Source organism: Delphinus delphis, chromosome 6, assembly GCF_949987515.2.
Source record: "Delphinus delphis chromosome 6, mDelDel1.2, whole genome shotgun sequence".
Lineage (NCBI taxonomy): Eukaryota > Metazoa > Chordata > Mammalia > Artiodactyla > Delphinidae > Delphinus > Delphinus delphis.
Genome location: NC_082688.1, coordinates 111,949,516 through 112,087,931, shown reverse-complemented (window position 1 = coordinate 112,087,931; position 138,416 = coordinate 111,949,516). Strand labels below are relative to the sequence as shown.

Sequence of the window (138,416 nt, the reverse complement as noted above, 5' to 3'; positions counted from 1 at the left end):
CTCGGTCCCGCAGTGCAAGCTGCCCTTTTCCAGACTGCGGGACTGCTTGGTGCCAGGCCAGCCCCCAGCTCCTTCTCGGGCTGCCCCCGCCCCTGCCGACCCCGCCCCTCCCCGCCCCCTCGGGCTGCGGCGAAAACCCGGAACTGCAGATTTCCCACGGCGCCCGGGAGCCGGTAGTCGCCGGTAGGCGCCAGGCTGCAGCGCTGCCGGGGGCGGGGTGACGCAGCTCCGCTCTCCTCCTCTCTCCCTGTCCCCGGCGAGCTTCGCGGGGGAGCGCCCCGACCCCCGCCGCGGGCCCGGCCGCAGAAATGGGTCAGGATCCGACTGAGCATGCTCGCCGGCTCGCGGCCGCGTCGGGCGCCCAGGTGGACCCAGCCGGGCCTCCGGTAGGGCTGCGCGGGGGCGGCGCAGGTGCGAGGTACCCGGCCGGGCCGCGGGCCGGAGTGTGTGTGGGGGTCTGGGTCACAAGTGAGTGCAATTAGAAATCCTATTTCAACATTAGTTTCATTACCTGAAGAACTTTCAGCTGGTTTCTTTTTCAGGAAACCCAAATCTTTCATTCTCTTCTCGTATTTAATAAGCATCCTTGACATCTGCACGAGGATACGAAGTTTTCACCTGCTTTTTCGAAGATGAAGGCCTTGTTCTCACTCTCAGATCATTGCGCGGTGTTAGAGTCCATTTTTTCTTCAGACAGTTCTTCCGTCCTCTGAGACTCCACGTTCTCCAGGACCCTGCAGAGCGCGCTCGCGCCGCCTTGGATGCACTTGGGTGGGCGTGGGAACTTGCTGCTAGCCATCGGTTTCGGAGGAGAAGACGGGAATGGAGAGCCTCCAGGGAAAGGAGACTACAGGCAGGAGAGGAGTAAACTCAGGAACCCAGAGAGATGCTTTCAGGTGAGTGGGGTCTTGCGGGTTTCCTGTCTGGGGAGGGGGACGCTGCCGCACCAAGCTTGGTGCCATGGTGGTGGAATATGAGGGAAAGGGGCAGGGCACAAGCTTTAAAAGAAAACATAGCCCGAGGACATGACATAAACTGGTTACAACCAGCTAGGTCCAAGATGGCGGACTAGTCAGCATCCACTAGACCTTGAGCCTCAGTATAGGCTCATTGTAACACATCAGCTAAATGACAAACCCACAGGTGCCATGACAGTTCCAAGGCTGACCCTAAAGGTCAAAAAGTAGGCGGTGGCCAATTCCTGGAGATCGCCACCCTCCCCCCAAATAGCTGGAATACTCCTCCACTCATTAGCCTATGAAATTACCCACCCCTATAAAAACTGACAACCCTATGCCCTGGTGCCGCTCTTGCCTCTGAGATGGCCCACACTCTTGTCTGTGGAGTGTGTTTCTAAATAAATCCACTTCTTACCTATCACTTTGTCTCTCACTGAATTCTTTCTGTGTTGAGACGTCAAGAACCTGAGCTTCGTTAAGTCCTGAGACCAGGTGTGTGATCTCAGTTAAAACACCATGGGTTCAAGTCCCACTCTGAGTTACACGGTTTCATTGGGATTCCCTCCAAGGGCGGCTTCACTCACCCCTAGTCCAGCCTCAGTTCAGCGCCAGCGTGCTTGGGGACACCCCCTGTAGTGAAGGTCCCTCTGGGGAACAATTTCCTGGGGGGCTTACTCTGGTGCTCCCCAGAGCCCTACCTTGTGCTGAGGTCCCCCGCCTCCCTCTCGTGAACTGTGAGGCTCCATCATTGCCCGTGCCTCGTGAGCCCTGCCCTTGAGCTCGCCCAGGCCCCTTGGAGGTCCACACGGCGAAGCGTCTAGCCTGGGAGAGGATGGGTGAGAATTTGAACCCGGTATGTCCCCAACAGCAGTCACGAGCTGTAGTTGCTCCTCCCTTGCATGTCCTAGCTCGGTGACCGGTACCCCCTTCTTCTTAGCTATGCGCAGCACACATATGGATGTTATCCCAGATTCGCTCATTTGCTTTCCCCCGTCATCCAGCTAGTCGCTGGCCTGTCCACCCTGCCCTTAGACCCGGCTGGATGCAGACCCTCCACCTGCACCACCCTTTTCGGGCCGTGTCAGCTTCCCCATCAACCCCAGAGCAACGACCTTCCAGAAGGATCCTCCCTCTGCCTCCACACACTTTTCTTTCTCAGCAAATTATATTTCAGTATATTTGCGAAAAATCCTTACACGGATTCCTGCTGCCTTCAGGAGAAAGTCCAAGTTTTTAAGCATGAACTGGCCCCTGTCTGCCTCTCCTGATTGGCCTCCAGCCAGTGTCCCCTCGTGCCCCCCATCCTAGCTGACCCCAAAAGTCACACCTCTGTGTTCCTGTAGTTCTCTTGTCCCTCCATTTGCCTCGCTTACCTCTTGGCAAACGGTTACATCTTCAACACCCAGTTCAGGCTGGATCTCCTCTGACTTCCCCAGGGGTTTCTCTTGGGTACCTCGCCTGTGCCGTGTGCTTTGTCTCCATCCGACACGCCTGACCTTGATTTATTTTCCTTCATCTCCGCTGCACTGAGGCAGCGTGACCACAAGGGCTCCTGTCAGCCCTCTCTGTGTCTTTGCTCTCAATCCTCGGTAAGATTTTTACTTAATAAATGAATGATAGGTATATGTACCCATCTAATGTTTAAAGTTCATTAATTTAAAAAATTCTTCCCAAGAATTGTAAGTAGAGTGCACGGAAAAAAATACTAGAACAAAGTCACATCGTATGCTGTTTGCCAAATGGTTCTACTCCTTTGAGTGATGTGAGACCTCAGATTTGACTTTCAACCCAGTGGATTTCCTTCAGCTTCAGAGATCAGGGCATGTCTGAGGTCATTGTTTATCAGTATGTGGCTGCACAAAGTTCCGTGTTGTATTGCTTATTAATCCACAGACTCCATTGTTCTCACTCCTTGTTTCCTTCTCCAGTGTAGTCATTAGCTTGTAATTACAGGTTACTCCTTAGAATAGATTGTGTTTGATTTTTTTTCTAATGAGAGTGTGGCACACAGAGAGGGCAGGTTAACCATTTAGGAAGGAACATGCTTTTTGCAGTTCGGCCGGCTTGTATTGCCTTCCAAGAGCACTTCCAGCTGACTGTGGGGGTGACTGGCCACCTGCTTCAGATTCACGGGGGAGGCTTAACCCACCCAGACCTCCTGAGCCGAGTGGATGGTGGGGGGAGGGGCGGGGGGTTGTGGTGGCCGCAGCGAGTTTAAAAAGCCCTCCAGGTGATTCTGGATACATTTGAGAAACACAGTTGTAAGTCATATGGATAAAAGGAAAAAAAGTATTAGTCCAGAACTTCAAGTAAGTAGCCCGTGTGTTGGTTTTCTCTGGTGGAGAGAAGCACGTGGGTGGGGAGAGAGTTGGCCCGTTTCAGAAGCGTTACCCGTGTTTGCGCGTGTTAAACAGCCGGGGCTTGTGTTGGGGAGTCTGGGGATCTAGACCAGCACGAGGTAAGGCAGCTGCTTGCTCATCGGTGTGTTGAGCCGCTCGGGGCTTTACTTGGTGGCCTCTTAGGCCACGTGTGATTCCCCAGCACCTGTGTCCTCAGGGCAGCCCCGTTGGTGGGGGTGAGCGGGCTGTGGAGGCTCTGACCGGACCCCTTCCTGGAAGAGGCCAGGAAGAGCTGTGGGACTCTCATTAGGAGCGTCCTTGTTCCTGGGAGCCTGACCAGGCCAGTGAGGAGGGGGTGGGGGAGGAATGGAAGGAAGCAAGCCTTTCTCTCCACAACCCTGTGACTTGCTGGCCGAGGAGGGCGAAGCTTCTTGAAAAGTCTGAGTCAGGGTTAAGAAAATACTCCTTCCTCGTCTGGGTGTAGACGGAGCCCTGATGTTGGTCCTTTGAGGGGTGTGTGCACATGTGTTGTCTAACCAGTTAGCCAGGAACCGCAGAGCCAAGGGCTGCGTGCAGCCCGGTGACCCAGCTGGGGGTCCCGCCCTCCCTGATTGCTTTCTGAGGCCACAGCAAGGCCCTGGTCACCTTCCAGCTAAGCCTGCTGCCCACTTTGGGTCTCACTCCCGACGGTGACTTGGATTTAGGGACACGGGTTATTGGCAGGAGACGGGATGGACCCGGGGGTCACCTCCGTGTGCAGGGCTTTCCTGAGAGCCGGTGGGAAAGGCAGAGGCGGGAACCTCTCCTTGAAGAGCCGGGAGAGGCTGCCTGGGAGGTGGGGCGGGGCCAGGGGCAGGGGCGCTGTGAAAACGGACTTCACAGCTGCGTTTCCCTTGCATTCTGAGGAAGTTAGGTCTTGTGCGTAGCTTGGTGTCCTGGTCTTTGAGTTTATAATTTCCTCGGGAAGGAGGGAAGGCCAAACATCCACTTTCCCAGCACGGGTCAAAGTTGGGTGACCCGAGTCATGAAACTAACAAACACATCACTGGTCAGCACATGGGAGAGAGACACCCAGGGATGCCGAGGTGTTCTTCAGGAACACAGCGGCTTGGGAGGCCCCGCGCCCAGGTGAGGTGCGGCTGGAAGCCCTGGGCTCCGCCCAGGGGACTGTCGGCAGCCTCTCTGACCTGCGTAGGAGTGACCGGGACCCCTGCACAATGAGGACTCCAAGGTGAGCTCAGAGAGTCGAGGTGTGAGTTCTGTGGAGGCGATTCCACGCCTCGCGCTTTTCTCAGCAGTCATTTGCTAGAATTAAGAGGGAAGGAAAGGAAATTACGTCCGTGGATACATGTGATAAAAAGTGGACACAGGGGCTCCAGCAGGGATGCAGGCGAGGGGGGAGCCCCGAGGGGCGGCTGAGCTGAGCCGAGCCGGGCGGGCAGAGGCCAAGGCGGCTGACGGGGGTTACGAGGCCATGTGGTGGGTGGGAGGGGCCGGGGGAAGGGGCCCCGCCCGAGGCAGGAATGGGGAGAGTGAGATGCTCGCCCCACAGAAGGTGGAAAGAGCTGGTTTTCACAGGAGATTTGAAGGACTGGGAGGTGGGAGGCCTTGCTTTTACTTGGGTACCGTCTTCCTCTGGAGCACTCCCGTCTGCCGGCCGAGGTTAGGGTCCAGGGAGCCGGTGGCCCAAGCCCAGGCCCTGCCAGGGGAGGGGGCTCCGCAGCGGGCAGCATGGAGGCGCTGGACATCCACACGTGATGCGTCACCACGGGCCGGGGCTGACACGGGGCCTGAAACTTATTATTTTTTTTTTGCGGTATGCGGGCCTCTCGCTGCTGTGGCCTCTCCCGTTGCAGAGCACAGCCTCCGGAAGCGCAGGCTCAGCGGCCATGGCTCACGGACCCAGCTGCTCCGCGGCATGTGGGATCTTCCCGGACTGGGGCACGAACCCGTGTCCCCTGCATCGGCAGGCGGACTCTCAACCACTGCGCCACCAGGGAAGCCCTGAAACTTACTTTTGATGCTGTTACAACTGCGGCTTGAGCCCCGCCTGGGGATGAAGTTTGCTAACAGACGGGAACTTCCCTCCCGGCACAAGAAACACAGCGGAAACGTGCCGGCCTTCACTCAGATCCCTGCTCCCGTCTGCCTGATAATAAGTACAGTTTCCACCTGTCACTACAGGAACGGTTGTGTGGTGTGTTCTCCATCGTGGCGAGTGTGCTCATGAATAGTTTTGCTTTGCTTCTGGCCCGCGCGGGGGTTGGTACAGCCGAACTGTCCGGCTGAGGGCACGGGGCTCTCCTGGACCACGCCTGCGTGTCAGGCGGACACAAACTCCGCAGCTTCTCTTTAGTAATCTTTTCAAGCTCATCTCGTGTAGGTTCTGGCACATAATTGATGCCCATCGATTTTGTGGAATCACGTGTTGAAATTGGTGTTAGAACTCCAGGTCGGAGTATCTTGGAGGCAGGCGTGTAAAAATACAAAATCTGTCATTCAGCTGGTTAGTGGGAAACGCCATCCAGACTTTGGCCTCGGTCTGTGTCATCTTGATTCTGCTTTTCTTTCTGATGAAGTGTTTCAGGTCGGTTACCAGACTGTTCCTCCCTGATTTGGGTCAGCTGGCAAAAATGCAGAGCTGCAAATATATTCTGGAGGAATGTATGGCTGAGTTCAGGAAAATGTTTGCAGGAAAAGGTTGCTAAGTGGCTGGTTTATTTTAGCATCGTGCTTCAAGAGCTCTCTACTGTAATAGGTCAGTATTTCTGCTATTAATTGCAATGAGCCTTTCCTTTTGCTTTAATAGGAGATCTAAAAGTGTCTTGGAATCAACCATCCCTAAAACTTGAGGGATGCTGTAATCGTATGTGTGAAGTAAACGAGCCAGTTTGCTTAAGTTGAATGGAAATTGTGATTTGCTGCCCACAGTGTGGGGTGTAGGGTCAGGTGAGAAGTGCAGCTAGGAATTGCTGAGATGCCTAGTGACATTGGCTGGCGATGTCGGCAGCAATCAGAGTGGAGTAGGAGAGGGCTTTGCCCAGCTGTCTCCACGTGGCTGATTTCAGTGATTTATAATTGCATGTCTGTGCTTTGGCCTGTAGTAGTAATGACTGCAAATGGACTGAGCTAACCAGCGCAGCTTCAGGAACCTCTGGCGGGTACATGAATATTACATTTAATTACATTAAAAGTCCGCTATTGCTTATTCCCCGTAAGAGACGCAGCAGGTAGTACCTCATCATCTGTTAGGCACTTACCAACCTATAATTCACCTGGTGCTGGGCCCCAACTCCTGAGGGCACCAGAAAGGCAGGAGAGCCGGGGACAGCTCTGAAGGTGTCAGTCCTAGCTGAGCACCAAGCTAGTCCTGCGGGGAGACCACGTTCCCGCTGCGGCGTGGAGTTTGCATTGTCAGGTTCCCATGACCGCCTTCCACTACCTGGGGCTTTGGTTCTGAAGGCTGAATCTGGTTTTCTGTCTCTCTCTTATTTTCGCTTGTTTTGACTCTCACACGACTTCTTGAGAGCGTTATTTCCTTCCCTTCGTAGTGTCATGGGGACAGTCATGAGAAAACTACCAGGGAAAGGAGGAACCAAGTCAGTGCTGAGACCCCCGGCGTCAAGCCAGGCTGGTCCCGCTGACCTCGTGTCCAGGACGGCTCCCGGGACCGCACGTGGAGAGGGTTGGATTGATTGATTTCTTAGAGATTCTGGCTCAGGTTTCCTTTAAATGGTAGCTGTTATTAACTTAAAGTATTCAAAGTGTGATCTGACAGGCAAGTTAGGAGCATAGAATTACATCATTCTAGCATTGCCAGCCTTTAGACATGAAATACACCTTTCTGGTGTTTGTGAGATATTGTCAGGAGCCAGTTAAGAGAGCAGGATGGCAGCCGCAGCTTCTCCAAAAGTGCCCCCTGTCGCTGAGTCCGCCGGGACCTCACTTCCTGTGGGAGAAGGCCGTGGTCTGAGTGGACCTCTCTGTGGGCAGGGCCTGGGGGGCCAGGAGGCTGAAGGCTGAAAGCGCAGGGTGATGCGACCTTCCGGGGGCTCGCGGTTACCCTGTTCCGCTTCCTCTCCCGTCCCTGTCCTCAGGGTCGGGGGTGATGGAGGAGGGTGCGGGTCCTTTGCCTTCAACCCCCCCCCAGTCTCCCACCCCTCGTGGCGGCACCAGGTTGAGGTCTGGCATTGGGGCTGGATGACCCTCCCGCTGCCCTCCTATCACCTCTGCTCCCTCCCACCCCCCTGAGCACAGGCTGATAACCTGCTGGTTTCTGGGGCTAGACTCTGTTACGCTGACCCAGCCCTGTTGAGGATTCCCAGCGTCCTGTGGGTCCCCCTGGGCTTTCCTCGAGCCCCTCAAAGCCAGCAGCCTCTTTGAGCTGCAGCTCAATCCCGAGTCTCAGTGAGAGCCCTGGGTTCCTTGCGGCAGACTGTGGAGAGATAGGAAACAGGAGCTTAAGAGGGAATGTATGTCGCACTTCATCCTCTTGTCAGGTGAGTGCAATGTTTTCATGGAATCAGAATCTTTAATATCTATAAACACATATTGATCGTTTTAGAGTGAGAATATATATCAGTTGCTGCACTAACTGTCAAGCTGCATCCTCCTAAACATGAAGGTGGTGGTACCCACTTGAAGTGTTAAAGGGGCAGTGTTGTACAATCGTGACAACAGTTTACTCTTAATGTCGGGGCAGGAAATTAGCCGTAGAATCTGTGACTTTCAGAATGCATTAGATGCACTATTTTGGGCCAGTGAGACTAATACTGCACATAAGTGGGAACATTGAGTCTCCTACATACATTTTAATGTATTATGAAATTAATATGCCAGATGTGTCTGACAGTTTAGGAACACTGCATAACGTACAGTGACAGTTCAGTTACGAAAGAACTAGGGTGCCTTCTTCTTAAGCCATAAAACAAATTGGAGAGTGATTCTTACCCCGTGAGTTATTTATGCAGGGAGATTAATAAAAACATTAAGCATGATGAATGCATGTGCTGTGACAGGGTTACAGCAGGAACGAATAATAACGAATGCCACATTTTTAATCGGGCTAAAGAATTTTACTGCACAGCGAATTAAGGAATCTTATTGTTGTCTGGCACCACATTAAAATTGTTTTATCATGCAAACGGCATTGAGCACACATCGCGCATCCCCCCAAACCAGTTGGAACTCCTGGAGGATGGAGGCCACGTCTCCTGTCCGTGCAGCCTCTGCATCCAGGGTGTTATCCTACACATGGTTGGTACTGGCTCAGTGTCTGCTGGGTAAAACCTGAACTTGAGAGTGACTTAAACAGTGTTTTTTTCTTTAATTAATTTTTTTTGGAGTATAGCTGGTTTACGATGATGCGTTAGTTTCAGGTGGACAGCAAAGTGAGTCAAAGTGAGTGGACATACACCTATATGTACTCTTTTAGTTTCCTTTCCCATATATATAGGTCGTTACACAGTGTTGAGTGGAGTTCCCTGTGCTGTACAGTAGGTCCTTATTAGTTATCCATTTTATATATAGTGGTTTTAAGTGAGCTAGTCTTCATGAGGAAATGTACATGAAAGAAAGGCAATGACTTCCTTTTGAATAGTTGTTTACCTAAAAAACCTGAACGATGGTTTGATTAGAAGCAGGTTGGTGTTTGGGGAGGTGGCTTTTCATGCATGGCTAATCTCTGAGATTAGTATGTAGTAAAAATTCCTCTAGAAAAGCCCTCGCCTTGACCGTAAAGCTTAACATTCCCGTTTGAGTATATAATCTCTCTCCAATGGGAGAGTGAGAGGAACGTCTCTGTACAAATGTCCGGGCAGTCCTATCCACGGTCTTGAAGGAATCCCTCTACTCGTTCTGCCCTAAGGTTAAACCTTTCTTCTTTAGTACATTTCACCATGAGGATTAAACCTAAGGAGTTGCATTTTCTGCATCCCACGTAGGGAAGGGTCAGATGCGGGGTCAGAGACCACATTGCCTTTTGTGCTAGAAGTGGGGTTTCTGTGATGGGAAGGAGCCTGGAAGTCAGGGCAGTTCTTCGATTGAGTTATGTGAGGTGAGAGGCGGCCGTTCTGGAGCTGGGCTGCGCGCACTTGTGTTGATCCAGCTTGAACTATTCAAGAAAGGCCTGTTTGGTTGGTTACTGCTCTCAGGTCACAGGACACACCAGCGTGACAGTAAAGCCAGGGTATCATTTATGTTTGGAATTTAACCTCACTTTGTTGTGGTTTTAAGATGGTCACGGGAAGTTGCATATGAGGCAGAGCGGACGAGTGTAGCTTGTCACCGATATTAGAAAACCGGGAAGATCGGGTGGGCAGTTGGACGTTGCTTTTATGTCTGAATTGCATCATCAGTACTGTCTATGGACCAGAGGTGCAGTATTCCTGCTCCATTGGTACCAGTACACTGTGTGTTTCTTGGCCTTTCCTTTTAACGATGACCTTGCTAATCTAAGTGTCATCAGGGTCCTGTTTGTAACCTGCTCAGGAACCTGGGTGATCAAAGCCAGTGCGAGATTTACTCTGAAACAATCTGATGTTTTAAATGCCCGGGATGCTGCTTAAGTTTAGGCTTAAGTACCAGGGCCCACAACGGCTTGTCTTCCACGAGGCATGCTGACAGCGGGCTCCAGGTACAGGAAGCCAGGTAGGAACTGCATGTGGAGAGTGTGGATTCCACAAGCTTCGTGAGTTTGGTGTCTTCTCATTTGTATTAATTACATTTAATTTTTATTAATAGTAATTCTATTTATTTAATAATTTAGTAATAATTAAGTTTCATATTCCCAACAACGAACCCTTCCCGGTGGCCTAGTGTCCCTCGGTGGCCGAGGAGCTGGACCTCCGTGTGCTGAGTTCCTCGGAAGCCAGAGGCTCTGCCTACTGCTTGTCCTGCCGGCGTCCCCTGGCCGTCCTGCCGAGGGGCGTCTCTCCCCCACCCGTGCACTCCTGCCCTCTGAGCTGCCCTGCATTTACCAGGGCGCCTGGTCCTTCCCCGACGTGCCATGACATTGTGCGCGAGCGAGTGTGTGCCCTGCAGGGCCCTATGCGTGGGTGTCCCTGCGTCCCGGCACCTGGGAGGGGGCAGACCCCAAGCCCACTCGGGGGAGTCCTGCTGGGCTTGTGCCAACTGTGCGCCAAGGAGTGATGTCCGTGGGCAGGACCGCAAAGGCGGGCAGGCTCGGTCCATCCTTCTCTGTGCTGTGGACGGAGTCCTGTCAGCCCAGAGGTCCCATGTGGAAACCTAACCCCCAGTGGGATGGACTTAGGATGGTGGGGAGGTAATCGGGTGGTGAAGGGAGAGCCCTCCTGCTGGACTAGTGCCCCTGTGAGCAGAGCTGGAGAGGACCTCCCCCAGCATGGGGACGTGGCAGGGGCAGCCACGCAGGCGGAGGGGGGCTTCCCGGGAAGCCGGCCCTGGCTTCGGACTCCCTGCCTCCAAACTGCGCTAATAACATCTGCTGTTTAAGCCCCCAGCCTGGGGAATTTTGTTACAGCAGCCTGGGCTGCCTAAGACAGTACGTTTCCAGAAAACGTTTTTCTGAAACATGGTCTTTCCCAGACTCCTGTCTCCCAGTGGAGCCATCAGCTGACAGCAGGGCCATGGGGAGACCGTCTAAGGGGGAGTGGCAGCGTTCGTGTCACCTGAGTGCAGGTGCTGCTGGGAGGGGGCAGAGAAGCTTCCTTTTTGTGAGATGCACTGAATGAAGCTTTCAGAGTAGAGCACGCGGTACTGCCGTGGGGTCGTTTGTATGTGGTGTTTATGGGACTGAGATTCCAATGCAAGTACCAGAGATACAGCTTTTGAAGAGATGGTTCTGGGTTTTGCTTGTTCTGAGATCCTTTAGGATAATTCAAAAGATCTACAGAAAAAGCCTATGATTTACGTGTTCACACTGAAACTCTTGGATTCTGATTTTTTCTTTGAAAATTTTCTTAAAAATGTAAACTTTTCTAAGTTATTCCCCACTCCTGCCTCTTTTCTTGAATTGCTTTTCTCTGTACAAAAAACTTGTCAGGAATTGTAGTGCTTGAATGGTTATTTCTCTAGAAAAATTGACTCACTCCATTCATTTCCATTTTTCCTATTTCTTTTTTGCACTCCTTGTTTTCCTGTTATATATTTGGCTCTTACTATAGTTTTTCCTATCTTTAATTTTTTTTAAAGTTTGATCACCATTGAGTATACACAAGAATAAGTTAGAAACATAAAAAATATTTTTTTTCCACGAAGTAAATTTTCCTGCAATATAAGGAATTATATTGTCTTTCGGAGCCTGTTATAGGGGAACGTGATGAGCAGATCATAAGAATGAGTGAGGACTTTTCCCCCCTTCCTCTGCCGTGGACACTAGTCAGTTTACCTGTGATTATCTGCTATGTGTAGAGGATGATGTCCTGGCCCATAAAACTTATTTCAGAGTTTGAAGCACGTGTTGATCTAGGAGCACAGACAGACGTTTCCAGGAGGTATCTGAGAAGACCTTACAATCCCATAAGAGCAGACCTTATAAAACATGTAACAGTTTATAATGTACATGTTGGCCAGGTGTTGTTTTTAAGTTACCTCAAGTCCTTTTTGGAAGTAGGGGTGTCTATTAATAAGTCACCCAAGACACAAAGGATCGTGGCCAGTGTTTTCAGAATCGGCATGGTACTGCCACCGGACAGAGGGTGTGAGGGTCAGAGTCAGGGTCACGGCATCCTGGGCCCTCTTTCAGGTTGGCATCGGAGCTGAAAGCCCAGCTCTGTCACACAAGGTGGTCCCTATGCCAGCGGATGCCCTGCTTGACCAAGAGCAAGAAGAACTTCTCAAGGAAAGCATTGTGAATACCTTGATGCTCCAAACAAGCCGCTGATGGACAGAGCAGAGATGCGAGTGGCCCTCCACGTGATGTGGAACCCACAGGGTGGCCTCATCGGCCCCTTGGCTACTTCACTGGCTGCCACCAGCAGCCATGCTTGATTTTTTAAGGCAGCAAAAGAGGCTTTACCCAGACTCTTTGAATTTAGCCAGCCTCTGCAGGAAAGTTTTTTTTTCCCCCGATCTGTAATTCTATGGCTGACTGCATCTGAATACTTATGTTGGATTTCACCGTGTATGTTTACACATACCAAATATTGAGATGAAGGTAGTGAATTCTGGTTGATGTGTGTTAGTAGTTTGCTAACAAGTAGTTTGTTACTACGTACCACAAACTGAGTGGCTTAAAGGGAAACTTGTTTCTTAGTTCTGGAGGCTAGAAATCCAAGATCACGGTGTCAGTAGGGCCGTTGTCCCTCTGGGGAAGGATGCGTCAGGACTTCAGCATATGAATTTTGGGGGACACAGTTCAGTACATAAGAGTGTGATCGGCATGAAGATACTCAGTTTATGGAGGGGTAGACCCAGTAGGGTCTTGGGAGATGGTTGGGTGCAACCTGATTATTTTGTACGTGAGATCAGTGGGCAGTGAAGATCGTATTATTTTAAAAATTATATCAGGTAAAGGGTCCTTCAAATGCTGCAAAATAATTAAAGCTCCTTTGTTTGCCCATGTGTCTCTCCAGCCCCAGTGATCCTTCTCTTCTTTCTCTGACTCTGCCCATCCTCCTGGCTCCAGCCCACCTCCATCACTACCAGGAAACTTTCCCTAGCTGTTCTCACCAGCAGACGGCCCGACTCTGTACCACCAGCCTTTAGTAACTTGGTTCCTTCTGTCTCCTGACTTTTATTCACTGAAATTTGCAATGTACACACCATCTTATGTTTTAATCACGCCATGCGTTTATTAGTCTCCTGGCATTTGTTGATGGAAAGATTCCTGGTTCCGTTATTAAAAGAAAGTCTGATACATAGGCATGTAAAATTTTTCTGAAATACAAGGTGGGTTGTTTTGTTTTGTTTTGGTTTGGTTTTTGACCATGCCACGCAGCAGGCGGGATCTTACTTCCCAGACCAGAGATTGAACCTGGGCCCCCTGCAGTGGAAGTGTGGAGTCCTAACCACTAGATTGCCAGAGAAGTCCCCTGAAATACAGGTTTTAATCACCTGGATTTTGAAGAGTGGATATGTGGGGCTGGGCTGTGGAGTGGGTGGTAATGGGTGACCCAGGTAATGAGCACCTGGCTGGCCTTTCTTTACCTAAATGTGAAACTCGCTGACATTCTGCACCTTGATGACGTTAAGTCTTTTGTTGGGACTGTAGGTGCAGTCATACCTTTGACAACTTTAGAAAGCTCCCAGGGACACAAGACTCTGATGGTCTCATCTGTATAACAAAGCTATGGGCTCCTTGAAGGCGGGAACCTTCTCTCTCCTGCTTCATGCCAACTTCCTGCTGGGGCAGGGCCATACTTGTTGACCTGTCACACCAGCTAGGGAAGCCAGAGGTTGACTTAATGTAAATAAGGTCAACAGAGGAAAATGTGTTATCTTACTGCACTAGACTCGGCAAATATTTTGAGAGTAAACATATACTTACCATGATTATCCTACAAGGTTTACCATTTTGAGTACTATATGAAATATACTTTTAAACATTATAAAAAATCACAGCCACATATTAATCTTTCTGAAAAGTTAAAAGTAAATTTTGTTATTTCTCTACAATGAATGAAAACTTGAACTTTTTGATGAAAACTTTAACTTTTTTTAAATTAAGTGAGACCCAGGAGTATGCAATATACAGTTAGTGACAGGCCTCACATAGGAAGACAAAATATGTTAAATATCTTAATGGGAAAATCAATGTTTAAATATATTACTTCCTCCCACTATGACTTAGAATGGCCTAGACATGATGCATTACGTGGAGTGTGCAGAAATGTCTTGACAATTAATTCACTTAATACCTACATGTATTATCTTGTATTCTTGCAGTTAATTGAATGAACACATTCAGACAACATTATTCATGAAACTCAAGGCCATAGTATGATTAAACAATGCTGCGTTCATAATTCCTGCTAAATATGAGATACATTTGGATTTTTGTGGTGGTATCACACAGAATCAAAAATTTACTGTCATCCTTTCTGTGAGCTTTTGAAGTCATCATGAGGCAAGCCTGCCACCTGCTGGTCAAGGCTTGTTACTTCAGTCTACATTTCAAATAACCTGGGTATTACAGCCAAAGAATGTAATGTGGGACTTCCCTGGTGACGCAGTGGTTAAGAATCCGCCTGCCAATGCAGGACACACGGGTTCGAGCCCTGGTCTGGGAAGATCCCACATGCCACGGAGCAACTAAGCCCGTGCGCCACAGCTACTGAGCCTGTGCTCTAGAGCCCGCGAGCCGCAACTACTGAGCCCACGTGCCACAACTACTGAAGCCCGTGCGCCTAGAGCCCGTGCTCCGCAACAAGAGAAGCCACTGCAATGAGAAGCTCGCACACCGCAATGAAGACCCAACGCAGCCAAAAGTAAATAAATAAATATAATTTAAGAAAAAAAAAGAATGTGCTACAGTTTGAAGCAGTCCTACATATGGACATCTGAGATTTCCCAGGCTGTCATGAATTATTGAAGCTTGAACATCCTAACCATTGTCATTCCCACAAGCCTTTCATGTTTATTCTTCCCTTCTGATGACCGTTGATGATAAATCTAGGGCCGTATATTTCTGGGCATTTGATAGAGAGTCCAAGTTCCAATCAGGCTTCTTTCTCCTGAGCAGTTGTGTGCCAAGTCGGCCCGTAAATGCAGCCAGCCCTCCTGCAGTCTCACTCCTCTGCCTCTGCTTTCCTGACCACATTGCACACACACACTGGTGCACCCGCCATGTCCCCGTGGCGGACCCCAGCTGGGCTTCCCCCACTCCTCTGTCTGGCCCTGAGCCCAGCCCAGGGTCATTCATCCCCCAGGTGTCCCAGAACCTCAGCTTCCTCATCTGTGAAGTAGGGCTGATGACTCCTCTCGGTTGCCTTGAGCATTAAGTCAGGTAATTGTGGGAAAGCACTTGGCCTCCTGACTGTAAGACTCTGCTGTGCGTGTCCATCGTCTGCAGTTCAAAGACTCGCCAAGATACAGCCCTGTGACTTTTCTCCTCATCTGTGTCATCCAACCTGGCTTTTAGTCCTCATTTTCTTCCCTGTTGTACTTTGAAGACCCGCTTCGTGGGCAGGCAGACTGCAATCCCGGGGACTGGATGTTTAGGGCATCACCATGAACAGCGTAGAAACCGCCTTGAGGCTGGAGAGAAACGTCGGTGGGTCCTGCCAGCATCTGAAGCTTCTGCATGTTGATTTGTCTGCACTCATTAAACCTGACTTTGTATTTGCTAGAAAGGGGGGTAATTGTCATGACTCAGGAAAGAGAGCAAGGGAGATAATTAGTGCAATAAGTGTTAATTAAGTGATAACCATACACAGTGACCGGGGGAGGTGCTGGGAGCACGAGGTCAGGACAGGACCCTGTCCAGAGCCCTGCGAGAAAGTCCCCTGACTGTGTCAACCCCAGTAATAAGGTCCCTTCCGCGGCTGTTTTATGTGTTGTGTTACAGTTGGATTTCCCCAGGTTTTTTACCTTTTTAGGTCTTCTGAGCTTCAAGTGCCTGAAATTTCTGCTTTGCCTGCTTCTCAGTGGAGCTGATGGGTGTGGGTGTGGCTGGCACTGTGCTCATCCTGGCTAAACGTGGCCACAGTGTAGAGTAAGCATTCGGCAACCCCGTTCATCTCCTTAAATGTGGCGTTTAGCGCGTTCTTGCTGCATGGAAAGGGTTCCATAAACGTCTGTTTGAATTACTGAAAAGAATCTTCAAGTTGTCAGGGGCCTCATTAATTTCACAGTGCCCCATCACTGAAGTTAGGGAACAGTAGACGGATGTGCGTCGTCTGGTCTTGTTGGGAATCAGGAGAAGGTGGGCACCGCCTGGGGACTGTTAACTTTGCAACAGTTGAACTGTTACATACTGGACCGTCTCATGTACCATTGAATTTGACCTACACTTTCTATGGCTCAGACCTGAGCCCCCGGGACTCAGTCAGCCTCAGGCCAGTGCGGGCTGCTTGTGGTTGAAGCATTTAGAGGGGAATGTTGATCACTGTATTTTCACTTATCATAGACGGATTTGCATGGTCATTTTTAGCTCCCCAGTAGAGAGGTGCAGGGGACGGGACCTCACCTGGAGCCTCCTGACAAGGGCACACTGCCTGCTCACATTTTCCTACACGTCGCCAGGTGTTTACAGTGAACACAGCGGTGTGGGGTCTTCCCCTCCCACTCTGTCCCAAGCCCCCTCCAATCAGCTTTTCACGCCGCCTCCACACCACGAAGCTGCTTTCGTCCAGGTCACCGGTGACCCTGCTCCGCATGACGCATGGGTCGGTCCTCGGCGCCACCTGACCTCAGCAGCACTGGGCACGGCGGGTGTTCTCTCCTGACCTTTGCCCTTTGTCCTCTGGCTTCCAGAGCGCACACTGGCCTGGTTCTTCGCTTCCTTCCTCCTCCTGGTCTGACTTGGCCGCCCCCTTGCTGCAGCTGTCTGTGTAGGCTTCCCCAGGCTCAGTTCCTAACTCTCCTCTCTATCTGGTAGTCATTCAAGTTCAAGGTGGTTTAGATGCTGCCATTTGCTGACGGCTCCCACTGTAAGCAGCTCTTTGTAGGAAACCACCCTCAGCAGGAAGCCCCTTTCCTTGTCACTTTAGCAGAGCTGTATTGTGACTTTTCACCAGGCACCCCATGCTCTACTCATGTCCGGCCCAAGCACCCTTTCAGGTCTTCTCATCACACGATACTTTGCCTAAAGTTGTCCGTTCTTTCTGTAGATCAAAGATGTAGAAATGAAGAATCAGTAATTAATTGGTGGCCAGATCTCTTCCCTAGCATCCCCTCCAGTAATCTCCTGAATGAACTGTGTGACCGAACTTGTGATCGAGAGAACATCTAGAGGAAGATGACGAGGATTCCACGAGCCTGCACACAGTGGGGGACGGCGATGACCCTGAACCCCCATCTCAGTGATTAACTGAGATTACTCCCGTCCTTCCCTTTAAAACTCCATGGTGAGCAGAATCTCAGAGGTGGTTTTGGGGAGACATGGAGTCCACCATCTCCCCACGTTGCCAGCATCCTGATTAAAGGAACTCTCCTTTCTAGCAACATTTCTCTCTCTCGAGTGTTGATTTTTGAGTGGTAAGCAGTCGGACCTGATTGGGTAACCCCAAGTCTCACCTCCAGCCCCAACGTCTCTCCAGACTCCAGGTGGACACTTCCAGCCACTTCATCCATGCCTCCATCTGGGTGTTCTGTCAGGAAAAGAGATGGTGCTCTCTGCGTTCTGAGTACATAGTTTGTTCAGGGGATTGGGACTTAAGACCATGGTGAGAAGGCCTCGGGGAGGGACAGTCAGCCAAGCTGTCACTCTGTTTCATCTGCAGCAAGCACACACTGGAAGCCACCAGGTGTCAGGGTCCTCCGGCCAGCTCCCTCAGGCTCCCGCAGTATACTGTCCTGAAGATGATGTGAGTATTCGAGCCCTGGTCCAGGAAGATCCCACATGCCACGGAGCTACTAAGCCCGTGCGCCACAACTACTGAGCCTGCGCTCTAGAGCCCATGAGCCACAACTACTGAGCATGCGTGCCACAACTACTGAAGCCCATGCGCCTAGAGCCCATGCTCTGCAACAAGAGAAGCCACTGCAATGAGAAGCCCATGCACCACAACGACGAGTAGCCCCGGCTCGCCACAACTAGAGAAAGCTCGCATGCAGCAGCTAAGACCCAATGCAGCCAAAAATAAATACATAATAAATAAATTAAAAAAAAAAGATGCTGTGGGTAACAGGCACCCACCAGCGTCCCAGATGTGGGCAGTTATCCCAGAGCTCACTCAGAAGCCACTGCCAACCTCCCTCTGGTACAACCACTCCCAGGGAATTGGGCCTCATGTCTGAGGCCTCTCATCGGCCGACTGATGGAGAAGGGATTCCGGGGAAGTGGTTCCCGGCCGCTGGTCAGCAGATACCTGGTGAGAGGCCACTGCAGACAGTGATGCACAGATGCCTGGCAGGCTCCCCAAAGGTGACACGTCCAAGGCTAAGCCCCAGTTCTTTCAAACTGGCTTCCTCCTTTGCTTCATCTTTGTGGTTGTCAACTCCACTCCCGGTTGCTTAGACGAAAAACTGGGGGTTTTGATTCCTCCTTCTGTCACCCCTCACATTCAATCCATTAGGAGACCTCCTTGGCTCTGTTTTTAAAAACCTGGACAGCAGCCTCTCCTAACGACCTGTCTGCCCTCTGCTGGGTCTGAGCCACCATCCTCCCGGGCCTGGGTTACTGTAGTAGCCTTTGGACAGGCCTCCCTGCCTGTTCCCCTCAATTCCACAGCCAGAGCCACCCACTCAGACTGGAGGTCCCCTCTGTCTTGTGGTCGCAATCCCACCATGGTTCTCCCACTCGCAGAGAGTGGAAGCCACCGTCTTCACCTCGGCAGCGAGGTGCTCCGGCCACCCCACCCTCCTCTCCCAGTGGGTCCCTGTTGTTTGCTCCGCTGCAGCCACATGGGTGCCCTGGCTGTCCCCTGAACCGAAGAGGCTCAAACCTGGGGTCTTGCTACCCCCTCAGACACCCGCGTGGCTAATGCCCACTTGAGTCTTTGCTCACCTTCTCACGGAGCAGGCTAGCACCTTAATTTCAGGCTGCACCATGTTCCTCGCCAGCCTCCCAACCCTCTCTGCCAGGTGACCCCCCATGGCCCTTTGTCCCATCTCACAGGCTATATGATGTGCTTGTGTGTTGTGCTTATTGTTTGTGGTAAACTTCCCATGCTAGAACGTAAGCCCCATGATAACAAGTGTCTTCATTCACTGAGGGGTCACAAACACTTATAACTGTGCCCACAAATATGGGCATTCAGAAATGCTGGTTAAACAGTGTATATATTCTTTTGTCAAGCAAAAAAAAAAAAAACCCAAAAGCAAACAAACAAAAAACACTGGGGTCATATTGTATAAATAAACTGCTTTAGCAAAACTCTTTTGCATGGTGTCTCTTGACTATTTTCCCACGTCAATAGACATGCAACTCAAACTTTTTTTCTAACTACATTAAATGCCACCGTATAGTAATTCTCTTTAGTGTTTAATTCGTTTACTTGTTTTAATGGTAATGTCTTTTTAAAACTTGCTTTGTTGACACGTAATTCACACACCACAAACTTCCCCATTAAAAGCACGCAATCCAGTGGCAATGCGTATTTACTGGAGGCCTGCCCTCAGCCAGGCTCTGTCGCAGGCCTCGAGGACGCAGCCAGGACGAGCATGGCATAGCTCCTGTCCTCATAGATGAGGGCTTGGGAGAGAACATCAGTTAACAAGTGCACACGGAATAACTTCTTGCTGTGGGAAAAGCTACAAAGGAAAAGAGATCAGGCTCCTGGCCTGGCCGCGGGGTCTGGGCCTCCTCTCCAAGTGTGTGGGACCTGAGTCCTCAGGGTGAGTGGGGATGGGGGGGGCGCCGGGTCAGGGCGGGGGGGCACTAGAAGGAACTCGAACCCCTCAAGTTTGGGTTTTGTTTTTTTTTTTTAACATCTTTATTGGAGTATAATTGCCTTGCAATGGTGTGTTAGTTTCTGCTTTATAACAAAGTGAATCAGTTATACATATACATATGTTCCCATATCTCTTCCCTCTTGCGTCTCCCTCCCTCCCACCCTCCCTATACCACCCCTCTAGGTGGTCACAAAGCACCGAGCTGATCTCCCTGTGCTATGCGGCTGCTTCCCACTAGCTATCTATTTTACATTTGGTAGTGTACATATGTCCATGCCACTCTCTCACTTCGTCCCAGCTTACCCTTCCCCCTCCCCGTATCTTCAAGTCCATTCTCTAGTAGGTCTATGTCTTTATTCCCATCTTACTCCTAGGTTCTTCATGACCTTTTTTTTTCTTTCTTAGATTCCATATATATGTATTAGCATACGGTATTTGTTTTTCTCTTTCTGACATACTTCACTCTGTATGACAGACTCTAGGTCCATCTACCTCATTACAAATAACTCAATTTCATTTCTTTTTATGGCTGAGTAATATTCCATTGTATATCTGTGCCACATCTTCTTTATCCAGTCATCTGTTGATGGACACGTAGGTTGCTTCCATGTCCTGGCTATTGTAAATAGAGCTGCAATGAACATTGTGGTACATGACTCTTTTTGAATTATGGTTTTCTCGGGGTATATGCCCAGTAGTGGGATTGCTGGGTCATATGGTAGTTCTATTTTTAGTCTTTTAAGGACCCTCCATACTGTTCTCCATAGTGGCTGTATCAATTTACATTCCCACCAACAGTGCAAGAGGGTTCCCTTTTCTCCACAACCTCTCCAGCATTTATTTTTTCTAGATTTTTTGAAGATGGCCATTCTGACCGGTGTGAGATGGTATCTCATTGTAGTTTTGATTTGCATTTCTCTAATGATTAATGATGTTGAGCATTCTTTCATGTGTTTGTTGCCAATCTGTATATCTTCTTTGCAGAAATGTCTGTTTAGGTCTTCTGCCCATTTTCGGATTGGGTTGCTTGTTTCTTTGTTATTGAACTGCATGAGCTGCTTGTAAATTTTGGAGATTAATCCTTTGTCAGTTGCTTCATTTGCAAATATTTTCTCCCATTCTGAGGGCTGTCTTTTCGTCTTATTTATGGTTTCCTTTGCTGTGCAAAAGCTTAGAAGTTTCATTAGGTCCCATTTGTTTATTTTTGTTTTTATTTCCATTTCTCTAGGAGGTGGGTCAAAAAGGATCTTGCTGTGATTTATGTCAGAGTGTTCTGCCTATGTTTTCCTGTAAGAGTTTGATAGTGTCTGGCCTTACGTTTAGGTCTTTAATCCATTTTGAGGTTTTTTTTTCTTTTTTTTTTTTTTTTGTGTGTGGTATGTGGGCCTCTCACTGTTGTGGCCTCTCCCGTTGTGGAGCACAGGCTCCGGACATGCAGGCTCAGCGGCCATGGCTCACAGGCCCAGCTGCTCCACGGCATGTGGGATCCTCCCGGACCAGGCACGAACCCAGGTCCCCTGCATCGGCAGGCGGACTCTCAACCACTGCGCCACCAGGGAAGCCCTTGAGTTTATTTTTCTGTATGGTGTTAGGGAGTATTCTAATTTCATACTTTTACATGTACCTGTCCAGTTTCCCTGGCACCACTTATTGAAGAGGCTGTCATTTCTCCACTGTATATTCTTGCCTCCTTTATCAAAGATAAGGTGGCCATATGTGCGTGGGTTTATCTTTGGGCTTTCTCTCCTGTTCCATTGATCTATATTTCTGTTTTTGTGTCAGTACCATACTGTCTTGATTACTGTAGCTTTGTAGTATAGTCTGAAGTCAGGGAACCTGATTCCTCTAGCTCCATTTTTCGTTCTTAATATTGCTTTGGCTATTCGGGGTCTTTTGTGTTTTCATACAAATTGTGAAATTTTTTGTTCTAGTTCTGTGAAAAATGCCAGTGGTAGTTTGATAGGGATTGCATTGAATCTGTAGATTGCTTTGGGTAGTAGAGTCATTTTCACAATGTTGATTCTTCCAATCCAAGAACATGGTATATCTCTCCATCTATTTGTATCATCTTTAATTTCTTTCATCAGTGTCTTAGAATTTTCTGCATACAGGTCTTTTGTCTCCTTAGGTAGGTTTATTCCTAGATATTTTATTCGTTTTGTTGCAATGGTAAATGGGAGTGTTTTCTTAATTTCACTTTCAGATTTTTCATCATTAGTGTATAGGAATGCCAGAGATTTCTGTGCATTCATTTTGTATCTTGCTACTTTACCAAATTCATTGATTAACTCTAATAGTTTTCTGGTAGCATCTTTAGGATTCTCTATATATGTATCATGTCATCTGCAAACAGTGACAGCTTTACTTCTTCTTTTCCGATTTGGATTCCTTTTATTTCTTTTTCTTCTCTGATTGCTGTGGCTAAAACTTCCAAAACTATGTTGAATAAGAGTGGTGAGCGTGAGCAACCTTGTGCTGTTCCTGATCTTAGTGGAAATGCTTTCAGTTTTTCACCACTGAGGACGATGTTGGCTGTGAGTTTGTCATATATAGCCTTTATTATGTTGAGGAAAGTTCCCTCTATGCCTACTTTCTGCAGGTTTTTTATCATAAATTGCTGCTGAACTTTGTCGAAAGCTTTCTCTGCATCTATTGAGATGATCATATGGTTTTTCTCCTTCAATTTGTTAATATGGTGTATCATGTTGATTGATTTGCGTATATTGAAGAACCTTTGCATTCCTGGGATAAACCCCACTTGATCATGGTGTATGATCCTTTTAATGTGCTGTTGGATTCTGTTTGCTAGTATTTTGTTGAGGATTTTTGCATCTATGTTCATCAGTGATATTGGCCTGTAGTTTTCTTCCTTTGTGACATTTTTGTCTGGTTTTGGTAATCAGTGATGGTGGCCTCGTAGAATGAGTTTGTGAGTGTTCCTCCCTCTGCTATATTTTGGAAGAGTTTGAGAAGGATAAGTGTTAGCTCTTCTCTGAATGTTTGATATTCGCCTGTGAAGCCATCTGGTCCTGGGCTTTTGTTTGTTGGAAGATTTTTAATCACAGTTTCAATTTCAGTGTTTGTGATTGGTGTGTTCATATTTTCTATTTCTTCCTGGTTCAGTCTCGGCAGGTTGTACATTTCTAAGAATTTGTCCATTTCTTCCAGGTTGTCCATTTTATTGGCATAGAGTTGCTTGTAGTTGTCACTCATGATCCTTTGTATTTCTGCAGTGTCAGTAGTTACTTCTCCTTTTTCATTTCTAATTCTATTGATTTGAGTCTTCTCCCTTTTTTTCTTTATAAGTCTGGCTAATGGTTTAGCAATTTTGTTTATTTTCTCAAAGAACTAGCTTTTAGTTTTATTGATCTTTGCTGTTGTTTCCTTCATTTCTTTTTCATTTATTTCTGATCTGATCTTTATGATTTCTTTCCTTCTGCTAACTTTGGGGTTTTTTTGTTCTTTCTCTAATTGATTTAGGTGTAAGGTTAGGTTGTTTATTTGATATGTTTCTTGTTTCTTAAGGTAGGTTTGTATAGCTATAAAGTTCCCTCTTAGAACTGCGTTTGCTGCATCCCATAGGTTTAGTGTCGTTGTGTTTTCATTGTCATTTGCTTCTACGTATTTTTTGATTTCCTCTTTAATTTTTTCAGTGATCTCTTGGTTATTAAGTAATGTGTTGTTTAGCCTCCATGTGTTTGTATTTTTTACAGATCTTTTCCTGTAATTGATATCTAGTCTCATAGCATTGTGGTTGGAAAAGATACCTGATATGATTTCAATTTTCTTCAATTTACCAAGACTTGATTTGTGACCCAAGATATGATCTATCCTGGATAATGTTCCATGAGCACCTAAGAAAAATGTGTATTCTGTTGTTTTGGGATGGCATGTCCTATAAATATCAATAAAGTCCATCTTGTTTAATGTATCATTTAAAGCTTGTGTTTCCTTATTTATTTTCATTTTGGATGATCTGTCCATTGGCGAAGGTGGCGTGTTGAAGTCCCCTACTATGAACGTGTTACTGTCGATTACCCCTTTTATGGCTGTTAGTATTTGCCTTATGTATTGAGGTGCTCCTATGTTGGGTGCATAAATATTTGCAATTGTTATATGTTCTTCTTGGATTGATCCCTTGATCGTTATGTAGTGTCCTTCTTTGTCTCTTGTAAGTCTTTGTTTTAAAGTCTATTTTGTCTGATATGAGAATTGCTAGTCCAGCTTTCTTTTGATTTCCATTTGCATGGAATATCTTTTTCCATCCCCTCACTTTCACTCTGTATGTGTCCCTAGGTCTAAGTGGGTCTTTTGTAGACAGCATATATATGGGTCTTGTTTTTGTATCCATTCAGCCAGTCTGTGTCTTTTGGTGGAAGCATTTAATTCATTTACATTTAAGGTAATTATCGATATGTATGTTCCTATTTCCATTTTCTTAATTGTTTTGGGTTTGTTATTGTAGGTCTTTTCCTTCTCTTGTGTTTCTTGCCTAGAGAAGTTCCTTTAGCATTTGTTGTAAAGCTGGTTTGGTGGTGCTGAACTCTCTCAGCTTTTGCTTGTCTGTAAAGGTTTTAATTTCTACATCGCATCTGAATGAGATCCTTGCTGGGTAGAGTAATCTTGGTTGTAGGTTTTTCTCCTTCATCACTTTAACTATGTCCTGCCAGTCCCTTCTGGCTTGCAGAGTTTCTGTTGAAACATCAGCCGTTAACCTTATGGGGATTCCGTTGTGTGTTATTGTGTTGTGTGTGTTGTATGTTATTACCTTGCTGATTTTAATATGTTTTCTTTGTATTTAATTTTTGATAGTTTGAATAATATGTGTCTTGGCATGTTTCTCCTTGGATTTATCCTTTATGGGACTCTCTATTCTTCCTGGACTTGATTAACTATTTCCTTTCCCATATCAGGGAGGTTTTCAACTATTATCTCTTCAAATATTTTCTCAATCCCTTTCTTTTTCTCTTCTTCTGGGACCCCTATAATTCGAATGTTGGTGCATTTAATGTTGTCCCGGAGGTCTCTGAGACTGTCCTCAGTTCTTTTCATTATTTTTCTTTATTCTGCTCTGCAGTAGTTATTTCCACTATTTTATCTTCCAGGTCACTTATCTGTTCTTCTGCCTCAGTTATTCTGTTATTGATCCCTTCTAGAGTATTTTTAATTTCATTTATTGTGGTGTGCATCATTGCTTGTTTCCTCTTTAGTTCTAATAGGTCCTTGTTAAATGTTTCTTGCATTTTGTCCATTCTATTTCCAAGATTTTGTATCATCTTTATTATCATTATTCTGAATTCTTTTTCAGGTAGACTGCCTATTTCCACTTCATTTATTAGGTCTGGTGGGTTTTTACCTTGCTCCTTCATCTGCTGTGTGTTTCTGTGTCTTTTCATTTTGCTTATCTTACTGTGTTTGGGGTCTCCTTTTCGCAGGCTGCAGGTTCGTAGTTCCCGTTGTTTTTGGTGTCTGTCCCCAGTGGCTACGGTTGGTTCAGTGGGTTGTGTAGGCTTCCTGGTGGAGGGGACTAGTGCCTGTGTTGTGGTGGATGAGGCTGGATCTTGTCTTTCTGGTGGGCAGGTCCACGTCTGGTGGTGTGTTTTGGGGTGTCAGTGGCCTTATTATGATCTTAGGCAACCTCTGTGCTAATGGGTGGGGTTGTGTTCCTGTCTTGCTAGTTGTTTGGCATAGGGTGTCCAGCACTGTGGCTTGCTGGTCGTTGAGTGAAGCTGCGTCTTGGCGTTGAGATGGAGATCTCTGGAAGATTTTCGCTGTTTGATATTACATGGAGCTGGGAGGTCTCAGAATAAAAGGGAGAAATATAAAAGGGAGAAAAAATAAGAAAGAAAGGGAGAAAAAAATAAAAAAATAAAAGGGAGAAAAATAAGAAAGAAAGAACAAAAGAAAGAAAAGAAAGAAAGGAGGAAGAGAGGAAGGGAAGAATGAAAGAAGGAAAGGAGGAAGGGAGGAATGAAAGAAGGAAGGAAGGAAGGAAAGAAAGAAAGGATAAAATAAAATAAAGTTATTAAAATAAAAAATAATTATGAAAAAAATTTAAAAAGTAAAGAAAAAAGAAAAACAGAATGGGCGGACAGAATCCTAGGGCAAATGGTGAAAGCAAAGCTATACAGACAAAATCTCACACAGAGACATACACATTCACAAAAAGAGGACAAGGGGAAAAAATAATATGTCTTGCTCCCAAAGTCCACCTCCTCAATTTGGGATGACTCGTTGTCTATTCAGGTATTCCACAGATGCAGGGGACATAAAGGTGATTGTGGAGCTTTAATCCACTGCTTCTGAGGCTGCTGGGAGAGATTTCCCTTTCTTTTCTTTGTTCCCACAGCTCCTGGGGTTCAGCTTTGGATTTGCCCCCACCTCTGCATGTAGGTCTCCGGAGGACGTCTGTTCTTTGCTCAGACAGGACGGGGTCAAGGGAGCAGCTGATTCTGGGGCTCAGGCTCACTCAGGCCGGGGAGAGGGAGGGGTACAGAGTGGGGGGGCGGGCCTGCAGCAGCAGAGGCCAGCATGATGTTGCACCAGCCTGATGTGCACCGTGCGTTCTCCCGGGGAAGTTGTCCCTGGATCCCGGGACCCTGGCAGTGGCGGGCTGCACAGGCTCCCGGGAGGGGTGGTGTGGATAGTGGCCTGTGCTCGCACACAGGCTTCTTGGTGGCTGCAGTAGCAGCCTTAGCGTCTCATGCCTGTCTCTGGAGCTCCTTTAAGCAGCGCTCTTAATCCCCTCTCCTCGCACACCAGGAAACAGAGGCAAGAAAAAGTCTCTTGCCTCTTCGGGAGGTCCAGACTTTTTCCTGGACTCGCTCCCTGCTAGCCATGGCCCAGTAGCCCCCTTCAGGCTGTGTTCACGCTGCCAACCCCAGTCCTCTCCCTGTGATCCGACCAAAGCCGGAGCCTCAGCTCCCAGCCCCCGCCCACCCCAGCGGGGGAGCAGACAAGCGTCTCGGGCTGGTGAGTGCCGGTCGGCACCGATCCTCTGTGCGGGAATCTCTCTGCTTTGCCCTCCGCACCCCTGTTGCTGTGCTGTCCTCCGTGGCTCTGAAGCTTACCCCCTTCGCCACCTGCAGTCTCTGCTCGCGAAGGGGCTTCCTAGTGTGTGGAAACCTTTCCTCCTTCACGGCTCCCTCCCACTGGTGCAGGTCCCGTCCCTATCCTTTCGTCTCTGTTTATTCTTTTTTCTTTTGCCCTACCCAGGTACGTGGGGGAGTTTCTTGCCTTTTGGGAAGTCTGAGGTCTTCTGCCTGCATTCAGTACCTGTTGTATAGGAGCAGTTCCACGTGTAGATGTATTTCTGATGTATCTGTGGGGAGGAAGGAGGTCTCCGTGTCTTACTCTTCTGCCATCTTCTCCTCGAGCTTGAGTTTGGGGTTTTTAAGGCATGAGCCACCCATCTCCTTGCATGGCCCTGCAATAAACCTTTCTCTGTTCCAGACTCTGACATTTCAGTATTGTTTGGCCTCTCTTGTGTATGAGGCACACGGACTTGTGTTTTGGTAACAATTATAGCGAGCCAGCCAGGATGTCTGTGCCAGTGGCCAGTGGACCGCAGCCAGGGGCAGCCCCTTTCCTGAGTTCTCAGCAGCTTCTGGAGCTCATTTTGCTCCAGGGAACTGAGAGGGACTCTCCCTGATAGAGGTCAGCCGCCCCAGTGCACGAGGCTGTTGGGAGCAGAGAAACATCCGGAGCTGTGGTCCGCATTTGGTGTCGCTTGGGGGTAAGTCACTCCAGCTTGTGCAGGCTGGGAATTCGCTCCACTCCATTTGGGCTGCTTCTGTTGCAGCAAGTGAGCCACTTTGGGTCCGTTCTCTTGAGAGCTGGACCACTGTGTTTGGAGGCCTCCGTCTGGAAGTGGAAGTGGAATTTTAGACTACCTTCCTCTGATTTTCTGTCTATGTGACTGTAGCTTATTTGTTGTTTGTGTTTTTGTATATGTCATTTTGGGGTGAGCCACTCTGGCTTGTGCTTTTGTTTGTGGGACCGTGTTTGTTATTTGTATATTGTATGTGTGTGAATCAGTACTTGCATTGGCTTGTTGAGACGTCTTTGGTGAAAAACGGAGCTCAAGTGTGATGACACCAGGTATCCTTTCCCATTATGTTCGGTTTTGCCTGTGGCGGACCTTTGGTTGGGATTTTCCTTTTGCAATGGGTGGGAATCTCCTTTTTGGTGCTAGGGAACTGTGATCCCGAGAGACCGTTTTGCGCTGCATTTGTTTGGTATTTGATAACACCTGCTGTGATAATCGGAGCTCTATTCCATCTTATAGTGCCCCTAGCATAAAAGAAAGAAGATTTTTTTTTTTTTTTTTTTTTTGCGGTACGCGGGCCTCTCACTGTTGTGGCCTCTCCCGTTGCGGAGCACAGGCTCCGTGCACGCAGGCTCTGCGGCCATGGCTCACGGGCCCAGCAGCTCCGCGGCATGTGGGGGAGGTTTACAGGAACATTGTGACCTGACCATGACCCGACCTCAACAACAACGGATCTGACACCAAGAAGCCTGCAGCAACGAACTACGCCCCTCCCTCACCTTTCCTGTAAGGGGGCTTTGCTGAAAGCTTTCAGGGACTTAAGGGTTTTTAAGGCTTGAGTCATCCGTCTCCTTGCGGTGCCCTGCAGTAAACCTTTGTCTGCTCCAAACTCCAATGTTTTGGTGTTGTTTGGCCTCACTGTACATCGGGCAGTGAGGTAACAGTTTGTGTACACTTTTATACCCTGACTTTTCATCCCGTATAATCATTTTACCATACTGGTGTTTAGTGGTGGCCTAAACCTTAGTTAAGTGGATGAACCATAATTGATGTAATATCTTCCTATTGTGAGACCTCTAGTCACCAAACCTCTACTCCCACCCCCAGCTTTTGGCTGTTTTAAATTACAGTTACTCTCTTTGTAGTTTTTAGTGTCTTGCATATTTCGGGTAACTCTTTACCTGTCCAGAAGTGGAATTCCTCGTGGGCAGGAGAGGGTTAAGGCAGCAGCTCTGGGTCCCTGGGACCATGCACATACCCAGGAACAGGCTGCTTCCATGTCCGCCCTTGGCTGGCTCCTCGCGACCGAGCTCTCGGGGTACATGGACTGGAGGAGTGATCTGCATGCCTGGGGGCAGATCCCTGCTGTCATGGTTTCTGCAGGTGGTTTATGCTGAACACCTGCTCTCCCTCTGCGGCAGGTGGGGCAGTCTTGCAGCCACGGCGTCACCCATCCTTGCTGAAGGAATTAAGTGAGTCCCGTGGCACTGCTGGGAGAGGACTCTCGGAAGCTTGTGTCTGGTTTCCCCTAGACTTTGCCCACGTGACTTTCCCTTTGAGATTTTGCTCTATCCTTCTGCTATAATAACCTGTAACTGTGAATGGAACAACTTCTGGTCCTCTGAGTCCTTCTAGCGACCCATGAAGCCCAAGGGTGGTCTTAGAGACCCCGACATACCTGAGCTGGTGGGCATTCAGTTGCAGATAATGGAAACTACTCTGGCTAGTTTAAGCAAAAAACATTTTTATCATGTATTCCGTGGTTTCCAAATGGTTGGCATGACTGAAAATGTGGATGGAGCGTTTTCCACAGGGCTGGGGACAATTTCTAGCCCCGCATTTCCCTATTTCTGCCAGAAGAAGCAGACTCACCCAGCCGGGCAGCGGCCTGCTGTGAGGTCCTGCTGCCTTAGCTGTGCCAGGAGACGGGCACCCCATATCCTGCCTGCTCGCCTCCTGACTCAGTTCTGAACGCAGGTGTCTGGGGGACAGAGCTCACACCTGGGGCTGTGTCTGCAAGGCCATCTGGAAATGTGGCATTTCACTTTCCAGAGCTCAAAGACACAGGAAGGAGCTCAGCCTCTGAGCCAAGCCACAGCATCTGATACGCTGTGTCAAAGACTACAAACCCGTTAGTGTTTCTGGATCCTGCCAGACAGCGTTCCCAGCTTGGAAAGACGCACAAGGGCAAAGGCACCAGGCGAGGCTCCTGTCTATGGTGCTTTAACGTTTGAGAGGCAGGAAATCTCTGGCAATGAAGGTGAACCCTGAGTGATAAGGGGCAGCCTGCCCATCTCCTGTGCGTCCTGTCTCTGCCCTTCTATTTTCCTATGAAGAAGCAGATTCCCATAGACTGTCGTTAGAGGGCATGTTTCCCAGCTTGAAAGGGGGCTGTACATCAACTCCCCTATGTCGGGGACTTAACAAGAAAAACTAGGTCCTCCTGTGTATAGCCCAGGCTGAGCAGTTTGGCTCTTGTTGGAAACTACTGAATAAAATACATGGAAGGCCGGTTTTACTTATACGAATTAATTTGCACTTTCCTCTCTCTTGTCCCACTTCACAGGCTCGTCAGCTCCCCCATCTCAGCTGTCCTCTGCTGCCTGCGTGTCTCCAGTCTCCCAAAGAACCACCACCGCTTGTCCTAGAAAGGGGATCCAGGCTTGGAGCCAGCCGATTGGGTTTGAGCTTTAAGGTAAGGTTTTTGTTCAAGAACTTTAGCTGCCAGAGATATAACATGGCATTCAGATGCTGGGAAAATAATAACCATGATGGAGAGGTTTATATACACAAGGATGGTGGGAATGATAAAGAGGTAAACTTCCTAATTCCTCAGAGGACCACATAACTTTACAAGGACTGGGTCTTGGAATGCTGGTAAACTGTTCTACAGCAATAGAAAATGTATACAGGGTGTTTACGATACTGTCCTAATGAGATCCCATTCTTGTACATATTACATGTACATGCGTAGAAAACATCTATAAGGATGGATATGAATGTTGGGGGTGAGACACCCAGTGGCTTTTACTTTATTCCTTATACTTACTGGGTTGTTTGAAAAAAATTAAATGAGCATATATTTAATAATCAGATGGGGAAAATAAAGATCTTAAAGATGAGCAAGGAAATCATTAGAAGTATATCCTAAGTACCTCAAAGGAATCTAGTAGAGTGAAATTACGTAACTGATAAGAATGCAATTTTGAAAGTTGTGTAGTTTCATAAAAATACAATGTAGTACATTTTTCTCAGTCCTTAATCTCTCCTCCTTACTTAGAATTAATAGGCAGACCTTTAGGTATGTTTAGATTCAGAATTTTATTTTAAATGGATTTCTATGGCATAACATAATATCTGTGATACTCTTACTAAAAATTATGTATAACGGTCAAATTCTAACAATTTTTGCAACAAGCTCTCATTACATTTTCTTCAAAATAGGAAAAGTTCACATTATATACCATTTTGAACATGATTGTTTGCTTACAAATAATTTACTGTAAAAATGTTATTTTCAAAGAAAATTTATGGGAAATGATAAAGCAACTACAAAAATCTTTACATAAAATCCAGGATAAAAATACTTTTGGGGGGTTGAAAATTTATCAACATGTATATGTGGATTATAAATATATTTTGGCCATCTGATGCATTCAAGGGCACTTTAAAAGTTGTCTAGTTAAATTACTACAGATATGACATGTTTGGTGAAACCCAATCTGTAAGTCTGACACCAACAATCATTTCTTCCTGCTAAAACATAGAAATAATTTATCTGAAAACGGAGTGCTATGAAGAGTTCGATTTCTTCATAAAGATTCCTTTATAAGTTGGGCTAATCCCTGGAAGGCCTAAAAGCGAACAGAGAGAAGAATTAATAAAATTAGGATGCTGTTTAGGAAAAGTCTGTCATAACTTGAGAAATTTAAACAAAGAGTATCCATCTTAGGTTGAGATCAGACAGTGAAAAGTCAGGATTAACCTCAGTTTTATCTGGGTCAGTTGCCATCGTGTCCACTAATGTACATAGACGGAAGCACATCAGAGGCCCAGGAAATTTTTCAAATCCTTATTCCCTCAAGATCATCATTTTCTCTCAGAACTTGAATTATTTTTTTCATATACTCTCTCACCTGCACATGCCTTCTGTATAGTTTCAGTTGTCCAGCTCTATGCATATATAACTTATGAAAAGCATATTTAATGACATGAGAAAGGAAGTCAATCAGGAACACAGCTGGAGACAGCCCATCTCCAAGGATAAGTATACACTCTTCTTACACTTCCTGGTCTCTTCAGTTTATGGCTCTTCTGTGGGTTCCTGACACACAGTTCTTAGGAACTTGCTTCTTGGTTTCCTGTAATCCTGGTTAAAGCTGGACTTTGTGATTAAGCAATTACTTAACTCCAATCATTCATATTATTCTATTTGACCCTTCCACCAGAGATAGAGATGGATGGCTTCATGAATTTGTACTATGGCTCATGTTAATTCCATGAAGGAGCGAAAGAGGTTCTCTTTGTAATGTGTTGATAACCTGCCAACACTGTTGAGCAGGTCTGAAATCTATTCAACTCCAACTTGGTCGCATCATTTGTCTATAGAAGCCTGGCAACTTCTCTGAATGGTAGTTTGTGACTTTCCAACTAATACCCATTTTGCAGAAACCCAAGAAGATATCAAATAATGTTGTAACTCACAGAATGAACACAAAAAATAAATGCATATCTACTTTTACTCTAAAGAGAATATTGTACTCACCATGTCCATCTGCTCTGGAGAAGCTAAAGAGAAGGATGCTCTGAAGTAGGGGCAAGGAGCTGAACTATCAAGGTAGAAATGATATCCAGGAAGCATGAATATCTAAGAGAGTTTATGGAAAACAGGTGATGTACCATTAAAGAAAACTAAAAGAAAATATAGGTGAATCTAATCTAAGAGTGGAGGATGACTTTTAAACTTAAAAAGCAATGAAAGAAATCACAAGAGAAAAATCAGTTTATATAAAATTACTGCGTGTCGTACAATAAAACTAAAAGCATAGAAACCAGTGTTTACATAAATACAGCAATTCTACCTCTTCTCCATATATTATAAAGAATGCACAGAAACAGAGGAAAAACTTTAAAATGGACAAGGACAGCTTATTCAATAAATAGAAATGGTAATAAACGTTTAACATAACTAGAAAAGTAAAATAAATCCAATGAAATATCATTTTTAAAACTATTTCATTTTTTTTAAGTTAAACTATAGTTGATTTACAATGTTGTGTTAGTTTCAGGTATACAGCATAGTGATTCAGTTATACATATGTGTATATGTATATGTATATCTATCGATCTATCCTTTTTCATATTCTTTTCCCTTATAGGTTATTATAAAATACTGAGTATAGTTCCCTGTGCTATACAGTAGGTCCTTGTTGGTTATCTATTTTATACATAATAGTGTATGTATGTTAATCCCAAATTCCTAATTTATCCCTTCCCCACTTTCTCGTTTGGTAACCATAAGTTTGCTTTCTATGTTTGTGGGTCTATTTCCATTTTGTAAATAAATTCATTTGTATCATCTTTTTAGATTCCACGTAAGTGATATCATATGATATCTGTCTTTCTCTGTCTGACTTACTTAGTATGATCATCTCTAGGTTGATCCATGTTGCTGCAAATGGCATTATTTCATTCTGAGTAATTCTGGCTGAGTAATATTCCATTGTATATATGTACCACATCATCTTTATCTGTTCCTCTGTTGATGGACATTTAAGTTGCTTCCATGTCCTGGCTATTGTAAATAGTGCTGCAATGAACATTAGGGTGCATTTATCTTTTTGAATTATACTTTTCTCCATATATATTCCCAGGAGTGGGATAACTGGATCATATGGTAACTCTACTTTTAGTTTCCTTATGAACCTCCATACTTTTCTCCATAGTGGCTGCACCATTGTACATTCCCACCAACAGTGTAGGAGGGTCCTGTTTTCTCCACACCCTCTCCATCCTTTATTATTTGTAGACATTTTGATGATGGGCATTCTGACCAGTAAGAAGTGATACTTCATTGTAGTTTCGATTTGCATTTCTCCAATAATTAGTGATATTGAGCATCTTTTCATGTGCCTGTTGGCCATCTGTATGTATTCTTTGGAGAAATGTCTTTTTAGGTCTTCTGCCCAATTTTGGATTGGGTTGTTTTCTTTTTTGATATTGCGCTGTATGAGCTGTTTGTATACTTTAGAAATTAATCTCTTGTCAATCGCATCATTTGCAAATATTTGTTCCCATTCTGTAGGTTGCCTTTTTGTTTTTTTATGCTTTCCTTTGCTGTGCAAAAGCTTTTAAGTAGGTCCCATTTATTTATTTTTGTTTTTATTTCCATTAATCTAGGAGACAGAATGAAAAAGATATTGCTGTGATTTATGTCAAAGAGTGTTCTTCCTGTTTTGCTGTAGTTTTGTATTATCCAGTCTTACTTTAGGTCTGTAAGCCATTTTCAAGTTATTTTTGTTTATGGTGTTAGAGAATGTTCTAATTTCATTCTTTTACATGTACCTGTCCAGTTCTCCCAGCAACACTTACTGAAGAGACTGTCTTTTCTCCACTGTATTTTCTTGCTTCCTTTGTTGTAGATTAATTTGCCATAGGTGCATGGGTTTATTTCTGGGCTTTCTCTCCTGTTCCAGTGGTCTATATTTCTGTTTTTGTTCCAGTACCATACTGTTTTGATTACTGCATCTTTGTAGTATAGTCTGAAGTCAGGGAATGGGACTCGTCCAGCTCCATTCTTCTTTCTTAAGACTGCTTTGGCTGTTAGGGGTCTTTTGTGTTTCCATACACATGTTAAAATTATTTTAGTTCTGTGAAAAATGCCATTGGTAATTTGATACAGGGATTGCATTGAACCTGTAGTTGGCCTTGGATAATAAAGTCATTTTGACAATATTGATTCTTCCAATCCAAGAACATGCTATATCTTTCCATCTGTTTGTGTTGTCTTCAGTTTCTTTCATCAGCATCTTACAGTTTTCCAAGTACAGGTCTTTTGCCTTTTTAGGTAGGTTTATTCCTAGGTATTTTATTCTTTTAGATGTGATGGTAAATGGGATTTTTTCCTTAATTCCTCTTTTTGCTCTTTTGTTGTTAGTGTATAGAAATGCAACAAATTTCTGTGTACTTATTTTGTATCATTCAACTTTACCAAATTCATTGATGAGCTCTAGTAGTTTTCTGGTAGTATCTTTAGGATTTTCAATGTATGGCATCATCTCATCTGCAAACAGTGACAGTTTTACTTCTTCTTTTCTACTTTGGATTCCTTCTATTTCTTTTTCTTCTCTGATTGCTGTGTCTAGGTCTTCCAAGACTTTGTTGAATAAAAGTGGCGAGTGGGGCATCCTTATCTTGTTCCTCACCTTAGAAGAAATCCTTTTAGATTTTCACCATTGAGTATGATGTTAGCTGTGGGTTTTTCATATACAGCCTTTATTATGTTAAGGTGTGTTCCCTCTATACCCACTTTCTGGACAGTTTTTATCATAAATGAATGTTGCATTTTATCAGAAGCTTTTCTTGCCTCTATTGAAATGATCATATGGTTTTTATTCTTCAATTTGTTAATGTGGTGTATCACACCGATTGATTTGTGGATATTGAAAAAAACTCAAAAAACACAAACATGTGGAGGCTAAACAATATGCTACTAAACAACCAATAGATCACTGAAGAAATTAAAGAGAAAATCAAAAATACCTAGAGATAAATGAAAATGAAAACACAAGTATCTAAAACCTATGGGATGCAGCAAAAGCAGTTCCAAGAGGGAAGTTTATATCAATACAATCATACCTCAGGAAACAACAAAAATCCCAAATAAACAACCTAATCTTACACCTAAAGCAACTAGAGAAAGAAGAACAAACCAAACCCATAGTTAGTAGAAGGAAAGAAATCATAAAGATCAGAGCAGAAATAAATGAAATAGAGATTAAGAAGACAGTAGAAAAGATCAATGAAACTAAAAGCTGGTTCTTTGGAAAGATAAACAAAATTGATAAACCTTGAGGCCGACTCATCAAGAAAAAAACGGAGGGCTTCCCTGGTGGCGCAACGGTTGAGAGTCCGCCTACCGATGCAGGGGACACGGGTTCGTGCCCCAGTCCAGGAAGATCCCACATGCCGCGGAGCGGCTGGACCTGTGAGCCATGGTCGCTGAGCCTGTGCATCTGGAGCCTGTGCTCCGCAGCGGGAGAGGCCACAACAGTGAGAGGCCTGTGTACCATAAAAAAAAAGAAAAAAGAAAAAAAGGGAGATGGCCCAACTCAGTAAAATCAGAAATGAAAAGAAGAAGTTACAACCAACACCACAGAAATATAAAGGACCATAAGGGACTACTACAAGCAAGTATATACTAATAAAATGGACAACCTAGAAGAAATGGCCGAATTCTGGGAAAGGTACAACCTTCCAAACCTGAAGCAGGAAGAAAGAGAAAATATGCACAGAGCAGTTACCAGCACTGAAATTGAACCAGTGAGTTAGAAACTCCCAACAAGCAAAAGTCCAGGACCAGATGGCTTCACAGGTAAATTCTATCAAACATTTAGAGAAGAGTTAACACCTACCCTTCTGAAACTATTCCAAAAAATTGCAGAGAAAGGGACGCTTCCAAACTCATTCTATGAGGCCACTATCACCCTACTACCAAAATCAGACAAAGACGCCACAAGAAAAGAAAATTACAGGCCAATATAACTAATGAACATAGATGCAAAGATCCTTAACAAAATACTAGCAAACCGAATCCAATAACACATCAAAAAGATCATACACCATGATCAAGTGGGATTTATCCCAGGGATGCAAGGATTTTTCAACATCTGCAAATCAGTCAGTGTTAAATACCCTTTTAGAGTTATCAAATTTGGGGGTGACCTTTCAGCCTGGAGTTGAAAGATAAGTAGGCATAGGCCAAGCAAAAAGTAGGGGAAGAGTCTGTCAGGGAGAAGATACAGAGTGTAGTGTCCCCGAGGTGCAAAGAAAATTGGTCACTCATAGAGGTGGAAACACTTAATACATAGAGTGAAGGAATAAAAATGATAGGTAATGGTGTCAAAATGGTGGCACACCTGCTCTTCTTGGTGACTTCTGTGGCCAACAGCTCGCTGCCCCAGAGCATGTGTCTTCTGCTTCCTGTGCATGAAAACACACTGTCCGCAGCCTCTTTCTAGATGCCCGTGGCTGCGTGATTGAATCCCAGCCAGGAGAGGGGAAGTTGTGGTGCTACTTCTCGGCCTGGCCCTGAACGTCTCCCTGTGTGACCCACCATGCCCTCAATGCTGCGGTCATCATGGATCCGTGTGTTGAAAAACTCAGAGCAAGAAGGTGGTAGGAACCTGGGTCTCTGACTCATGGCAGGAGCAGAGGAGCCTGTAGACCACATCTTTGAAAACTGTGCGTGAGTCAGAACTGGGTTGTGACTGGGTTAAGTCTTTGAGATTGTTGTCTAGTAAAATCATGACATTCAGAACTTTAAGAAACTGTTTGTTTTTTCATGGTGTAAATCTGGCCCCTGGTTGTTGAAGTTAGGTGAGCTGGGAATGAAATGATTTGGGAGCATTCTGGGGAGAAAATTTCAAGGCCGAAGATGAGGTTTGTTTTTTTTTTTCCTGATTAACAGTGAAATGAAAACTGTCATTTCTACCAATATTGGGGAACAGTTTAGGGATGTGCCAGAAGCAAGTTTCTGTGGAGAAGGAGGGAGTGGTAAGAATCTTGCAAGGTGACCAAAATCTGGGTTAAGAGAGTTGTGTTAAAGATAGAGATTATTTAGAAAAGTTGAAGGTCCATGCAACAGGGTATATGGAATAAATAAAAGGAACTGAAAAAACTATAATAAAGTACGAAGCCTGTATCCTTATCTCCTAGCTCAGGGATACAAACAAATAGCCACTTATCAAATATTGTGAATAATAATGGCAGTGATAACAAAGCAAAGAAAATGTAATAAAATTGATTTATTGTACTAAAATGCACTTATATGAGTTAAGTCATTTAAGTATTTATTAAGCGCTTTCTATGTGCTGTTATTAACATTAAAACAATTAATAAAGCATGAGTCCTGCGGTCAAGTATGATGATTACAGGGAATGAGTGACTTTCCCAGGGGAATGGATTGGCTCGCCGGTCCAGGCAGCCAGTTCTCAGCTTTGACCTCTAGACTGTCTCTTGTGCTCTAGCACAGGAGTTTGCCAACAACAACACGATCTGTTCTTTGTACTCACTGCCTCAAGACAAAAGTGATACTAGAAACAGAACTTGGTGTTTACAAAAGAGTGACGAACATGATAAAGGAATTAATTAATGGAGAACGGTTGATTGATTTTGTAAATTGGAAAGCGACACAGAAGCATATTTAGACGTCTCAGCTTAATTAGTGCCTCTGAATGAAATCTAAGTAGACATGATTGAAGTATAAAAGGAGAAAAAATTAGAAATCCTTGTGGGCTACTTTTAAGTGAAAAAAACAGGATATAAACTTTTCTGTGTAATTTTAATCCTGTAAAATAATTGCACAGCCATATCAAACAAACAAACCACCCGATTAAAAAATGGGCACAAACCTGAATGTACGTTTTTCCAGAGAAGACATACAGATGGCTAAAAAGCACATGAAAAGATGCTCTACATCATTAATCATCAGGTTAATGCCAATCATTAACCATTAATCATCAATGCAAATCAAAACCACAAGGAGATATCACGCCACACTTATTAAAACAGCAACCAGCAAATGGACAACAAATAACAAATGCTGGCGAGGATGCAGAGAAAAGGGAACACTTGTAAACTGTTGGTGGGAATGTAAATTGGTGAAGCATTATGGAACATAGGATGGAGGTTCCTCAAAAAACGAAAAATAGAACTACCATATGACCCAGCAATTCCACTTGTGGGTATATGTCCAAAGAAAATGAAAACACTAATTAAAAAAGATACGTGCTTGGGGCTTCCCTGGTGGCGCGGTGGTTGAGAGTCCGCCTGCCGATGCAGGGGACACGGGTTCATGCCCCGGTCCGGGAAGATCCCACATGCCGCGGAGCAGCTAGGCCCGTGAGCCACGGCCGCTGAGCCTGCACGTCCGGAGCCTGTGCTCCGCAACGGGAGAGGCCACAACAGTGAGAGGCCGCGTACCACAAAAAAAAAAAAAAAGATACATGCACCCCAGTGTTCATTTCAGCATTATTTATAATTGCCAAGATATGGAAACAACCTAAGTGCCCATCAACAGATGAATGGATAAAGAATATGTGATATATATATATATATATATATATAGTGATGTGATACACAAAGTTATAAAATGAATGAAATAATGCCATTTGTGACAACATGGATGGACTTGGAGGGTATTATGCTTAGTGAAATAAGTCAGAGAAAGACAAATATGCACTTATATGCAGAATCTAAAAAAATAAAATGAATAAACAAAAAGAAAGAGACACACATAATAGAGACAAACTGGTGCTTACCAGTGGGAAGAGGGAAGGGGGAAGGGCACGACAGGGGTAGAGGATTAAGAGCTATAAACTATTATGTATAAAATAAAGAAGATCCAATGATATATTGTACAGCACAGGGAATATAACCAATTTTTTATAATAACTTTAAGTGGAGTCTAATTGTTAAAAATATTGAATCACTATGTTGTACACCTGAAACTAATGTAATATTATAAAGCATTATACTTTCATAAAAAAACAATTTCATAGACAAACTACTAGATATATACAAGCTGTTCAAGAAACTATTTCACAAATGGTCATAAAATCTGGGTGGTAAAATTATGGGCTATTTAAAAAATTTTCAATATGCTTTAATGAAGAATCATGTTACCATGAGTATGCTTTACTTTCCTAATCAGGAAAAAAATCCTTTTATTTTAATACTAATGGCTTATGGTTACCAGTGGGTAAGGGGAGGAGGGTTAAATTGGGAGTTTGGGATTGACATATACAACTACTATATATAAAACAGATAACTAATAAGGCCCTACTGTATAGCACAGGGAACTCTACTCCATACTCTGTAATGGCCTATATGGGAAAAGAATCTAAAAAAGAGTGGATATATGTATATGTATAACTGAATCTCTTTGCTGTACACCTGACACTAACACAACATTGTAAATCAACTATACTCCAATAAAAATTTTTTAAAAATAATAAAAAATATTACTGGCTAATACTCATCAAGCATTTACTATGTGCCAGGTATTGGTCTAAGTACTTTATCCATGTTTATTGCTTTCATCATCATAGCAACTCTAAGAGGGAGAGGTTCTTATTATCTGCATTGTACCCAACGCCACATATAAGGGCAGGACTGGAGCTGGGATTCACACCCAAGGACGTGGCTCCAGAGACTGTGCTCTTAGCCACTAAGCTAATCAGTAGCTGAGCTGAATGACTGTATTTCCCCTGGTTTAGACCAGGAGACTAATTCCGTAACCCAAAATCTATTATGTTCTTAGTAAGGAGTTCATGTATCTGATGGGCAAACATTATGCCTTGGGTTGGTGGGCAATGATAGATATCTCTTGCCATTTTATTAAGATATTACTTTAAAGAAAAAATGTAGCTTTTCTTCCTGTTTTACCTCTTTCTTAAAGGCTTTCTCTTCAATCAGTTTTCTTACATCATGAAGGCCCTTAATTTTAACCCATAAAAACATTCCAGCAGTAGGAACTTGCCATTCTGCCAAACCTGCAAACAAAAGAGAAGAAATATTTCCCGAGACCATTTTTGATGATGTCAGCTATATCGCTGAAATGACAAATTCCAGTAACTATAAACTAGTGTTTCCAAAAAAGTTCCTTCAGTGATAGCATTTTTAAAAATACAGTTTTATGAGTTCCGAAAATTGATGCTCTGAGTTTTATTTTAAAAAGTAAGGTGAGGGTTTGAAAGGGAGAGAGGAGACTCGTGTGTTTACTTATGATTTTAGTGGGTCTCAGGGCAGTGCGGGAAATCCAGTGCCATGCCCACCTCCCTTCCTTAGAATTGCCCCTAAGCCGAACATGGCTCTTTCAGTTTTAGGAGCGGATTCCTCAACTCTTTCTAGAGGCTTCTAGTGTTTCAATAAATCCTATCATTTATGTAATTGTTCATAAGTCTAATGAATTGAAGTTTTTATCAGAATGTAGTTAATTATGAAATGAGTACATAAAATTAAGACATTCTGGTCATTGGTAGGCTTTATGCTTCATTGAACATAAGGATAGAGAAACCAAGAAGGAAGAATAATTATTTTGATTTTGATTATTACCTTTAAAAAAAAACCCTTGATGTTGATTAAAGGCTTTTTTTCAACTTCACTATAGGAAGTGGTAGAATAGTACTCTTATCAAAAAGATAGTAATTGTGTTTTTACCAGGACTACGTAGGGAAAAAGATACGAGGGAAATAAGAAGTGAATACTTTGTATTTACTGTTATTCTTGCCAAAGGCATTTTTAGTGGTGTAATTAAAGCCATGCAATTCATTTTACTTTCTTCCTTAATAGAAAATTAAATCTAAACCATTCTGAAATCAAATTAGCAATAGAAAATATTAGATAAATGAGGTTAATGATTAAAAGGCAGATTGTCTGTAATGAGAAACCTGCCTTAGATTGTACTGTTTTGTCTTTATAGAGTCAGGAAAGGAGTATGTTGTTGATTTCACAATTCCTCTTCTATCTGGAGCAAAATTTTGAAAACCTTTTGAGTACAGGTATTATTTAGCTTTAAGTAGATTATTGCTGGTGTTAGACTAATTGGCCATTTTTCTTTAAACCACAGATTCTTTGTAGCAGTCAAGTATAGTAGGAATGCGTAGAATCGTGCCAGGGCTTGTGCTCTTACTTCTGAGATCATTCATAGGGTAACATTTTCTTGACAAGAATACTCCTGGACCCTGTTTCCTTCCCCAGGGTTATTAACAATACTCTGTGGTGTGTATCACTCACTCATATAAGGGCTACTGTTCATCCCAGGACAGGATGTAAGTTCCACTCACCACTTAGCCACTTGTCTGCAGCTGCCAATAAAGCATCCCTCTGCTTCCTATAGAAATCAGTAACCCTAGAAGAACAATAAAATGCAAAGGATGTGTTTAGTACATTGATTGCAGACATTAAAAGGCTCTGGAGTCCAGTCTGTAAGAATATCTATTTTCTATCTTGATGAAAATGTTGAATCCTTGATGAGGAAATAGAGCGTATTTATTTGACCTGTCTGATGGTAAACATTTTTACCATTGTGGGCTTTCCATTATTTTGGAATAATTCAAAAGTGAAAATTAATAGAGCAAAGTCCATTTCTGTATAAAGTATGGAACCTAAAATACAGTACCTCTCTACATGAGCCAGGAAGCCCTCTTCTCCCCATTGGTGTAGAAGCTGTGATACCAGCAGCTAAAAGGGATGAGACAGTTATAAGGTTCATCCTCTAAAATGTGTTTTTTTGCCAAACATAACAGCAAATCACTCTTGATGATGTGCAAACGACCCTAAGAAGATGCAACAACCTGCACGAAGCCTTATAGGGTCAGCGACTTATAACAACGTTGATTAATAACAATGACAACAATAATAGTAAAAATGACAAATATTTATATGGTCCTTGCTATGTGCTGGAAGCTGCTGTACCATATGAATATATTCCAGCTAAGTTGATCTCTGTAATACCCTTATTAGGCAGGTCATGATTTCCACTCTTCTGATAAAGAGAATGAGGCACAAGGTGAAATTAACTTTCCTGCAGTCATCTGCTCATCACAGAGCCTGGACTTAGGTCAGACTGTCCAGCCCCAGATCCACCCAATAACTGCCGCCCTAGATGGCCTCTCTAAATATAAAACACATACAGTCTATATATGAAGTTATACAATATATTTAGAGATTTTTGTATCCAGAATGAAAGTCCTAAATGTTCTAAATGGATAGTGAAATTTGGTTGATAACAGATAATACAGAAAAAGCCCCCAACTTGATAAAACATGGGATATCTGCACTTCGTGGAATGTATAATGTCAAAGAAATATCCATTCTACATAAACTACCCCTTTTGCGTTCTTAGGTAGCAGTTCTGTCCTTAAGGTCTGATTCTCAAGATTGCCTTAGGGATGGGTCCAATAATTTCTCAAAGCTTGTAAAGAAATTTATACATTCTCCAAAAATAATTTTACTGTATTTTAGTTAAAATACATTCCAGCTGGTGTCTGTAGGGAGCTTAGCACATGGGCAGTGAAGGCAGACATCGGGCCACCACACGGGTTTGAACCCTTGCTCTCAGATTCCAGGACAACGAAGCTAACAGTGCATTACTTCACCAAACCTCTTCCGCCCTGTTGAGTCCAACGCAGTTTTTATGGGATTCCTGGGCTAGATGCCAGGACACAGCTGAATAAGAAGATCTCTGACCCTCAAGGAGTTTGGTCTACACTGTGAAACGGCACCAGGTCCATTCCAATCTCTTTTGCTATTTAGAGCAAACATCTGCTGTGCGTGGTCTCCTAATTCAGTCCATGCGGATCTAGAGATGCAATCAGTGATTTCTCTCTCTGCCATGTTCACTCAGTCATATTTGCCAACATCTGTTTTATTTTATGATCTGATTCAAAAAATTCCTACCTGAGTGAAAGTGCTGGTGTGCATTGTTGAAACTTCTGTGTGTAAAACAATTCTGTCGATCAAGGGCTTTGGACCAGTTATAAACCCTATTCGCAACCTGCACAAAGAGAGAAAAGGCACAGTCCCAACCCTGCATTAACAATTAACACCTTGTTAGTGATTTCATGGGGAAGAAAGTTGTGACCTGGGGACAAATGGACCTAGACAGTTAACACAGTCTAATAAAACAACTTCTTATTTAAAATACACATTTAAATTAAATTGTACAGTTAAAATACAATGCATATCTGACCAGGTATTTCTAAATGTGCTCTTTCATATATGTAACCAAAAACCTGACCAGTCCCCCTACAGCTGTAAATTTAATGGCCAACTATCTTTGACCACTGGGGACAGATAGGGAGAAAAGCCTGGTATTAATAGATAAAATCAAACGGGAATACAGGTATCTTAAATGAGAACTGTTTGATGAGGTGCAGCCTCTGTCACCTTTAGATGCAGCCTGCAGGCACAGCCAGGGCCTTACCCAGAGGACAGGACTTTGGAAAAAGAGTCAGCTCGGATGACACGCCCATCAACGTCCATGGAGAGAAAAGTCGGTGCCCGGGGCTTGAAATGGAAGAAAAATACTGTTGGTTTGGGAAGTCTGTTAGAGACCTTATCCCTACTTTGTGCAGAGACTGGGGAGGAATGGATTTGGAGAACAGTAGGACAAACATCCTTTTCCTTGTCTTCATCTCAGCCCTTTGAAATGGAGTAAGAACCAGAGATGCACGTTCTTCTATTCGTATCTGCCGATCTTCACGGCTTTTCTGCCCAACACACACACACGTCCTCGCACTTGCTCACGCTGCCACTCCCGTGAGTTTAGAGGAACCTCACACAGGACCTCCTCGTCCCAAGGCTTGAGAACCAGGATGAACAGATTTCGAGGAAGGATTCAAGAAAAACTAGTTTGGAAAAGACCAAAACGTAGAGGGCCGTCAGCATTCAGGGCTGTTTAGGAAGAGATGCTGAGCCTTAGACCAACTAGAAACACAACAAAGGTGCAAGGGAAGACGAGCAGAGTAGTCGGTCTGCAATGCTGAAACTTCCATATTTACTTCAAACGTAAATGCCAACAAGAAAGGGGGCCATGGTCGTGTTGAAGGTGGGCGGCAGGCAGACATGGTATTCAGGCAAACTAGATAAAAAGCCAAGAGTTCTGTTTCTTCTCCGTAGATATAGAGTGGGGACTGAGTGCGTGTGTTTGTCCTGTGCAGCCCTGAGAGCAAATACAGTGTTGGATTTTGCGGAGTTGGGCATTGGGAGTCTGTACCACTACTGCTGTCTCCTAGGAAACCGTGCTCGTGGACAGTGGTGTACATATATAGTGGGAAAGGATCTGAAAGCCCATGATTCTGCAGGAAAGTGCCCGACCCTAAGTGACAGGGATGGCGAGCGGGCAGCATGATGCTAGGCACGCCCCTCCTCTGCCCACCACGGCCTCATGACAGAGCGCGGCCGTCCTTCTCCTTCCGCCTGGTCACGCCTCCCAAGTCCTCCGCCCGTCAGCCACCCCCGAGAGACTGAGGTTGACATCCAAGGAGACACCCACTGCGTAACCCTGGCACAATGTCTAAGGAGCCACGACCTGGATTTGGAGTCCAGACGACCCTCACCCTTGACTCACTCGACCCTCCACATGCCTGGCACAGAGAGCCAGCCGCTATTCTAAAGGAAAGGAATTTCTGGAAAGAGCAGTAATACCAGAGATGAAAATGCTCGGCAGCCCGGCTAAACTCACATCAGCACAGTAACTTACAGCCACTTGTCTACTGATTGTGGGCTGAGTTGACACTGCACTTACCTTGCTGAACTGCATAAAATAGTAAGGATCGTCTTCTATGATGAGGAAGTCGTATTTTCTTGCGAGCTAAAAAAGGTTAAAGGAGCATATTTATTTCTTCAGAGCGCTCGAAGATGAAAATCACTTGGAATCATAGTTCTTTGTACTTGTTTCTGTGTAGCTTAATATGTGATTTTACAACAGTGTTTATAGTGAAAATCTTAGGCATCACGTTCAGCTACCTAGAGGAGACTTTACCAAAGGAGCCTGCCTCCTATTTTAAAGGAATGTCTTTGTAACCTGAAATGACAAGAAGTAGGAAAGGGAAGGGACAGGTTGAAAATACAAACATAAAATAATGAAAATCAAACTTGGGGCCAATTATTAAATAGCCTCATAGAGTTTAACATCACAGCAAGAGTAACATTTCCTTCAATGAAAATATCAATTAAAGGGAAAGAAAAATCTCATAGTCAACAAGAGTGTAATAGTTTCTTGAATTTAAATTCATGGCGACCCTGGCATAGATGACTTCCTTTTATTAAAAATCATCTTCCTTGAGAGCAAGGGGTAGTGAGAAGGAACTTGCAGAGCACTCTTCTAAAGGGTCAGAACAAAACAAGAACACAGCCACATAGCACATTCTTTGAAAATACCTCATAAATTTCCTTTTTGCGGTTAGTTGTTAATGAGTTCCCAGCAGGGTTGTTGCCATTTGGGACAGTATAAAGAAATTTGGGGGTGTTTTTCTCGGGGTTCTTTGAATCTTCTGGTTTCCATTTGGAGAGTATTTCTCTGAGGGAGTCTGGAATAATCCCGTGCTCGTCACTGGAAACATTAATCATGTTGCAGCCCAGGGGTTGCAGCTGTCCAGTACAAAGAGAAAAGAAAGCCAGAGACTCAGACTTGATACAAAATATCAGTGTCACTGGTTCTTACACTAAGGAGAATGTTACCATTTATACCCTTAAACACAAAGCTGTTACCATTTATACCCTTAAACACAAACCTGCACTCAGCTCTATGCCCACAGTGTGTTATCTTTATAATTATGGTTAGAACTGGTTCATAAAATAGGTGTTTATTAAGGAATGTTTTTTGACAAAGTAAATTAATCTTATAGAGCATCTATGGTTCTAATACATAAAATAGTTATAAGCAGAGGTGATATTCAAAATATTGGACAGGTGGTGTAGCATGGGCACATCAGATACAGAGCAGGCTGGAATGGGGTCCTGGAGGCCCCCTACCATGTCGGCATTGGCTCTGTACTATGGGGTGTTCAGGTTGGTCTTAGGAGAGGGACCAGGGGAGCCAGGGTGGTGCTGGGGCACCAAGGAGCGTCAGGGCAGTGGCTCACCAAGGCAGGGGGATAGTATACTGTACCGATTGCAAAGGCTGAAGTCACAGATAGTGGCCTTGTTTATAGACATTGTTTTATGAAAGGTTTGTGTTTTTATGTTTTATGTCTGTGGACAAACATAAAGAAAAATATCGGAACTTAATAAGTAACAAGCAAAGGAAATCATCAACGAATGGAAAGACAACCTACAGAATGGAGAAGCTATTTGCAAACAATGGAACCGACAAGGGATTAATTTCCAAAATATACAGACAGCTCATACAGCTCAATATCAAAAAAAAAAACCAAACAACCCAGTCCAAAATTGGGCAGAAGATCTAAATAGACATTTCTCCGAAGAAGACATGCGATGGCCAACAGGCACATGAAAAGATGCTGAATGTTACTAATTATTAGAGAAATGCAAATGAAAACTGCAATGATGTACCACCTCACACCGGTCAGAATGGCCATCATCAAAAAGTCTACGAATAATAAATGCTGGAGAGGGTGTGGAGGAAAGGGAACTCTCCTACACTATTGTTGGGAATGTAAATTGGTGCAGCCACTATGGAGAACAGTATGGAGGTTCACCTTATGATCCAGCAGTCCCCTTCCTGGTCATATATCTGGAGAAAACCATACTTCTAAAAGACACGTGCACCCCAATGTTCATTGCAGCAGCATTTACAATAGCCAAGACATGGAAGCAACCTAAGTGTCCATCGACAGATGAATGGATAAAGATGTGGTATGTATATACATATATATATATATACACACACACACATATATATACACAACGGAATATTAGCCACAAAAAGATTGAAATAATGCCATCTTCTGCAACATGGATGGATCTAGAGATTATCATAGTAAGTGAAGTAAGTCAGATGGAGAAATACAAATATCATATAATATTGCCTATATATGGAATCTAATAAAATGATACAAATGAACCTATTTACAAAATAAATAGACACACACAGACATAGAAAACAAACTTCTGGCTACAAAGGGAAAGAGGAGTGGAGGGATAAATTAGGCGTTAGGGATTAACATATACACAGTACTATATATAAAATAGGTAACCAACAAGAACCTATTGTATAGCACAGGGAACTGTACTCAGTATCTTGTAATAACCTATAATGGAAAAGAATCGGAAAGTTATACATATATATGTATAACTGAATCACTTTGGTGTACATCTGAAATGAACACAACATTGTAAATCAAGTACAATATATTTCAATAAAAATTAAAAAAAAATAGCAGTAACTGAGTGAAGTTCTCAGAAAAAATATTTTCAAAGGATAAGCAAACACTTTTCTTAGCAGTCAAATGTAGAATTATGCACTGAGAATAATCCAGACCCCACTTATGGTAAATTTAAAAGGTCTTAGACTTAGAAATCACATAAACATGCAATAAAAGAAGTCAATATTGGACCATGAGATAAACACACATGAACCGTCGGCATATTCCCTCACAGCCTGGCATTGGTCTCTGTTTGGGTGTGTGAAAACGTGTGTGTATGTGTGCTGTTTACATAGACAAAATGCCTATTTACAGGCATTGTGTAATCTTATGACTTAGGAGTTTAGGAAAATAATTAACAATTAGTATCCAGTCACTAAGAAAAGGTAATTATTTTAGTTTTTTAAATTACGGCAAAATAACAAAAATTTGCCATTTTAAAGTGTGAGACTCAGTGGCATTAATTATTCACAATGTGTGCATCCATGTCACTATTAATTTCCAAAATCTTTTCATCACTCCAAACAGACCCCCCATACCATTAAGCAATAACTCCCCACTTCCCCCTCCCTCAGCCCCTGGTAACCACTAAGCAACGTTCCGTCTTTATGAGTTTGCCTATTTCAGATATTTTGTACAAGTGGAATCATACAATACGTGTCCTTTTGTGTCTGGCTTCTTTCACTTGGCATAGTGCTTTCAAGGTTTATCCATGTTGTAGCAGGTGTCAGAACTTCCTTCCTTCTTCTGGCTGAATAATATTCCATTGTGTGAATGGACCACATTTTATTCATGCATTGATGTACACTTGGGCTGCTCCATGTTTTGGCTATTGTGAATAATGCTGCTATGAACGTTTATGTTTCTGTTTGAGCCCCAGTTTTCAAATCTTTTTGGGTACATACTAGGAGTGGAATTTGTGTGTCCACAGTAATTCTATGTTTAATTTTTTGAGGCACTGATAAACTGTTTTCCACAGGGGCTGCACCATTTTACATTTCCACCAGCAATGTACTGCGGTTCCAATTTCTCTACATATTCACCATTACTTGCTATATTCCATTAAAAAAATAATAGTAATCCTAGTAGGTGTGAAGTAGTATCTCACTATGGTTTGACTTTCATTTCTCTAATGACTAGTGATGTTGAGCATGTTTTCATATACTTACTGGCCATTTATATATCTTTTTTGCAGAAATGTCTATTCAAGTCCTTTGTCTATTTTTATTATTATTATTATTTTTTCGGTACGCGGGCCTCTCACTGTTGTGGCCTCTCCCGTTGCGGAGCACAGGCTCCCGACGCGCAGGCCCAGCGGCCATGACTCACGGGCCCAGCCGCCCCGCGGCATGTGGGATCTTCCTGGACCGGGGCACAAACCCGCGTCCCCTGCATCGGCAGGCGGACTCTCAACCACTGCACCACCAGGGAAGCCCCCCTTGTCTATTTTTAAATTAATTTCTTTGTATTTTAATTGTAGGAAGTCTTTATATACTCTGGATATTGAACTCTTACCATATATATATGATTTGCATGTATTTTCTCCCACTCTGTAGGCTGTTTTTTCACTTTCTTCATAATGTCCTTTGACGCTCAAAAGAGTTTAATTTTTGATGAAGTCCAGTTTATCTATATTTTTGTTGTTGCTTGTATTTTTGTTGTTATATCTAAGAATAGTGCCAAATCCAAGGTCAAGAAGATTTGAAGATTTATATGGTCCAATTTCTTTCTTTTGCACGTGGAAATACAGTTATCCCAGCGAAATTTGTTGAAGAGACCTTTTTTTTTTTTTCCTGTTGAATGGTTTTGGTACCCTTGTCAAAATCAGTTGGTCACAGCTGTATGGTTTCTTTCTGAACGCTCAATTCTATCCCATTGGGATATGTATCTGTCCTTAATACCAGTACCAGCCGGTTTTGATTACTGCAGATTAAGGCAGTTGGTTTTGAAATTGGGAACTGAGAATCTTCTAACTTTGCAGTTTTTCAAGATTGGTTTGCGTATTTGGACCCTTTCCAATCCCAAATGAATTTGAGGATTGGCTTTTATATTTCTGTAAAAAAGGCTATTGGAATTTTGGTAGGGATTGCATGGAATCTGTAAATTGCTGTGGTAGTATTGACACCTGAAGTATTAAGTCTTCCAACCCAGGAGAAGGTGATGCCTTTCGGTTTATTGGCATCTCCTTTAATTTCTTCCAGCAATGTTTTTTAGTTTTTAATGAGGAAGTCTTTCACCCATTTTGTTAGATTTATTCCCAGATATTTTATTCTATTGGATGCTATTACAAATGGAATTTTCTTAATTTCCTTTTCAGATTGTTCATTAGAAAAGCAATGTTTATAATATGTTTTTACCCCTACTTGGGAGTGTTGAGGGAATATGGCTTTCATCAAGACTAGCTAATTGCTTTCTATATATATTCATTTTTCACAAAGATAATATTAAATTAAAAAAAAAGATAATCCATGAAGTTAGATTCAGTAGAGCATAGCGGTCATCTCATTAAATCCCCTACTCTAAGCTAAAATTACTTTGCTAGCATTTATGTCAGGTGGCCATTGAGAGTTACTCTGAGCCCCTGCAGTGATGGCCAGTGCTTTACTCCTCAGAGAACTGGTAAGGCTGATGGTTAGACAGTCGTTACATTGAGTTGAAACTGTTTCCCTATAGTTTCCACCCTTTGGTTCAAGTTCTATGAACCTGAGGACATGCACAGACAAATCTAACTCCTCTGTCACATGGCTAGCTTTAATGTACTTGAGGACAATTCTCATGCCCCTGTGGAGCCTTCTCTCTCTGCGGAAAAGAGCATAGTTCCTAAAACAATTCAACCTATGGTATTATTTCCATTTCTTTGTTCACTCTGGTCGCTTTTCTCCGACTGTGCTCCAGTCTGTATTCACATCGACCCAAAAGTATTGTGCCCCCGACAGTGGTGTGTTCTGACCAGGGCACAGCAGAGCAGGCATGTGGTAATATAGATGGTAGTGAAAAAATGTCTTTGTAAATTAAGTCACATTTCAGGTGGAATATTAACAAATCTGGACATGATTTTGCACAACCCAATTTTAGCACCTCTGCATTTAGACCTTGTAAGGAGAAATGTATAAAGCAGAGGGTACATTTCACATATTTTGCATATATTAATGATTCTCCTGTTTAAGAAGAAAGATGCTATTTTATGTTTCAGTGGACAGAGAGTTCTCAAGGTGCAGTGGTTTCTTATTTGTTATAAGAAAGAGAGTTGCCTTTTGTAGACATGTGTACTCACAGCATGAATTGTTCCTGAATAAATAGGTTCATTTACGAGGATATTATCTCCAGGATTAACGATCATTTCAAATACCTAACAAAAGAAGCATAGGTTAGCTTCGTTAGTCTGGTTTCCAGTCTTAGAAAACACCCCCCCCTTTTTTTTTTTAGTTTGGGCTCACTAGGATTCTAGAGAAGGAGTTGGCAAGTTTTCTGTAACTTGCCAGATGGGATGTGAGCCCTGGTGTCTCCATTGCAACTACTCATCTCTGCCTCTATGGTGAGAAAGCTGTAGACAATACGTCAGCCGATGGTGTGGCTGAGTTCCAATAAAACTCTATTTACAGAATCAGACAAGGGCTGGCTTGGCTCTCAAGCCACAGTTTGCAAACCTCCGTTCTGGGTTTAAAAAAATATATATATATACACATAACTGGTTTGGCTCCTAAAATTTATTTATTCCTTTTATTCCTTTTCTGAAAAATTTAAAAATATTTGCTATAAGCCAGGCCTGTGTAAAGGATGGAGATAAATGATGAGCCTAAAGGCATGGTTTTTACCCTCACGGAGATACTAGTCCACCATTCTGATTAATCTTATACGAGTCACAGAATCATTCTTTCCTGCCCTGTGATGTTTCACAATCCCCAGGTCAAGCCTCTCCTCCCTATTATTTTAACAACCTAGAGCTCTTGATAAACAGCATGGCCATTATACATTGGGACAGAAGATTGGACTTTTGTTTCCTGATTTGGTCTAGGATATTCCATTTACTTCTCCTTATGAGCTTTTTGCATTTTATGACAGTGTCATCCTCTGACAAGTTTCTAATTGATTCAGGATTTACAGGACCTCCTAGGACCAAACAAATCACTGGGTGGCTTGTGTATTATTATCCATGGATCAGATGAAAACCTCATCACATACATTGGGACATGAGAAAGTCATATATCCTAAATGAGGAGGGAGGGCTGTTTATTATCTGAGACACGGACACCCAAAATAATATCCATCCTGGAGAACAAAGTGAGAGAAATAGTAAACTGGATTCCCAGGAGGCCTCTGGAACAAGCATGGCTATAAGCCAGTGAGTTACTGATGCATTTGGCCATCTATGCTCTCTTCCTCTTTGATATGACTGATGTTGCAAGAGACAAAGAAGAAACTTTCTTGTGCATCTTTCTGGAAAAAAAAATGCACATAATGTCCCTTCCTAAGAAGAGAATTTCACTGAAAAGAACTTTTTTGTCCTACTAGTCTGGAGCATCACAAATGTTTCTCTTCAAGAAAAAAAATCAAACTGCAGCTAATCCTTTTATTTTTCCTAATTCAGTCCAAGAAGGGGGAGGAAAATTATAAAGTCTTACTTTAATACCTTATTCTGTAAAAATAATTTAATTGAAATTCATTAAAACTAAGCGGATTATAACATTCACATTTACGTAAGAAAGAAGAGCAAGAAAGCTACTCTGGTTTGAGATAAGCAAGAGTCATACTTTCATCTCGCTGTGAGGACTGAATGTAGAGCTTCCTTATCCAGGACTAATTATTCATGAAAAAGAAAAGAAACAAACAGATGAAACTGAGAACCATATATGCAGTCTCTTTATCTGGAGACCCCCCAGTGGTGGTTACCTCTGTGGAGTTCCTGGAACCCAGGAGAGAGGCAGAGAGAGAGAGAGAGAGGGAGAGAGAGAGAGAAAGTAACCCAGAGGAGAAGTCAGCCACAGACACAGACATATACGTAGACGTGGAGAAGCACAGCCAAGAGGGAGTCAGGGTACAAGGGGCAGCCGGCACAGACGACACCAGCAGACACACAAAGGAATGACGTTTCATCTCAGAAGTATCAGGATACACCCTCAAAGGATTTAAAAGTCATACACTGAAATGTTATAGCCACAAGCAAAACTGAAATTTAGCCTGAATCTCTGAGTCAGATGAAAGTAAGCAGCGCTCACTAAGCTGCAGGTAGGGGTTGAGTTCTCCCTGAACGGGAATCTTGTCCTAATGACTCTGAGCTCCGGGTCAATGATGATGGGATCTCTGTTTAAGAGAAATCAGGTTGCAAATGAAGCAAATGACAAAGGATTAATCTCCAAAATATACAAGCAGCTCAATATCAAAAAAAAAAACAATCCAAAAATGGGCAGAAGACCTAAATAGACATGTTTCCAAAGAACACATACAGATGGCCAAGAAGCACATGAAGAGATGCTCAACGTCACTAATCATTAGAGAAATGCAAATCAAAACCACAATGAGTTATCACCTCACACCATTCAGAATGGCCATCATCAAAAAATCTAGAAACAGTAAACGTCAGAGAGGGTGTGGAGAAAAGGGAACCCTCTTGCCATCATCAAAAAATCTAGAAACAGTAAACGTCAGAGAGGGTGTGGAGAAAAGGGAACCCTCTTGCACTGTTGGTGGGAATGTAAATTGATACAGTCACTATGGAGAACAGTATGGAGGTTCCTTAAAAAACTAAAAATAGAACTACCATACGACCCAGCAATCCCACTACTGGGAATATATCCTGAGAAAACTGTAATTCAAAAAGGAACATGTACCACAATGTTCACTGCAGCACTGTTTACAATAGCCAGAATATGGAAGCAACCTAAATGTCCATCGACAAAGGAATGGGTGAAGAAGATGTGGCACAGATATACAGTGGAATATTACTCAGCCATAAAGAGGAACAAAATTGAGTTATTTGTAGTGAGGTGGGTGGACCTAGAGTCTGTCATATAGAGTGAAGTAAGTCAGAAAGAGAAAAATAAATACCGTATGCTAATGCATGTATATGGAATCTAAAAAAACCGGTACTGATGAACCTAGTGGCAGGGTAGGAATAAAGATGCAGATGTAGAGAACAGACTTGAAGACCCAGAGTGGGGAAGGGGAAGCTGGGATGAGGTGAGAAAGTGTTATGGACATATACACACTACCAAATGTAAAATAGATAGCTAGTAGGAAGCTGCTGCATAGCACAGGGAGATCAGCTCGGTGCTTTGTGACCACCTAGAGGGGTGGGATAGGGAGGGTGGGAGGGAGGCTTAAGAGGGAGGGGATCTGGGGACATGTGTATACATATGGCTGCTTGACTGTTGTACAGCAGAAAGTAACACAACATTGTAAAGCAATTATACTCCAATAAAGATGTGAAAAAAAGAAAGAGAGAAACCAGGTTGGTGAATGTCTTTACGTTCCATTTATGATTCTAGGTGAAGACAAGGAAGACTTTGTAGGCCACAGAACATGATGCTCTGTGGCTAAGGGAGAGATGGCTGTATGGGTGAACGTAGTATTGGATGCTTCCCGCGGGTGCCTTTCCTTCCAGTCTTACCTTACAGAGACCTTCTTGGCTGCCACAGGTGACACACATGTCCATTTGTCCTTGGCTGGGTGGATAATGGATGGTGGGAGGATTATGCAATTTTACTTGTAACCGTTTTAGCCAGGATAACAGCTCTGGGAGGCTAAAGCATAAAGTGCATTTAGAAATTGACAGTAGTGAAAGTCATGATAACAGTAGACAGGGACTAGATGGTGGCTTTATAGCGGGCACTGTAAAGGTCCTCAAATGCTTTTTGCCAGTATTAATATCTTTACTTTAAAGACAAGGCAACAGACTTAGAGATTAAGAAATCCACATACGTTAATCAGTTGGTGATTAAAAGAGCTGAGATTTGAATCTACAGCTTTCTCATTCCAAAGCCTGTACTTCTTCTTTTACATTAGAGCTCTCACTGCGTAATTCATTTTTTGTTTCCCTTAGGGAGATTTCTGTAGGATACCTAGAAGTGCAGGTTCAGTAAGTTCTTTGCATCATGGAAAGAAAAGCCTAGGTATACATTATATACAATACCATTTTTATGCACCCAACATGCATTATTCTTCAATCACAGAGCAAACAGGCTTTAATAAAGTATAATTCATAGACACTCTGCAAGTTACCCTTTATCACTGGAAGACCAGCTAAGGAAAGCCTTAGAATACGTGTTCCAGTTTGCCTTTATGAAATTAAATACATCTGAACTGAGGGCAACATGCTTACATAGCTGCCTGTTTCGAAAGGGAACATAATCATTAAAAAATTTCCCCAGGGGTTCCCTGGTGGCGCAGTGGTTGAGAGTCCGCCTGCCGATGCAGGGGACACGGGTTCGTGCCCCGGTCCGGGAAGATCCCACGTGCCGCGGAGCGGCTGGGCCTGTGAGCCACGGCTGCTGAGCCTGCGCGTCCGGAGCCTGTGCTCCGCGGCGGGAGAGGTCACAGCAGTGAGAGGCCCGCGTACCACAAAAAAAAAAAAAAAATTTCCCCAGGACCTAAACTGGCTGCTTGCTGGGTCATCCTTTTCCTCCTTTCTCCTACCCTGCTGCTTCACCAAGCTATATTCTCTTTCTTTTCCCAGTCTCAGATCAAATGGAACCACCTTCCTAAAACCTCTCCCTCCCCTAGTCGTATAAGGTTGAGAACAGTCCCTGGCCTCTTAGGCATTCAGTATCATTGCTGCAATTATTTTTTCTTCTAAAGCTCTTCCCCAAACCTTCCTTACTGCTGAATACCCAGTTAAAAAACGCACACGTCACTCTATCAGCGGGCTGTAGAATATTGCTCATGAAAATGAACCAACAAGGTTACATTATCTACTGATCAGTACCCAGCACTCTGAGAATACTGCAGTGCTCTCTTCATCATCTCTTCATCAAATTGGATGGTCTCTCCGTTGTCTGTGGTGATAACCGCAGTCTTGAAAGGGAACGTGTTGGGGTTTGGTGCTCCAGTCGCCAGGGAGAGGACAGATTTCGATGACTTGCCCAATATCTCAGCTACAACAAATAAGGAGGAGAAGAAACACTTTCAGTGAAGACCTTCCTAAACAGAGATGGTTCAGCATGCTGCATTAAAGTCAGTAAAACTTTAAAGTGTAACGATTTCTAGTGATAGAATGCTAGTCCGAAAGAAACACAGAAGATGCCTTTTTTGTGGGCCGACCTCACCGGTGGAGGAACTAAGGAATAGACACGTGCATCTAAGAAGGCGGAGTGATCAGGCAGACAAGCCAAGGGTCACAGTAGGAGAAGACGGGCTTCCACTCGGCCCGTCCGTGCCCGGCTCCGCGCGCACCCCTCTCTCTCCGGCGAACCCGCCCTCCCCATTCCGCACGCGCCCGCACGCTGAGCCGAACCCCGACTCCTGTGCCCGGAAGAGCCTTCTGGAGCCTAAGCAGGACGTGTCCACGGCGGCCTGCCCTCTCTCTACTGCTGATGGCCCACACTCGTGCCCGTTCCAGCGCGCCTTCTGTGCCAGGTCTGCGCAGAGCTGGGCTCAGGCCGCCCGGAGCAGCTCTGCGGGGACCGCCCCCTCCAGTGGGAGAGCAGGGCCCGGACTCACCCATGACTCGAAGGGCGGAAGGCTTTCTGGCCGCGCTCGCAGCCGTGATGAACCGTGTGTAATTCATTCTCGGATTCCAAGCGGCAAGCCCCGCCTTATGTGGTTGAAGCCTGGGAAAACCAAGGATCCGCGTCAATCCTGCCCCCTAATCCCTGCCCCGGAAAGGCCACCTCTGCTGTCCCCCGCGTGTGGTCTGGCGCGCGGAGCCAGGAGAGGCCGCCGAAGGCCCGGCTGGTGGCCGCGCGAGAGCCTGGGTAGGATCCGGCCTGGCGCGTAGCAGGACTGGCAAAGTCCACTGGCGAGTTAGCTTGCGTGCCCCTCCCGCCCCACTCTCTTTGGTACCTCCCCGTGCCGAGCCCCTCCATCCCAGCCCCGCCCGCCCCGCCCCTCGGTTCCGGCCACGCCCCGGACACGCCCCTCCATCCCGCCCCCGCCCTCGTGTGCCTTTAGCCCGTCCAGCTCGTGACCGCCTGTCCTGCTGGGGACCTAACCACGCGCCTGCAGCCTGCTCTCTTTGTTGGCGCAGGCAGTGCGGGAGGCCGCATTTAATGATTTACCACTGGGTGTTTTGCACAAGGTACTTAATCTTTCTGGGCATCAGTTTGCTCACAGGGCTGTGGGCAGGATGAAATCAGGGAATCTCAGACACTCCTCAGCACAGTAACTTGATCTTACAAAAGCCTTCAGTAACTGTTAGCTATTATTATGACTAGTAACAACGTTCTTAGCAAAACTAAGGACTCAGTTTCCTAATGGTTTTTGCTGGAGAAACTGGCAACTTTTAAGGCAGATTATGTCCTTAGTTCATTCATGCAGGCAATTAAGGGTCTTTGTGAGGTTACCTATTTAAAGAAGTGTTGCCTCTGCATTTTTCTAGAAATTAGCTCAAGAAGCTCTAACTAACCTCTAAATTATAAACCATAGTTAATTATTAAATAAAAGTGGAGATTTTGATGTTACTGGAGATTCAGGATTCCCCTCCCACCCCCTTAGTGTGGTTCCCTTGGATACTTAGATACCTTGGATACACAGACTTAAACTTCTTCCCTTTGGTTGTAGGAACCTGTTTGTGAAAGGTCTTTCGTGTTCTCAGGTCTATGCTGCTTATAATATTTATTACATAGAGACTTTTTTTTTTAAGTACGGAACTAATATCCGCCCATATTTCCAATCAATAGCAATAAAACTAAAGGATCAAAAACTAAAGAGATTTCAGGCCAGCTCATCATAAGATGCAGGCTCTCAAGCTTCATGGGTTTGCTGAATTTTCTACTTGGCTGCTGGAGTTGGACAGGTGAGAGGCTGAGGGTGCTGATTCATTATGAGGTGGTGATGATTTAGGTCAGGTAGGGAGGCAGAGAAGTGGCCCATCAGGGCGGCTACTGGAACGCAGGGGACCTGAGGGTTGTGCTTAGAAAATGCAGGCAGAGGATGACCACAGTGGTGGGAAAGGGTAGGCAAGGGCTGAGTTGGGGACAGCTTACCTGACAGAAGCTGAACACTGAAGAGATAGTTGATTGCCAGAGAAATCCAACAGACCAGACTTTGAAATTGTCAGGAGCAACCGCAGAAGGAGTTGTTTCCCGGGTGTGGGGTGAGTGAGCAAGGTCACAGCTCAGGCTACCTTTTAAAGACTTGGCTTAGGACTCCTGGGGACAGAATGTATGAAAGGGCCAGGGCTTGTGGACCCAGTCATCCTCTAAACAATTGTTGAGTGCTTCCTCTGTGCTGGGGGCTGTAACACGTCTAAAGAGATGGTGGAGACCAGCCACAGGTCTGGAGGTTGGAAGTGCAGGATGAAGGTGTCAGCAGGGGTGGTTCTCCCTGAGACCTGTGACCAGGAACCTGTTCCAGGCCTCTCGGCTAGATACTGGTGGTTTGCTGGTAATTTTTAATGTTCCTTGGCTTCTGGTTGCATCTTCATCTTCACGTGGTGTCTCCCTGCTGTGTGCATGTCTGTGTTCAAACTTCCCTGTTTTATAAGAACACCAGTCACATTAGACGAGGGCTCACCTTCATCACCTCACGTTAACTTGGTTACCTCTGTAAGGACTGTATCTTCAAAGAAGGTCACATTTCTGGTTACTAGGGGTTAAGACTCCAAAGTATCTTTTTTTTTTTTTAAATTGCAGTATAGTTAATTTGCAATGTTCTGTTAGTTTCAGGTGTACAACAAAGTGAGTCAGTTATACATATGTATCTATTCTTTTTCAGATTCTTTTCCATGATAGGTTATTACAAGATTTCAAATATAGTTCCCTGTGCTATACAGTAGGACCTTATTGTTTATCTATTTTAGATATAGTAGTGTGTACATTTTAATCCCAAACTCCTAATGTATCCTCCCCCTCCCTCTGCCGCCACCCCTCGGGATCCCCTTTGGTAGCCATAAGTGTGTGTTCTATGTCTGTGAGTCTGTTTCTGTTTTGTAAATAAGTTCATTTGTATCTTTTTTTCTTTTTTAAGATACCGCATATAAGTGATATCATATGATATTTGTCTTTCTCTGTCTGACTTACTTCACTTAATATGATAATCTCTAGGTCTCCCCATGTTGCTGCAAATGGTGTTATTTCATTCTTTTTTTTATGACTGAGTAATAGGTACCACATCTTCTTTATCCAGTCATCTGTCATGGGATAGCTAGGTTGCTTCCATGTCTTGACTATTGTAAATAGTGTTGGTATGAACATTGGGGTTCATGTGTCTATTTGAATTAGAGTTTTCTCCAGATATATACCCAGGAGTGGGGTTGCATGACCATATATTAACTCCATTTTAGTGTTTAAAGTAACCTCCATACTGCTCTCCTTAGTGGCTGCACCAGTTTACATTCCCACCAAAGTGTAGGAGGGTTGATTTTTCTCCACACCCTCTCCAAAATTTATTATTTGTAGACTTTTTAATGATGGCCTTTCTTATTGGTGTGACATGGTACCTCATTGTAGTTTTGATTTGCACCTCTGTAATCATTAGCGATGTCGAGCATCTTTTCATGTGCCTGTTGGCCATCTGTAGGTCTTCTTTGGAGCAGTATCTATTTAGGTCTTCTGTCCATTTTTTGATTGGCTTGTTTGTTTTGTTGATATTAAGCTGTATGAGCTCTTTGTATATTTTGGAAATTAATCCCTTGTCAGTAGCATCTTCTGCAAATATTTTCTCCCATTCTGTAGGTTGTCTTTTTGTTTTGTTCATGGTTTCCTTTGCTCTGCAAAATCTTTTAAGTTTAATTAGGTCCCACCTGTCTATTTTTGTTTTTATTTCCATTACTCTAGGAGAGGATCCAAAACGATATTGCTGCCGTTTCTGTCAAAGAACGTTCTGCCTATGTTTTCCTCTAGGTGTTTAATAGTATCCAGTATTACATTTAGGTCTGTATACCATTTTCAATTTATTTTTGTTTATGGTTTAGAGAGTGTTCTGATTTCATTCTTTTATATGTAGCTGTCCAGTTTTCCAAGCACCACTTACCGAAGGGACCGTCTTTTCTCCATTGTATATTCTTGCTTTGTTTGTCGTGGATTAATTGACCATAAGTTTGTGTGTTTATTTCTGGGCTTTCTATCCTGTTCCATTGATCTATATTTCTGTTTTTGTGCCAATACCATACTGTTTTGACTGTAGCTTTGTAGTAAAACCTGAAGTCAGGTAGCGTGATTCCTCTGCCTCTGTTCTTATTTCTCAAGATTGCTTTGCCTCTTAGGGGTCTTTTGTGTTTCCATACAAATTTTAAAATTATTTGTTCTAGTTCTGTGAAAAATGCCATTGGTAATTCGATAGGTATTGTGTTGAATCTGTAGATTGTCTTGCATAGTATGGTCATCTTAACAATATAGATTCTTCCAGTCCAAAACACAGTATATCTTTCCATCTGTTGTGTTGTCTTCTATATCTTTTATCAGCATCTTATAGTTTTCAGAGCACAGGTCTTTGCCTCCTTAGGTAGGTTTATTCTTAGGTAGTTTATTCTTTTTGGTGCTGTAGTTAATGGAATTGTTTCTTTAATTTCTCTTCTGATATTTCCTTGTTCATGTATAGAAATGCAACAGATTTCTGTAAAGTAATTTTGTACCCTGCAAATTTATGGAATTCATTAATGAACTCTAGTAGCTTTCTGGTGGTGTCTTTAGGATTTTCTATGTATACTTCATGTCATCTGCAAACAGTGAGAGTTTTACATCTTCTTTTCCAATTTGGATTCCTTTAGTTTCTTTTTCCTGTCTGGTTGGTGTGGCTAGGACTTCCAAAACTATGTTGAATAAAAGTGGTGAGAGTGGGCATTCTTGTCTTGTTTCTGAACTTAGTGGAAATGCTTTCAGCTTTTCACTGTTGAGAATGATGTTAGCTGTGAGTTTGTCATATATGGCTTTATTATGTTGAGATATGGTCCCTCTATGCCCACTTTCTGAAGAGTTTTTATCATAAATCGATGTTGAATTTTATGAAAAGCTTTTTCTGCATCTATTGAGCTGATCATATGGTTTTTATTCTTCAGTTTGTTAATGTGACGTATCACATTGACTGATTTCCGAATATTGAAAAATCCTAGCATCCCTGGGATAAATCCCCTTGATCATGGTGTATGATCATTTTAATATATTGTTGGAGTTGAATTGATAGTATTTTGTTGAGGAATTTTGCATCTATGTTCTTAAGTGATATTGGCGTGTAAATTTCTTCTTTTTTTTTTTAATGATATCTTTATCTGGTTTTGGTGTCAGGATGATGGTGGCCCCATAGAATGAGTTCGTAAGTGTTCCTTCCCCTGCATTTTTTTCTGGAATAGTTTCAGAGAATGGGTGTTAACCCTCCTCTAAATGTTTGGTAGAATTCACCTGTGAGGCCGTCTGGTCCTGGACTTTAAAGTTTTAAAGTTTCTGATTCAGTTTCAGTACTGGTAATTGGTCTGTTCATATTTTCTATTTCCTCCTGGTACAGGCTTGGTACCTTCCTAAGAATTTGTCCGTTTCTTTGTCCGTTTTATTGGTGTATAGTTGCTTGTAGTAGTCTCTTATGGTCCTTTGTATTTCTCTGGTGTCAGTTGTAACTTCTCCTTTTTTATTTCTAAGTTTATTGATTTGAGTCCTCTCCCTTTTTTTTCTTGATGAGTCTGGCTAACAGTTTGTAATTTTGTTTATCTTTTCAAAGAACCAGCTTTTAGTTTCATTGATCAATAGGGAAGCATTAACGACTTTCTTACATGGGCGGCGGGGGGGTGGGGCAGTTTCCTAAAGTGGACAAGTCAATATTTAAATTTAATTCAGAAGGAAACCATGCCAAATGACAGCTGTTTTCTTTTTATGGCTGTTCCTATTTGCCTTATATATTGAGGTGCACCTATGTTGGGTGCATATATATTTACAATTGTTATATCTTCTTGGATTGATCCCTTGATCATTATGTAGTGTCCTTCTTTATCTCTTGTAATAGTCTTTATTTTAAAGTCTCTTTTGTCTGATATGAGAATTGCTACTGCAGCTTTCTTTTGATTTCCATTTGCATGAAATACCTTTTTTCAACGTCTCACTTTCAGTCTGTGTGTGTCCCTATATCCGAAGTGGGTCTCTTGTACACAGTGTATATAAGGGTCTTGTTTTCATTTCCATTCAGTCAGTCAGTGACTTTTGGTTGGAGAATTTATTCTGTTTATGCTTAAGGTAATTATGGGTATGTATGTTCTTATTGCCATTTTATTAATCGTTTGAGGTTTGTTTTTGTAGGTCATTTTTCTTCCCTTCCTCTTTTTCTCATCTCCTCTGATTCGATGACTAAGTTTAGTGCTGTGGTTGGATTCCTTTTTCGTTTTTGTGTGTGTATCTATTGTAGATTTTTGGTTTGAGGTTACCATAGGTTTTGATATAGCAGTCTGTATATAAACAAGATTGTTTTAAGTTGCTGGTCTTTTAATTTCAAATGCATTCCAATATCCTGCATTTGTGCTCTTTTCTTCTCATGATTGGTGGTTTTGCTATCATACTTGTCTGTGGATGATTTCCTATGTTTGCTGTATGTTCGCCTTTACCAGTGAGCTTTTCCATTCATCATTTTCTTGTTTCTAGTTGTGGCCTTTTCGTTTCTGCCTAGAGAAGTTCCTTTAGCATTTGTTGCAAAGCTGGTCTGGTGGTGCTGAATTCTCTTAGCTTTTGCTTGTCTGTAAACTTTTGATTTCTCCATTGAATCTGCATAAGAGACTCTGCTGGCTAGAGTATTCTGGGTTGTAGGTTCTTACCTTTCATCACGTTAAAGATATCATGCCACTCTTTTCTGGCCTGCAAAGTTTCTGTTGAGAAATCAGCTGGTACCCTTATGGGAATTCCCTTGCATGTTATTTGTTGCTTTTCTCTTGTTGCTTTTAATATTTTTTCTTTGTCCTTAATTTTTGTCAATTTGATTACTGTGTCTTGGCGTGTTCCTCCCTGGGTTTATCCTGCCTGGGACTCTCTGTGCTTCCTGACAACTGTTCATTTTAGGTCAACTTGAAAGAGCCATATTGATTCCCACCAGGACCAAACACTGCAGCTCATTCATATGCTGGGAAAATACTAACTGTGATGGAAATGTTTACATACACAAGGATGGTGAGAATGACAGTGACATAAACTTCCTAGTTCCTTAAAGGACCTGATGACCTTACAAGGATGGGGCTTGGAATGCTGGTAAATTGTTATACAGCAATAGAAAATGGATACAGGGTATTTATGATACTGTCCTAATGAGATCCCATCCTTGTACATATTACCTGTACATGCATAGAAAACATCTATAAGGATGGATCTGAATGTTGGGGGTGAGACACCCAGTGGCTTTTACTTTATTCCTTATACTTATTGGGTTGTTTGAAAAAAATTAAGTGAGCATATATTTAATAATCAGATGGGGAAAATAAAGATCTTAAAGGTGAGAAAGAAAATCATTAAAAGTATATCCTAAGTACCTCAAAGGAGTCTAGTAGATTGAAATTACGTAACTGATAAGAACGTGCTTTTGAAAGTTGTGTAGTTTCATAAAAATACAATGTAGTACCTTTTTCTCAGTCCTTAATCTCTCCTCCTTACTTAGAATTAATAGGCAGACGTTTAGGTATGTTTAGATTCAGAATTTTATTTTAAATAGATTTCTGTGCCATAACATAATGTCTGTGATACTCTTACTAAAAATTATGTATAACGGTCAAATTCTAACAATTTTTGCAACAAGCTCTCATTACATTTTCTTCAAAATAGGAGAAGTTCACATTACATACCATTTTGAACATGATTGTTTGCTTACAAATAATTTACTGTAAAAATGTTATTTTCAAAGAAAATTTATGGGAAATGATAAAGCAACTACAAAAATCTTTACAATAAAATCCAGGATAAAAATATTTTTTTGTGAATTGAAAATTTATCAACATGTATATGTGGATTATAAATATATTTTGGCAATCTGATGCATTCAAGGGCACTTTAAAAGTTGTCTAGTTAAATTACTACAGATATGACGTATTTGGTGAAACCCAATCTGTAAGTCTGACACCAACAATCATTTCTTCCTGCTAAAACATAGAAATAATTTATCTGAAAACCGTGAGTGCTATGAAGAGTTCGATTTCTTCATAAAGATTCCTTTATAAGTTGGGCTAATCCCTGGAAGGCCTAAAAGCGAACAGAGAGAAGAATTAATAAAATTAGGATGCTGTTTAGGAAAAGTCTGTCATAACTTGAGAAATTTAAACAAAGAGTATCCATCTTAGGTTGAGATCAGACAGTGAAAAGTCAGGATTAACCTCAGTTTTATCTGGGTCAGAGGCCGTCATGTCCACTAATATACGTAGACGAAAGCACATCAGAGGCCCAGGAAATTTTTCAAATCCTTATTCCCTCAAGATCATCATCTTCTCCCAGAACACGAATTATTTTTTTCATATACTCTCTCACCTGCACATGCCTTCTGTATAGTTTCAGTTGTCCAGCTCTATGCATATATAACTTATGAAAAGCATATTTAATGACATGAGAAAGGAAGTCAATCAAGAACACAGCCGGAGACAACCCATCTCCAGGGATAAGTATACACTCTTCTTACACTTCCTGGACTCTTCAGTTTATGGCTCTTCTGTGGGTTCCCGACACACAGTTCTTAGGAACTTGCTTCTTGGTTTCCTGTAATCCTGGTTAAAGCTGGACTTTGTGATTAAGCAATTACTGAACTCCAATCATTCATATTATTCTATTTGACCCTTCCACCAGAGATAGAGATGGATGCCTTCATGAATTTGTACTATGGCTCATGTTAATTCCAAGAAGGAGCGAAAGAGGTTCTCTTTTTAACGTGTTGATAATTTGCCAACACTGTTGAACAGGTCTGTCATGTATTCATGAAAGCAATAAAATTCAACTCCAATTTGGTCGCATCATTTGTCTATAGAAGCCTGGCAACTTCTCTGAATGGTAGTTTGTGACTTTCCAACCAATACCCATTTTGCAGAAACCCAAGAAGATATCAAATAATGTTGTAACTCACAGAATGAACACAAAAAATAAATGGATATCTACTTTTACTCTAAAGAGAATATTGTACTCACCATGTCCATCTGCTCTGGAGAAGCTAAAGAGAAGGATGCTCTGAAGTAGGGGCAAGGAGCTGAACTATCAAGGTAGAAATGATATCCAGGAAGCATGAATATCTAAGAGAGTTTATGGAAAACAGGTGATGTACCATTAAAGAAAACTAAAAGAAAATATAGGTGAATCTAATCTAAGAGTGGAGGATGACTTTTAAACTTAAAAAGCAATGAAAGAAATCACAAGAGAAAAATCAATTTATATAAAATTACTGCATGTCGTACAATAAAACTAAAAGCATAGAAATCAGTGTTTACAATAAATACAGCAATTCTACTTCTTCTCCATATATTATAAAAAATGCACAGACACAGAGGAAAAACTTTAAAATGGACAAGGACAGCTTATTCAAGAAATAGAAATGGTAATAAACATGAATAAATGTTTAACATAACTAGAAAAGTAATATAAATCCAAACAATGATATATCATTAAAAAAATTTATTTTATTTCATTTTTTTAAGTTAAACTATAGCTGATTTACTATGTTGTGTTAGTTTCGGGTATACAGAATAGTGATTCAGTTATACATATGTGTATATGTATATATATATCAATCTATCTATCTTTTCTTTTTCATATTCTTTTCCCTTATAGGTTATTATAAAATACTGAGTATAGTTCCCTGTGCTATACAGTAGGACCTTGTTGGTTATCTATGTTATACATAGTAGTGTATACATGTTAATCCCAAACTCCTAATATATCCCTTCTCCCCTTTCCCCTTTGGTAACCATAAGTTTGTTTTCTATGTCTGTGGGTCTATTTCCATTTGTCAATAAGTTCATTTGTATAATTTTTTTAGATTCCACATATAGTGATATCATATGATATTTGGTTTTTTTCTGTCTGACGTCACTTTGTGTGATAATCTCTAGGTCTATCCATGTTGCTGCAAATGGTATTATTTCATTCTTTGTTTATGGCTGAATAATATTCCATTGGATATATGTACCACATCTTCTTTATCTATTCATTTTTTGATGAACATTTAGTTTGCTTCCATGTCTTGGCTATTGTAAATAGTGCTGCAATGAAACATTGGGGTGCATGTATCTTTTTGAATTATACCTTTCTCCATATATATATTCCCAGGAGTGGGATCCCTGGATCATATGGTAACTCTATTTTTAGTTTCTTAATGAACCTCCATACTGGTTGCACCAATTAAAATTCCCACCAATAGTGTACGAGGGTTCCCTTTTCTCCACACCCTCTCCAGCATTTATTATTTGTAGACTTTTTGATGATGGGCATTCTGTCTGCTATGAGGTGATACCTCGTTGTAGTTTTGATTTGATTTTCTCTAATAATTAGTGATATTGAAAATCCTTTCATGCGCCTGTTGACCATCTGTATGTCTTCTTTGGAGAAATGTCTTTTTAGGTCTTCTGCCCAATTTTGGATTGGGTTATTTGTGTTTTTTTTTTTCTTTATATTGCGCTGTATGAGCTGTTTCTATACTTTGGAAATTAATCCTTTGTCTGTCACATCATTTGCAAATATTTGTTCCCATTCCGTAGGTTGCCTTTTTGTTTTCTTTATGGTTTCATTTGCTGTGCAAAAGCTTTTAAGTTTAACTAGGTCCCATTTCTTTATTTTTGTTTTTATTTCCATTACTCTAGGAGACAGAGCAAAAATGATATTGCTATGATTTATGTCAAAGAGTGTTCTGACTGTTTTACTGTAGGAGTTTTATAATATCCAGTCTTATATTTAGGTCTGTAAACCATTTTGAGTTTATTGTTGTATATGATCTTTGAGAATGTTCTAATTTCATTCTTTGACATGTAGCTGTACTGTTTTCCTAGCATCCTTTATTGTAGAGACTGTCTTTTCTCCATGGTATATTCTTGCTCCTTTGTCATAGATTAATTGACCATAGGTGTGTGGGTTTATTTCTGGCCTCTCTATTACTGTTCCATTGATCTATATTTCTGTTTTTGTGCCACTACAATACTGTTTGGATTACTGCAGCTTTGTAGTGTAGTCTGAAGTCAGGGAATGTGACTCCTCCAGCTCCGTTCTTCTTTCTCAAGACTACTTTGGCTGTTAGGGGACTTTTGTGTTTCCATACAGATTTTAAAATTATTTGTTCTAGTTCTGTGAAAAATGACCTTGGTAATTTGATAGGGATTGCACTGAACCTGTAATTGGCCTTGGATAGTAAAGTCATTTTGACAAAATTGATTCTTCCAATCCAAGAACATGGTGTATCTTTCCATCAGTTTGTGTTGTCTTCAATTTCTTTCATCGGCATTTTATAGGTTTCCGATTACAGGTCTTTTGCCTTTTTAGGTAGGTTTATTCCTAGGTATTTTATTCTTTTAGATGTGACGGTAAATGGGATTTTTTCCTTAATTTCTCTTTCTGATCTTTTGTTGTTAGTATATAGAAATGCAACAAATTTCTGTGTATTTATTTTGTATCATTCAACTTTACTGAATTCATTGATGAGCTCTAGTAGTTTTCTGGTAGTATCTTTAGGAGTTTCTATGTATAGCATCATCTGCAAACAGTGACAGTTTTACTTCTTCTTTTCCACTTTCGATTCCTTCTATTTCTTTTTCTTCTGTGATTGCTGTGTCTAGGTCTTCCAAAACTTTGTTGAATAAAAGTGGTGAGTGTGGGCATCCTTGTCTTGCTCCCAATCTTAGAGGAAATACTTTCAGATTTTCACTGTTGAGTATGATGTTAGCTGTGGGTTTTTCATATATAGCCATTATTATGTTAAGGTGTATTCCCTCTGTACCCGCTATCTGGAGAGTTTTTATCATAAATGTTGAATTTTATCAAAAGCTTTTTTGTCTCTATTGAGATGATCATATGGTTTTTATTCTTCAATTTGTTAACGTGGTGTGTCACACAGATTGATTTGTGGATATTGAAAAAAACTGCAAAAAATACAAACATGTGGAGGCTAAACAATATGCTACTAAACAACCAGTGAATCATGGAAGAAATTAAAGAGAAAATCAAAAAATACCTAGAGAGAAATGAAAATGAAAACATGATGATCCAAAACCTGTGGGATGCAGCAAAAGTAGTTCTAAGAGGGAAGTTTATAGTAATACAGTCATACCTTGGGAAACAAAAAATCTCAAATAAATAACCTAACCTTACACCTAAAGCAAATAGAGAAAGAAGAACAAACCAAACCCATAGTTAGTAGAAGGAAAGAAATCATAAAGCTCAGAGCAGAAATAAATAGAGACTAAGAAAACAATAGAAAAGATCAATGAAACTAAAATGGAACTTGGGTCTCTGACTCACGGCAGGAGCAGAAGAGGTTATAGACCACGTCTTTGAAAACTGTGCATGAGTCAGAACTAAGCTGGGTTGTGTTAAGTCTTTGAGATTGTTGTCTAGTAAAATCATGACATTCAGAACTGTAAGAAACTGCTTTTTTTTTCATGGTGTAAATCTGGCCCCTGGTTGTTGAAGTTAGGTGAGCTGGGAATGAAATGATTTGGGGGCATTCTGGGGAGAAAATTTCAAGGCAGAAGATGAGTTGGTTTTTTTTGTCCTGATTAACAATGAAATGAAAACCATAATTTCTACCAATATTGTGGAACAGCTTAGGGATGTGCCAGAAGCAAGTTTCTGTAGAGAAGGAGGGGATGGTAATAATCTCCTTGCAAGATAACCAAAATTTGGGCTAAGGCAGCAGTGTTAGAGATTACTTAGAAAAGGTAAAGAAAGGTATGTGCAACAGGGTATATGGAGTAAAAGAAAGGGACTGAAAAAAAATGACAATAAATATGAAGTCTGTATCCTTAGCTCCTAGTTCAGGGATACACACATCAAATGTTCTGGAGAATAATGACATTGATAAGAAAGCAAAAATAAAAAAGTAATAAAATTGATTTATTGCACTAAAATGCACTTATATGAGTTAAGTCATTTAAGTATTTATTAAGCACTTTCTATGTGCTGTTATTAGCATTAAAACAATTAATAAAGCATGAGTCCTGAGGTCAAGTATGATGATTACAGGGAATGAGTGACTTTCCCAGGGGAGTGGATTGGCTCTTGGGTCCAGGCAGCCAGTTCCCAGTTCTGACCTCTAGACTGTCTCTTATGCTCTAGCACAGGAGTTTGCCAACAACAACAGGATCTGTTCTTTGTACTCACTGCCTCAAGACAGAAGTGGTACTAGAAACAGAACTTGGTGTTTACAAAAGAGTGACGAACATGATAAAGGAATTAATTAATGGCGAACGGTTGATTGATTTTGTAAATTGGAAAGCGACACAGAAGCATATTTAGACGTCTCAGCTTAATTAGTGCCTCTGAATGAAATCTAAGTAGACATGATTTAAGTACAAAAGGAGAAAAAAAACCTAGAAGAAATCCTTGCGGATTAATTTTAAGTGAAAAAAACAGGATATAAACTTTTCTGTGTAATTTTAATCATGTAACATAATTGCAGAGCATTATTTAAAAAAAACCCAGACTAAAAAATGGGCAGAAGACCTGAATAGATGTTTTTCCAGAGAAGAAATGCAGATGAACAACAGGTACATGAAAAGATGCTAAACATCACTAATCAACAGGGAAATGCAAATCAAAACAAAGAGATATCACCTCTTACCTGTAAGTATGGATATTAACAAAAAGAACACAAATAGCAAGTGTTGGCGAGGATGTGGAGAATAGGGAACCCTCCTCCGCTGTTGGTGGGAGTGCAAATTGGTGCAGCCACTATTGAAAACAATATTGAGGTTCCTAAAAATCTAAAACTAGAGCTACCATATGATGCAGCAATCCACTCCTGGTATATATCCGGAAAAAAGAAAACACTAATTTGAACAGATACATGCACCCCAATATGCATTTCAGCATTATTTATAATAGCCAAGATATAGAAACAACCGAAGTGTCCATCAACAGATGAATGGATAAAGAAGATGTGGTATGTGTGTATACACACACACACACACACACACACACACACACACGCGCGTGCGCACACACACACACACACACAATGGACTACTACTCAGCCATAAAAAAGAATGAAGTCCTGCCATTTGTGACATGAATGGACTTGAGGGGTATTATGCCTCGTGAAATAAGTCAGAAAAAGAGAAATAACATGTTATCACATATATGCAAAATCTAAAAAAATAAAATGAATAAATACAACAAAAAGAAACAGGCTCACAGATAATACAGAACAAACTGGTTGTTACCAGTGGGAAGAGGGAAGGGAGGAAGGACAAAATAAGGGTAGAGGATTAAGAGGTACAAACTATTATGTATAAAATAAAGAAGATACAGGATTTATTATACAGCACAGGGAATACAGCCAATATTTTATAATAACTTTAAATGGAGTCTAATCTTTAAAAATACTGAATCACTATGTTATATACCTGAAACTAATGTAATATTGTAAATCAACTATGCTTTAATAAAAAAATAATTTCATAGCCAAAATACTAGACGTATACAACCTCTTCAAGAAAATGTATCACAAGTGGTCATAAAATCTGGGTGGTAAAATTATGGGCTATTTAAAATTTTTTCATTATGCTTTACTGAAGTATAATGCTATCATGAGTATGCTTTACTTTCATAATCAGGAAAAAAATCCTTCTGTTATAAATACTAATGGCTTATATTTATCAAGCATTTACTATATGCCAGGTGTTAGTCTAAGTGCTTTATCCATATTGACTGCTTTCATCATACCAACCCTAAGAGGGAGGGATTCTTATTATCTGCATTTTCCAGATGAAACTCAGGAAGGGCAGCTCATCCAGTGCCACATATTGGGGCAGGGCTGGAGCTGGGATTCACACCCAAGGACGTGGCTCCAGAGACTGTACTCTTAGCCACTCAGCTAATCAGTAGCTGAGCTGAATGACTGTATTTCCCCTGGTTTAGACCAGGAGACTAATTCCGTAACCCAAAATCTATTCTGTTCTTAGTAAGGAGTTCATGTATCTGATAGGCAAACATTATGCCTTGGGTTGGCGGGCAGTGATAAACATCTCTTGCCATTTTTATTAAGATATTACTTTAAAGAAAAAATGTAGCTTTTCTTCCTGTTTTACCTCTTTCTTAAAGGCTTTCTCTTCAATCAGTTTTCTTACATCATGAAGGCCCTTAATTTTAATCCATAAAAACATTCCAGCAGTAGGAACATGCCATTCTGCCAAACCTACAAACAAAAGAAGAGAAGAAATGTTTCCCGAGACCATTTTTGATGATGTCAGCTATATCGCTGAAATGACAAATTGCAGTTAACTAGTATTTCCAAAAAAGTTCCTTTGGTGATAGCATTTTTTAAAAATATAGTTTTAGGAGTCATGAAAATTAGTGTTCTGAGTTTCATTTTAAAAAGTGAGAGGAGGGTTTGAAAGGGAGAGAGGGGACTCGTGTATATTTCTGATTTTAGTGGGTCTCAGGGCAGTGCAGGAAATCCAGTGCCATGCCCACCTCCCTTTCTTAGAACTGTCCCTAAGCCAAACGCGGCTCTTTCAATTTTAGAAGAGGATTCCTCCACCCTTTCTAGAGCCTTCTAGTGTTTCAATAAATCCTGTCATTTACATAATCGTTCAGAAGTCCAATGAATTGAAGTTTTTATTGCAATGTAGTTAAGAAGTACTTAAAATTCAGGAATTCCTGGTGTATTTGTAGGCTTTATATTTCATTGAACATAAGGATAGAGAAACCAAGAAGGAACAAGAGTTATTTTGATTTTTACCTTTAAAAAAAAAAACCTTGATGTTGATTAAAACCTTTTTTTCAACTTCACCATAGGAAATGGTAGAATAGTACTCTTATCAAAAAGGTAGTAATTGTGTTTTTACCAGGACGACATAGGGAACAAGATATGAGGGAAATAAGAAGTGAATACTTTGTATTTACTATTATTCCTACAAAAGGCATTTTTAGTGGTGTAATTAAAGCCGGGTAATTCATTTTACTTTCTTCCTTAATAGAAGGGTAAGCTGTGACAAAGTGAGAGAGAGGCATGGACATATATACACTACCAAACGTAAGGTAGATAGCTAGTGGGAAGTAGCCACATAGCACAGGGAGATCAGCTCGGTGCTTTGTGACGGCCTGGAGGGGTGGGATAGGGAGGGTGGGAGGGAGGGAGACGCAAAAGGGAAGAGATATGGGAACACATGTATATGTATAACTGATTCACTTTGTTATAAAGCAGAAACTAACAGAAAAAAGAGTAATTTAAAAATTAAAAAAAAATTAGCAAAAAAAAATCTAAAGCATTTTGAAATCAAATTAGCAATAGAAATACTACTGATTAATGAGGTTCATGATTAAAAGGCAAATCATCTGTAATGAGAAATCCACCTTAGACTGTACTTAGTTTGTACTATTGTACTGTTTTGTCTTTATAGAGTCTAGTTAGAAAAGGAATATGTTATGTCACAATTCCTCTTCTATTTGGAGCAAAATTTTGAAAACCTTTTGAGTACAGATATTATTTAGCTTTAAGTAGATTATTGCTGGTGTTAGACTAATTGGCCATTTTTCTTTAAACCACAGATTCTTTGTAGCAGTCAAGTATAGTAGGAATGCGTAGAATTGTGCCAGGGTTTGTGCTCTTACTTCTGAGGTTATTTATAAGGTAACATTTTCTTGACAAGAATACTCCTGGACCCTGTTTCCTTCCCCAGGGTTATTAACAATACTCTGTGGTGTGTATCACTCACTCATATAAGGGCTACTGTTCATCCCAGGACAGGATGTAAGTTCCACTCACCACTTAGCCACTTGTCTGCAGCTGCCAATAAAGCATCCCTCTGCTTCCTATAGAAATCAGTAACCCTAGAAGAACAATAAAATGCAAAGGATGTGTTTAGTACATTGATTGCAGACATTAAAAGGCTCTGGAGTCCAATCTGTAAGAATATCTATTTTCTATCTTGATGAAAATGTTGAATCCTTGATGAGGAAATAGAGCGTATTTATTTGACCTGTCTGATGGTAAACATTTTTACCATTGTGGGCTTTCCATTATTTTGGAATAATTCAAAAATGAAAATTAATAGAGTGAAGTCCATTTCTGTGTAAAGTATGGAACCTAAAATACAATACCTGTCTACATGAGCCAGGAAGCCCTCTTCTCCCCATTGGTACAGAAGCTGTGATACCAGGAGCTAAACGGGATGAGACAGTAATAAGGTCATCATTCATCCTCTGAAATGTGTTTTTTGCCCAAACGTAAAAGCAAACCACTCTTGATCATGTGCAAACCACCCTAAGAGGATGCTACAGGCTGTACCAAGCTTTGTAGAGCCAGCGATTTATAATAAGATTGATTATTGACAATGACAAGAATAATAGTAAAAATAACAAAGTATTTATGTGGTCCTTGCTATGTGCCGGAAACTGCTGTACCATATGAATGTATTTAAGCTAAGTTGATCTCTGTAATACCCTTATTAGGCAGGTCATGATTTCTAATATACTGAGGAAGAGACTGAGGCACGAGATGAAGTTAACTTTCCTGAGGTCACTGCTCCTCAAAGAGCCTGGACTTAAGTCAGACTGTCCAGTCCGAGATCCACCCAATAACTGCCGCCCTGGATGGTCTCTAAATATAAAACACATACAGTCGCAGAGGGTTTCTACAGGCATGTGCTCCGTTCACCATGTTTCTGTTTGGCTGAAGGCTTCCCTAAGCCGTGTGGCTGACGGGGTCTTGGTGCTCTGGCCTGTTGTCAGGCCTGAGCCTCTGAGGTGGGAGAGTCAAGTTCAGGTCATTGGACCACCAGAGACTTCCTGGCTGCCCGTAATATCAATTGGCAAGAGCTCTCTCAGAGATCTCTGTCTCAATGCTAAGACCCACCTCTACCCAATGGCCGGCAAGCTCTAGTGCTGGATGCCCCATGCCAAACAACTAGAAAGACAGGGACACAACCCCTCCCATTAGCAGAGAGGCTGCCTAAAATCATACTAAGTTCAATCTCACCTCAAGAAACAAGAAAAATCTCAAGTAAACAAGAAGAAAAGAATAGCAAAGATCAATAAAACTAAAAGCTGGTTCTTTGAGAAGATAAACTAAATTGATAAACCATTAGCCAGACTTATCAAGGAGAAGAGGGAGAGGACTCAATAAAATTAGAAATGAAAAAGGAGAAGTTACAACAGACAGCGCAGAAATACAAGCGTCCTAACAGACTACTACAAGCAACTCTATGCCAATAAAATGGACAACCTGGAAGAAATGGACAAATTCTTAGAAAAGCACCACCTTCTGAGACTGAACCAGGAAGAAATAGAAAATATAAACAGATCAATCACAAGCACTGAAATTGAAACTGTGATTAAAAATCTTCCAACAAACAAAAGCCCAGGACCATATGGCTTCACAGGCGACTTCTTTCAAACATTTAGAGAAGAGCTAACACCTATCCTTCTCAAACTCTTCCAAAATATAGCAGAGGGAGGAACACTCCCAAACTCATTCTACGAGGCCACCATCACCCTGATACCAAAACAAGACAAGGATGTCACAAAGAAAGAAAACTAAAGGTCAATATCACTGATGAACATAGATGCAAAAATCCTCAACAAAATACTAGCAAACAGAACCCAACAGCACATTAAAACGATCATACACAATGATCAAGTGGGGTTTATACCAGGAATGCAAGGATTCTTCAATATACGCAAGTCAATCAACGTGATACACCATATTAACAAACTGAAGGAGAAAAACCACATGATCATCTCAATAGATGCAGAGAAAGCTTTCGACAAAATTCAACACCCATTTATGATAAAAACTCTCCAGAAAGTAGGCATAGAGGGAACTTTCCTCAACATAATAAAGGCCATATATGACAAACCCACAGCAAACATCATTCTCAATGGTGAAAAACTGAAACCATTTCCTCTAAAATCAGGAACAAGACAAGGCTGCCCACTCTCACCACTATTATTCAACATAGTTTTGGAAGTTTTAGCCACAGCAATCAGAGAAGAAAAAGAAATAAAAGGAATCCAAATCGGAAAATAAGAAGTAAAGCTGTCACTGTTTGCAGATGACATGATACTATACATAGAGAATCCTAAAGATGCTACCAAAAAACTACCAGAGCTAATCAATGAATTTGGTAAAGTAGCAGGATACAAAGTTAATGCACAGAAATCTCTTGCATTCCTATGCACTAATGATGAAAAATTTGAAAGAGAAATTAAAGAAACACTCCAATTTACACTCCTAGGAATAAACCAACCTAAGGGGACAAAAGACCTGTATGCAGAAAGCTATAAGACACTGATGAAAGAAATTAAAGATGATACAAACAGATGGAGAGATATACCATGTTCTTGGATTGGAAGAATCAACATTGTGAAAGTGACTACACTACCCAAAGCAATCTACAGATTCAATGCAATCCCTATCAAACTACCAATGGCATTTTTCACAGAACTAGAACAAAAAATTTCACAATGTGTATGAAAATACAAAAGACCCTGAATAGCCAAAGCAATCTTGAGAACGAAAAATGGAGCTGGAGGAATCAGGCTCCCTGACTTCAGACTCTACTACAAAGCTACAGTAATGAAGATAGTATGTTACTGGCACAAAAACAGAAATATAGATCAATGGACCAGGATAGAAAGCCCAGAGATAAACCTATGCACATATGACACCTTATCTTTGACAAAGGAGGCAAGAGTATACAATGGAGAAAAGACAGCCTCTTCAATAAGTGGTGCTGGGAAAACTGGACAGCTACATGTAAAAGAATGAAATTAGAACACTTCCTAACACCATACACAAAAATAAACTCAAAATGGATTAAAGACCTAAATGTAAGGCCAGACACTATAAAACTCTTAGAGGAAAACATAGGAAGAACACTGTTTGACATAAATCACAGCAAGATCCTTTTTGACCCACCTCCTAGAGGAATGGAAATAAAAACAAAAATAAACAAATGGGACCTAATGAAACTTAAAGCTTTTGCACAGCAAAGGAAATCATAAACAAGACAAAAAGACAACCCTCAGAATGGGAGAAAATATTGGCAAATGAAGCAACTGACAAAGGATTCATCTCCAAATATACAAGCAGCTAATGCAGCTCAATATCAAAAAAAACCCCACAAACAACCCAATCCAAAAATGGGCTGAAGACCTAAATAGACATTTCTCCAAAGAAGATATACAGATTGCCAACAAACACATGAAAGTATGTTCAACATCACTAATCATTAGAGAAATGCAAATCAAAAGTAAAATGAGGAATCACCTCACACCAGTGAGAATGGCCATCATCAAAAAATCTCCAAACAATAACTGCTGGAGAGGGTGTGGAGAAAAGGGAACACTCTTGCACTGTTGGTGGGAATGTAAATTGATACAGCCACTACGGAGAACAGTAGGGAGGTTCTTTAAAAAACTAAAAATAGAACTACCATATGACCCAGCAACCCCACTACTAGGCATATACCCTGAGAAAACCATAACTCAAAAAGACATGTACCACAATGTTCATTGCAGCTCTCTTTACAATAGCCAGGACATGGAAGCAACCTAAGTGTCCATCGACAGATGACTGGATAAAGAAGACGTGGCACATATATACAATGGAATATTACTCAGCCATGAAAAGAAATGCAATTGAGTTATTTGTAGTGAGGTGGATGGACCTAGAGTCTGTCATATAGAGTGAAGTAAGTCAGAAAGAGAAAACCAAATATCGTATGCTAACACATATATATGGAATCTAAAAAAAAAAAAGGCTCTGAAGAACCTTGGGGCAAGACAGGAATAAAGATGGAGACATAGAGAATGGACATGAGGACGTGGGGAGGGGGAAGGGTAAGCTGGGACAAAGTGAGAGAGAGGCATGGACATATATACACCACCAAATGTAAAATAGATAGCTAATGGGAAGCAGCCGCATTGCACAGGGAGATCAGCTCGGTGCTTTGTGTCCACCTAGAGGGTGGGATAGGGAGGGTGGGAGGGAGATATAAGAGGAAGGGGATATGGGGATATACGTATGCATATAGCCGATTCACTTTGCTATACAGCAGAAACTAATACAACATTGTAAAGCAAGTATACTCCAATAAAGATATTAAAAAAAATTAGTTCCAGAAATTGAGCAAATGTTATGATCAAAATAAAGAGATAAATTGACAAAAAAATAAACAACCCCCCCCTTGTACAGTCGATACATGAAGTTATACAATATATTCAGAGATTTTCTATCCAAAATGGAAGTTCTAAATGTAAATGGATAATGAAATTTGCTTGATAACAGACACAGGAAATAGGGAAAGTCCCCAGCTTGATGAAACACGGGGACACGTGCACCTTGTGGAATGCATAATGTCAAAGACATGTCCCTTCTACATAAACTACCCCTTTTGAGTCGTTAGGTAGCAGTCCTGTCCTCATGGTTGGTTCTCAAGATTGCCTTAGGGATGGCTCCAATCATTTCTCAAAGCTTGTGAAGAAATTTATACATCCGCCACAAATAATTTTACTGTATTTAATTAAAATACATTCCAGCCGCTGTTTGTAGGGAGCTTAGCACATGGGCAGTGAAAGGAGAGATCGGGCCACGATGTGGGTTTGGAACCCTTGCTCTCAGATTCCAGGACAGCGAAGCTAACGGTGTGTTACTTCACCAAAACTCTTCTGTCCTGTCGAGTCCAACACAGTTTTCATGGGATTCCTGGGCTAGATGCCAGGACACAGCTGAGTAAGATCTCTGACCCTCAAGGAGTTTGGTCTACACTGTGAAACAGTACCAGGTCTATTCAAATCTCTTTTGGCTTTTAGAGCAAACATCTGCTGTGCGTGGTCTCCTAATTCAGTCCATGCGGATCTAGAGATGCAATCAGTGATTTCTCTCCCTGTCATGTTCACTCAGTCTTATTTGCCAACATCTATTTTGTTTTATGATCTGATTCAAAAAAATTCCTATTTCCTAAGTTGTCCATACCTGGGCAAAAGTGCTGGGGTGCATTGTTGAAACTTGTATGTGTAAAACAATTCTCTCGATCAAGGGCTTTGGACCAGTTATAAACCCTATTCGCAGCCTGCACAAAGAGAGAAAAGACACAATACCAACCCTGCATTAACAATTAATACCTTGTTAGTGATTTCATGGGGAAGAAAGTTGTGACCTGGGGACAAACACACTTAGTTAACACATTCTAATAAAACTACTTATTTAAAATACACATTTAAACTTAATTGTACACTTAAAATATACCACGTATTTCTAAATGTGCTCTTTCGTATATGTAATCAAAAACCTGACCAGTCCCCCTACAGCTATAAATTTAATGGCCAACTATCTTTGACCACTGGGGACAGATTGGGAGAAAAGCCCGATATCAATAGATAAAATCAAACGGGAATACAGGTATCTTAAATGAGAACTGTTTGCTGAGGTGCAGCCTCTGTCACCTTTAGATGCAGCCTGCAGGCACAGCCAGGGCCTTACCCAGAGGACAGGACTTTGGAAAAAGAGTCAGCTCGGATGACACGCCCATCAACGTCCATGGAGAGAAAAGTCGGTGCCCAGGGCTTGAAATGGAAGAAAAATACTGTTGGTTTGGGAAGTCTGTTAGAGACCGTATCCCTACTTTGTGCAGAGACTGGGGAGGAATGGATTTGGAGAACAGTAGGACAAACATCCTTTTCCTTGTCTTCATCTCAGCCCTTTGAAATGGAGTAAGAACCAGAGATGCACGTTCTTCTATTCGTATCTGCCGATCTTCACGGCTTTTCTGCCCAACACACACACACGTCCTCGCACTTGCTCACGCTGCCACTCCCGTGAGTTTAGAGGAACCTCACACAGGACCTCCTCGTCCCAAGGCTTGAGATCCAGGATGAACAGATTTCGAGGAAGGATTCAAGAAAAACTAGTTTGGAAAAGACCAAAGCGAAGAGGGCCGTCAGCATTCAGGGCTGTTTAGGAAGAGATGCTGAGCCTTAGACCAACTAGAAACACAACAAAGGTGCAAGGGAAGACGAGCAGAGTAGTCGGTCTGCAATGCTGAAACTTCCATATTTACTTCAAACGTAAATGCCAACAAGAAAGGGGGCCATGGTCGTGTTGAAGGTGCGCGGCAGGCAGACATGGTATTCAGGCAAACTAGATAAAAAGCCAAGAGTTCTGTTTCTTCTCCGTAGATATAGAGTGGGGACTGAGTGCATGTGTGTGTTCTGTGCAGCCCTGAGAGCAAATACAGTGTTGGATTTTGCGGAGTTGGGCATTGGGAGTCTGTACCACTACTGTTGTCTCCTAGGAAACCGTGCTCGTGGACAGTGGTGTACATATATAGTGGGAAAGGATCTGAAAGCCCATGATTCTGCAGGAAAGTCCCCGACCCTAAGTGACAGGGATGGCGAGCGGGCAGCATGATGCTAGGCACGCCCCTCCTCTGCCCACCACGGCCTCATGACCGAGCGCGGCCGTCCTTCTCCTTCCGCCTGGTCACGCCTCCCAAGTCCTCCGCCCGTCAGCCACCCCCGAGAGACTGAGGTTGACACCCAAGGAGACACCCACTCCGTAACCCTGGCACGATGTCTAAGGAGCCACGACCTGGATTTGGAGTCCAGACGACCCTCACCCTTGACTCACTCGACCCTCCACGTGCCTGGCACAGAGAGCCAGCCGCTATTCTAAAGGAAAGGAATTTCTGGAAAGAGCAGTAATACCAGAGATGAAAATGCTCGGCAGCCCGGCTAAACTCACATCAGCACAGTAACTTACAGCCACTTGTCTACTGATTGTGGGCTGAGTTGACACTGCACTTACCTTGCTGAACTGCATAAAATAGTAAGGATCGTCTTCTATGATGAGGAAGTCGTATTTTCTTGCGAGCTAAAAAAGGTTAAAGGAGCATATTTATTTCTTCAGAGCGCTCGAAGATGAAAATCACTTGGAACCACAGTTCTTTGTACTCATTCATTCATTCATCCAAGAAGCTACTGAGGGCTCCGTGTCCTAGGAGGACAGGAGCCAGCCCTAAAAGCTCTGTCCTCAGGGAACCTACGATCTGGTGGGAAAGACAGAAGGAACGTGAGCCAGTGGATAGTGAACAGAGGGTCAGGAGGGAGGTTTTGAGGGCTGGGCAGAAGGTTAAAGAGGGTGGATGTCTGAGAGCGAGAGAGTGACATGGAAGCTCCAGGAGAGCTCAGGCCGGCAGGAAGGACCAGGCGTGCAGATGACAGGGCAGAAGATTTTAGACTGAGGGACCAGGAGCAAAGGCCCTGGGGGTGAGAAAATACTTGGCGTGTTTAAGGGATAGACGTTTATAGAAGGCATAGGTGTGTCAGGGACAGAAGGAAGGCTCTGTAGCTGCAACAAGAAGGATGTGAGAGACCTGAGAACCGAGGCCCAGGTCGCATAACTGTGCGTGGCAGGTGAAGGACTCTGATCTTGTTTTAAGTGCAGGGAAGCAGCTGGAGGAGGGGTTGTAGATCTACACTTGAGCAGGAAGGACGCCACGAGCCGGGGGCGGGAGCTGTGAGGAGGGGGGCAGTCACGGGGTCCGGGAGGGCGGGCGGGCGGCCAAGGAGACGGTGGGTTTGGATAACGTTGGTGGTGGGAGCCACGGGATGCATTGGAGGTGGGGGTGAGGGGAAGACAGAAGGAAGAGAGGGGAGGAAGAGGTGAGTTTAACACTACACCAACAGTAACGTCTCTTTCAACCAAAATATCAATTAAAGGGAAAGGAAAACCTCATAGCAAGAGCGTAATAGTTTCTTGAGTTTAAATTTATGGGGACCCTTTTATTAAAAATCATCTTCCTTGGGCTTCCCTGGTAGCGAATGGTTGAGAGTCCGCCTGCCGATGCAGGGGACACGGGTTCGTGCCCCGGTCCGGGAGGATCCCACATGCCGCGGAGCGGCTGGGCCCGTGAGCCATGGCTGCTGGGCCTGCGCGTCCGGAGCCTGTGCTCCGCAACGGGAGAGGCCACAACAGTGAGACGCCCGCGTACCGCAAAAAATAAAATAAAATAAAAAAATCATCTTCCTTGAGAGCAAGAGGCTAATCAGAGAAGGAACTTGAGAGCACTCTTCTAAAGGGTCAGAAAGAAACAAGAACACAGCCACGGAACACAATCTTTGAAAATACCTCGTAGATTTCCTTTTTGCGGTTAGTTGTTAATGAGTTCCCGGCAGGGTTGTTGCCATTTGGGACAGTATAAAGAAATTTGGGGGTGTTTTTCTTGGGGTTCTTTGAATCTTCTGGTTTCCATTTGGAAAGTATTTCTCTGAGGGAGTCTGGAATAATCCCGTGCTCATCACTGGAAATGTTAATAATGTTGCAGCCCAGTGGTTGCACCTGTGGAGGACAGGAGAAAAGAAAACCCAAGACTCAGACATGATACCAAATATCATAGTCACTGGTTCTTACAGTAACGAAAATGTTACCATTTATACCCTTAAACACAAACCTGCACTCAGCCCTACACCCAAGGGCTGAGGTGGTATTTTCTGATTCCACTGTTGCCCCGGTTAAGCTTCCATTATGGTTCAAAAATATTCCCTGTCAATTCCTAGAGGAAGGGTAGACATCCCTGCTCATATATGTCAGGCTTGGCCAGGAGTCTGGCTTTGGTCAATAAATTGCGTGCAGAAGTGATGGGTGTTCCTTCCAAGCAGAAGGTTTAAATCCCAGCTTGGGTCTCTCGTTCCCTGTTCCCTCTGCTCTTAGACTGGCAGCAGTCCAGATGAGGCTGCTTCTGTCACTCTGGGGCCTGGGATGAAGATGGCATGGCACAGAGCTTGGTGGCCTGACCGTGGACACGACGTGTGAGAGAAAGACAGGACTTTGCAGCCATAGGCCAGCGAGATAAGGGGTCAGCTATTCCACAGCATAACCCAGCCTCTTCTGACTGTATCATCTTTATAATTATGGTTGGGACTGCTTCATAAAATAGGAGTTTATTAAGGAATTTTTTTACAAAGTAAATTCATCACATACAGCATCTGTGACGCTAATACATAAAATAGTTATAAGCAGAGGTGATATTCAAAATATTGGACAGGTGGTGTAGCACGGGCACTTCAGGTGCATCCTGTGGGCCCCATGCCAGGTCAGCATTAGCTCTGTACCATGCGGGGTTCAGGGTGGTCTTAGGAGAGGAGCCAGGGAGCATAGTGGCAGTGGCTCATCAAGGCATGTGGAAGTGTTTCAATACTGTACCAATTGCAGAGGCTGAAGTTGAAAGTAGTGGCCTTGCTTATAGACATAGTTTTATAAAAGTCTTGTGTTTTTATGTTTTATGTTCATAAAGAAAAAATTGGGACTTATTAATAACAAGCAAAGGAAACCATCAACACAATGAAAAGACAACCTACAGACTGGGAGAAAATGTTTGCCAACAGTGCAACTGACAAGTGATTAATTTCCAAAGTATACAAACAGCTCATACAGCTCAATATCAAAAAACAAAAAAAAAACAACCCAATCAAAAAATGGACAGAAGACTGAAGTAGACATTTCTCCAAAGAAGACATACAGATGGCCGACAGGCACATGACAAGATGTTCAACATCCCTAATTATTAGAGAAATGCAAATGAAAACTACAATGAGGTACCACCTCAGATGAGTCAGAATGCCCATCATCAGAAAGTCTACAAATAATAAATGCTGGAGAGGGTGTGGAGGAAAGGGCCTCTGACATTGTTGGTGGGAGTGTAAATTGGTGTAGCCACTATGGAGAACAGACAGTATGGAGGTTCTTAAAAGACCAGAAGTGGAGTTACCATATGATTCAGTGATCCCACTCCTGGGCATATATATGGAGAAAAGTATAATTCAAAAAGATACATGCACCCTAATGTTCATAGCAGCACTATTGACAATAGTTAAGACATGGAAGCAACTTAAAATGTCCATCAACAGATGAATGGATAAAGAAAATATGGTCCATATATACAATGGAATATTACTCAGACATAAAAAAGAATGAAATAATGCCATTTGCAGCAACATGGATGGACCTAGAGATTATCATACTAAGTGAGGTAACTCAGACAAAGACAAACATCATATGATAGCACTTATATGTGGAGCCTAAGACAAGGATACAAATGAACTTATTTACAAAACAAACAAACTCACAGACATAGAAAACAAACTTACGGTTACTAAAGGGGAAAGGTGGGGAGGGATAAATTAGGAGTTTGGGATTAACATGTACACACTACAATATATAAAATAAATAAACAGCACGTTCCTACTGTATAGCACAGGGAAGTGTATACTCAATATCCTGTAATAACCTATCATGGAAAAGAATGTGAAAAAGAACAGATATATATATATATCTGAATCACTTTGCTGTATACCTGAAACTAACATGACATTGTAAGTAAACTATATTTCAATAAAAATTAAGAAAAAAAAACCCAATAATTGAGTGAAGTTCTCAGAAAAAAATTTTTCAAAGAATATGCAAACACTCATATTAGTCATCAAACGTAGACTTATGCACTGAGAATAATCCAGACCCTACTTGTGGCAAATTTAAAAGGCCTTAGACTTTAAAAACACATGTACATGAATAAAGCAAGTTCATCTTGGGCCACGAGATAAACACCCAAGACCGTCGGCGTATTCCCTCACAGCGTGGCACTGGTTTCTGTTTGGGCATGTGAAAACGTGTGTTAATCGTGCTATTTACATAGATACAAGTTTCACATTTACAGGCATTGCGTAATCTTACATCTTTGGAGTTCAGGAAAATAATGCATAATTAGTATCCAATGATTAAGGCCATTATTTTACTTTAGTTTTTAAAATTGTGGTAAAATATATATAACAAAAAATCTGCCATTTTAACGTGTGGGATTCAGTGGCATTAATTACGTTCATAATGTGTGCATCTCTCACTATCAATTTCCAAAACCTTTTCATCACTCTAAACAGAAACCCTGTAGTCATTAAGCAACAACTCCCCATTTCCCCCTCCCCCAGGCCCTGGTAACCTCTCATCAACTTCCTGTCTCTATGAATTTGCCTATTTTTGGTATTTAGTACAAGTGGAATCATACAATATTTGTCCTTTTGTGTCTGGCTTCTTTCTTTGAGCCCCTGCAGTGATGGGCAGTGCTTTACTCCTCAGAGAGCTGGGAAGGCTGATGGTTAGACAGTTGTTACATTGAGTTGAAATTGTTTCCCTGTAGTTTCCACCCTTTGGCTAAAGTTCTATGAACCTGAGGACATGCACAGACAAATCTAACTCCTCGGTCACGTGGCTAGCTTTAATGTACTTGAGGACAATTCTCACGCCCCCGTGGAGTCTTGTCTCTCTGCGGAAAAGAGCATAGTTCCTAAAACAATTCAACCTATGGTATTATTTCCATTTCTTTGTTCACTCTGGTCGCTTTTCTCCGACTGTGCTCCAGCCTGTATTCACATCGACCCAAAAGTATTGTGCCCCCGACAGTGGTGTGTTCTGACCAGGGCACAGCAGAGCAGGCATGTGGTAATATAGATGGTAGTGAAAAAATGTCTTTGTAAATTAAGTCACATTTCAGGTGGAATATTAACAAATCTGGACATGATTTTGCACAACCCAATTTTAGCACCTCTGCATTTAGACCTTGTAAGGAGAAATGTATAAAGCAGAGGGTACATTTCACATATTTTGCATATATTAATGATTCTCCTGTTTAAGAAGAAAGATGCTATTTTATGTTTCAGTGGACAGAGAGTTCTCAAGGTGCAGTGGTTTCTTATTTGTTATAAGAAAGAGAGTTGCCTTTTGTAGACATGTGTACTCACAGCATGAATTGTTCCTGAATAAATAGGTTCATTTACGAGGATATTATCTCCAGGATTAACGATCATTTCAAATACCTAACAAAAGAAGCATAGGTTAACTTCATTAGTCTGGTTTCCAGTCTTAGAAAACACCCCCCCCCCTCCTTTTTTTTTTTAGTTTGGGCTCACTAGGATTCTAGAGAAGGAGTTGGCAAGTTTTCTGTAAATGCCAGATGGGACGTATGTTGTGAGCCCTCGTGTCTCCATTGCAACTACTCATCTCTGCCTCTATGGTGAGAAAGCTGTAGACAATACGTCAGCCGATGGTGTGGCTGAGTTCCAATAAAACTCTATTTACAGAATCAGACAAGGGCTGGCTTGGCTCTCAAGCCACAGTTTGCAAACCTCCGTTCTAGGTTTAAAAAATATATATATATACACATAACTGGTTTGGCTCCTAAAATTCATGTATTCCTCCTTTGAATAATTTAAAAATCTTTGCTATAAGCCAGGACCTATGGAGACAAACTGATGAGTCTAGTGGGATGGTTTTTATCCTCGTGGAGGTGCTAGTTCATTGAAAGCTAGATTCTAATCAAATAGCTACTCAGATAAATGCATATGTAAAATCGGTGATACGCGCTATTACGTATAGATGCCAAGGCTCTACGTGCTCATTGTAGGAGGACTTGGGCACTCAGGGAACTTAGAGCATTCAGGGAGGGCTTCCCTGAGGAAGTGACGAGTAGGAGGAGGGGTGACAATACGTACACAATTTGAGAAACTGAAAGAATCCTGTGGCTTGAGGTGGAGTGTGAAGAGGAGAGTGGAAGGACTCAGAGGGAAGTGGGCAGAGAGCATCCCAGGGAGGCCTTTGGGCCAAGTGAGCCCAGGGAGAATTTTAAGTAGAGGGCGGGACCGGGGAGTCAGGTGACCAGACAGGCATTTGAGAAAGTCATTCTGGCTGCAAACTCAAAGTATCAAAAAGGAATGAGAGTACAGGTGGAGTCTGGGAAGTTTTCAGGCTCATTTGGGAGGTATTTGCTGCAGTCCTTGGGAAAGGTAAGGGTGGTCTGGATGGGTTGATGATGGTGGGGCTGGAGAGAACTGAGCGGCATTTAGGAAATCAGAACCAGCAGACCTAACTGTGGACTGAGGGGGCGCGAGGAAGGAGAGGTGTCAGGAGGGACCCCTGGATTTCTGGCTGTGCAGGTGGGGAGGTGGTGGGAGGAGTGCCACTGACTGAAAAACACCCCCAACGCTGTCTGTTCTGAGGGAGAAGCTGATGAGTGTGTTTTGGCGTGAGGTGCCTTTGAAACAGCCTGGGATGGATCAGGTGGATTGGTGGACGTGTGGATGTGCAGGGAGCCTGGAGTTAATGGCATGGACGTGATCGCCCAGGTGTGATGCCCAGGGAAGGTGTGTGTGTGTGAAGGGGAAAGAGGTTTGGGGGCCCAGCCTCACGGGGCTCCCATACATAAGGGACACTGCAAGTGGGGCAGGGCAAGGAGGAAGGGGAGCACTCCAGAAAGGAGGGGGGCTCAGCAAGGGTAAAGGAGACTCAGAGGTCAGGGAGGACAAGGCCCACAAGTCTCGGGGGGTCTTGAGGACAGTATGATGCCTCGTGACATCAGTAGAGCCACACAAGAGATTTTTCCAGCCTAAATCAGAGGGGTCCATTCTGACTAAATCTTACACGAGTCAGAGAATAATCCTTTCCCAGCCTGTGACATCTCACAGTCCCCAGGTCAAGCCTCTCCTCCCTGTATCATTTTAACAAACTAGAGCTCTTGACACACAGCACGGCCATTATCCATTGAGACAGAAGATGTGACATCTTTTTCCAATTTGGACTAGGACGTTCGATTTACTTTTCCTTATGGGCTTTTGGCCTTTTGACAACCAGTATCTTCCTCTGACAAGTTCATTGGTTCAGGATTTACAGGACATCCTAGGACCAAACAGATCACTGAGGTGGCTTGTGTATCATCTGTGGATCAGATGAAAACCTCATCACATTCATTTCCCATGTCAATTAGGGGACATGAGAAAGTCAAATATCCTAAATGAGGAGGGAGGGCTGTTTATTATTTGAGACACGGACACCTAAAATCATATCCATCCTGGGGAACAAAGTGGGAGAAATAGTAAACCGGATTCCCAGGAGGCCTCTGGAACAAGCATGGCTATAAGCCAGTGAGTTACTGATGCATTTGGCCATCTATGCTCTCTTCCTCTTTGATATGACTGATGTTGCAAGAGACAAAGAAGAAACTTTCTTGTGCATCTTTCTGGAAAAAAAAAAAAAAGGCACCTAAGCAAAGAAATTCACTGAAGTCCTTTTTTTTCCCTACTTGTCTGGGGCATCACAAATATTTCTCTTCAACAATAAAACTGAAACAGCAGCTAATCCTTTTGTTTTTCCTAATTAAGTCCAAATAGAGGGAGGAAAATTATAGTCTTATTACTTTAATACATTATTATGTAATAATAATTTAATGGAAATTCATGAAAACTAACCAGCTTTCACATTTACATAAAAAGAAGAGCAAGAAAGCTACTCTGCTTTGAGATAAACAAGAGTCATACTTTCATCTAGGTGTGAGGACTGAATGTAGAGCCTCCTTATCCAGGACTAATTATTCATGAAAAAGAAAAGAAACAAATAGATGAAACTGAGAACCATATATGCAGTCTCTTTATCGGGGGACCCCCCCCCAGTGGTGGTTACCTCAGTGGAGTTCCTGGAACCCAGGAGAGAGGCAGAGAGAGAGAGAGAGGGAAAGAGAGAAAGTAACCCAGAGGAGAAGTCAGCCACAGACACAGACATATACGTAGACGTGGAGGAGCACAGCCAAGAGGGAGTCAGGGCACAAGGGGCAGCCGGCACAGACGATGACACCAGCAGACACACAAAGGAATGATGTTTCATCTCAGGAGTATCAGGATACACCCTCAAAGAATTTAAAAGTCATGCGTTGAAATATCATAACCACAAACATAACTGAAATGTAGCCTGAATCTCCGAGCTAGATGAAAGTAAGCAGCGCTCACTAAGCTGCAGGTAGGGGTTGAGTTCTCCCTGAATGGGAATCTTGACCTAATGACTCAGAGCTCCGGGTCATTGATGGTGGGATCTCTGTTTAAGAGAAACCAGGTTGGTGAATGTCTTTAAGTTCCACTTATGATTCTAGGTGAAGACAAGGAAGCCTTCATAACCCACAGAACATGATGCTCTGTGGCTAAGGGAGAGATGTCTGTATGGGTGAACGTAGTATTGGATTCTTCCCGCGGGTGCCCGTCCTTCCAGTCTTACCTTACAGAGACCTTCTTGGCTGCCACAGGTGACACACATGTCCATTTGTCCTTGGCTGGGTGGATAATGGATGGTGGGAGGATTATGCAATTTTACTTGTAACCGTTTTAGCCAGGATAACAGCTCTGGGAGGCTAAAGCATAAAATGCACGTAAAAATTGACAGTAGTGAAGGTCATGATAACAGTGGACAGGGACTAGATGGTGGCTTTATAGCAGGCACTGTAAAGGTCCTCAAATGCTTTTTGCCGATAGTAATATCTTTACTTTAAAGACAAGGCAACAGACTTAGAGATTAAGAAATCCACATACGTTAATCAGTTGGTGATTAAAAGAGCTGAGATTTGAATCTACAGCTTTCTCATTCCAAAGCCTGTACTTCTTCTTTTACATTAGAGCTCTCACTGCGTAATTCATTTTTTGTTTCCCTTAGGGAGATTTCTGTAGGATACCTAGAAGTGCAGGTTCAGTAAGTTCTTTGCATCATGGAAAGAAAAGCCTAGGTATACATTATATACAGTACAATTTTTATGCACCCAACATGCATTATTCTTCAATCACAGAGCAAACAGGCTTTAATAAAGTATAATTCATAGACACTCTGCAAGTTACCCTTTATCACTGGAAGAAGACCAGCTGAAGAAAGCCTTAGAATATGTGTTCCAGTTGCCTTTATGAAATTAAACACATCTGAACTGAGGGCAACATGCTTACATAGCTGCCTGTTTAGAAAGGGAACATAATCATTAAAAAAATTCCCCAGGACCTAAACTGGCTGCTTCCTGGGTCATCCTTTTCCTCCTTTCTCCTACCCTGCTTCTTCACCTAGCTATATTCTCTCTCTCTCTTTTATTCCAGTCTCAGCTCAAATGGTACCTACTTTCAAAAGCCTTCTCTCCCTCTCCTAGTCGTGTAAGGTTGAGAAGCAGTCCCTGGCCTCTTAGGCATTCAGTATCATTGCTGCAATTATTTTTTCTTCTAAAGCTCTTCCCCAAACCTTCCTTACTGCTGAATACCCAGTTAAAAAACACACACGTCACTCTATCAGCGGGTTGTAGAATATTGCTCATGAAAATGAACCAACAAGGTTACATTATCTACTGATCAGTACCCAGCACTCTGAGAATACTGCAGTGCTCTCTTCATCATCTCTTCATCAAATTGGATGGTCTCTCCGTTGTCTGTGGTGATAACCGCAGTCTTGAAAGGGAACGTGTTGGGGTTTGGTGCTCCAGTCGCCAGGGAGAGGACAGATTTCGATGACTTGCCCAATATCTCAGCTACAACAAATAAGGAGGAGAAGAAACACTTTCAGTGAAGACTTTCCTAAACAGAGATGGTTCAGCATGCTGCATTAAAGTCAATAAAACTTTAAAGTGTAACGATTTCTAGTGATAGAATGCTAGTCCGAAAGAAACACAGAAGATGCCTTTTTTGTGGGCCGACCTCACCGGTGGAGGAACTAAGGAATAGACACGTGCATCTAAGAAGGCGGAGTGATCAGGCAGACAAGCCAAGGGTCACAGTAGGAGAAGACGGGCTTCCACTCGGCCCGTCCGTGCCCGGCTCCGCGCGCACCCCTCTCTCTCCGGCGAACCCGCCCTCCCCACTCCGCACGCGCCCGCACGCTGAGCCGAACCCCGACTCCTGTGGCCGGAAGAGCCCTCTGGAGCCTAAGCAGGACGTGTCCACAGCGGCCTGCCCTCTCTCTACTGCTGATGGCCCACACTCGTGCCCGTTCCAGCGCGCCTTCTGTGCCAGGTCTGCGCAGAGCTGGGCTCAGGCCGCCCGGAGCAGCTCTGCGGGGACCGCCCCCTCCAGTGGGAGAGCAGGGCCCGCACTCACTCATGACTCGAATGGCAGAAGGCTTTCTGGCCGCGCTCACAGCCGTGATGAACCGTGTGTAATTCATTCTCGGATTCCAAGCGGCAAGCCCCGCCTTAGGTGGTTGAAGCCTGGGAAAACCAAGGATCCGCGTCAATCCTGCCCCCTAATCCCTGCCCTGGAAAGGCCACCTCTGCTGTCCCCCGCGTGTGGTCTGGCGCGCGGAGCCAGGAGAGGCCGCCGAAGGCCCGGCTATTGGCTGCGCGAGAGCCTGGGTAGGATCCGGCCTGGCGCGTAGCAGGACTGGCAAAGTCCACTGGCAGGTTAGGATGCGAGCCCCTCCGGCCCTGCGCAACGCGGCCTATGGCCACCGGCCGCCCCTCCGGCGGGTTTCCAGCCCTGTGACCACGCCTCCAAGGCCCTTCAGCACACCCACTGGCCTCGGCCCTCCTGGCCGATCCCCACCCCCGGCCTGGCATCCAGTGCGTCCCCGCCCCCAGCAGCGCCTCACGGCTCGCCCCGCCCTCCACGCCTGCAGACTGGTCTCCGCCCCAGGCCTCGGATCAGCCTGGAGACCTGGCCACGAGCCTCCAACCTGGCTATCCGTCTTGGCACAGGAGGTGCGGGGAGGCTGGCCGCCTGCCTGAACCAGGGCCTGAGGCAATTCAAAACCCGGTCTGACTCCTGACCCTGCAGCTGGAGTCGCCGCAGGAAAGCATCGGGTTGGCCGGGGCGCCGGCGGGGATCTCCCTGAGGAGCTGGTGGAGGGGCCTGAGTCCTCTGTGCCCAGGTCCTAGAGGGCCAGCCGCACGGCCTGGGTGCCTGCGCAACAGGGCGCAAAACTCTCCTCTCAGAAGGATAATTATAGACAGTCTCCTGGGGAGTCACCAAAGCGTCGCGGGTGATTTCCAGCGCCCCTGTTTTCGAGATCTGAGCGTTTTAGAGTGAGGATGGAGTGCTGATAGAAATTTTGGGAGAATCACTCTGAGGCTCTCCTCACATTTTAGCGTCTTTCCTCCGCTTGGGTTTTTTTGACCACTCAGTGTAGATTTAGGTTGCAAGTGTCCATCCAAACAGATGCCTGTCTTTGGGGCTAATAGCGCCTTGTCCCCGTTTCTCACAGAATAATCCTTTTCCTCAGACTCCCACCAGTTTTAGCCGCGATTTCTCCTTCCTGAATCCAAATGGAATGCACAGCGTTCCACGTGAGCCCTGAATGAGAGAAGATTTGGAGATAGTCTCTCTTTTTTAATTCTTAAATGGGTATTAAAGAATCATTTCTTTTCACCAGGTTCCACCCTGGATTCATTCGTTCGGTCCTGCACGAGTGAGTATTGACCCTCGGCCAAGGGCTTTCTTAGACATAAATAATTTGGTCGTGGAGACACTTCTGCCCTTAGTAGGTCCTGGCAACCACAGGATAAGATAACCCAGGGAAATCTTTATGCCCCCAGCTGAGGAACACAGGGAATATCATTAGTAAAGCTACTAGAAACCCAAGCGGGGATGGAGTTCTGGATTCAGAGACTTCAAGTGGTTTAAATCAGGGGTCCCCAACTCCCTACGGGCCAGTACCGGTCCATGGACTGTTAGGAACAGCAGGAGGTGAGCGGCGGGCCAGCGAGTGAAGCTCCATCTGTAGTTACAGCCGCTCCCCATTGCTCTCATTGCCGCCTGAGCTCCGCCTCTGTCAGATCGGTGGTGGCACTAGATTCTCACAGGAGCGCGAACCCTACTGTGAACTGCGCATGCGGGGGATGTAGGTTGCGCGCTCCTTATGAGAATCTAATGCCTGATGATCTGAGGTGGAGCTGAGGCGGTGATGCTAGCGCTGGGGAGCGGCTGCAAATACAGATTATCCTTAGCAGAGAGGTCCGACGGCACAGAGACCGTCATAAATCAACTGCTTGCAGACTCATATCAAAACCCTATCAGTGAGTGGCAAGTGACAATTAAGCTGCATCTGGTGGCAGGCTTTATAGTGGCAGGTGAGTTGATGTACTTCAGTTGTTCAGCTGCGTCTGGTGGCAGGCTTTAAGTCAGAATCCGACACTTATTTTAGTCCGTGTGTGGCCCGCCCATTATTTTATTTACCACTTCCATCCGTGCCTCTTTCCTGCACTGCGCACTCGTCTCAGTCAGAGTTTTGGTAAGCCCACAAGCTAATCCTAGCCAAAATGAGTAAAAACAAACGTTGCGGGAGAGCTTCTTTGAAAAGGGGGAAAGAACCGATGATGAGACAGCAGAAGACTCTAAGACTGCCAACAAAAAGAAAGCTGCATTTAAAAGAAAATACCAAGAGTCCTACTTACATTACGGGTTCATCGCAACAGGCGATTCACATTCTCCAAGCCCGTTTTGTGTAATATATGATGACTGGCTATCCAACAAACCATGAAACCTTCAAAACTGGTTCACCACATGGAGACCAAGAACCCTGCATTAAAAGACAAGGCTTTGGAGTTTTTCAAAAGGAAAAAACATGAACATGAAGAACAGAAGCAATTACTGAAGGCCACCCCTTCATCACACGTGTCTGCACTGAGAGCATCATTCTTAGTGGCTAACCACATTGCTAAAGCTAAGAAGCCCCTTACTGTTGGTGAAGAGTCGATCCTGCCTGCTGCTAAGGGCATTTGTCGTGAACTTTAAGGAGAGGCTGCAGTTCAAAAGGTGGCACGTGTTCCTCTTTCGGCTAGCACCGTAACTAGACGAATTGATGAAATAGCAGAGGATATTGAGGCACAATTGTTAGAGAGGATCAGTGAGTCACCGTGGTGCGCAATCCAGGTCGACGAGTCTACCGCTGTTGACAGCAAGGCAACAGTGCTTGCTTTTGTGTGATGTATTTTTCAGGAGGATGTGCCTGAGGATGTGTTATGTGCACTTTTGTTGCCTACCGACACCACAGCACAGCTGCAGAACTAGTCAAGTCTTTGAATGATTACATATCAGGAAAACTGATTGGGTCCTTTTGTATCGGTATATGTACGGACAGAGCGGCTGCCGTGACTGGACGGCTTTCTGGTTTCACTACTCGGGTCAAAGAGGTCACTTCTGAATGTGAGTCCACACACCGTGTCATCGTAGAGAAATGCCGGCTAGCTAAAAAATGTCACCTTAATTTAACAACGTTTTGCAGGATGTGATTAAAATGATCAACCACGTTAAAGTACATGCCCTTAACTCACGTCTGCTCGCGCAGCTCTGGAGGATTTGAACACAGAACGCGCACGTCTTCTCTTATACACAGAAGTGAGATGGTTTCTAAAGGTAGGTCACTGGCCAGAGTTTCTGAGTTACGAGAGCCGCTCCAGAGATTTCTGTTAGAAGAACAGTCACCACTGGCAGCACATTTCAGTGACACAGAATGGATCGCAAAACTTGCTTACTCGTGTGACATATTCCACCTGCTCAACGACATCAATCTGTCACTTCAGGGGAGAACGACAACTGTGTTCAAGTCAGCAGATAAAGTGGCTGCATGCAAAGCCCAGCTGGAATTATGGGGGCGGCGAGTGAACACTGGGATTTTTGACATGTTTCAAACATGAGCGGAGATTTTGAAAGAGACTGAGCCAGGACCTTCTTTCTCCCACCTGGTGCGTGATCACCGATCTCAGCTTTCAGAAGAGTTTGAGCCTTACCTCCCAACCACAAAAGACCCCTGAACTGGCAAGGACTGGATCTGCGACCCATTTGTGAATAAGCCAGGTGAATCGACTTTGTCCGTGCTAGAAGAGGATCAACTGCTTGAGATCGCAAGTGACGGTGGCCTTAAAAGTGTGTTTGAGACAATGTCAAATCTCCATATGTTCTGGATTAAAGTCAAGGTGGGGTATCCTGAGATGGCCACAAAAGCACTGAAAAGCCTGCTTCCATTTCCAGCACTCTATCCTTGAGAAGCGGGGTTTTCTGCAGTGACAGCAACCAAAATGAGATCGTGGAGTAGACTGGACATAAACAGCACACTTCGGGTGTCACTGTCTCCCATCAGCCCCAGGTGGGACCATCTAGTTGCAGGAAGACAAGCTCAGGGCTCCCACTGATTCTGCGTTATGGTGAGTTGTATAATTATTTCATTATATATTACAATGTAATAATAGTAGAAATAAAGTGCACAATAAATGTGATGCACTTGATTCATCCCCAAACAATTCCCACCCCACTCCACACTCTGTGGAAAAACTGTCTTCTACGAAACCTGTCTCTGGTGCCAAAAAGGTTGGGGACCGCTGTTTTAAATCCCGCTTAATGATTTGCCAGCTGGGTATTTTGCACAAGGTACTTAATCTTTCTGGGCATCCGTTTGCTTACAGGGCCGTGGGCAGGATTAAATCAGAGAATCTCTGAAGCTTCTCAGCACAGTGACCTGCTCACTGTAAAAGCATTCAGTGACTGTTAGCCGTTGTTACAAATAGTAACAATGTTCTTAGCAAAACTTAAGGACTCAGCCTCCAAATGGAAATTTTTAAGGCAAATTATGTCCTTAGTTAATTCGTGTACACAATTAAGAATCTTTGTGAGTTTATCTATTTTAAAAAGTGTTGCCTCTGAATTTTCCTAGAAATTAGCTCAAGAAGCATTGGCAGGCGGATTCTTAACCACTGCGCCACCAGGGAAGCCCATTGGTAATTTTTAGTGTTCCTTGGCTTGTGTTGCATCACCCTGATCTCTGTCTTCATCTTCACTTGGCATCTCCCTGTTGTGTGCAGGTCCCTGTTTTCAAACTTCTGTTTTTTTATACGAACACCAGTCACATTAGACGAGGGCTCACCTTCATTGCCTCATGTTAACTTGGTTACCTCTGCAAGGACTCTATCGTCAAAGAAGGTCACATTCCTAGGTACTGGGAGTTAAGACTCCAAAGTATCTTTTTTTAAAATTGAAGTATAGTTAATTTGCAATTTTGGGTAGTTTCAAGTGTGCAGCAAAGTGATTCAGTTAAACATATATATTCTTTTCAGATTCTTTTCCATTATAGGTTTTAAAAAATATTGAGTATAGATCCTTGTGCTATACAGTAGGAACTTATTTTATATACAGTAGTGTATATATTTTAATCCCAAACTCCTAATCTATGCCCCTGCTATCTGCTTTGGTAAGCATAAGTTTGTTTTCCATGTCTCTGAGTCTATTTCAGTTTTGTAAATAAGTTCATTTGTGTAATTTTTAAAGATGCCACATAAAGTGATATCATATAATATTTGTCATCCACTGTCTGACTTATTTCACTTAGTATGATAATCTCCAGGTCCATCTGTGTTACTGCAAATGGAATTATTCCATTCTTTTTTATGGCTGAGTAATATTCCATTGTGTGTGTGTGTGTATATATATATATATATATATATATATATATATATATATAAAATATCTTCTTTATCCATTCATCCATCAATGGACACTTAGGTTGCCTCCATGTTTTGGCTATTGGAAATTGTGTTGTTGTGAAGATTGGGATGCATGTATCTTTCCAAATTAGGTTTTCTCTGGATATATGCTGGATCATATGGTAGCTCTACTTTTAGTTTCTTAAGGAACCTCCATACTGTTCTCCATAGTGGCTGCACCAATTCACATTCCCACCAACAGTGTAGGAGGATTTCCTTTTCTCCACACCCTCTCCAGCATTTATTATTTGTAGACATTTTATGGTGGCCAGTCTGACGGTTGTGAGGTGATACCTCATTGTAGTTTTGGTTTGCATTTCTCTAATAATTAGCTATGTTGAGCATCTTTTCATGTGCCTTTGAGTTTATTTCTATATATGGTGTTAGAGAATGCTCTAATTTCATTCTTTTACATGTAGCTGTCCAGGTTTCCCAGCACCACATGTTGAAGAGACTGTCTTTTCTCCATTGTGTATTCTTGCTTCCTTTGTCATAGATTAATTGACCATAAGTGAGTGGGTTTATTTCTGGTTTTCTATTCTGTTCCATTGATCTATATGTCTATTTTTCTGCCAGTACCATACTTTTTTGATGACTGTAGCTTTGTAATGTAGTTTGAAGTCAGGGAGCGTGAGTCCTTCAGCTTCATTCTTCTTTCTCAAGATTCTTTTGGCTATTTGAGGTCTTTTGTGTTTCCATATAAATTAAAAAATTTTTTGTTCTGGTTCTGTGAAAATGCCATTGGTAAGTTGATAGAGATTGCATTGAATCTGTAGATTGCCTTGGATGGTATGATCATTTTAATAACATTGATGCTTCCAAAACAAGAATCTGGTGTATATTTCCATCTGTTTGTGTCGTCTTCAGTTTCTTTCATCAGCATCTTAAAGTGTTCAGAGTAGAGGTTTTTGTCTCCTTAGTAGGTTTATTGATAGGTATCTTAATCTTTTTGATGGAGTGGTAAATGGGATTGTTTCCTTAATTACTCTTTCCAATATTTTGTTGTTAGTGTATAGAAATTAAACAGATTTTTGTATATTAATTTTGTATCCATCAACTTTGCTGAATTAATTGATGAAATGTAGTAGTTTTCTGGTAGCATCTTTTGGATTTTCTACTTATAGTAACATGTCAGCTGCAAGGAGTGACAGGTTTATTTCTTCTTTTCCAATTTGGATTCCTTTTATTTCTTTTTCTTCTCTGATTGCTGTGGCTAAAACTTCCAAAACTATGTTGAATAAATGTGGCAAGAGTGGGCATCCTTGTCTTGTTCCTGATCTTAGAGGAAATGCTTTCAGCTTTTCAGCATTGAGTATGATGTTAGCTGTGGGTTTGTCCTATATGGCCTTTATTATGTTGAGGTGTGTTCACTCTATGTCCATTTTCTGAAGAGTGTTTCTCATAAATGTATATTGAATTTTATCAAAAACTTTTTCTGCATTTATTGAGGTGATCATATGGTTTTTATTCTTCAATTTGTTAATGTGATATATCACATTGATTGATTTCCAGATATTGAAAATCCTAGGATCCCTGGGATAAATCCACTTGATCATGGTGTACAATCTTTTTCATGTATTGTTGGAGTTGATTTGCTAGTATTTTGTTGAGAATTTTTGCATCTGTGTTCATCAGTGATGTTAGCCTGTAGTTTTCTTCTTTTTTTCATATCTTTGTTTGATTTTGGGGTCAGGGTGATGGTGGCCTCATAGAATGAGTTTGAAAGTGCTTCTTCCTCTGCAGTTTTTGGAATAATTTCAGAAGGATAAGTGTTAACTCTTCTCTAAATGTTTGGTAGAATTCACCTCCCTCCCTCCCTTCCTTCCTTCCTTCTTTCTCTTTTGTACTTTGGACAGTACTCATATTTGTTATCTGTAGGAAGTTTGGGTCAGCTAAGAGCATAGTTGGTTTTATCCAAAGTGGAAAACTATGGTGGTGGCCTTTTTAAAGTGATAGAAGGCAGTGTGGTGTGGTGAGTGATCACGGCTTTGGAATCAGACTGCCTGGTTTCAAATCTTAGCTTTATCACTTACACTCTGTGTGTCCTTAGACAAATTACTTAACCTCTTTATATCACCTAGAATGTAAAATAGGTGAAAAATGTTACCTATTTCATAGGCTTATTATGAATATTAAATGCATAATATGCTTTGCAGTGTCTGATATATAAGTGCTAATAAATGTCAGGTGTTTTCATTCTTATCAGCAATATTAATAATGATAAAAGGGGAAACTCAGAATATTCTGAGAAATCCTACTTAAGAAGGATGTATCTCAAACTCTTCCCTCAAGCTTAAGGGGACTAAATCCATTATATTAAAAATGATAATTAAATGTTTACCAAGTGCAAACTGTGGACTGATTTTACTAAGACAAATAACACACAATTCCTATTATTGATGAGTAAATATATGTGTGGTTTCCAAAAGTCAAAAAATAATGAGAGAACAAAGTGAAATGTATAAATTGTCTGAGCATAGTGCACATATAAAGCACAAAGGTCAAGTGCTTAATTTTAAAAGAGATCCTTGTTTCTCACCAACATGTTTATCCCAGAATCTATCCATGATCTGAGAGAGATTTAAGTTTTAGACAACCAAGCTTATTGGTGAGCATTCTGGGCTTAATATCTGTAGTAAAGGGCGGTATGTGATACTATCTCACCTACTGTTGCCTTTTTTTGGGGGGGTGGGGGGTTGAAAGGGCAAGAAGAAGTATGCAGGTGGCAGTGGAAACAAGATTCAAGATGGGCAGCAAGGTATTATTCTTCTTGGCAAGTTGAAGCCTCCAGGGCAAAGACTGAATTGGATAAGGTTTGTTTTACGTTTCCTATGTTTGGTGCTTTGAGATGCAGTGGTGAGAGCTGAGCAGACAGGCACTCAGTGCCTGAGGATATAGGATGACACAGGGGTGCAGTCTTGGGGGGTATAGTCCTCCGAGGAAGATATCTTTCCACTGAGGTCGAAAGGCTGAGTAGAAGTCGGTGCAGACAGAGTGGATGAGGGGAGAGCACTTCCAGCAGCAGGAACAGAATGTGCAAAGATTTCCCAGATGAAGGAAACACGGTGAATTCACGGAGGGGAAGGGAGGCTAGAGGCTGAAGAGCTGAGTGAGAAGAGATGAAACTAGGAAAGAGCAGAGGCCAAATAATACTGTCCTTGTTGGCTACAGACAACATCTTCATTCTTATCCCAAGAATAAGGGAGCTATTGAAAGGTTCAAGTTGAAGGATACAGGTTAGGATGGCGGTGGGCTGGGGCTGCAGAAAGTGCCTTTTGCCTTTGACACGCAGGATGAATTAGAAGAAGCAAAAGTGGGTGAAGGGAGACCAATTAGGAGGTTACGATAATAATCTAGATGAGAATTAATTATGATGGTGGAAATTGAGAGGAATGGACAAACTAGGAGGTAAAACTGACAGTACTTGATGGATTGGAAATGGGTTCCAGCGAGAAGGAAGTGACAAAAGTGATTCCTAGGTTTCTGGTTGGCAGAGGTAGGTGGACAGTGGTGCTGTTTACTGAGGTAGGGATCATGGGAAGAGGCTTAGATTCAGGTGGGACGATTGTGGGTCTAGAAGGAATGACAGGACTCCTATCAGTTTTACATAAATCAGTGTCCCAGAGGAAAGAATGGTGGTGGACACTGCAATCACAAATGTATTGAATGGATTGGGGGAGAAGGTAGAAGTGGATTTCCATTGGTTTTTGTTGCTAATTTGGGCAAGTCCTAGAATGGGGGTGGTAAAGAAGAGGAGGAGTGTGACCACATTCAACTGCAGAGATGAACTTGTCCTCAAGGCTACCAGCGGGCATTGGGCTTGTGCGCAGCTCCCGGCTGAATGGGAGGAAGGGGAGATGGAGTAGAGGGGTCCCCGGGCAGGCAGAGAATATTGATTTTCTTTCCCTTGTCCTTCCTGTCGTTACTCTCTCTGGGTGTGGCAGCCTCTCTCAGGAAGGGTTGGGACCTGTGGTTCCCCCTGGCATCCCCAGAGCACATGTGGGTGCATGTTTTGCTTGAAGATTTGGCTTGAGGAAAGGCAAGTGGCGATTAACGAACAAGCGTTGAGGTGAGCAAGTTCCTAATTTTAAAGAGATTGTGGGCCGGAGTTCATCTTTTGGCTGATTGAACGAAACAACATTTTGTCCCCCTGGAAACAATGTTCTGAATGGTGACTGGATGTTTCAAACATTATTTCTCTTAAAATGGATTCTGAGTGGAAACTTGGATTCCTGAAAAGATGTATCTGATCACATTTGGTCTGATGTGACTTGAGGAAATTTGATTACATTGTATCATTATTTCAAAGAGTGTTTACTGAGCACTTGGTATCTTCCAGGAACACATTTGGTGCTGGACACGTGCTGGTGGATGTGACGGAGGGATTTACGTGTTAGAGACATGACTAAGCATGTGGGGCACCAGAAGGGGAGAGGGGGGCAGCGTGGCGGGGCGGAGGAACCTGATGAAGCCACCATGGGGCAGAGAGAGCAGTGAGGAAGGTGGCAGGAGGTCCCTGAAGGGATTGTCACCCATGTTGAAGCTGTTGGACTTTATCCTCTTTGTGGTAGCTGTGCTTTGTTCAAGGAAGTGGCCCCTTCAGATATGTGTCTTTAACGGTTACCCTTGCTACTGAGTAGGAATGCACGGGAGAAGAGCAAAAATCAACAGGGGGAGCCAGTTAGGTGCTTGCACAGTAAGGATATGAGAGGCGGGAGGGGAAGGGAGGAAACATAGGGTGTGAGGGTCACTCAGAGGGTAGAACCAGGGTTTGTGATGGATGGGCATGCAGGGGGGCAGCCACGGTGGGTGAATCAGTGTGTTAATTTCCTGTTGCTGCTATAACAAATTACCACAAACTGGGCAGAAACAACAGAAATTTATCCTCTCACAGTTCCGGAGGCTTGAGGTCAAAATCCGGATGTGAGCAGGGCTGCGCCCCCTCCAAAGGCTTAGGCAGAAGCTTTCCTTACTCCCCCCAGCTTCTGTGGTGGTGGCATCCTTGTCAAAAGCTTTTTCTGCATCTATTGAAATGATAATATGGTTTTTATTCTTTAATTTGTTGATGTGGTTTATCACACTGATTGCATTGTGGATATTGAAGAATCCTTGCATCCCTGGGATAAATCCCACTTGATCATGGTGTATGATCCTTTTAATGTGTTGTTGGATTCAGTTTGCCAGTATTTTGTTGAGGATTTTCGCATCTATGTTCATCAGTGATATTGGCCTGTAATTTTCTTTTTTGTAGTATCTTTGTCTGGTTTTGGTATGAGGGTGATGGTGGCCTCATAGAATGAGGTTGGGGGTGTTCCTTCCTCTGCAATTTTTTGGAAGAGTTTGAGAAGGGTGGGTGTTAGCTCTTCTCTAACTGTTTGATAGAATTCACCTGTGAAGCCATCTGGTCCTGGACTTTTGTTTGTTGGAAGATTTTTTTTTTTTTTTTTTTCGGTACGCGGGTCTCTCACTGTTGTGGCCTCTCCCATTGCGGAGCACAAGCTCCGGACGCGCAGGCTCAGCGGCCATGGCTCATGGGCTCAGCCGCTCTGTGGCACGTGGGATCCTCCCGGACTGGGGCACGAACCCGTGTCCCCTGCATCGGCAGGCAGACTCTCAACCACTGTGCCACCAGGGAAGCCCTTGTTGGAAGATTTTTAATCACAGTTTCAATTTCATTCCTTGTGATTGGTCTGTTCATATTTTCTGTTTCTTCCTGATTCAGTCTTGGAAGGTTATACTTTTCTAAGAATTTGTCCATTTCTTCCAAGTTGTCCATTTTATTGGCATAGAGTTGCTTGTAGTAGTCTCTTAAGATGCTTTGTATTTCCGCGGTATCTGTTGTAACTTCTCCTTTTTCACTTCTAATTTTATTGATTTGAGTCTTCTCCCTCTTTTTCTTGATAAGTCTGTCTAATGGTTTATCAGTTTTGTTTATCTTCTCAAAGAACCAGCTTATAGTTTTGAGCTTTGTTATTGTTTTCTTTGTTTCTATTTCATTTATTTCTGCTCTGATCTTTATGATTTCTTTCCTTCTGCTAACTTTGGGTTTTGCTTGTTCTTCTTTCTCTAGTTCCTTTAGGTGTAAGGTTAGATTGCTTACTTGAGATTTTTCTTGTTTCTTGAGGTAGGCTTGTATAGCTATAAACTTCCCTCTTAGGACTGCTTTTGCTGCATCCCATAGGTTTTGGATCATCGTGTTTTCATTGTCATTTGTCTCTAGGTATTTTTTGATTTCCGCTTTAATTTCTTCAGTGATCTCTTGGTTACTTAGTAACGTATTGTTTAGCCTCCATGTGTTTGTGTTTTTTACGTTTTTTTCCCTGTAATTCATTTATAATCTCATAGCGTTGTGGTCCAAAAAGATGCTTGATATGATTTCAATTTTCTTAAATTTACTGAGGCTTGATTTGTGGCCCAAGATGTGGTCTATCCTGGAAAATGTTCTGTGTGCACTTGAGAAGAAAGTGTAATCTGCTGTTTTGGGATGGAATGTCCTATAGATATCCATTAAATCTATCTGGTCTATTGTGTCATTTAAAGCTTCTGTTTCCTTATTTATTTTCATTTTGGATGATCTGTCCATTGGTGTAAGTGAGGTGTTAAAGTCCCCCACTATTATTGTGTTACTGTCGATTTCCTCTTTTATAGCTGTTAGCAGTTGCCTTATGTGTTGAGGTGCTCCTAAGAACATGGTTTAGATGACGGAAATATTTAGACCCAGTTAAAAATCAGGGTTGAAGCCTCAACTCTGTGAGGTAGGTACAATTATTAGTATCATTTCATAAACTGGGAAATTGAGACATAGAAGCTCACATGTAACAGAGCTGAGATTTGAATCCAGACAGTCTGATTCAGAGCCTGTGCTTAACCACCCTGGCAGATACCTTTTGTCATATTATTTGTTGTGTTTGTCTAGGCAAATGCAAACTTTCCAGTATGTAAACTTGCACAAAGATATCAATCTGAGTTGCTGCTGTATCTAGCACAATATGTCGATATCATGATGAGCGTGGAGCAGATGATGGCTGGGTAGAGATGAAACGTCTGTTCAGGGTAAATTTTCTACTTTGATGAGTAACCAAAGAGAGAGATGGTGTGGCCAGGAACCCAGATAAAATCAAAGACTCTACCATCATCATTACGTTTCTGGGGTGGGATGATGGATGGGAACATATTAAGTCATTTTCCCACTAACCAGTAAGAGTCAATCCCAATTGCTGTTCAGACTATTTGAGTTCTAATGCTAGCCCACACCTCACCTGGGAATAATCATGAGATCACATACTTAGTAACTTGAAAGATTTCTATCTTTAAATGGCATCTGTTCCAGGAAAAATTCTTTGAGTTAATGTGGACAGCCCTGCCCGTGGGCAATATATACCAGAAGAAGCACATATATTAGAGACCTCAGAATTTAACTTGGGGGCACAAAATAGCCATCAATCTCTGGTAAAGACAGAAAGGGCCATAGAGTAACCATCATCAGTGGAGAATACTCTACCCAGCAAAGCTGTCCTTCAGAAATGAGTGAGAGATACTTGTGCAAACAAAAGCTAAGGGAGCTCCTCACCACTAGACCTACCTTACAGGAAATGCTAAGGGTATTCTTCAAGTGGAAATAAAGTTAATTAACATTGTAAAAATGTATGAATGTGTAAAACACATTGGTAATGATAAAATATAATCAAAGTCAGATTCTTTAATATTGCAATGATGGTTCATAATTCACTTACAACTCTAGCTTAAAAGTTAAAAAACAAATGGATTAAAAAATATAATAATAATAGTTCGTTATTGGATACACAATGTAAACAAGATGTAAAGTGTAACATCAGTAACGTAAAATGTGAGGAAGGGGGAGAAGTAAAAGCATAAGGTTTCTGTATGCTATTGAAGTTAAGTAGTTATCAACTTACAATTGGATGTTATAACTATAAGATATTTTATGTAAGTGAGGGTAACCACAACATAGTACTGGAATTCCAAGCCAGAGCAATCAGGCGAGAAGAAGAAATAAGAGGCATCCAAAAAAATGAAAGAAGTGAAATAAATTGTTCCCATTTGCAGATGACAAAGTGTTACTTGTAGAAAACCCTAAAGACTCCACCAAAAACTCTTACACCTAAAAATGCATTCAGTATATCTGCAGGATACAAAGTAAACATACAGAAATCAATTGTCTACCTATATGTTAACAGTGAAACATCTGACAAAGAAATAAAGAAAACAGTCCCATTCACAATAGCATCAATAACAAGGAAATACTTAAGAATAAATTTAACCAAGGAAGTGAAATATCTCTCCACTGAAAACTATAAGCCACTGATGAAAGAAGTTGAAGAAGACACAGATAAATGGAAAGACATCCTGTGTTCATAGATCAGAAGAATTAATATTGTTTAAATGCCCAAGTTTCCCAAAGCTGTCAATAGAGTCAATGCAATCCCTTTCAAAATTCCAATGGCATTTTTCACAAAAATAGAAAAACAATCCTAAAATTTGTATGGAACCACAGAAGACCCTGAGCAACCAAAGCAATCATGAGAAAGAAGAACAAAGCTGGAGGCATCACATGTCCTGATTTCAAACTATATTACAAAGCTATAGTAATCAAAATAGTATACTGGCTTAAAAACACATAGACCAATGGAACAGAACAGAGAGCCCAGAAATAAGGCCCTGCATTAACAGTCAACCAATATTAGACAAGGGAGGCAACTGCCCTCAATGGGGAAAGAATAGTCTCTTCCATAAATGGTGCTGGGAAAACTGGATAATCACATGCAGAAGAATGAAGCTGGACCCCTGTCTTATATCACCCACAAAAAATAACTTGAAATGGATTAAAGACCTGATTGTAAGGCCTGAAACTTTAAAACTCCTAGAAGGAAACAAGTGAAAATGCTCCTTGACTTGGTCTTGGCAGGAAGTTTTTAGATATGGCAACAAAAGCACAAGCAACAAAACCAAAAATCAGCAAGTGGAACTACATCGACGAAAAAGCTTCAGCACAGAAAAAGAAAGAATCAACAAAATGAAAAGAAGACCTACATAATGGGATAAAATATTTGTAAACCATATGTTTGATAAGGGATTAATATCCAAAATATATAAGGAACTCAAGCAACTCAGGAGTAAAAGAACAAGCCAATTAAAAAACTGGTCAAGGCAGATGAATGGATAAAGAAGATGTGGCACATATATACAATGGAATATTACTCAGCCATAAAAAGGAACAAAATTGAGTTATTTGTTGTGAGGTGGATGGACCTAGAGTCTGTCATACAGAGTGAAGTAAGTCAGAAAGAGAAAGACAAATACCGTATGCTAACACATATATGTGGAATCTAAAAAAAAAAGGTTCTGAAAAACCTAGGGGCAGGACAGGAATAAAGATGTAGACATAGAGAATGGGCTTGAGGACACGGGGAGGGGGAAGGGGAAGCTGGGATGAAGTGAGAGAGTGGTATGGACATATATACACCACCAAATGTAAAATAGATAGCTATTGGGAAGCAGCCGCATAGCACAGGGAGGTCAGCTCGGTGCTCTGTGACCACCTAGAAGGGTGGGATAGGGAGGGTGGGAGGGAGACACAAGAGGGAGGAGATATGGGGATATATGTATACGTATAGCTGATTCACTTTGTTATACAGCACAAACTAACACACCATTATAAAGCAATTATACTCCAATAAAGACATTAAAAAAAACAAAAAGAAAAACAAGTCAAGGACTTGAATAGACATTTTCCCAAAAAAGACATTCAGGTGGCCAACAGGTACATGAAAACATGCTCAATATCACTAATTATCAGGGAAATGCAAGTCAAAACCACAATGAGATATCACCTCACACCTGCTATTATCAAAAAGACAAGAGAAGGAAAGTGTTGGCCAGGATGTGAAGAAAAGGAAACCCTTGTGCACTGTTGGTGGGAATGCCCCTATGGAAAACACTATTGAGGTTCCTCAAAAAATTAAAAGTAGAGCTATCATGTGATCCAGCAATCCCACTTCTTGGTATTTATCTGAAGGACACAAAAATTATACCTGTATCCCCATGTTCATTGCAGCATTATTTATATGGTCAAGATACAGAAACAACCTAATTATCCACTGATGGATGAATCGATAAAGAAAACATGGTATATGTACACAATGGAATATTATTCAGCCACAGAAAGAAGAAAATCCTGCTGTTTGTGACAACATGGATGAAACTTGTGGGTTTTATGCTCAGTGAAATAAGTCAGACTGAGAAAGACAAATATTGTATGATTTACATGCAGAATCTAAAAACATTGAACTCCTAGGAACAGATTAGATTGGTGGTTGCCAGGGGTGGAGCTGGTGGAAATGGGTGGAAGTGGTTAAAATGTACCAACTTCTAGTTATTAAATGAATAAGATCTGGGGATGTAGTGTACAGCAGGGTGACTACAGGTAACAATACTGTATTGTATACTTAAAAGTTGCTAAGAGAGTAGATCTTTAAAGTTCTCATAAAAAAAAACCCCAAAACAAAAAAGACCCCAAAACCTAAACAAAAAACCCAAAAGGTAACTACATGAGGTGACGGATATAACTAACCTTACTGTGGTAATCATTCTGCAATATATATGTATATCAACTAATGACACTGTACACCTTAAACTTATACAATGTCATGTGCCAATTTTATCGAAATAAAGTTGGGAAGAAATAGAATTATGTGTGCAAAAGATATTTATGAGGCATGCCCCTTTTGTTTAGCAGAAGAAAACGCTGTGTGCTGATTAGGAGAGGGTTGGCCAACATCTGAGTTAACCATTTACAGTTCTGTTATTTTACGAGATATCAGACTTGGTCACGTGGATTCGTAGTGTTTGGCTGAACTTTCAGGTTCGATGCTGAAAAACAGCTTGCTTAGCTAATGTAGGAAAAAAAATGCTAAAACCTGGAATAAAGTATTTTAAAAAGGTGATGCTTTAAGAACATCTGTGAGGAGCAGGACAGAAGTGCATATTGTGAATTTTATTATCATAAAATTAAAAAAAGGCAGGATGACCTGTTTGTTTATTGTGCATCTCCTCAGTGAGTTTGTGTGTAAGCAACAGTGGAGATTAAAACGGGTGGTGCGAGCGTGGCGTTCATCCAGGGGGACAGGTTCCCCCTCAGTAGTGTGGGGTTAAAGATGGAGATCAGAGGTGCTGGGGAATGTCTTAGACTATCCAGTATGACGGCGGCAGTTCATTGCACACAGATGGGCAGGATGTGTGTGAGCCGGAGGAGAGGAGGGAGATGCTTGTGTAAGGAGGTGGACGAGAAGTACGTGTGGCGAGGTGACCCGGAAACATGGCTTACTGGAGCAAAGGACACGTGCATAATGACTTCTCTCACAGTTCACCTACCTCTTTGAAGCTTATCCTCCTGTCCTTCCTGGGTTAAAGTTACCACCTCCTACCCTTCACCTTTGCAGGTTTATCACAGAGTCTGTTACATTACTTATAGGTCTGCCTCGCTCCCGCAGCTGGGAAATTCCTTGACGGGAGCCACCCTTTTCTTATTCCTTTCCTGTTGTTTCCAGAACGGACTGCTTTCTTGGTGCTTGGGGCCTCTGAGTAATACATAACCACTTCTGGAATAAATGAATAACTATTTTACGCTGTAAAATAACAGCTGGGTCACATAGGTAGGGCAGACCCCATCAAAGAGAAACTTAGAGCCTTAGACAGAAAAGTCACCCAAGAGTCACGGTCCGTGGAAAGACGTGGGCAGCAGCGTGCAGGGTGAATTGTATTTTTGGCCTGGTCACGTACCTTACAGGCTTTGTGACTTCAGGTGGTGTGAATGAATGAATTCCTCTTTGGAAAATTAGGGAGTCTTCATTGAGAAGAAATACTGAGTATTTTATTTGAAAGTGAGTATCAAAATACATGCTCGTAAAATTGTAACAATTGTTAAAATGATGTTTGATATGTACCGATTTGGAGGATAAAAAAATAAGTGCAGTGACTCAGAGACAAACACGCCTCTCGTATAAAGAGATAATGCAGTGTTCGTCGTGACATGTTTCTTTTACACCAGTTTCACCCTTGCACTGAAATAGGGCAGAGGGGCAGGCCGTAGGGCACAGCTGGAGGCCCCTGAGCTTTGGGGAGACAGACCTGGGTTCCGGTCTGCCATTTAGCCGTGCGTCTGTGTGAGTGACTCATGTGCTTTGAGGTTTCCTTTCACAGAATTTATGTATCTATAATAACGTCTGAATTTCAGGGCTTCTGTAAGGGTCCTGGGTGGAGTGTGCATCATGTCCAAAGGACTCAGTGACCAGTAGATCTGCTTTCTACTCCGTCGTGTGCAGTCTGCGGCACTAGGGCTTTCCCTGGGGGCGTCTCACCTTCTCCAGGCCCCCTGGTCCATGTTGCTGTCGGGGGGTGAGTCGACTGGCCCCGGTTCACGGAGGTGTGGGTGAAAGTGCCGTGGTAACTTCCCCAGACCCCTGCGTGGTGATGGAGGTGTGCGTGCTGAGCGCTGGACACGAGGCGTCTCTCCCGCGCTGGCTTTCAGCCCGGACTCACCAGGCTGCTTTGGGCTGCGACCTGCACTTGATGTCTGATTCTTCTGAGTCTGTCCCCTGCACTGAAACGTTCTTCTCTGATGTCTGTGCCCGCCTCCCACTGACCCGTGACTCTGCTCCAACCTCCTTCCTGCCTCAACCCCCCCCCGGTTCTCTCCAGGTCACTGCTTTCCAGGTTCCCACACTTTTGCTCTTCTTTTCTAAGAAGCGTCCTGCACTGTCTCGTTCCTTGATGTCCACCCAGTCCTCTTAACCCGCTCCATCCAGAATATCTCATAGGATGCACGTTGAGTCGCTGACTCATTCACTGAGCGAACGTTTCTCGAGTTCGTGTTCTGTGTGTGGCTTAGGCTCGTTCTGACGCTTTGGTGGGAAAACACAAGGTTTTATTCCTGGTGCGTTTAGAAGACTCTGGAGAAAATGGAAATTCCCCAGGACATAGGAAAGGATCTCTTTACCCACCAGAGTGTGTATGCTGGACAATTAAAAAAATATGCATTCTCTACCTTCGGAAAGGATAACTGCATTCTGTGTTGCTAGTGCTCTGGGGAGTGGGGACACATTGACATCTATTGAGAGAGAAAAAGAAGGAGAATGAGGACTTTTGTGTGGGAGAATGGGAGTGTGGCCAGAGCAGCAAGAGACCACTGCAGGAGAACAGAAGTCAGCAAAGGATGGGCTTGGCTAGGCAGTGCCGGGTCCTTCCCCCGAGGGATCCGTCACCGGGAATGGACATCCCATTCGTGAGTCCAAGACCTGTGGCTCTGGAATGACCTGGCTGGGCAGCTGTCAGGGAAGGGGTCCCTATAGTAACTAAATGGAGGCATTATTATGCTTCATCCCAAGCCCTCTACAGCTAATGACCACAACTAAGATGGTGACTGCATGTTGGAGCTTCATCGCCCTGCGTACACCTAGAAATGTTTTGAGCCAATTACTCCATCATCTGTTTAGCGAGGAGTCGGTGTTATGCCCCACGCCTTGAGTGTGACACATATTTTGACTAACCTCTACACACGCTTCTCTCTACAACACCAGGGGAGATAGGAAGGTCGTGTGACCCCTCGACTTATGGGATGAACAGCGACAAGAGCTTCCGTTTTGCCGGGAGCAGACACCGCAGTATCATGTGTGAGCTGTGTGCTCGGCACTGTGGAATAAAAGGAGAGGAATAAGACTTGACCCTTCTGTTTGACTCCTGTTTATGGGGCAGAAGAAATAGGGAGGGTTCACAGTGCAGTGTCAGGTCAGGGAGTGGATGCACTGCTTGAGACAATCGTTGCAACTAAGATTTTGCAGGTCTCTTCCCTCTTCAGATAGGGCTCAACTCTGTTTTAATACATTTTTGACCTGTCTGAGCTCTTGGGATATGTGTGAAACAAAAAGGTCATTTTCTAAATTTCTTGGAAAAGTCAAATATCCTCTGTAAAGTCTTTTGTTGATATCATATGATATTACACAGAGGGAGAATTATGGGCTGCTAGCTTGATGGGTTTCTAGTTGAACACCTGCACCCAGAAGGTATTAATCTGATGACAGCTTTCTGCTGGTAAGTATCCTGGCTTTATCCTGGATCATATTCTGTTGGATACATTCATCAGGGATTTGGATAAAGATATGGGGGACACACTTATCATGATGCAGAGTTAAGAGGCTTAATAAAGAAACGAAATGACAGAATCAGATGATGAAAGAGGTCTTAATATGACAGAGAGATGAAGCAAACTTTTACAGAAGTTTGATAGGAATAAATACCAAGCGCTATGTGATTTTTTTTTTTTTGCTTTAGTATTGTTGAATCTTAACTTTAGAAGCATAATAAAACAAGAACAAGCAAAAAAATACCAGGGCATAATAGTTCAAACACATATATTTATGAACACATATAACTATACTATTAAAACACATATAATTGTATAATTATATTAATATTATAGTTCAAAACACAATATTTTGCAGAGGGACATGGCTAAATAGATGAGACACTGATTCTCCTTTGTGTGTTCTAGCTCACCAGTCATTCAAATAGCAACGGCCTGAATCTTGGAGGACTATTGGATTTTGTCCTCTTTGAGAATTGTGTTTTGGTGACGACAGCCTCAAAACCAGCCTTATTGGTTCTGAAAATAGCTGGCCAGGGAAGCCTGCATGAGTAAGAATATCTTAAACTTCCCTGCTTCCAGCCTGGAGTAGCTTGTCTGCAGCAGCATGACAGTTGCAAATGTCAGTCTTGTCATTCACGAGGACAGTCACACACTTGTAAACATCACCAAACAAAACTGCCCTGCCCCTGCTATTGACTTTCTTTCTCTCTTTGTGAATCAAAGTAACTTCAGCATTGAATCCATCTGCAATTAGGTAACTCTTTTGGAACCACTTGCCTGAGACGATGCAATGATACATTTCTTCCACTGTGCAATAGTTTCTCAAATCCACTGGAGACTGTGGGTTCTGCATGTAAACTCTCCACAGGAGCATTTTAAAAATACCTGTATCTGAGAAGTGTGTATCTGCCCCAGTTACTGAAATCATACTGGTTACGAGTTTTGTAGAAATTAGAGCATGGGTCATGTTTTGGTGTTTGTTTCTTTGTCCTTTTTTTTTTTAATTGAAGTGTGGTTGATTTGCAATATGGTATTAGTTTCAGGTGTACAACATAGTGATTCAACATTTTTATAGATTATACTCCATTTAAAGTTATCACAGAATAATCATTATATTTCCCTGTGCTGTACAATATATTTTTGCTGTTTATTTGTCTTGTACATAGTAGTTTGTATCTCTTAATCTCCTTCCTCTACATTGTCCCTTCCCCCTTCTCTCTTGCCGCTGGTAACCACTAGTTTGTTCTCTACATCTATGAGTCTGCTTCTGTTTCGTTATATTCACAGGTGTGTTGTATTTTTTAGATTCCACATATAAGTGATAACAGAGTATTTGTCTTTCTCTGTCTCAGTTACTTTACTAAGCATAATATCTTTAGGTCCGACCACGTGGTTGCAAATGGCATTATTTCATTCTCTTTTTTGGCTGAGTAGCATTCCATCGTGTGTATATATATATGTGTGTGTGTGTGTGTGTGTACATGTATATGTGTGTGTGTGTGTATATATGTATGTGTGTGTATATATATGTATGTATGTGTGTATATATATGTGTGTATATGTGTGTGTGTATATATGTGTGTGTGCATATGTGTGTATATATATGTGTGTGTATATATATGTGTCTGTATGTGTGTGTATGTGTGTGTATGTATGTATATATGTGTGTGTATATATATGTATGTGTGTATATATGTGTATGTATGTGTGTGTGTATATATATGTATGTGTGTGTATATATATGTGTGTGTGTATATATGTGCATGTGTATATATATGTGTCTGTATGTGTGTGTATGTGTGTGTATGTATGTATATATGTGTGTGTATATATATGTATGTGTGTATATATGTGTATGTATGTGTGTGTATATATATGTATGTGTGTGTATATATATGTGTGTGTATATGTGTGTATATATGTGCATGTGTGTATATATGTATATATATGTATGTGTGTGTATATATATGTATGTGTGTGTATATATATGTGTGTATATGTGTGTGTGTATATATGTGTGTGTGCATATGTGTGTATATATATGTATGTGTATATATGTGTCTGTATGTGTGTATATGTGTGTATGTATGTATATGTGTGTGTATATATATGTATGTGTGTATATATGTGTATGTATGTGTGTGTGTATATATATGTATGTGTGTGTATATATGTGTGTGTGTGTTTGTGTGTATGTACACCACATCTTCCTTATCCATTCATCTGTTGATGGACACTTAGGTTGCTTCCATATCTTGGTTATAGTAAATAGTGCTGCAATGAACATGAGGGTGCCTATATCTTTTTGAGTTAGTGTTTTCCTTTATTTCATTTCCACTCAGACAGTGGTAGTTCTATTTTTAGTTTCTTGAGGAACTTCCACACTGTCTTCCATGGTGGCTGTATCAGTTTACCTTCCCACCAGTAGTATATGAGAGTTTCCTTTCCTCCACACCCTCTCCAACTTTCGCTATTTGTGTTCTTTTGAGGATGGTCTTTCTGACAGGTGTGAGGTGTTATCTCACTGTGGTTTTGATTTGCATTTCCCTGATGAGTAGTGATGTTGAGCATCTGTATATCTTGTTTGGAAAAATGTTTATTCAAGTCTTCTGCCCATTTTTTAATCAGTTTTTTTTTTGATATTGAGCTGTATTGGATGTTTATATATTTTGGATGTTAACCTCTGTTGAATGGGAGAAAATATTTGCAGTTTTGGAAGTGTCGATTATGATGAGAGGTTCCCCTGAGTCATCCTCATTTCCTCATAGTCACTCCATGAGACACACACAGCTTCTTACACTTACACTTACACTTTCACAGTCTCTACACTGGCAACCTGGTTGCTGAACTCCTTGGTGGTCACCTTGCTCAGACTCAGACCCACTTCTTCACCAGTTTCCGGGACAGATCCTGGCTTAGCTGCTGCTGAGCTGAGCCGTGCTGGGCTTGGCGGAGGCCATGGGACAGGTGGGGCACAAGGCGGTGGGAATGGAGGTCACTTATTTTAAGAATAAAAATTTTCATGAATTGCAACAAAAGAAAACAAAAAACAAGCTAATGTTTAACTACAAAATGAGAGAGAAATAATATTTGCGAAAATGTTTCACAGGTTATCAAGAAGAATCTTCTCAACAAATCGACTGTGTAATGTGGCTGCAGACCCACCTGTGTGTCCCGTGGTTTTAATGGAAGTGGATCAGAGTGAGGGAGTTGGAATCCATATCCTGTGAGTTGATCAGTTCACGTCTTTCAGTTTTTTGATTTTAGTTTTCAGCAATACAACCTTCTTTTAAAAATAACATTTATTATTTGCTTTTATTAAAAAGTAGTATATTTTCACTGCAGAAAATCTGGAAAGTACAGAAAAATACATCAAGTAAAAGTCATCTCTGATCCCATCGGCTGGAAGGAGCTACAGTTAATATTTCATCATATATTCTTCCTGGTTTATGAACATACACAGATAATGTATACACAAGTGATCTCATGACACGATTTTTGGTAATCTCCTTTTGCTTCTACTGGACAACATAGTAAACATTTGAATGCCATTCAGTTACTTCTTCAACGTACTTTCAAATTTTATTATGTAGGTATACTATACATACTCTAATTTTTGAAAACTGTAAGTAGTGCTGTGATGAACATTATGATAGACAAATATTTGTTCATATACCTGATCATTTCCTTCAAGAAAACTCTTAGAAGTGTAAATACCAGATAACAAGGGTTTTGCTATCATTCTTTAAGAGGTACACGGACAAATGAAGTGTGTTCAGAAGAGAGTGACTGTTTCTTGAAGGGACTAGAAACAATGCCATTTGAGAACAGTTGCAAGAGAATAATTGAAAATCATTGCAAGAGGAAAAAAAATGGGGATTCAAAGCTTCACATATTTCAGGGTCTGTCACAAAGAGGAATTATATGACTCAAAAATATAACAGTACCAACAGCTTGAAGCTAGAGGGAGACAGATAGTCTGATGCAGCCTGCGTGCTCGTTCCTGCCAGAGCTGCTGAGACCCGGGTAAGGGCGACTCAAGAGGGAGTGCCGTGAACTTGGAGGCATCTTCATAGGCTGATGGCCACTTGGGAGACACGGGGTTGAGGGCTGAGAGTGGGGTGGACTCTTCTAACCTTCTGAGTCAATGATTTGTCCTAAGCAGAAAGTTTTCTTAAGACATACATACCTGATTAGATCATGTCAGTAGAAAATTATTTACCTAGGATTTTAGAAAAGAAATTAACAAAACAAAACAGCTGCAGAACTGGCTTGTTTCAGAATTCAGATGTATTTTCTTTCTAAAATAATTTTAGTGGAAATGTTTCTTATAAAGGAATTGATGGTAATTTCCATCATCACTGTGTTCATTATCACCTGGATTTTTAAAAATTTATAATACATATGTGTATATGTGTGTGTGTGTATGTGTGTGTGTGTGTGTGTGTGTGTGATATGTGATAGGATGCCCAGCTGAGTGTACCATTTATGGTGGTTCTTCCCCCTTTTATTCTAGGGAGGGAACTGTCAGAAAGTCATGTTGTCACCCTTTGCAGGTGTGAAGGCAGCTTCCTCCACAGAGAGCCTTCCTGGGGGCAGTTGGTGCTGAGGGTAGAGCCTGACACAGAGTAGGTCGTCAGTGAGTGTTTGGAAAGTGAATGAAAGAGTGAATGAATAGTGTAATGCCTTCCGGAGATTGGAGAGGGTCCTTCTGATTTCTAAGTAGAGAGGTATACTCAGACTCTGGGTCCCCAGGTGAAAAGGGAGCGGCTTCCTGGTGTCTGGGGATGTGGATGTCTTAGAAGGGCAGAGGGGTGGTGGCTTAAGGTCTATAGGAGGCCTCAGCCTCAGCCTAGCACTCCTGGGTTTGCCCCCTTGGGGCAAGCTGAGGTTGGCAACAGTGGGAGTCCAGGCAGTGGATAGGCTGTCCTGGCTCGTTCTAATTTGGAGGGAGTTGGGTTATCCTCCTTAAGAGCCCCCTGGTTCTGTGCGGGAACTGAATACGTATCAGCTCAGCTGACCAGCATCAAAGTCAGACTCAGTAGCAACACCATCCATGGAACTGGGACCAGGGGTGTCGGCCACCACGTGCCAGGAGGCAGAATGGGCTAATGGGATTGTCCAAAGAATACAGATTCTGTTTAGTTAGGTGTAGAAGGTGGGCTGCCACTCTCACATTTGGACGGAGAAGGCTGTTAAGTTTTGGGCAATTTTGGGAGGCTGTTACTTCCAAAGAAAGGTCCGGGAGACTGTAAGCTGACCGAGGGCAGGGCCTCCTGCAAGTCGTGTATACTGACGTGTCCCAAGCGCCCCACTTGCCTATGGAGATGTGAGTATGTGTACCTAAGAGATGACATTTTAATTCTGAAACAGGAATTCTTTTCAGCTGGCCTCAGTTCCTCAGCTCTCCAGCCATGATTTTGTCAATGTCGTCACCGTTAGCAGTGAGTAGGTTATAATACTGATTTCTCTTGCAAACTAAAGTTTTGTCGCCTGTGTTGTGAAAGCCAAAATTAGATGGAGCAAGGATCAATAAAGTTTCCAGCGAATACACTATAGTACAAATGGAATTAATAATAAGAAATGAGCTGACTTCTTCTGACAAATGCTGTTGCAAAAAACCTCAGGCTGTCATTTGAAACTGATATTGTAGGGAAACTCTAGTTACAGTGTGAACTTTAATATATAAATCTTCTGTGGCACAGGTGTTCATGATTTACAAAGGTGCTGGGTATTATGACGTGAAGCATATTTCTGGGCATTTCTGACTCATTTACTGATTCAGATATCTGTTTCTTTTTTAAAATTTTCCTGGAACTCACACATGTGACTAAGAAGGACGTTTATTTTAGAATTCTAGAATTCTCATTTTTACTTCAAAGGTTAACCATAATTAGGTAGGTTTTTTCCTCTCTTTTTTCTTCTCGTAGAAAGCCTTCAAGATTAAAAACATCACCTGCAAACTGAGATTATTCCATTTGAAGACATTTGGTAAAAATAAATCTATTTGGGGGCTATATTTGCTACAGATGCATACAGACAGCAGCCAATAGGGGAGTTAAAGCTTCATTCTTCAGAAGTGTGCACGCTTGTATTATCATGTGCACCGTTGGACAGTAGCTCCCTGAGGAGCATAGGAGATGGAAATGTTCCTTGAAGATCAGAATTTATTGAACTAGAAGTTTTATAAAGCACGTGAGAAAAATGCATAGGGATGTTACATGTTTTTGACCAAAAAATCAAAGAAAGAGGATAAGACATCAAGATTGTAAGCTGAGGAATCAGGAAAGCTAAGAATGCTTTTTACCTCTCATGATTCCAGATGGTTTGTGGATGTGACTTGAGTGTGTTCCAAAGGGCTGAGGCACTGATATACAAGGAGGAGCTGTTTCTGTTTGGTGGGGACACTGTGAAGTTTTTCACACCTAGCAAGAGACGGATTGTGAAGTCCACGCTCTTAAGAAAGCTACTGTTTTGAGATTAGACTTAAAAAACTTTTGGCTGAGTTCACATGTTCATAGGCCAGAGAATCATTTGGATCAAGGACTTTTTCATGCACTTTAAGTCCAAGGATGCATCCAGCATTAGCAAATACTCACGTTGTCTGAGAGTTAATGCCCAAGCAAGGGTGTGTGCGAACAACTCCGTGCGTGGTGTCCTTCCTGGTAGCACGACAATCAGATGAGCCCCGTCACCTGGACCCTGGCAAGGAGCTTCCATTTGATGTGCTTATGAACGGAAGTGAAGATGAATGACGAAGATTTTGGACGGGGAATTTTTAAGCTGGTAGGAAACTGACATTGTTCTTGTGTCGGTTACTGTCTTCAACCTGAGCTGTCTTTTTCCCAGCTTTATTGACTTATTTCCCAGCTTTATTGAGATATAATTGACATGCAACATTTTATAAGTTTAAGGTATACAATGTGATAAGTTGATACACGTATATATTGTGAAGTGATCACTATGGGAGGGTTAGCTAACACCTCCATAACTCACATAATTATTATTATTATTTTTCATGGTGAGAACTTTTAAGATCTACTCTCTTAGCCCCCGTCAAGTAGATAATGCAGTATTATTGGTTAGAGGCACCATGTGGTACATCAGATCCCCAGAACTCATTCATCTTATATAACTGGAAGTTCATAACCTTTGACCAGCCTCTCCCCATTTCTTCTACCCCCAGCCCCTGGTTACCATCACTCTATTCTCCGTTTCTATGAGTTCTACTTGTTTAGATTCCACATACAACTGAGATCGTTCAGTATTTGTCTTTTTCTGCCTGACTTACTCCACTCAGCATAATGCCCTCAGGATCCGCCTGTGTTGCCACAAATGGCAGGATTTCCTTCTTTCTCATGGCTGGATAATATTTCATTGTATATGGTATATATATATATAGAAATGGGATTGCTGGATCATACAGTAGTTCTATTTTTAATTTTTTTGAGGAACCTCCATATTGTTCTCCACAGTGACCGCACCAATCTACATTCCCACCAGCAGTGCACAAGGGTTCCCTTTTCTCCACGCCCTCACCAGCGTTTGTTATTTGTTGTTGTTTTGATAACAGCCATTCTGACAGGTGGGAGGTGATGTCTCATTGTGGTTTCGATTTGCATTTTCTTAGTGATGCGTGAGGTTGAGCATGCTTTCATGTACCTGTTGGCCATCTGAATGTCTCTTTTAGGAAAACATCTATTCAAGTCCTCGGCCCATTTTTAAATTAGCTTGTCCTTTTGCTCCTGAGTTAAACGAGTTCCTTATACATTTTAGATATTAATCCCTGATCAGATATATGGTTTGCAAATCTTTTCTCCCATTCCACAGGTTTCCTTTTCATTTGTCAGTTGTTTCTTTTTCTGTGAAGAAGCTTTTTTGTTGATGTAGTTCTACTTGTTGATGTTTGATTTTGTTGCCTGTGCTTTTGGTGTTCTATCCAAAAAAAGTCAAGAAAGATTTGTTTTCCTATGCTTTCTTCTAGGAGTTTTACAGTTTCAGGTTCTTCATTTAAAGTCTTTAATCCATTTCAAGTTATTTTTTGGGGGTGACGTAAGATGGGGTCCAGCTTCATTCTTTTGCATGCGATTATCCAGCTTTCCCAAGACCATTTATTGAAGAGATTACTCTTTCCCCATTGAGTATTCTTGGCTTCTGCATCAAATATTAGTTGACTGTAAATACAGGGGTTAGTCTGCAGCATAGTTTGTAATTAGGACATGTGGTACCTCCAGTTTTGTTCTCAAGATTGCTTTGTCTATTCAGGGTCTTTTGTGGTTCCATGTGAATTTTAGGATTGCTTTTTTTCCGTTTCTGTGAGAAATGCCGTGGAATTTTGCTAGGGATTGCATTGTCTCTGTACATGGCTTCGGATAGTATGGCTATTTTAACAATATTAATTCTCCTGATCCATGAACACAAGATATCTTCCCATTTATTTGAGACTTCTTTAATTTTGTTTGTTTCAAGAATTTTTACACTAATGGAAAATTCATAATGACCCTTGGACAATTACTAAATCTTCTACCTAAGTTGTGGGTTTTTTTGGCGCATTTCAAATTGTTTTTCTATTTTACCTGGGGACACCTGGAATCAGCACGACTTACCGCTGCTGTTACCTCTGTACACAGCATGTAATACCCCTCTGTGTTTCATGACTTTGCTCAGTTGTTCGTTTCTCTTTATAGTTCTTCTTTTTATAATTACTCCACTGTGCATGTCTTCCCACATGTGGGAGGGATATAGATGAGGGTCCAATTTGTGCCTCTGAGCCCCGGCTTCCAGAATGCCCATGGGTGAGTGGCTACCAGCCCCGTCAGCCAGGGAGGTCATGGGCCTCCACCGCAAGGGCTCTAGTGGTTGACCAGTGACCCAAGATGGGGTGTCACCGGTCAAGAGTCTTTTACTCTCTGCGCAAACTCAGGTTTCATTTTGCTTTTTAAGTTCCTGAAAACGCTGACTTTTTGCTGAATATAAAAATAATTCATTGTCATGGTAGAAATACTGGAAAAGGAAAAAAAAATTTTAAAGAAAATAAAAACCACCCAAGACTACAAAGGGATAACCATTGTTAATATTCTAATAACAATTTCTTTCCAACTTTCTTCTCTGGGAAAAGGTCTTCCCCCCAGATTTTGAGGGGTCCTCCCTACAAAAACCATATTGTACTTGGTTTTTAGTGTTCATACAAGATTTTCCCACTTAGTATATCATGAACATTTTTGTAATATCATGAATTTGCCCTTGGAAACAGGAATTCTTAACGGATGCATAATATTTGAACCTATAGATACGCTATAATTCATATGATGATTTCCCTATGGCTGGGTATTTTAGTTACTGGCAGCAGTGACTATTTCACGTAGCCCAGCAGTTCTCATCCTTGCACCGTCAGTGCATCTCTGATGAGTTTTTAACATTTTATTATGCAAAGTGTCAAATAGATACAACAGAGGGGAGAATATTTGACTACAGGAATCTTCTTCTCCCATCACCAGCTTCAGCAATTAAAAACTCACGGCCCATCCTGTTTTATCTGCACGCTCTCGTCCCTGGGTTGTTTTGAAACAAATCCCAGACATCATTAACACGCCAGGAGGTGCTGCTGAAAAGGAAGGACTCTTTAAAAATTGTGGCAACTGTATCATATCACACCTAAAAAAATTAGCCATAGTTCCTCAGTATGTGATACTTCTTTTAGAAAGTAGATTTTTAGAGGCGAATGTTCACTGCTTGAACAATATGGATCTTGATAAATATTACTTTCTAGAAACGTTTTAAACTTTGTACTTCCACCTCAGTATATGGGGATTTCTGTCTGGCATCTAGAATCACACTGAGCTGTCATGTTTTAAAATAGGGAACAATTTGAAGGGCATATAATGGGTGGGCAGTAGAAAGAAGTGGTTGAACACCCGGCCTCTGGAGCAGACAAGCTGCGGCATAGCTCTGGGTTCTACACTTACCATTAATTTATCTTGGATTGTGCAATGTCATCTTCAGCAACAGCAATTACACTTGGGTTCACATGCGTCTTGTTCACTACACATCTGTTTTTACTTATCTTTTCGTTGTCTTGATCATTTTTACTTTGAAAATTTTATATAGATATTTAGTTAGAGATGTCAGGGAAAACACAGGTGCTATTTTATCATGAAACAGGTAATTCAACTAATCATTAAAATTTCTCCCAATATTTGCCTATTTTAAATGATGTTGCAGTGAACATATTCTGTGAATGTTTTCCCTCCATTTTGATTATTTCTTAAGGATAATTTTCTACAGGTGGGATTACAAGGTCAAAGGACATGCTGCTTAGTTCTTTTTTGGGGGGGGCGGTGGGCTCCTAATAGCTTTTTCTAACCTGTTTTCCAAAATGTTTATATCAACTTGCAGTGCCTTCAGCCGCTGCGAACTTAGCAGCTTTACTTCACCTTTGGAAGTACTGGTTGTCATTTGGAAAAGAATTGTCTTTTTGCTCCACACCTAAATGATACCTCAAATTGTTCGATTACTAGCAGCATGGAATATTTTCCTCGTACGTTTATTTATAAATTAATTTTATCTTGCCTTTTGAGAAAGAATAAATGAAAATAAAAGAGAAATCTAGGCTGAAAATGTAAAGAGAGAAGAGATCAAATGGAAATTCTCAGGCTGCTGAATTGTGCTTTGAGTAATAACGACGAACTCTAAGTTTGAGAAATTAATTTGTAAGCTGTGAGAAAAATTGTGAGATCTGTGGTAGGAGGCATGCAACCTCCATGGTGGTAGAATTCACTGCATTTGAAGAATCCAGAGACTGGAGGGCTTCATGCAGGAGGGGGCTGAGCACAGAGAAGCTAGCCCTGGGGAAGTCGTAGTGGGCGGCTGTACCGGACCTCTGGGTCCTCCCCTGCGTGGCTTCCATCAGGTCTGCAGTTTCCTCCTCTGGCCCTGGTTGCAGCCTCTAATTCGACCCTTGTTTCACCCGTCACATGCAACTCATTCCTTCTCAGCTGCTTCCAGGGTGACGTTTCTAAAACACAAATATATACATTGTCGAATGGATCTGCTAACTTAGGGTTTTGGAATCTTCTGGGCTGCACCTGACGAGGAGATCTGTGAGCTGACACAAGCTTCTGAAATGTATGTGGAAACGTGTCTGCACATTGATGGTCGGCTATAAGCCATCTTCTCCCGAGAATTTACAGCTCACCTGAGATCTTGGGGTCAAGACCACCTCGTTTTTTTCTTAGAGTGACAGATTGCCTTGACAGAGATTTTTAACAACTATTTGTCCTGTAAATCTTTGGTAAGAATGGTCCCACCTGTTTTACTACCTGAACGTGATTCAGAAACTGCAGAGTGTAAAAAGGCAGTATTTGTTAACAATTTTAGGGCCCCGTTTTTAATCATCTAAGTATTTATTGGCAATACATTCTATGTTTAGTACAGGGTTAGGAGTTTCTGGAATTTGGGGTGAACTAGATATAACATTGCCTTTATCCTTGTTGGAAAGGCCAAGGATACGTTGAATGAAATTAAATAAAATATGGTTTCATAATAGCATAAAATAATGTAATAATGATAAAAAATCAGAAATAATCATAATAATAGCTAACACTGAACACTTGCTATATGCCACAAACTGTGCTAAACAGTTTACATGAATTATTTTAACCAACACATGTAATTTTTACAACTACCCTATGAGGTACGTGATTAAACGTCATAAGTCACGTATAGAGTCAGATGTGGTCCACCGCTAATTTGATTAAGTCCATTTGATTCTAAGTCCATAGAATCACTTCCAGAATTATCATAAACGACTTTGAGATGGGAGAGAATTTGAAACTCTCCTTGAAGGCTGGGTGGGAACTGGACAGACGAATATAAGTAGGAAGTTTAGGTGAGGGTGTCCAGAGCAGATTCCCAGAGGTAAGGATCTCAGTTAAGGTGAGCGTTGCAGGCCGTAGAGGATTTGCAAAGGGTGATGAAAGAAAATCCACAAAGGTAAGCAGGCTGGGAGTAAATAACGTACATGTGCAGCTATGACTTGCAGGCAGGCTGTGATGCTCACTTCTCTCCGTGAGTTTGGAGAAACAAAGAAATGGGCGCCTGAGCTTTCCCACTTCTACCCTTAGCCTTTTCCCGGTGTGCTGTGTGCCGGGATCACTCGGGACTGCAGGTTCCGGCTGGGAACTGCCTTGCTGTGTGGTCTCTGTGATGTCAGAGAAGTTCTGTACAACCTTTCTGGGGACTGTTACCTGAAAACTCTCCAGATTCTGGCGTCAGGATTTATGGTTTTGAACGTTCTTCTCAAGCCATGGCAGTCATCATGGGTTCAGCTACTTTATGTTCCTGAGCCCAGGTAAGTGCTCTGTGATGGGCCAGGTGTGGGTGTGGGCTTAGTACAGGCCGACCTCAGAGACACTGCAGGTTCAGTGCCAGATACCGCAGTAAAACAAATATCGCAATAAAGCGCGTCACATGCAATTGTTGGTTTCCCAATGCATATAAAAGTCACGTTTACACTATACCGTAGTCTAAGTGTGCAACAGCATTATGTCTCAAAAAACAATACATAGACCTTAATTATACTTTCTTGCTAAGCAATGCGAACCATCATCTGAGCCTTCAGCGAGTCGTAGTAGTAACATCAAAGATCACTGATCACAGATACCATAACACTTATAATAATAATGGTAAAGTATGAAATATTGTAAGGATTACCAAAGTGTGACCCGGAGACAGAAAGTGAACAAGTGCTGTTGGAAAAATGGTGCAGATAGACTTGCTCAATGCAGGGTTGCCACAAACCTTCAGTTTGTAAAAAACACAGTATCTGCCAAGTGCAGTAAAGCAAAAGCACAATAAAACAAGGTCTGCCTGTAATTTCTCTGGGGAAGGAAGACTGTCTGGATTCCTGGTGTTATTCTTGATACCTCTTCTCTTTGAACTATGGGGTTTCTGAAATGGCGCTTATGGTCTTACTTTGTTACTTACCAGGCCCTATGTTTCTGTGCAGCTTAGTTTCGTGGTTACAGGCACAGACCCTGGAGCTGAGTTGTCTGAGTACAAATCCCAGCTCTTTTGTGACCCAGTCTCTGTTTCTCCTTTTTCATCTTAAAATCTACCTTGAGTTCCTTGAGTAGATTATTGAGTCTCTAGGCAAATACCTCTTTCAATTTATGTAAGATGTGCCCAGTCTGTTATCAGAAATGCATTATTTCTTCGTAGACCCAAGTTAAGGAAGCCACACTCTCTTCTTTCAATACTGTGGATGTGTGACGTGGACCCCGTCGACCATGATTCCCTTCCTGCCCTGGTTCCTCTTTCCCATAGCCATGTCATCAAGTGACGTGTACTCACCAAGTCCCATTTGGTTCCTTTTCCCCAAGTGTAAGGATAGTAGGTTTCTTCCATTTCAGAAATAACAGGATCTATGATTGTGAATCTGCAGTGTTTTAAGGTTTTTTTCATAAGCATAATTATACAGAAATCGCTGGGTAACCCCACAAATTCCAAAACTGTCAAAACAACACCCAGCAAAATTCAAATTTGAACCAGAAACATAATACACATATACAAACATACACCTTCCCCCACCCCCCAGTAAATGAGGTTGGCATTAATTTTACACTTTGATATACTTGGAATTGTCATAGTGGGTTAATTTTTTAGGTTAAAAAAAAAGAGAAATCCTGGTCTCCGAATTAAGACCCGAGGAAATCAGATAGCAACCAAAGACATGAATTATGTTAAAAATAGAAGGGCTGTTAATAGAAACATCAAATATGACCGAGTGTGAGCTGTTTTATTTCCCTGAGTATTGCAGATACATGAAGCAACTCTGATGTCTCAAGATTCAATAGATTGAGAAGTTAGTCAAGTGGCTGGAGTTCTATTTCTTTGATGGGAAATTAGGTGAGGAGGCCCTCAGAGCAGGTTTTGCATAGTTTTGAGGGAGCAGTTGAAAGATTAGTCATGAACAGCTCAGCTGGTGGAGGATGGGGGCAGAGTTAACACCCTGAACACAGCACTGCGACTGGGCAGGGCTGCAGTCCTGCCCTTTCTGCACCTTGGCAGCCTGCTTGTTTGGTTTGGCTTTTTAAAAAATTAGTTAATTAATTGATTTTTGTTGGGGTAGAGTTGTTTTACAGTGTTGTGTTACGTTCTACCGTACAGCGAAGTGGAGTGGAGCCCCTGTCAGTGGCCTCCGCCAGGTATCAAATAATAGCATGTTTAGGGCTTCAATTCTACTGATTTTTCTTATGCTCAGCTTGGCTTTCAATGAGAGAAGAAACCCTTTCGTTTTACATTTTCATGTTATTGGTTCACATAATGTTTAATAAAATGTTAGTTATAACAAGGTCTAGTGACACATATAATTTTGTGAACCAATGAAATGGGTAAGCAGTGGTGGATGAAAGGAAAAGTCTAGGGGATACAGTTGGGAAACACCCATGTGTCACGGGCAGTCAGCCTGCTCTAACAAGAAAATACAGCTCAGGTATTTGAGTGAGTAGGTAAAGCAGCAGGCAGTTAAGAGATCTCTTTTTGCATATGGAAGGAAAATAAGTAATTAATCATTTGTCTTTTTTTTTTTGTTTTTTTGCTGTACGCGGGCCTCTCACTTTTGTGGCCTCTCCCGTTGCGGAGCACAGGCTCCGGATGCACAGGCTCAGCGGCCATGGCTCATGGGCCCAGCCGCTCCGTGGCATGTGGGATCTTCCCAGACCAGTGCACGAACCCGTGTCCCCTGCATCGGCAGGCGGACTCTCAACCACTGCATCACCAGGGAAGCCCCAATCATTTGTCTTTAGTGTATATAATATTCAAATATGTATTAATTTACACAGATATTGTTGTACAGCAATTTTTTTCCAAAGGTTAAGTTTAATTTTGCATTAGTTTCTTCTTCCCTTAAGTTTAATTTTGCATTAGTTTCCTGTTAAGGGCAGGAAGTCAAGTCTTCCTGCCCTTAACACCCTGCTGTATTTAGCATTTCTGCAATGATGTCTCAGCTAACTTCCCAATCTTTTTTTTTTATTTCTTTGATTTGTCTAGGGCATGATTTGAAATCTTCCATCAAAGCCAGCTCTAGCCAAGTTCATTTTTATGATCCAGTTTTGTGAAGCACATTTGATTTTTTTTTTTTCATTCTTCAACAGATTTAAAACATGGTAAAGTGTTCTAGGGCGGTGATAGTCTATGGACGCATGCAGGCCTGTCAGTGTGTTCAGAGGAAGCAATTGCTTCTTTGGTGAGAACAATGACGTCTGTACCCTACAGTCTATGAACAGCATTCAACGTTTAGCAAAAGGTTTCAGCTTTGCCCCAGCTTTGTTTTTTTTTTTTTTTTTGCAGTACACGGGCCTCTCACTGCTGTGGCCTCTCGCCGCAACGCAGCATGTGGGATCCTCCCGGACCGGGGCACGAACCTGCGTCCCTTGCATCGGCAGGCGGACTCTCAACCACTGTGCCACCAGGGAAGCCCCCCCCAGCTTTGTTTGTGCTCAGCTGTCTTCCAAGTTAGGCAGCCGTCAACAGAGTCAATGCAGAGCTTCTAATGAATGGTGATGTAAACTAGTCACTTGGCAGACTCATGGCTACTGCCTGGATGGTACCACAGACAACTCCTGAAACTTTGTGTAGGACTAATAGCCCTTCGTCTTAGGTTCAAACCAGGCAGTACTTGGCTTCTTGCAGGGGTAACCCTGGGCAGCCCAGAGGTTGTAATTTCAGAATGACCAGCTGGCTCTGTGCCATGTCGAAATGCCCAGATGAAAAAGGAAAAGCAGTGTCTGTTAGAGTACAGCGTCAGTTTCTGCTTCATGGTGCCTGTTTTTTTTGTTTTCTTTTCCCCCTGGTTTTAGGAAAGAATTTCCAAAGAAAAGCCAATAATTTATGCTTTGCTGCTGACTTCAACAGTGTCCTGCATGCCTACCTATAAAACATAAAAGTGTACTTTAGAGAGAGGCTGGGGATCTCAGGCAACGGTTAGATGTCTGGGAGCACGAGATGAATGAGATAAGAACACAGCCGGGGAGGAACTCAAGTTCTAATGATACAGACAAACACACCCAAAATACGTGGAGATATGTATGGGAGGTGGAGGAACGACTGCCTGATTGGGGGGGGAGAGGAAGCTTGTACAGAGGAGGTGACCTCTGAGCCTCAAAGATAAGTGAGCAGTCGTCAGGCAGATAGAGGTCCCAAGATGCCAGGGCACGCAGCCCAAATGCCCAGCCTCTTGACCCTATATAATAAAGGCCATCTTCTGGAAAGTAGAAATAGCTTGAAACTTTAAAATCATTTTTTTCTTCAGTTACCTTTGATAGTTAAAAGATAAGTAATACACACAGAAAACTTGTTTCTAACCAAGTAACCTCTTAGGAGCATTTTTGTAAGAGAGATTAGTGTGGTAATACTTGCCACGAAGGCAAAGTGGATACAGATGATGGCTGTAAAGGGGCTCTGGGCAACGGGGAGTCATTACAGGTTTCGGTGCAGTTCTCTGAAGTGTGTGTGTGTGTGTGTGTGTGTGTGTGTGTGTGTGTGTGCGGTTTGTGGAGAAATCCACGTGGCAATGTGAAAGAAGCACTTGGGCAGGGATTGGAAGGGTCTGGAAGCAGAGACACCCATTAGCAATCTGAAATAGTATAGACAGAGGGGGTAAGTGTGTGAACTACAGTACTGACAAAGGAAAGAGAGAATAAAAATATAAGTTGAGTTATTTCCCAGGTGGATCTGATGAAAGATTTATTCATTCATGGACCCAAAATTCAGTCATTCATTTAATATTTATTAAACACACTCCATTTTTAAAGCATTGTTCTTTGAGGATTAGAAAGACAAGGATTGCTTTTGAGGGGCTTACAGTCCAGTAGGGAAATCAGACATCATACTGTACTAGTTAGGGTTCTCCGGAGAATCTATATCTATCTATCTACTGATTTAATTTAAGGAATTGGCTCACATGATTCTGGGGGCTGGCAAGTCTGAAGTCTGCAGGACAGGCCAATAGCTTGGAGACTCAGGAAAACCTGATTTTGCATCTTGAGTCGGGAGACCACAGTCTTTTCTCTTAAGGCCTTCCTTCAACTGATTAGATGAGGCCCACATACATTATGGAAGGTAATCTGCTTTACTTGAAGTCTGTTGATCTAAATGTTAATCTCATCTAAAAATTCTTTTGCAGCAATATCTTGACTGCTCTTTGACCTAACAACACTGAGTACCATGGCCTAGACAAGCTTACATAGAAAATTAACCGTCACACATAAAAATAGTTGAGAGGAACGTGTGTATGTGTGTAAGAAATTGTATTTGAGATGAGCTTTGAAGGAAGAGATGAGTATGAATATTTGAAATGGAAGGCACAGCGTGAAAATAAGGATGGAAATGTGAAAAAAACAGGGTGCGTGTAGAAAATTATTGTTTCCTTTGATTGGCGTGAAGGGAGCGAGGAAGGGATTGATGGAAATTGAACTTGAATGAGGGATCCTGGTATCCCATGAAGACCAAGAGGAGGAGTTTGACTTCATTCTGCAGGAAGGGGAAATCCAGCCAAGTTTTTCGCTCAAAGGATTGTTTTCTTGGAGTTAGTAGAGTTCAATCTGACAGCAAGCCCCGGGTCAGGGCATCGCGGGGTTGTGTGGCTTCCATGGGGTCAACTGCCCTGCCTTCTCGTTGTGTGACCACCCAGAATACGATTCACTTGGAAGATGGTAGTGAACAAGACCAAAAATATCATTTAGGGTTTCAAGGCAATCCAAGATCATTATTGTTGGAACATTGCATGCAGTCGTTTCCTAAAAAGATATCACCTGTTACAAGAAGAGGGCGTAAATGAAAAACAGAACCTATGAGTGAGGTGTAGCTCTTCAAAATGATGAAATTGGGAAATAAATTCTGTTGTCCTGCCTGAGTTCTTTCTTTAAATTCTTGGTGAACTGGTTGAAAAAAATTTATGTAACACTGGTTTCATGCCTGACCGAGAACGGCAGATATATCATTCCCCATGATTTACTCTTTTGTACTCATGATTCTTTACTTAAAAAAGCTTTACAGTTGCTGATTAACTGATATGAGTTAAGGCCTTTGGTTAATTGTAACCCTCTCAGTTCAAACGTTTCTTGCATTGCTTAAGCCATATGTAGAGTTTCTCTTTCTGTGTTTTTGGTTAATGTTTTGTTATTAAGGACGCTGAATTGTGTTCTGTTTTCTATTATGTTGAGTCATAGATTAACCTAAAGAAACACAGACGTTTGACTTTGCTTCCTTGGAGCAAAATATGCACAGGCTTTGGGGGAAGTGTGGGTGTGTATTCTTAGGGTCTTTGTGATAAGGGCTTTGCCCCTTCCATCCACTCACGGCCCTTTCTCTATAGGACCATGGAAGAGACACGTTCCATCTAGCTAACTTGCTGTTTTTTTTTTTTTTTTTAAGATAATAAGTAGGTTATACTAAACCATTTTCTAAGAATCTAAGTCTTAGATCCCCCCTCAGCAGGCTGCCTGGGACCATAGTGTTAAGAATGTGAACTTTGGAGCCAGGCGGCGAGGGTTAGAACCTGGCTCTGTTACCAGCTGTGTGTCCTTCTATGAGCCGCTTAACCATTTTGCCCCCATTTCCACATGTGCAAAAGTGAGGATAGTAATACTGAAACCGTGCACCTCAGATTGGGAATTGAACCCACGCGGCCGGGACTCAGACCCAGACAAAACCCATGCTCTTCCAACTGAGATCACACGCCTGGTTTCAGGACCTAATAATGAAGCTCAGGTTCTTGATGTCCTATCACAGAAAGAATTCAGTGAGAGACAAAGTGATAGGTAAGAAGTGGATTTATTTAGAGAGAAACACACTCCACAGATAAGAGTGTGGGCCATCTCAGAAGGCAAGAGCGGCACCAGGGCATGGAGTTGTCAGTTTTTATAGGGTGGGTAATTTCATAGGCTAATGAGTGGAGGAGTATTCCAGCTATCTGGGGAGAGGGGTGGGGATTTCCAGGAATTGAGCCACCGCCTGCTTTTTGACCTTTAGGGTCAGCCTTGGAACTGTCATGGCACCTGTGGGTGTGTCATTTAGCTGATGTGTTACAATGAGCCTATACCGAGGCTCAAGGTCTAGTGGAAGTCGACTTGTCTTTCGTCTTGGACCCATTTGGTTCTAATCAGTTTATGTCATGTCCTCGGGTTATGTCATTCTTTCAAACGTTGTGCCCTGCCCCCTTCCCTCCTGTTTCATTATAACATCATTGTTGCGAGGACTGGATGATTTAATGATATGCAAAGTGTTTAAAACAGTGCCTGGGCTTCCCTGGTGGCACAGTGGTTGAGGGTCCGCATGTCGATGCAGGGGACGCGGGTTCGTGCCCCGGTCCGGGAGGATCCCACATGCCGCGGAGCGGCTGGGCCCGTGAGCCATGGCCGCTGAGCCTGCGCGTCCGGAGCCTGTGCTCCGCAAATGGGAGAGGCCACAACAGTGAGAGGCCCACATACCGCAAAAAAAACAAAAACAAAAAGCCAACAGTGCCTGACACATGGTTCACACTTGTAAGTGTTAGCTCTTATCATCTTAGATGAGAACTGTGCAGGTGCATCAAGTTGTTCAGAAGAATCTTGTACCATTAACAAATCTCGGATGACTGTCTTTGGCTGCATAAATGGAATTTTGCTTCTCTGGAACAATCACTACTCCTAAGCAGAGTTGTCAGTGTTAGTTAGTTTTTAAATGATGGAAGAGGATGAGATTTTTACCGGGTGGGTCAGCTCTCACCGGCACAATGACTCATAGCTGGGTAGGGAGATGCAGGAACAGTTAGGATTTTTCCCTGGCTAGAGTGGAGACTTCCTTCCTGTGTACATAAATATCCTTACAAACATTGATCTTTAAAACCGATGCAATGATATTTACTTGTTGATAAGTGAAATCACTCTTGCAGACATCTGCGGGCTTTTACGGCCAGACTGACTGATAACTTATCAGGGACATTGTACAGCATGCATTATACAAGTTCTGTAGGTCTGGTGATATACTCAGAACACATATGACAGCTTGCCTTCTTGTCACGCTCATATATTCTAGGACATCATAGGTGCCATGATAGGTAGAATGGGCAGTAGTTATGTTTCATGAGGAAAATTCTAGTTTTGAAAGTGACTAATAAAAATTTAAATCTCAGCATAATTACCTGTCCTGTGTCTTATAGAACAAAGGGGAGGAAACAACTCTGTAGCGCCTACCCCTTCAGAGCCAGAACGGATACAGAACAACAAAGGAGACATCCTATCTAATTGGCTTCTTTGTATGTACCCTTTTGGTATTTCACGAATCCCATTTTGTTTTTACTGGCATCTTATCTGCTCTGTTTATGTGCCCCATGATTTTTTTTTTTTTTTAGCATTCTCACTAACTCTATTTCTTTTCCTCAAAGCCCTTAAGTAACTGCCATGTCCTCTTTCCACTGTTATCCCCTACAGATGATTTGTTAGTTTATTTCCTCTTCTGATTAAAACGCCTTTGCCTGGGTGACTCCGAATTAGTCACATCTAATCTTGATGATTCCCTGAATGACAGTTCCATGCGGTTATCAGCAGGCAGTGCTCTGTTTGGTTTAAAACATTAAAATGTGAAGCTTGTTTTGACAGCAAGATTCTTCCCTGGGCAGTGCTAAGAAGTGTCTAAGTCTGACTGATGAATCGTGATGAGAATCACAGGACTTAACAATAGTAATAAAACCTTGTGATAAAGCACCTTGTTTTTCCACCATTTGAATATCATTGTGAGTCAAATCATCTCCCTCAAGAGCAGAGTGTAATATCGTGACCGTATCTCTTGAATGTGGTTCACACACTTGTGGGTCCTTATTTTCCAGCAGATACTTGAGTGCTTTCTTTCTTTTTTTTTTTTTGCGGTACGCGGTCCTCTCACTGTTGTGGCCTCTCCCGTTGTGGAGCACAGGCTCCGGACGCGCAGGCTCGGTGGCCATGGCTCACGGGCCCAGCCGCTCCGCGGCATGTGGGATCTTCCCGGACCGGGGCACGAACCCGTGTCCCCTGCATCGGCAGGCGGACTCTCAACCACTGCGCCACCAGGGAAGCCCTGAATGCTTTCTTGATGTGTAGCATTCCAATGTCATGGGTGGGTCCTTCTTTTTTTAATTGTATTTTTTTATTGAAGTATAGTTGATTTACGGTGTTGTGTTAGTTTCAGGTATACAGCAAAATGATTCAGCTATACATATATACACGTATATATATATATACACACAAAAAGAATATATATATGTATTCTTTTGCAGATTCTTTTCCCTTATAGGTTATTACAAGATATTAACCTATAAGGTAATAGTTATAGTTCCCTGTGCTATACAGTAGTTCCTTATTGGTTATCTATTCTGTACATAGTAGTGTGATATGTTAACATGAGTGGGTTCTTCTGTTTTTTTAATTTATGAAACATTTTCTTTTCATGACTCAGAGAACACGTTTGGCTCATCCTCATAGCAATTTTAAAAGGTAAGATCTTCGGGCTTCCCTGGTGGCGCAGTGGTTGAGAGTCCGCCTGCCGATGCAGGGGATGCGGGTTCGTGCCCCGGTCCGGGAAGATCTCACTATGCCGCGGAGCGGCTGGGCCCTTGAGCCATGGCCGCTGAGCCTGCGCGTCCTGCTCTGCGCGGGAGAGGCCGCAGCAGTGAGAGGCCCGTGTATTGCAAAAAAAAAAAAAAAAGGTAAGATCTTCAATAACGAAGGAAAACGTGGGAACCCACTGCTCATTCCAGAAACACATATGCAGCCCCTGTGTCTAATCCAACGGCAAGCACTGTAGGGAGGTGGGATGTGGATGAATCAGTTCCCGACTTTGCAGTCTGCGTCTTAGAGAAGGGGCGGGGAGAGAGAGAAGAGATGAACTAACATTTACTGAGCGACATGCAAGACCCCACACAGATGTCCTCTTTTAATTGTGACAACAGTACTGCAATATACCTGGTGTTACCTCTATTTTATATGGAGGAGACTGGGTCTCAGAGTGGTTGAGTAACATCCCCAGGGTCTCGGGGCCAGAGTGAGTAGAAGCCGTGATTTCAACTCAGGTCCGTCTTTCCAGCCCATGCTCTGTCTGCCCCCTGCATGGGCCACTCATAGGCAGAAGGAAAAAAAGCACGAGGGCAGTGAATGATTATGGGAGTTCATGGTCATGTGTCTTTGTGGGCGAGGAAGTCATTACAAAAAGAGTACTCGGAAAACTAAAGGTGAAAATGATAATGTATCGAAATGGAGATCAAACATTCTCCTTGAGATGGTGAAATAGACTGAAAGAAGTGGAAAAACATTCGTGCTTGATTAGAACATCTCAGACTCTGCTGGATTTCTATTTCTCCACAGCTCGCCTCTTCCAATGTGCTCCATCTAATATCAACAGCTCTTCAGATGCGAGGACACAGAATTACATGGAAATTCCCCGTGCAGTACAGCTACGTTTTAGATTTTCACGGCGAAGATTCTTTCCCGCGGTCCTTTTTACAGGCATGACTTTTAGGAGAACACCAATCATGAAATAGAAGCTACATTTTAAAATGAAAATGCATCTGATACCTCCTGTGGAATCCCATCCTAGGGTGACATGGCAATCTAAAACAGGCGTCAAAACATACAAAATACATAAAAATTCATCTGCCCCCAGTTTGCTTGTCTTTCGCCTTCTGCTTCCATTATTAATCTGAGAAAACCGTGTGTGTGTGTGTCTGCCTGAGTTTGTGTGTTGAATTCTTTGCTATCTGAGAAAAAGTTATTATTCTTGAGAGTATTTTAAGTTTGATATTGTAGAACAGTGGTCCCCAACCTTTCTGGCACCAGGGACTGGTTTTGTGGAAGACAGTTTCTCCGCGGACCGGGGGGAGGTTTGTGTGGAGTGGGTAGTTCAGGTGGTAACGCGAGCGATAGGGAGCAGCGGGGAGCGGCAGATGAAGCTTCGCTCACTTGCTGGCCGCTCGCCTCTTGCTGTGCAGCCTGGTTCCTAACAGGCTGTGGACCGGTACCGGTCTGTGGCCCAGGGGTTGGGGACCCCTATTGTAGAAGATGTACCAGTTATATGGAAAAAAAAAAAAAGGCACTAGTTCCAGGAAGTTGGAGCTGGTGTCAGCTGGGCTTAGGCTCCTACGTGAAGTTTTGACACTTGAGTATCGATGATTCCTTGGACACTTGAGTATCGATGATTCCAGGCTCCGCCGTCTGAGAGTCGTTTCCATCGGGCAAACCCAAGGTCCTGTTCTGACACAGGGGCTGGCCTGTTTTTATAAGTAGAGTTTTCCTGGGACACGGCCACACTCATTTGTTGACATACTGTCCCTGGCCGCTCTTATGCTACAGTGGAGATCGTGACTCTGTGGTCTGGAAAGTAAAAAAATGTTTACTGCCTGACCTTCAAGAAAAAGTTTCCTGGCCCCGGTTGGGAGCATCCAGCCTTCATCTATACTTACCTGGACGCAATCCTAAAATACGTTGTATTGCACTAGAGCTTTGCAAAACCAATATTGCATTAATGACACTTTAGTCCTATTTTGAAATAAGTCAAAGTCCTTTGAATATAGAAGACTAAGAATGGAGTAGTCATACTCTCTGGACTTTCTGTTGCCCCGAATTTCCATCCATCGGCTTCCAAATTGCATTTTCTTTCACAGAAACTCAATTGGTCTCAGTTTTTAAATCTGAAATCTTCAAAGAGGATGCGGTACGCACAAAAAGGTGATACCTGGCAACGTGGAATGGGATCAAACTTTAGTCTGTGGCTTTTAAATTCATACTCTGTGGACTCTTCATGTTTCTTTCCTTCTTGTTTCCTTGTGTAGCCTTCAGGTGTGCGTCATTCACTGTAACTCATCATATTACGTTTCAGTTTGCCAATTTCCTGACGTTAACACTGCCATCACCATTATTTGCAAGCTATGACAAATAACAACCCCGTTGTGAAAATGGTTGAGAATCTCGATGAGTTCAAGTGTTGACTTCTTGGCACTAGAATAACAGCTGTTTCCTAGGGTAATGTAAAAGAAAAGGAACACCACCAATTCCTTTAGATTTCTAGGTAATAGAAGCCCACAGAAAATCAACAGATTTGTTGTATATGAACAGAGGAAACTTTGGCAAAATCATTTTTAAATTCCCCATGTCTTTAAGTTTTCTTAAAGCCATTTCATGATACAGTTGCTCAAAAGACATTTTACAAAGCTGGATAAGTTTTTTTGTCTAGCGATATCAGTATTAATATGATAGGAACAGCATAGAGAGGTCTGGAGTCTGTTTTGAGATGAAAATTCATATGCCAGCAGGAAAGAAGCCACCAACAATCTGGAGAACTTAATGAGAACAACCTCTCAGTTTTAATTACAGCATTGCAAATGTGCAGATACAATAATTGCATTACCTTGATGTATATTTCCACAAGGACTCCATAAAATAAATTCAAAGGCCAGCAGATGGCTCTCACTAACAGTATCATTTCTCCCTGGGAACAATACAGTTGCTGCATATATTTTTGTAAAAAACAGGTGAATGACACCATCCCAAGCCACAATATAACATTAAAATATTTTCTTCATGTCTTGTTTAAAAGACTTTTCCTTATGGTTTTTCGTCAAAGGGTTAGAGAAAAGTAAACCTACCAAGATACTAGATTAGCTTGTTTAATTTCAGTATCTCCAGCCTTCTCTAGATGGCAGTCAAGGCACGGGGTTTTTTAGGCCGCTCTTGTGGAAAGCGAGAGGAAGAACACAGCAGGGTTTTTTGTTTCTCACAGTCCTCAAATAACGGTGATGAGCGTGTTAAAGTCAGGAAATTGACATGACTGACGTATGAGAGTAGGAAGACAGCAAAAGATGCTCGTCTTAGGGCTGCACACTGAAACAAGAAAGAAAGATGCTCAAGGGGAATAAGACCCCTGGACTCATTTGATCCAGTTATCACACATTTTTGTGTGTGCATAGCATCCTTTTTGAAGATCTCAGATTTAAAAACTGAGGCCAGCTGAGCTTCTGTGGGAGAGAGTGAACATCTGGAAGCCCGTGAATGCAAATTTAGAGCAAGAGAAAAATCCAGAAAGCATGAGTATTCCATACCTCGTCTCCAACCTCCAAAGAACTTGGACTTATTATAAAATTTGATTAAAGCCAAGTGTCGTTAATGCAACATTGGTTATGGAAAGCTCTAGTGAAAGACGACATAGTTTTTGCATTGAGTCCGGGTGAACTTAGATGAAGTCTGTACTTGGTGCTCGTTAATAGCGAAAGTAATCAGTGTTTTAGGACAAGAATCTTTAACTTGCGCATTTTAAATGACTGTTTGATTGTGTTCCCGAGGAAAATTGATCGTGTGACATGCATTCAACATGCAACAAATATTTTTTGACTGTTTATTCTGCATCAAACACTCTGCTTAGTGCCAGGTATTCAGATGGGTGTGAACCCCTATCCCAATGGCCCCGTGAATCTGTCCACTCTAGTAGGACAGATAAAGCCGGAGTGAAATGGGGACCCTTGTTTTTTGTCTCCTGCTTCCAGTATAGGATGGAGAAGAGTTAAGAAGACACAGATTTTCCATCAAGGTCTTTCTCCAGGACTGGGATTTAATAAAATAATAATGAAAATATCAACAAAACCACATTCATTTATTGTATATCTAAATAGCCTACTTGTTTTAAATACTTTATCTATGTGCATTACATGAACCCAGCAAGGTGGGTATTAGTACCTTTATTTATAGATAATGAAACTTAGAGAAGGAAGATGTCTTTCCCAGGGGCCACAGCAGAGCCCGATTCCAGCTGGAGTTCCTGTGTCTCCAAGGCTTAGGCTCTTCCCACCGCACCCAGCTGCCCACATTCTGAGCTGCCCTGTGTGTGCATTTCTTCCATCTGAGTTGGACTCTTCCACACAGAGGTGCTGGGGACAGTGTACATGGCCTTTCCCGGGTCCATCTGTGTTGGGAAGAGTCTGGGGAGCTCGGTGCTGATCCTTCAGGGCTTACTGTCTGATGATATGCTGTCGGGAACGGTAAGGGAGATGTTTCAGCATCAAGAATATTTTTCTTATCCCTTAACAGGCGCTATGGTGACTCCTCTTCCTCTGGTCCTGATGCAGCATGAAACGTGGCACAAAGGAACGAGGAAACGTGGCCTTTTGTGCTCGGTGTCTGAAAGTGAGTGTGCAGCTATGGGGACGGTGGCTGAGGAGGTAGGGTAGGATTCCTGCCATCTCTGTGACCATCAAACAGGATTAGCTGCTCAGCAGCAGCCCCTTAGTAAGGCTCCCCATCACAGCCAGGGCGCCGTGTGAGCGAGGTGCTGGGAACAGACATTTTCCTGAGGGCGTGTGTGTTAGTTTCCCAGGGCTACTGTAACAAAGCACCACAAACTGGGGGGCTTCAAACCCCAGAAACTTATTGTCTCCGGGTTCTGGAGGCTGGAAGTCTGAAATCAAAGTGCTGGCAGGACCACACTCCCCCGAAAGCTGCATGAGAGCCCTTCCTTGCCTCTTTTCGGCTCTGGAGGACCTTGCCAGAGTCCTGTCAGCAGTCCCCGGCACTGGCTTGCACCTGCCTAACTGCAGTCCCTGCCCCCGTCTTCACGTGGTTCTCTCCCTGTGTCTTCGTCTTTTCCTGAGGACCATTTACATTGAGTTAGCGGCCACCCTAGTCCAGGAGGACCTCAACGAAGTACACTTGTGATCACCCAGTTTCCAAACAAGGTCATATTCTGAGGTACTGGGGGCTTGGAACTTCAGCATGACCCTTTTTAGGGAAAGACAATTTCACCCCATAACAGCACAACGTAAGGCAAAGAGCAGATTCTAGTACTAACTCTGTCACTAATTAGCTATGTAACTAGCATCTACATCTCCCTGGACCCTGGTTTCCTCATCTATAAAGGGTAGGAGTTGGAAAAGTTGACCTCTAAGGTCTTATTCTATTAGCCTGAGAGTGGGAGGTCCTTGGCCTCTGGTCACGTACCTCTGGTCCCTGGACATTTCTGTCAGGACAGGGTATGTGGCTCAACCAGGCTGGACACCATGCAGCTCCCTTCCTGCCCCCGACCCTGGTTTCCTTCCTTAGTCTGTTGTTAAGCTTTGAGAATCCTCAGAATCTGAGATTTTATTTATTTTACTTCTGTGCTGAGCTGTCTGCTGTGATGCAACAAAGAAAAAGGTATAAGGGAGGAACCAGAGATAGATAAACCAGATACCATAGAACTAAAGGGAAAAACAGAGAAAATGACCAGAGCTCCAGTAGGTTAACCGTGATAGGCTGCAAGTCTGCTGCTGGCTGAAGGGGCCAAAAGCAAAATTATTGTCTTGGTACTAATCGCAGACTTGTCACGCGACCACACTTTTCCAGTGGATTATTTCATTATATTGAAACAGGTGTGTTTATGATCTATCATCCAAAAGGAGGTTCAGAGCTAACGAAGTCATAGATAAAGTTGCTGGTGGCCTTAATTGCATGTAGACCATTTCCTTTAGAAATGCCATCATTCTGTGCATCCCAGCTGCCCATCGTGACCATCCCGCCACTCCGCCCACCTGTGACGGTTACTGTGATGAGATGCTGGGTCTCTCTCCTCTCTCTAAATAACTGCAGTGTTATGCCTGCGAGCTCAAGAGTGGTAGCATGTGAGGTCTCACAAAACCATCAACACCGTCACTCAACATACAGATGGCCAATAGGCACATGACAAGATGCTCAACATTGCTAATTATTAGAGAAAATCAAATCAAAACTACAATGAGGTACCACCACAAATGAGTCAGAATGGCCATCATCAAAAAGTCTAGAAATAATAAGTGCTGGAGAGGGTGTGGAGAAAAAGGAACCCTCCTACACTGTTGGTGGGAATGTAAATTGGTACAACCACTATGCAGAACAGTATGGAGGTTCTTTAGAAAACTAAAAATAGAATTAACGTTATGATCCCACAATCCCACTCCTGGGCACATATCTGGAGAAAACTCTAATTCAAAAAATACATGCACCCCAGTATTCATAGCAGCACTATTTACAATAGCCAAGACATGGAAGCAACCTAAATGTCCATCAACAGATGAATGGATGAAGCAGATGTGGTCCATATATATATATACAATGGAATACTACTCAGCCATAAAAAAGATAAAATAAGGCCATTTGCAGCAACATGGATGGACCTAGAGATGATCATACTAAGTGAAGCAAGTCAGAGAAAGATAAATATCGTAGGATATTACTCATATGTAGAATCTGAAAAAAAATAATACAAAGGAACTTGTTTATAAAACAGAAGTAGACTCGCAGAAATAGAAAACAGACTTATGGTTACCAAAGGGGGAAGGGGGAGAGGAATAAATTAGGAGCATGGGATTAACAGATACAAACAACTATGCATGAAATAGGCGAGCAGCAAAGATAGCACAGGGAACTATATTCAATATCTTGTAATAACCTATAATGGAAAATAATCTGAAAAAAGTATATAACTGGATCACTTTGCTCTACACCTGAAACTAACACAATATTGTAAATCAACTCTACCTCAATAAAAAAAATACGATTTTACAAACAAATTTTAAAGAACATTTTATAAAAGCAGCTACCAATCATCTTTGTAAAAAACAGCGTTACTGAGATCTATTTCGTGTACCATAAACGTCACCCATTTAAAGTGTGTAATGCAGTGGTTTTTAGTGCGCTCACAGTAGGGCATATTAGTATTCACAGTATATATTCCAGTATATTCACACTGGGCAACTATCACACAGTCTGATTTCAGAGCATTTTATTAACTCTCAAACGAGCAGTCACTCCTGATTTCTCCCCCTGTCGCCCCCTCCCACCCTTGACAACCACGGATCTACTTTCTGTCTGTACAGATTTTCATATTCTGGACATTACATGAAAATGAAAGCATACAATATGTGGTCTGTCACTGGCTTCCTTCATTTATCAGAATGATTTAAAGGCTTATCATATTGTAGCGTGTACCAGGTATTTAATATTATCTTGTTGCTGAATAATATTGCATGGAGTGGATGCGTCCTATTTTATTTATCCATT

General features: G+C 42.5%; 2 protein-coding genes across 3 annotated transcripts; both read right to left on the bottom strand.

Moving 5' to 3' along the window:
* Window positions 1–30,850: 30,850 nt before the first annotated feature.
* LOC132427614 (kynurenine/alpha-aminoadipate aminotransferase, mitochondrial-like) lies at window positions 30,851–56,622 on the bottom strand. 2 transcript variants are annotated; one of them, XM_060015296.1, is made up of 13 exons: window positions 56,306–56,622; window positions 55,572–55,740; window positions 54,258–54,390; window positions 50,925–50,999; window positions 45,705–45,914; window positions 45,070–45,135; window positions 43,747–43,829; window positions 43,221–43,317; window positions 41,941–42,002; window positions 41,606–41,670; window positions 40,206–40,312; window positions 32,305–32,406; window positions 30,851–31,393 (listed from the first exon to the last, which is right to left on the bottom strand). In XM_060015296.1, exons 1-13 carry the CDS (start codon window positions 56,370–56,372, stop codon window positions 31,352–31,354), a joined length of 1,278 nt encoding a protein of 425 aa, XP_059871279.1. In that variant the 5' UTR covers window positions 56,373–56,622; the 3' UTR covers window positions 30,851–31,351. The 2 variants fall into 2 exon arrangements, with proteins under 2 accessions (XP_059871279.1, XP_059871280.1); XM_060015297.1 differs by lacking the exon at window positions 56,306–56,622 and adding an exon at window positions 56,100–56,141.
* A 6,686-nt stretch (window positions 56,623–63,308) lies between these two features.
* LOC132427613 (kynurenine/alpha-aminoadipate aminotransferase, mitochondrial) lies at window positions 63,309–90,155 on the bottom strand. The gene is made up of 13 exons (XM_060015295.1): window positions 89,818–90,155; window positions 89,084–89,252; window positions 87,974–88,106; window positions 84,679–84,753; window positions 81,017–81,226; window positions 79,694–79,759; window positions 78,371–78,453; window positions 77,864–77,960; window positions 72,988–73,049; window positions 72,653–72,717; window positions 70,974–71,080; window positions 64,872–64,973; window positions 63,309–63,942 (listed from the first exon to the last, which is right to left on the bottom strand). Exons 1-13 carry the CDS (start codon window positions 89,882–89,884, stop codon window positions 63,901–63,903), a joined length of 1,278 nt encoding a protein of 425 aa, XP_059871278.1. The 5' UTR covers window positions 89,885–90,155; the 3' UTR covers window positions 63,309–63,900.
* Window positions 90,156–138,416: the final 48,261 nt, after the last annotated feature.

Bases quoted from the DNA above. Each gene is read 5' to 3' on its own strand.
- LOC132427613 (XM_060015295.1), bottom strand. From the start codon at position 89,884: ATGAATTACACACGGTTCATCACGGCTGTGAGCGCGGCCAGAAAGCCT. The intron at 78,454-79,693 runs GTAAGTGCAGTG...TTCCATTTCAAG, and splicing joins ATTTTATGCAGTTCAGCAAG to CCCTGGGCACCGACTTTTCT. The intron at 73,050-77,863 runs GTATGGACAACT...CATCCCGTTTAG, and splicing joins ACCCCAGCACTTTTGCCCAG to CTCCTGGTATCACAGCTTCT.
- LOC132427614 (XM_060015296.1), bottom strand. From the start codon at position 56,372: ATGAATTACACACGGTTCATCACGGCTGCGAGCGCGGCCAGAAAGCCT. The intron at 43,318-43,746 runs GTAAGGCCCTGG...CTCTTTGTGCAG, and splicing joins TCCAAAGTCCTGTCCTCTGG to GTTGCGAATAGGGTTTATAA. The intron at 31,394-32,304 runs GTGAGTACAATA...GTTCGCTTTTAG, and splicing joins CTCCAGAGCAGATGGACATG to GCCTTCCAGGGATTAGCCCA.